This window comes from Neoarius graeffei, chromosome 1 (genome assembly GCF_027579695.1).
Source record: "Neoarius graeffei isolate fNeoGra1 chromosome 1, fNeoGra1.pri, whole genome shotgun sequence".
In the NCBI taxonomy this organism is placed as follows: Eukaryota; Metazoa; Chordata; class Actinopteri; order Siluriformes; family Ariidae; genus Neoarius; species Neoarius graeffei.
The window spans coordinates 29,030,655-29,174,833 of record NC_083569.1 but is presented as its reverse complement, the minus strand read 5'-3'; the positions used below and the strand labels follow the sequence as shown (position 1 = coordinate 29,174,833).

The 144,179-nt window shown below is 42.1% G+C and overlaps 2 protein-coding genes and 2 non-coding genes across 10 annotated transcripts; all 4 read left to right on the top strand.

Moving 5' to 3' along the window:
• Nucleotides 1–6,497: 6,497 nt before the first annotated feature.
• trnat-agu (transfer RNA threonine (anticodon AGU)) lies at nucleotides 6,498–6,570 on the top strand. The gene has a single exon. It is a non-coding gene; the product is annotated as a tRNA-Thr (tRNA).
• Nucleotides 6,571–10,606: 4,036 nt separating this feature from the next.
• trnat-ugu (transfer RNA threonine (anticodon UGU)) lies at nucleotides 10,607–10,679 on the top strand. The gene has a single exon. It is a non-coding gene; the product is annotated as a tRNA-Thr (tRNA).
• Nucleotides 10,680–32,670: 21,991 nt separating this feature from the next.
• LOC132892323 (NACHT, LRR and PYD domains-containing protein 12-like) lies at nucleotides 32,671–134,005 on the top strand. 7 transcript variants are annotated; one of them, XM_060930620.1, is made up of 22 exons: nucleotides 32,671–32,810; nucleotides 37,100–37,241; nucleotides 39,251–39,367; nucleotides 39,695–39,811; nucleotides 48,940–48,993; nucleotides 49,234–51,024; nucleotides 54,703–54,897; nucleotides 60,303–60,476; nucleotides 60,751–60,924; nucleotides 92,921–93,115; nucleotides 94,157–94,330; nucleotides 95,164–95,337; nucleotides 95,805–95,978; nucleotides 101,519–101,650; nucleotides 103,121–103,315; nucleotides 103,779–103,952; nucleotides 104,427–104,600; nucleotides 105,071–105,244; nucleotides 110,573–110,746; nucleotides 111,021–111,194; nucleotides 131,231–131,404; nucleotides 132,584–134,005. In XM_060930620.1, the coding sequence occupies exons 2-22, from the start codon at nucleotides 37,189–37,191 to the stop codon at nucleotides 132,588–132,590; spliced, it is 4,770 nt and encodes a 1,589-aa protein (XP_060786603.1). In that variant the 5' UTR covers nucleotides 32,671–32,810; nucleotides 37,100–37,188; the 3' UTR covers nucleotides 132,591–134,005. The 7 variants fall into 7 exon arrangements, with proteins under 7 accessions (XP_060786603.1, XP_060786605.1, XP_060786604.1 ...); XM_060930622.1 differs by lacking the exon at nucleotides 60,751–60,924; XM_060930621.1 differs by lacking the exon at nucleotides 101,519–101,650.
• LOC132892387 (zinc finger protein with KRAB and SCAN domains 5-like) lies at nucleotides 55,317–59,635 on the top strand. Its single transcript, XM_060930650.1, has 2 exons — nucleotides 55,317–56,508; nucleotides 59,314–59,635. The coding sequence occupies exon 1, from the start codon at nucleotides 55,452–55,454 to the stop codon at nucleotides 56,340–56,342; it is 891 nt and encodes a 296-aa protein (XP_060786633.1). The 5' UTR covers nucleotides 55,317–55,451; the 3' UTR covers nucleotides 56,343–56,508; nucleotides 59,314–59,635.
• Nucleotides 134,006–144,179: the final 10,174 nt, after the last annotated feature.

The window sequence follows — 144,179 nt, the reverse complement described above, 5'->3', positions numbered from 1 at the left end:
ATTTATTGTTTGAATTTTTAGTTAATTTTTATATTTCACAGGCTAAGTTTTTCATTCATAAACAGAAATGGCAAAAGAATCAGCTTCTCTTTAATGTTTTTATTCTAGAAATGACACACCCCTTAGGTGTCAAAGGCTTAAATGAACATACACCACACTCCTCAGTGCCAAAACCTGGGGTTGAACCAAGGACCTTTAGTCTAACACGCTCCCTACTAAGCTACCATCTGAGTAGTCATGTTACTGATATAAACATTTGTAGTTGCTAAATAGGTCACATGGTGTTCCTTTTTAACCAAAATCTAATGAAATATAAAGTGTTTAAAATAATAGATAGTATCATCTGGAAGCATTACATATGTATTGTGCTAATTGATTAATGAAACTCTTTTATGTTGTTGGCAATTTGTTTTATTCCAAACATGTTTTTAATTAAATGAACAAACGTTCACACTAAAGAATGAGCAAATCATGAGTTTAATAATGAGGTAAATGTGTTCTCTGTGCTCGCTCATTTCACTGTTACCCCCCAATCATGCAGTCTTGATTATTTCAACTGTTATCCACAGTGTCAAGTGGGTAATGATCTCCCTTATAAGTGCACACACGCACACAGCTCAAAATCATCAAAATCTTTGTCTCTCTCTCTCACACACAATGTTAGATGTGCAGGAGAGATGGCATGAGGTCGTTGCAGTGCAGTTCGAACACAAAGCTGTGCACTGGTGTCAGCTCTACTCTCCCGTTTGCTGCCCTGTGTTTGGTCTGTCTGGGGTCCTGGAGGCGGTGATGTGGCCCATCGGTGGTTACTGTGTCTGTATTGGGCCCCTGCCTGCTTCGCCGGTGGCTGGTGGGATGATGGGGTTTTTGCACTATCTTTTACTGTTCTTTTGTATTGCGATTGTTGTGTAGGTGTTGTGTAGGTTTTGTCATTGCTCTTTTCTTTCTATTGTCCCTGTTGTTCTAATTTTTGTATCCCCTTGTTTCTGATGCGGTCTGTCATTCCTGTGGGAATTTTTTTTTTTACTTTTTTGTATGTCACATATGGCCCTTTTCCACTACCCTTTTTCAGCTCACTTCAGCTCGCTTCAGCTCACTTCAGCCCGACACGGCTCGCGTTTCGACTACCTTAGAGCAGCATGACTCAGCTCGCTTCAGCCCTGCTTAGCACCCAAAACTCGCACGGTTTTGGAGTAGGGCTGAAGCGAGCCAAACCGAGCCGAGTGGGGCTAGGGGCATGAGGAGACACTCCCCTGTGCACTGATTGGTGAGGAGGAGTGTCCTTACATGCCCACACACGCCCCGCGAGCACGCTGGGATCTGTAAACACCGTAAACCCGGAAGAAGAAGAATTACGAATTACAAGAATTTCTGAAGCCTTATGCGCCTCGCCTCATCTATACGCTCTTGCCAGTATCTGTTGGCGTTGTCGGTGACAACAAGCCACAGCACCAAGACCAGCAACACTAATGACTCCATGTCCTCCATGTTTATTGTTTACTATCCGGGTCATGAGACTACCGCTTAAAAGATCACTGATGTCACTGTTTGTGCCGCCTAACGACATCACGTGACGTCCACCCACTTTCGCTAACTCCACCCAATGTGTCCACCCACTTCCAGCCAGCACGGTTCAGCGTGGTTGTAGTCGAAATGCAACTCCAACAGCCCCACTCAGCTCGACTCAGCCCAACTCAGCACCGCACGGCTCAGCCCAACTCAGCCACGTTGGTAGTGGAAAAGCGGTAATAGTTCCGTGTGTGTTCCATATGTTTTTTCAAAGTTTTGGTGTCTTCAGTATTGTTCTGCGGTGTAGAAAATGGTAATAGAAAAAAACATACAAATCACTGATACTGTATAAATCACTTAAGGGTTTAATTTGCACTTTTGAAAATCTACCTATTCATTTGGCTCTTTGCACATCTTGTGTTCATTGTTTGTGCACTGATGTCTTTGTCTATTGTCTTTGTTTTTTGTTGTGCTGTATAGCTTTTGTGTTGGTCTAAAAAAATAGATTATGAAAAAAAACCCTTAAAAAAGAATATAAACCCCAAATATCCAAACTCGCTTTTAGCAGAAGTCATCAAGGAATCACTGAACATTTTTGGGAAACAGTATTTTTTCATTGAAAAACTCTCATTAAACATAAGAAGTACATTGAAAAGATGACTTAAAATCCAACAATCAAGACAATGATGGAATCAGTTTTCATGCTCTCATTATGTTAAAGAAGAGTATTGCTAATGGATCCTCTCAGAAATGAAAGTTCGTATGAACAGAACTGGTAACTGATGCCAATGTTCGGCTGTTACCAACGTTGCTGAAAGATTTTCTCCCATCATTTAGTCTTTGTTTGCAGAAATATTTTTACAAGCCTTGAGACATATTGAAGCATTTAAGAATAATTCACAAATAAACAGTTTATTATAAAAAGAGGAAACACTGAAAGTAGATTGCACACAAGCATGGCAATTTTCTCATTTTTAAGTAAATATATAAAAGGTATAAGATTATATTATGTTTAATAGCTGTTCCTAGTTGTACTGTGTATCCAGCAGGCTAATATATATCAGAAATTCTCAATAATCACTTCATTTCACTAAAACACCCCTCACTGTGTAAAATCACTGTGGATTACAAAAAGCTAACACACAAATATAATTGTAAAATTCAGACTCTGCAGGATCTTGACTTTAGAAAGTGGGATGTATATGAACTTATTGAAAACTTGTTTAGTGCTTTTAGCAAGGATATAGCAACTCACAGCAACTCTTTACAACCATGGTGAGCAGAAAAGCAGCTCAGCAATCAACAGCAGAAGGTTCCACTCCTGCAGCCAAGAACAGGAATCTTCAAATCAAGAACAAGTTCCTATTACACTGGCAAGTGAGTGTATATTTTTATTGACCTCTCAAACCATCCATTTATTTATTTCTAACTGATTATATCATTGATATTATATCATCCAGAATTGTGTAACCTTAGCAGTTGATCAGCCTTCAGTATAATATAACTGTGTGAAAGTTTTTGTACAGTGCAGTTGGATTTCCTGTCACTGTGGGCTGCAGAGCACAGTAGTATAGTGCAGAGTCTGATACAGCAGCAGAGGAGATGAGCAGATCCACTTGTTATTTTTTTCATCAACTTCAGCAGAGAGATGTGGTGGGATTGAGTCACTTTTATGGCCACTTTGGGATATAAAAAGATAGAACTCCAGTTTAGATTTTGTCTGTACCATTGCAGGTAGTTTCCTGTGCCACTTGATTTGTAGCTGCAGGACAGAGTAACATCACTGCCTTCATCTATAACTGTATGAGTGAAAAGTGGCTTTATTGAAGCTGCCATGGAGTCACCTGTCATAGAGAAGAGAGCATGCACATTCTCATTTTTTTTCCCACCACACAGAAGAATAAATCACTAATTCAACACTTAATATTTCTGCAGTGACAAAAAAAAGGTCAAATTTAACTCACCGAGTGAAAGCCACAGACACATGAATATAACAGTGAACATGATGAATGGTCTCAGCTGAGTGAAAGTATTCTTTCTGTACTATGATATGTTCACATCATAAAGGTTCATGAAGCTCCAGCCCACAGCACCACATGACAGTGTCACCATTGTTACTGACAGATTGTTGATTCATACTGAAGCATCCCGGCTTTACATTCAGCCTCACATGGGGAACCTGTCTTCAACTCCGACTGTCAGCAGAATTCATATAATTATGAAAAATCAGTTATTCTAATCTGTAAAAATATAATCGAATCAATACATTATTAAATGTTTAAATTCCATGTTATATTTGTTTTATAAGTGGTTTTGCTGCATTAGGAGATTTACCCTGATCTGAAATTGCTGTAAATAAGTATAAATCATGACAAATAATTTAGTATGACAAGTTATTATTTGGGCGGCACGGTAGTGTAGTGTTTAGCACTGTCACCCCACAGCAAGAAGGTCCGGGTTTGAGCCCCGTGGCCGGCGAGGGCCTTTCTGTGTGGAGTTTGCATGTTGTCCGTGTGGGTTTCCTCCGGGTGCTCCGGTTTCCCCCACAGTCCAAAGACATGCAGGTTAGGTTAACTGGTGACTCTAAATTGACCGTAGGTGTGAGTGTGAATGGTTGTCTGTGTCTATGTGTCAGCCCTGTGATGACCTGGTGACTTGTCCAGGGTGTACCCCGCCTTTCGCCCGTAGTCAGCTGGGATAGGCTCCAGCTTGCCTGCAACCCTGTAGAACAGGATAAAGCGGCTAGAGATAATGAGATGAGAAGTTATTATCATTATTATTACAATGTGATTGATTTATTGACTTTGTAATAATGAAGCCTTTTATTTCACTGAGGTGAGGAACAAACCAGCTGCTGCTCTTTGTAATATTATGAAAGATACCAGCAAGTCATTAGGCCTTAAGAGGTGTGATGCATTTTGTGTGTGAAGTTTGCTGAATCAAGTGAAGGTTGCACAGAAAGAGAGAAAGAAACTGGGTGTTTTATTTACGCATATTTGTGTTTCTTATTTCCTCCTTCAATCCTTATTGGGGCCTTTGACAGACCTGAGGGGAGAAAGATCACGTCTCAGGTTCTGATCTAAAAATATTGGGACCTGAGAGAAGTGGTGCTTGTGAGTTCTTGCTGCTGAGGAAGGAGAAGTTTCTTCAAAACATGTTACACTTAAGTCTCTATCATCGAGCCTTTGACACCAACAAAAATACTTCAATTAAAGCTCTAAAGGATTCTTATAATGCTGTAAATATTTGTAAGTTCCTGGTTACATAGCATTATGAAACTCGGGACAAGAACTCCATGAGATGTACATGGAAAAAGCATGAGGTTGAGAAAATTACAAGTTAAAAAAAACAAGAAGACAGAGTCATCTATATCCCTCACCCTACATACCAACTATATACACCAAGTTTCAAGATATTATTTGTCACATTTTTCTAATTCTGCTGCAGGAAACCAACCCCTCTTTATACTGACCTCAGCAGCCCATGGCATAAGCCCACCAGACCTTTGGTCCAGGTGAGCTAAAAATTAAAATTTCTCACATTTCTTAGTCTCAAAAGGCACATATACATTACTTAATCAACACATAGGCAAGGCAAGGCAAGTTTATTTATATAGCACATTTCATACACAATGGCAGTTCAATGTGCTTTACAGAAGCAAAAACAAAAACAGTAAACAATAGAGAAATAAAATTACATAAAAAATTTATTTTTATTCTAAAACAATTAATTAAAAGAATTAAAAGAAAATAATAAGAATTAAACAATTGTAGAAATAAAATAATAAAATGCCAAAAAGAAAAAGGAGAAAAAGAAACCAGCGGAATAAAATAGAATAAAGTTAAAGTAAATTTAAAACATGCAGAGAAAGTAAAGATTATAAAAAATGTAAAAATATTAATTATTTAACAGAAAGCATCTGAAAACAGCTTGGTCTTTAACCTAGATTTGAAGCTGCCAACAGCAGGAGCATTTTAATGTCCTCTGGCAGTTGGTTCCATAGCTGTACTGCATAGTAGCTAAAAGCTGCTTCACCACACTTTGTTTTAACAACTGGTTTTAATAGTAAATTTTTCTGTTACGATCTGGTAGATCTGATTGGGTTAGGCCGCTGCAACATATCAGAGAGGTAACTGGGCCCTGTACCATTTAGAGATTTGTATACCAGCAGCAATACTTTAAAGTCAATTCTGTAGCTTACTGGAAGCCAGTGAAGGGACCTTAGAATTGAAGTAATGTGCTCTGTTCTTTTTGTTCGTGTGAGAACCCTTGCCGCTGCATTTTGAACCAGCTGAAGTCGTTTGATGGTCTTTTTTGGCAAGCCTGTGAAAAGGCCATTGCAGTAATCAACCCTACTAGAGATGAAGGCATGTATTAGTTTTTCCAGATCATTTTTTGACATAAGTCCTCTTAGTTTGGAAATGTTTTTTAGGTGATAAAATGCCGTTTTAGTGATTGCTTTCATGTGACTGTCAAAGAAAGAAAAAGAAAAGAAAGAAAGCACAACTTTATTCATCGCACACTTGTGAAATTTCCTCTCTGCATTTAACCCTGAAGCAGTGAACCCACACACGCACGCACACATGAGCAATGAGCACACACACATACCTAGAGCAGTGGGCAGCCATGGTAATAGCGCCCGGGGAGCAGTTGGGTGCCTCGCTCAAGGCCATCCCATATTAACCTAATCGCATGTCTTTGAACTGTGGGGGAAACCAGAGCACCCAGACACAGGGAGAGCATGCAAACTCCACACAGAAAGGCCCTCGCTGGCTGCGAACCCACGATTGGTCCTACGATTGACACACTGCATTATTTAAAATGTGTGTCCTTTTTTGTGAGGCAAATAGTAAACAGAAGCTAACTGCAGCTAGGAACTAAAGTTATGAGTGATGTTACAGCAGTTTCTGTGGGCTGTTTTGAGGATCAGCACAGGGGTTTCAAGGTTCTGCTGTGGCCCCAAGCTTCAGCAGCTATGAAAGAGTTAAGGCTCCATAGCTCAGTGGTGAGAGCACTGGTCTAGTAAACCAGGGGTTGTGAGTTCAATTCTCACTGGGGTCTGGAAGGAATGTTTTGAAGGTGGAAGGATGATCTAGATAAAAGAGGGGATATTGAGAACACTGACACCAGAAGGTGAGCAAGTGCTGCCCATGATTTCTCATCACCTGAAGACCACTTTCTGCTGGTGAGAATGGCCTCATACGGACAGTTTGAAGATCAGTGAGATCACTGTGGATGAGACTGAGGATCTGAAGGTGTCTTTGGTGTGCAATTTCTGCAAAGCACTTTGCACTCAAGTCTCCATCAATGCACTTATGGCCCTGCTTCAGCTCACTTCAGCCCGACACGGCTCGCGTTTCGACGACCAAAAAACAGCACGACTCAGCTCGCTTCAGCCCTGCTTAGCCCCTAAAACTCGCACTGTTTTGGAGTGGGGCTGAAGCGAGCCAAGCCGTGCCGAGTGAGGCTGGGGGCGTGAGCAGACACTCCCCTGTGCACTGATTGGTGAGGAGGAGTGTCCTCACATGCCCACACACGCCCCGCGAGCGCGCTGGGATCTGTAAACACCGTAAACCCGGAAGAAGAAGAATTACGAGAATTTCTGAAGCCTTATGCGCTTCGCCTCATCTATACGCTCTTGCCAGTATCTGTCCGCGTTGTCGGTGACAACAAGCCACAGCACCAAGACCAGCAACACTAACGACTCCATGTCCTCCATGTTTATTGTTTACTATTCGGGTCGTGAGACTACCGTTTAAAAGCTCACTGATGTCACTGTTTGCGCTGCTTAACGACATCACATGACGTCCACCCACTTTCGCTAACTCCACCCAATGTGTCCACCCACTTCCAGCCAGCACGGTTCAGCGCGGTTGTAGTCGAAATGCAACTCCAACAGCCCCGCTCAGCTCGACTCAGCACGGCATGGCTCAGCCCGACTCAGCCGCGTTTGTAGTGGAAAAGCGGCAATAATCAGGTGGTATTTGTTTATATTTCGAGGCTACTTTGCAAAATTTACCAAGTCTTGTTTTTGGTGGTAATATACAAGTTCAGATATAAATTCATAATCTGGGCTTGTTGTAATGTTTGTAGGCTGCTGTTTCATAGTTAATTATGCAGGGGAACTTTGCGCATAAAAAGAGCCCTGAAACCACATATAGGAAATTGGTATAAAAGTATTACATCATTAATATGCAATTATTATATCCATAATAGGTGTTATTTGTGGCACACAACCTTTTTACTCAGGTCAAAAGCAGGGTTCATACATTAGATACCCAATTTAACCCTAAAAGGGCTTAAACTACTGAGTGGGATCAGTTAGAACCTCAGAGGTGGTGTGCTGCTCAGTCTATTCAACTGACATAACTTTTTGCTTTTAGGAGTTTGTTACTCTATAGATTATTTATCTAAAAGTATGTTTGTTTCAAGATTGATGAAAAAAAAGTGTTTAACAAGGTGACTGATTTTCTGTTTGGGTCCCATAACTCTGTGAGATTTGTTGCAAAAATATTTCAGCAAGTTAGTTGCTTCTTTGTGTGTCTATCTTTGCCTATCTGTATGTTTGCATGCTTGTCTCAGATGTCTGCCATAATTAAGAATATAACTCTTTCTTACAAATTGTAGATAACTAGTGAACCTGTTAGTTACAGAGTTACTGAAATGTCTGATGCTTATCTGTCCATGCACTCTCCATACAGAACAACAGACAGTCCAGCAGATACAGAGGAAACTGATATTGTCTAGTTGTGAAAGTGACATTGTTTACTTTTGAAAATAGTCCAGTGGCTGTTCTGGTCCTAATACTGTATGTGTTCCCAATAACTGCTTTTATCTTCATGTTTTGTGTTTGAATCCTTAGGCAAAGTGTTACTTCTTGATGTAGTTTGGACATAAAAAATAAAAAAATAAAAACTGCGAGCAGCTTAGTAATAAATGTATCACAGAAATTTCTAAAATGAGAGATTGTGAGCTGAGTTCTGGAAGGTAGATAAGCTATAAATATTCTCAAGTTCTGTAGCAATAGTGTAAAATATTACTGGCTTTTTTATGTTCTCTGTACTTAAATGTCTCATTTTAAACTTAACTTGATAATATCATGTAAATATATGATTTCTATTCATATAAAGTTAGTAAACGGGTAATTAAAAAATACAGATGTTATAATGGACTTAAGTGATACGGATATATGGTTGGGGTTTTATTTACGTTTTTACATGCGATATTTAGCATTTCCTTTTTTTGGTGAAAATGGTGATTGCTGACATTACAACAAGTAAAAATAATTTGTTTGGGATGTAAATAAAGGGTTAATACTGAGAAACCAGACTTGGCAAATTTTGCAAAGTAGGTTACATATGCTCCCCGACTATAAAGTTTCTTCAAAACATGTTGCACTCAAGTATCTATCAGTGAGCCTTTGACATCATAAACAAAAGACTTCAATTAAAACTCTAAATGATTCTTATCATGCTGCAAATATTTGTAAGTTCCTGGTTACACAATTCCAACTTTTAGCACTAGGAAACTCGGGACAAGAACTCCATGAGATGTACACGGAAAAAGCATGAGGTTAAGAAAATTACAAGTTAAAAACGACAAGAAGACAGTCATCTATATCCCCCACCCTATATGCCAACTATATACCAAGTTTCAAGATATTATTTGTCACATTTTTCAAGTTCTGCTGCAGGAAACCAACCCTACCTCTTTACACTGACCTCAGCAGCCCATGGCATAAACCCACCGGACTTTTGGTCCAGGTGAGCTAAAAATTTAAATTTCTCACATTTCTTAGAATCAAAAGGCACATATACATTATCTTGTTAACATACATACCAAGTTTCAAATCTGTATCATGAATAGTTTTGGATATATGCTCCGGAAATGAACATTGTTCTTAGGAACTAATTCAAAATCTATTTTTTATGTAAAAATTTGAAAATTAATTTTTTCCAAAAATCCAAAATAGCAAAACGCAGCAGTTCACATGTTGCTTGATACGTATACAAAGTTTCATGAATATATCTTCAGTAGTTTTAAAGATATGGCCTGGAAATGAAAACATGACTAGATGGAACCCGTTTCTATATCCCCCGCCAAACTTCGTTTGAGCGGAGGATAAAAAAAAGAACCAAAAATACTGTGGGTGGTAAAAGAGAGCAACAGGACTTGCTTGAAGATTCTTGAAGACGTTTCACCTCTCATCCGAAAGGCTTCTAAGACAGAAGAAGTATTCGGATGAGAGGTGAAACGTCTTCAAGAATCTTCAAGCAAATCCAGTTGCTCTCTTTTACCACCTACAGTTTACTATGACCTGGATGACTGAGAATCTTCACAGACATGCAACCAAAAATATTCATCTCATCTCCTCTAGCCGCTTTATCCTTCTACAGGGTCGCAGGCAAGCTGGAGCCTATCCCAGCTGACTACGGGCAAAAGGCAGGGCACACCCCAGACAAGTCACCAGGTCATCACAGGGCTGACACATAGACAACTCACATCTACAGTCAATTTAGAGTCACCAGTTAACCTAACCTGCATGTCTTTGGAGGAAACCGGAGCACCCAGAGGAAACCCACGCGGACAACATGCAAACTCCACACAGAAAGGCCCTCGCCGGCCCCGGGGCTCGAACCCAGGACCTTCTTGCTGTGAGGCGACAGTGCTAACCACTACACCACCGTGCCGCCCACCAAAAATACTGTTTGGATTTTTTTTAGTTGGAGTTCTCATCACCTGAAAACCATTGGCTGCTGCTGAGGATGACCCCACATGAAGAGCCTGAAGATCAGGAGGTCACTCATGGTGCTTATGGTTCGTCTCTTGAGGGCTTGGCCTGTCCAGTGTTTTTGTTAGCTCAGATGAGAAAGTAGCCAGAATGTACAGCCCACAGCCCACTCTACGATTGACACACCACATTATTTAAAATGTGTGTCTTTTTTTGTGAGGTAAATAGTAAAAAGAAGCTAACTGCAGCTAAGAACTAAAGTTGGGAGTGACGTGACACCAATTTCTGTGGGCTGTTTTGAGGATCGGTGCAGGGGCTTCAAGGTTCTGCTGTGGCCCCAAGCTTCAGCAGCTGTGAAAGAATCAAGGCTCCATAGCTCAGTGGTGAGAGTACTGGCCTTGTAAACCAGGGGTCGTGAGTTCAATCATCACTGGGGCCTGTAAGGGGTACTTTTAAGGTGAAAAGATGATCCAGACAAAAGAGGGAATATTGAGAACACTGACACCAGAAAGTGCTGCTCATGATTTCTCATCACCTGAAGACCACTTTCTGCTGGTGAGAATGGCCCCATATGGACAGTTTAAAGATCAGTGAGATTACTCTGAATGAGACTGAGGGCGTCTTTGGTGTGCAATTTCCGCAAAATACTTTGCACTCAAGTCACTATCAATGCACAGATGATAACATCAACAATAACAAAAAAAAGACTTCAAATTAAGACTAATATATAGATTGAGGCACTGCCTAAAAGTAGTCTGGTTAACACCAGACCATATCACAAGTGAAATATGGTCCGGAATCCGCCTATTGAATTTCTCGTAGGGGAGGTGTGGTTTACGATTGTCAACGGCAGTTTATTGGACGTTGCGAATGTCTATCATTTGGCGTATGGCCAATCATGGCAGTTGTACCCGGTGACGTAGTTAGAGCAACGAAGAGGCGAAGAAGAGAAGGAAAGAGAAAGAGAAGGCAAAACAAAAATAGGAAAACAATGGCACCGAACGATTACTGCCATTTGTGCAAGACAAATATGAGAGAAGCTGGACCCTCCGTATTTGGACATTCAACAGACATGTTTTTGACCAAAAAAACAATGAGCATATCCGAGAGGTTAGCGCTGTTAGGAGTCCCAAATAAACTACAAGCTTCCGTTTGTCGAGTAGTACGCGTCACCATCTTTCCACCCCTCCCCACTCTCTGATTGGCTCTCTAATGCCGCTTTTCCACTACAAACGCGGCTGAGCTGTGCCGTGGTGAGTCGAGCTGAGTCGAGCTGAGCGGGGCTGTTGGAGTTGCATTTCGACTACAACCGCGCTGAACCGTGCTGGCTGGAAGTGGGTGGACACATTGGGTGGAGTTAGCGAAAGTGGGTGGACGTCACGTGATGTCGTTAAGCAGCGCAAACAGTGACATCAGTGACAGTGGCGGAACAAGTCAGAGCCAGGCCGGGGGCGGGGCAAATGACCGGGCCCTTTATTAAAGCTTATCATAACATCATTTTAGGCTACAAAATGTCCGCAACTGCGGTGTTTACCAATTTCAACACTACCGGGTGCAACTATGTTATTTAGTACATCAAGTCCTTCAAACGAACATGTAACTCAGAAACAAAAACATTAGGATACTGTACATGGCTCATAATAAAACATCAATAGCCTATACTGCGCACATTATTTGAAGGGCATACGAATGAGCGCTCAGAGGTTGCAACGGTGACAGGAAGAGTCAGAAATAAAAGGAGGGCGGTGCAAACCTCACTGAATGCACTGTGTTTACCAATTTCAACACTACGGGGTGCAACTATGTTATTTTGTACATTAAGTCCTTCAAACGAACATGCAACTCAAACAAAAAAACATTAGGCGACATACTGTACATGGCTCATAATAAAACATCAATAGCCTACTGCGCGCATTATTTGAAGGGCATACGACGAGCCTTGCGCTCCGCGAACTCGTCCACGATGCTCTGTATGTCACTGATTCAGTGATCTTTTAAGCAGTAGTCTCACGACCCGAATAGTAAACAATAAACATGGAGGACATGGAGTCGTTAGTGTTGCTGGTCTTGGTGCTGTGGCTTGTTGTCACCGACAACGCCAACAGATACTGGCAAGAGCGTATAGATGAGGCGAGGCGCATAAGGCTTCAGAAATTCTCGTAATTCGTAATTATTCTTCTTCCGGGTTTGCGGTGTTTACAGATCCCAGCGCGCTCGCGGGGCGTGTGTGGGCATGTGAGGACACGCCTCCTCACCAATAAGTGCACAGGGGAGTGTCTGCTCACGCCCCCAGCCTCACTCGGCACGGTTTGGCTCACTTCAGCCCCACTCCAAAACGGTGCGAGTTTTAGGGGCTAAGCAGGGCTGAAACGAGCTGAGTCGTGCTGGTTTTTGGTAGTCGAAACGCGAGCCGTGTCGGGCTGAAGTGAGCTGAAGCGAGCTGAAGTGAGCTGAAAAAGGGTAGTGGAAAAGGGCCATTACTCAGGCGAGCCTTTAGACCATAGTTTCCATGCTGTCTTTTCAGATCGGAACGATTGTGCAAAGCAGCATGGGATTTCCCAGGCTAGCCTAAAAGTGGAGCGCCCATCTGTTTCTGGTTTGTAGAATTTTCTTATATCATAGCCTGCCTCTTTTGTTTTATTTCTTTACCATTATAGTTACTAAACTGTTTCCTTATGTTGCACAAAATGTCGGGCGACAACAGTGACAAGTTACTCACTACTATACTGTCCCGACTACTACTCTACTTCACTAGTTCTTGAGTTTCCTGTGGTGGCAGGCATGCACACACAGGACCGAAACCATCAGAAAACAACTCGATGGGTTTCTTTATGTCTCCACACTCTATGCCTATGGGGCTCCGCTCACATGGGCTGAAGGAGCGCCACTAATATGAAGATTTAAATTTTAATTACAGATAGGAGTGTGGTTCAGTTAAAGGATATGGGACATGGATTTTTTTCTGGGCATAATTATGTATAAAGGACATAAGAAATGCCATCTAAATCACTGCAGGGCGTCAAAAATGTGAAAATCATCACATTATTCAAGTTTTTTTATACATCAGCATAAAACAAGGATTCGTTAATGAGCTAGGTGGTCACGTAACCCGTGACGTAACAAAAACTTTCCAAGGAGCCAGCGCTTGGGAATCTAATGTAAACAGGTTACCGAAATGGACACCATCGACAGTGATATTCCCGATGTTTCACAGAGATGTGAAGTTAGACCTTATCAATTCGAACCGATAGCTGGAAATTCACATGAACATGGATCTTGTATTTACTCTGATGGGTCAGATGATTCTGAGAGTGAGGGTTCATTCAGTCCCCATGAAACTGAAAGCGGTCGGCTCGATAACACTTCCTGGTAAGTTAAAAACAATTCTGCTCAAAGGCTAATGATCTGTTGAAAGAAGTATTATTTTTGTATCATACATTGAAAGTTCATCATAGATCTAGCTAAAGTCCGTTGCAAGCTATTTTTTTTTTTGCTGATATTTTTCGAGATTGATTGAGATACAATGCTTCCAGAGTCTGAGATGAAAACATTCAAAATGGCAAAACGAGTCAGAATTATGATAATCAATAATTGATACACCCAAAATTATAATACTAATCCTTACCTCGGCTTTCAGTCGCTTAGCGAATGCACCTCGGCATTTTTCCGCATGAGGCCCATGGTAAAACCACACTTCCAGGAGGGGCTGCCGTCTGCCTCCCAAGCCGGCCGAGAGCGCTCCTCGTCGGGCACGGCCAGGCGGGCGAATGCCCTGGTTCGTCCGCCCTGTCTAAAAAATAATGGTACAACTCCGAGTGAAGGTAAATTTGGCTTGGCAATTAATTTCGTTCAGTACCTGAGTATTAAAGTTGAAAGAATCCTCTGTGAAATGGTCCGAACACAGTTTGTGGGAAACAGTAGGTGCAAAGTTTTTTCTATGGCAGTAGTGAGCCCACGCTTTCCTCAGCTTCGGGTCCTTGGGGAATGCAAAAAAACTTACTCCAGGGCATTTCTCATTGGAATTATTGCAACCATAAGCAGCACAATACACCATGATGTCCAATGTATGATGTCCAATGTACTTTAAAGACTATAAAAACAATTTTCTTGTCATCCACTTCTCCATTCATCTACCCGCTTGTGCTGTGCCCGAAAGTTTTTGTGACGTATGATCACATGACAGCGGCTCTTCCGGTTGTAGAAAATGCATATCGGAAGTCGAGCAGAAATGCCATATAATCATCACGAATATAACGATTTTGCTGAATTTAATAGATGATTTTGTATTTGTTGATGCAATTAATTCATATTTTTAATGGAAAGAAACTGATATAGCGTGCATTTAAGTTTCATGTCCCATATCCTTTAAAGGTTAAACTGATTTCCGTGGGGCGGCATGGCGGTGTAGTGGTTAGCGCTGTTGCCTCACAGCAAGAAGGTCCTGGGTTCGAGCCCCGGGGCCAGCGAGGGCCTTTCTGTGTGGAGTTTGCATGTTCTCCCCGTGTCCACGTGGGTTTCCTCTGGGTGCTCCGGTTTCCCCCACAGTCCAAAGACATGCAGGTTAGGTTAACTGGTGACTCTAAATTGACTGTAGGTGTGAATGTGAGTGTGAATGGTTGTCTGTGTCTATGTGTCAGCCCTGTGATGACCTGGTGACTTGTCCAGGGTGTACCCCGCCTTTCGCCCATAGTCAGCTGGGATAGGCTCCAGCTTGCCTGCGACCCTGTAGAACAGGATAAAGTGGCTAGAGATAATGAGATGAAATGAGATTTCCGTGGTGAGTAAATACCGATAGAGCTAGTGTTGGTGTGGGGACGTTCTAAAGCAGCCTGCAAAGCATGTCATTTAGAATGACAAATCCACACGACTTGCAGTTGTTGCTCTCTAACAGTTCCAATACAGCCAGTCAGCCATCTGTCACAGAACACGACACATCTGGAGTTTGTCGTTTTCATCTTTGGCACTGTGTCCATCTTAGAAACTCACTGCGCTCGCGAGATAATCTGCTCTCTGACATCATTTCTGTGGATTGAGCGGGACAGAAACCACCCCTCCCCCACCCAGGTTTTTCCTCTGCTCTACACCAAAATCATAGGTGACATGCTTTCTTATTTTGAACACAGAATGGCAAATTTCACCCAAAAGTAAGCAAAATATATAGTTTTCAAGGTCTTTGATTGAAAGGTTTCCCCTCGTGGGCCAAGTTGTAACAGGAGCCAAACCATGCAGGCGATATTAAAGCTAAGCTAACAGAGCATGCGCAGTGCGCAGGCAGCCTTTTGCCACCACTTTACCATCAACTGACCTGTCGCTAGTGTATTGCTGTTTTCTTTCCTTGTCCATACTTTGAATTGATCAGTATAACTGGTGTCATAAGCCATGCTCATCATTAATCACTGTTTGCCATCACATTTACATTTATGCATTTAGCAGACGCTTTTATCCAAAGCGACTTACAAAAAGAGAATTAACAATCAAGCTACATAGAAGAAGTCTTAAAATGAATATCACTAGAGGGAGCTTTAGAGTGTGAGTGCAAAAGTGGAATCAAGTGCAAGATGAGTGCAGTGGAGGGGAGGGGGGGTGTAAAGTCTAAGTGGAGGACAAGAGGTGTTCTCTGAAGAGCTGGGTCTTCAAGACTTTCTTGAAGACAGACAGGGACGCCCCTGCTGTGGTAGCACTCGGTAGGTCATTCCACCAGCGTGGGACGACTTATGAAAAGAGTCTGGATTGTCTTGTGCGCGGTGCTGGAACTGCCAAACGGCGTTCTTTTGATATCCGGAGTTGAGAAAGAGTAACCTTAGCCTTTGTCAGAGCACTCAAGTAAGTAGGTGCAGACCCAGTAAGCACTTTGTAGGCTAGCATTAGTGATATGAATTTAATGCGTGCAGCCAGGGGTAACCAATATAATTCAATTAGCAGAGGGGTCACATGTGCCCTTTTGGGCTGATTGAAGACCAGGTGCGCTGCTACATTCTGGATCATCTGAAGTGGCTTCACAACACAGGCTGGGAGGCCTGTTAGAAGGGCATTGCAGTAGTCAAGGCGGGAGATGACCATTGTTTGTACCAGCAGTTGGGTGACCTGTTGGGTTAAATATGATCTAACCTTCTCATCTCATCTCATTATCTCTAGCTGCTTTAGTAACCTGGAATGGCTTTCAGTTTACAGCTGTGCCTTGTCAAGAGTTAATTTCTTGAATTTCTTGACCCCTTAATGTGTTTGAGACCATCAGTTGTGTTGTGAAGAAGTAGAGTTGGTATACAGTGAATGGCCCTATTTGAGTTCCACATTATGCCAAGAACTCCTCAACTAAGTAAAGAAAAACGCCAGTCCATTACTTTAAGAAATGAAGGTCAGTCAGTCCGAAAAAGTTTGGGATGAGCTGGACCACAGAGTGAAGGCAAAGCAGCCAACGAGTGCTCAGCACCTCTGAGAATTCCTTCAAGACTGTTGGAAAAGCATTTCGAGTGATTACCTCATGAAGCTGATTGAGAGAATGTCAAGAATGTGCAAAGCTGTACAGTAATCAAAGCAAAAGGTGCCTACTTTGAAGAATCTAAAATCTAAAACATATTTTGGTTTGATTAACATTTTAAAGTTTACCAAATGATTCCTTACGTGTTGCTGCATAGTCTGGATGACTTCAGTATTCATTTACAATGTAGGGGAAAAAAACTAGAAAAGCACTTGGAGAGCGCAGACCTCCGCCAAGCAGCTCATTTCACCACATATTGAGACTTACATCTAAAATCAGATACTAATTCTCACATACGAGATATTGTGTCATATGTGTGAGATTAAAAAGTCAGAGAAAAATGAAAAAAAGTAATTTATATTAATTTGTCATATTCAAAAGTTATATACCAATAGGTTACAACATTACATAAGCATACATCAGTGTATACATATCAAAACAACAATAAATACTAAATTCAATCCAATGAAAAACAAACAAAAAAATCTTTATTACATGAAAGATAACATCAAAATTATTGAATCTGGATCATAGTATCCAGAATTTTGTCTGGATCCGGATCAAACTTTGATACTTTATAGAACTCATGGAGATCCTTTTACTGGATGTATTTTTTTTTTACCAAACACTCTGGTCATTTGTGATGGAGTTATATGCAAAAATTCCAAAAATGGGCCTATCTCGCAATGATAAAGAATCCTTTAAAAAAATCCTGGATCCAGAAGATGATCCGGATCACTGCCAAAATTTAATGGAGTGTTACTTGTGCCCAGTCACACTTCTGGAAAAAATTTCAGAGCAATCCGTTCATAACTTTTTCCGTAATGTTGCTAACAGATAAACCAACAAACAAACCGCTATCGAAAACATAACCTAAATAATTAGTTTTTCTTTTGTTTCAGACATGTAAAAGCTTTTTACCTTTACCTGACATGTTTCGACGGTGTAACTTCCGTCTTCATCAGAGGGTCACCCGGATGTTGGTGTGTGACGTGCCTTTATAATCAGCTGATGTCTGAAACAAAAGAAAAACTAATTATTTTGATTTAAGAAGAAGACATAATGAACATAATACATTTAGAAAACATAACCTCCTTGGCGGAGGTAATAAAAAAAATAAAAACATCGAATTTGAAGGTGTTTCCAAACTTTTCACTGGTACTGTATATATTATATGTGCAACAGTTTAGTTCCTCACAGCCTCCTCAGTCACTGGGTTTGCTGAGTGATGAGCTGCTGATGAAGAAAAGGGATCTGGTGCTGGAACACGAGGACACGTGTGAAGAAGAGCGGAACAGCTGCTGACCGGAATCTTCTATACTTCTCAAAAAGTCCAAGGAATGCCTCCTGGTCTTATCCTTAGGCGAACATAAACAAGTTTCCTAGTCTCTGTTCTCATTTCAAAGCTTCAATAAACTCAGTCCAAGTCCATTATGACTTTAGCTGAACTTACAACATCAACACATGGGAACAGTGCAAAGCAATACACACTAATGCATCTATAGACCCTTTTCAGTCACGTGACCTTCGTAAACGCGACCACCATTTTGGACATGTAGCGGACTTCGGCTCAAATTGGTTTGAATGCGAGGAAGGCGACAAACGGAGAACATACAAGAAAAAGGAGCGAGATGCAGAAAACACCTTCGCTATCCAGCGACGTAGGGCATTTACAGGGCGAGCAGAGGGAGAAATAACAACAGTAACGACACATTAGCAACGCCGTACAGAAATAACGGTTTATGGCACAGACCCTTTCGGTTCTCGCTCATCTAGCTGCTACAATGACTGCTTAGACTGCAACAATAATACCTAACACACATTTAAGTATCCGTCGTAAAGACGTGAAACTCGTCGAGTGACGAGTGTGTTCATTGATAAGCTAACACAATCTAAAAGTAGACATACCATCACACTGCCCTGGCGCTGTGTACAGTTTACCTTCTATGGTTTGTGCACTCACTATTTGCCATTACTTTCTCCAACCGTTGTTACAGATTACAGGGAACGGCCTGGATTTAAGAGACAAATACATGTTCCTCTTGTTTTGAACACTTATTAGTAGGCAGTGCTTAATTTGTAAAGTGGGAGGTCCCGGAGCGCAGAGGATGAGCGGCTCCGGAGCGGAAAAAAAGAGGAGAGGAGAGGGGCGCGGCGCTGCGCTGCGCTTCTGGGCATGTTTTGTAATAACACTGCAAATTAAGTTCATCTGCAGATATTTTGTGGCTGTCGTTTCATGAGAAAAATCACCAACAAGACAGATATCAAAATCAGACATTAACACTAAATAAACTTGCATTTTTTAATTTAATTATTATTTTTGGTTTTTTTTGTTACATAGTCAAAAGAGGTGTTGGATCACCGGATCCAGTGTAAATAGCTGCCGGAGCCAACGCCCAAGGTTCCGGAGCGCGCTCCGGCTTGCTCCCCCTCAAATTAAGCGCTGTTTGTAGGACACTGCCTCTGATCTGTCCTACAGTCTACCAACAGCAAAGGAACACAACGCTAGCTAATGTCGTTAGCTAATAGCTACTACAGAAGAACAAAGAGGTTACAATGGGTTATTTTAGCCTATTTGGTTACACACTCGCCACCACAGAATGTTAACAGCAATGTAATGCCTTTTCTGGCTAATTTTATTTGTCTTACCTCCAACAAAGTGGTCACTACACAAGCGTTGGTATGCCGCTATCCATCTTCTCCGTCGGTCAGCATCTACCGGGATCCGATAAAATGATAACCCTTGCCTTGTTTGTTGATGGTTACTACATCCAGGTGCACAACAATATACGGTAGTGGCATGATGGAAGTCTTGCTGAAAATAAATACTTTCTTTGCTGCCGTTCCTCAATGCTGGCTGTGGTAAACTACTGGTAGTACATGTCCAAAATGGCGGCCGCGTTTGTCGTGACGTCACGTGAAAAGGGTCCATACAACAGGTGCTAACATTGCTAGCGGCTAATACGCTAATCACGAATAGCATTTACAATGTTCACACTGTAACGTACAGAAACAGCATAACATAAGCACACAGAAGTATTTTCCTTCTGCAAGCCTCCTAATGACTTTTACCCGTCGGTAAACTCTGCATCCACCACGGGATTTGTCATAATTCTCCGGCTCGGATATTCTCTCTGTCTATCTGCTGATCGTATCTCGTCTCTCTCCTTCTCTAAACTCACACACTGCGGGGTCTCTGTGACATCCCACCCCAACAATGATCTGATTAGCTCCGAGTTTATCACATCCAATACAATTAAAGAATTAGCAAGATAGACAGTTTGGCATGGAGGTCAGGGAGGAACTGGACGCGGTTTTACCTGTGTACAACAAGCAAGCTATTTGAATTTCAATGAACTTTATTTAAAACATGACAAACATTTCATCATCAACTGTTTTTAGAATTATTTTACTTTGTAAATGTATTATAACTTTTTAAATAAACACCGTATATGAACTTAATTGCTTTTAACAGCATTGAACAAATTATTTATTACTTTTAAAATGTATTTATTTTCTGTCTGTACCTTTAGCAGGCTGGGCTACATTCACCTTCACAGGAAACAAGATGGAGCTGGGAAAGTTTTTACACCTTGTTTACTTTGTGTTGTGGTGAATTTACAAAGTAAACATCTCCTTTTTGTTCATGTTGAAGCTTTTTTGCTGTGTGGAGAACACAGAGCTCCTCCGCCTCATCTTAAAGCCGGATGTGAATGAGGAAAGGGGGAATGTTGTGCTCTTTATTGTTGTTGTTGTGATGATTATTAACACTATTTCTCTTTTCTTTTTGAACCCAATCTCCCTTTATCACCTTCTCAAAGGTAAAACTGTGTATCCGGTGATGAAGTGTCTTTCCTTGAGTTGAATGTGATGCGGGCGGCACGGTGGTGTAGTGGTTAGCGCTGTCGCCTCACAGCAAGAAGGTCCTGGGTTCGAGCCCCGGGGCCGGCAAGGGCCTTTCTGTGTGGAGTTTGCATGTTCTCCCTGTGTCCGCGTGGGTTTCCTCCGGGTGCTCCGGTTTCCCCCACAGTCCAAAGACATGCAGGTTAGGTTAACTGGTGACTCTAAATTGACCGTAGGTGCGAATGTGAATGGTTGTCTGTGTCTATGTGTCAGCCCTGTGATGACCTGGCGACTTGTCCAGGGTCCAGCGACTTTCACCCGTAGTCAGCTGGGATAGGCTCCAGCTTGCCTGCGACCCTGTAGAAGGATAAAGCGGCTAGAGATAATGAGATGAATGTGATGCTGTTATTGAGAGGGTTTGAGCGGGACACTGTGAGAGTGAACACAGCTTGGTGTCTTTGTGTTGCACATGTGAATTAAGAAGAGTCCAAACTCAGTGCGGCTTTTGACTGTGTGTTTACTGATGCGCTTTTTGTCAACTCAAACTCTGCCAAATACAGATAGAATGCAGTGTTACACCACACGTTTTATACAGGCTTGTCTTGCTCGGCGCACCGCATCACAATGAATGTGCCTAGCCGCATACTCCCCCTTGTGGCGTAACGGAGAACAACCTCTCCCAACGCATTCCATCTCCGTTTAAAGCACAGGAGCACAGATCGTCCTGTGAGCCACAACTAAAGTGGTGCTTGAAAGTTTGTGAACCCTTTAGAATTTTCTATATTTCTGCATAAATATGATCTAAAACATCATCAGATTTTCACACAAGTCCTAAAAGTAGATAAAGAGAACCCAGTTAAACAAATGAGACAAAAATATTATACTTGGTCATTTATTTATTGAGGAAAATGATCCAATATTACATATCTGTGAGTGGCAAAAGTATGTGAACCTTTGCTTTCAGTATCTGGTGTGACCCCCTTGTGCAGCAATAACTGCAACTAAACATTTGCGGTAACTGTTGATCAGTCCTGCACACCGGCATGGAGGAATTTTAGCCCATTCCTCCATACAGAACAGAATGCCAATGTGAGAGAGGCCTTCAGTTGCTTAGAAGTTACCCTGGGGTCCTTTGTGAACTCACCGACTATTACACGCCTTGCTCTTGGAGTGATCTTTGTTGGTCGCCCACTCCTGGGGAGGGTAACAATGGTCTTGAATCTCCTCCATTTGTACACAATCTGTCTGACTGTGGATTCGTGAAGTCCAAACTCTTTAGAGATGGTTTTGTAACCTTTTCCAACCTGATGAGCATCAACAACGCTTTTTCTGAGGTCCTCAGAAATCTCCTTTGTTCATGCCATGATATACTTCCACAAACATGTGTTGTGAAGATCAGACTTTGATAGATCCCTGTTCTTTAAATAAAACAGGGTGCCCACTCACACCTGATTGTCATCCCATTGACTGAAAACACCTGACTCTAATTTCACCTTCAAATTAACTGCTAATCCTAGAGGTTCACATACTTTTGCCACTCACAGATATGTAATATTGGATCATTTTCCTCAATAAATAAATGACCAAGTATAATATTTTTGTCTCATTTGTTTAACTGGGTTCTCTTTATCTACTTTTAGGACTTGTGTGAAAATCTGATGATGTTTTAGGTCATATTTATGCAGATATATAGAAAATTCTAAAGGGTTCACAAACTTTCAAGCACCACTGTACATGGAAGAACACAACTGTCTCAACATCATCACTAAACAACAAGGAACTACATCAAATAAATAAACAAATAAATCTGTTGGGGGTGTGAAATGCTCAAGAGTCACAGTCTTATTGCTGCTATAACAACTTACTACAGTATGGAGCCCTTTGAAAAATAGGCCACATTGATTCATAAATAGGATTTAAAAGGGTTAAAAGTATTCAGAGTTTTGTATTGCACTGAATGCAATAGGTTTTGAATTTCATGGCTCAAGGTCACGTTTCCTGATATTTACATGATGGATTTTGTTTCTTTAAGTTGAAGAAGCTGGAAATACTGTGAGAATGTTTTATTTTCTATACATTTGTAAAATAAATTGAAATGTGTGATTTTGCTTTGAGTGTATTTTGTGAGGTGATTAGTAGTCAGGGGCAAAGGTCAGGTGGAAACAGGAAGGGATGCGTGAGAAGAACGAGAACAGAACGAGAGGAGGTGGAGATGAAGGAGGAAGCGAGTGAAAAGTGCGCTGGGACTCTGCTGCGTTTGAAGAGTAAAATACCAAGTTGAGATAAATGATTGTGAATGTGCCGAGACACACGGACAGTGAGTCCTTTGAGAGACATTCTACAGTGATATTATGGTGTTATAACAGTGTAAATGTGGAGAACTCGGACAGAGCTCACAACGAGGAGACCAAGTTAGAGGAGTTCAGAGGACTTTGCCCAAGAGTAGAAGACTCTACACAGTTCCAAGATCTCCGTGAGCACCAGGAACCAGCAGTGACGACGTCTCCGCTCCACAGCATCGCCATCATGGTCAGGAGGACAAGCCACGCGCACACTTCTTCTCTTCTTTTGTGGCTTTGCCGCAAAGCAGCCATATTGTTTTATGGCTTCACCGCACCCAAGCGAAGATACAGGCCTGCACCTTGGGACTGATGACTAGCTGGGGACCCAAATTTACACACTTTATGTCTTTAGTTTATAGATATATATTTGCTGGCTACAGCTAAGAGTTGGGTGTTAATATTTCAAGTGAAATGGAACTGTTGATTGTGTGGTCAGTTGGATCAAAACATACAGTGGTGCTTGAAAGTTTGTGAACCCTTTAGAATTTTCTACATTTCTGCATAAATATGACCTAAAACATCATCAGATTTTCACACAAGTAGATAAAGAGAACCCAGTTAAACAAATGAGACAAGAATATTATACTCTGTCATTTATTTATTGAGGAAAATGATCCAATATTACATATCTGTGAGTGGCAAAAGTATGTGAACCTCTAGGATTAGCAATTAATCTGAAGGTGTTAGGGTTTTGCTGGGATTCAAACCCAGGTCGCTGGAATGATAATCTAGCAAACCCCCACTAGGCCACCAGGGGGATGACAGAAGTGCAGAGGCGTGAGGCGAAAGTAGAGTATCAAAAAACAGTTTATTTACACTATGTACAATATTTACAATCCGATGGAAAAAAACTAAAAGAAAATCCAAAAGCTCAGAAGATAACAAAAATAAAAATATCCAAAGGGTTAAAGTCCAAAATCCAAATAAGAAAAAAGGCAAAAACTCAAACGCTCAGAAGATCAAAAAGGTCAAAAAACAAAATCCACAAAGTCCAAAAGAAAGAAGAAAAAACCAAGAATACAAAGACACAGGCAAGGTACATGGGACAGAGGGAACTAGCACTAACAGCATAACATAGGAAAAAGACTCCGTGACAAGGGAACAAACAGAGGGGTATTTATACACAAACTAAATTGAACACAGGTGACACTAATGAAGACAAAACAGGCAATAAAGACAAACACAAAACACAGGAACAGTGGTGGCCTCTAGAGGCCAAAACAAACATGGCAAGAAAAGGAAATAACAGCGGCCTCTAGAGGCCAAAACAGTCCCAGTCCTAACAGAAGGTGAAATTCGAGTCAGGTGTTTTCAATCAGTGGGATGACAATCAGGTGTGAGTGGGCACCCTATTTTATTTAAAGAACAGGGATCAATCAAAGTCTGATCTTCACAACACATGTTTGTAGAAGTGCACGAACAAAGGAGATTTCTGAGGACCTAAAAAAAAAGCATTGTTGATGCTCATCAGGCTGGAAAAGATTACAAAACCATCTCTAAAGAGTTTGGACTCCACCAATCCACAGTCAGACAGATTGTGTACAAATGGAGGAAATTCATGACCATTGTTACCCTCCACAGGAGTGGTTGACCAACAAAGATCACGCCAAGAGCAAGGCGTGTAATAGTCGGTGAGGTCACAAAGGACCCCAGGGTATCTTTGAAGCAGCTGAAGGCCTCTCTCACATTGGCTAATGTTAATGTTCATGAGTCCACCATCAGGAGAACACTGAACAACAATGGTGTGCATGGCAGGGTTGAAAGGAGAAAGCCACTGATCTCCAAAAAGAACATTGCTGCTCATCTGCAGTTTGCTAAAGATCACATGGACAAGCCAGAAGGCTATTGGAAAAATGTTTTGTGGACGGATGAGACCAAAATAGAACTTTATGGTTTAAATGAAAAGCATTATGTTTGGAGAAAGGAAAACACTGCATTTCAGCATAAGAACCTTATCCCATCTGTGAAACATGGTGGTGGTAGTATCATGGTTTGGGCCTGTTTTGCTGCATCTGGGCCAGGACAGCTTGCCATCATTGATGGAACAATGAATTCTGAATTATACCAGTGAATTCTAAAGGAACAAAAAAGGAGCCTATCCCAGCTGACTACGGGCAAAAGGCAGGGTACACCCTGGACAAGTCGCCAGGTCATCACAGGGCTGACACATAGATACAGACAACCATTCACACCTACGGCCAATTTAGAGTCACTAGTTAACCTAACCTCCATGTCTTTGGACTGTGGGGGAAACCGGAGCACCCGGAGGAAACCCACACGGACACGGGGAGAACATGCAAACTCCACACAGAAAGGCCTTCGCCGGCCACGGGGCTTGAACCCGGACCTTCTTGCTGTGAGGCAACAGCGCTAACCACTACACTGCCTAAAGGTAAGTCAAAAGACATTTATTTAAAAGAAGATTTAATGCTCATTAGTTCAAGCAGTCTTGCTAAAAACAGACGATAACGTACATTAAAAGTAGAGATACCACTCTATTTAAAGAACTCAGGATAGCCACCCCTATTAATGCCTGCACAGCAAAGGGGTGCTACAAGTACTTAGCTTATGAATCTGCTCATCCATGTTACTTATTCATGTGCCATAGTAGGCAGCCCTAACTTGTGGTAAGTAAACCTTCATTTTTGTTTTCTTATTCTCAAAGGATTTTTCTTTTCCCTCTCGGACAGGTGACTGGTCAGCATCCTCTTGGTCACTGCATGAGGTTTCAGTCTGGTGATCACGCTTAGCATCTTGTGTGTCAGTGTCATTCTCTCGTGTCTCCGTATCCTCTTCCTGTTGATCCACCTGGTGTTCTGTGTTGTCCTCATCGTTGAAATCCTCTGCTCCATTTTCTAGATCAACCTCTGGTGCCTCTGTCCACAGATGTCGTTCACCCTGTTCCCTGTCTTCTGCTTGCAATCCTGTAATTCCTCTCCAGTTGTCCTCATCCTCTGAACTGTGCTCTTGCTCTTGTTGCTTGTGTCTCTGCTTGCTTTTCTGTGTTCTCTTCCTTGGCTCTGCAGGTGACACCGGAACACACTATAGCGGATTGGACGTTGCTTCCTCTTTGGTTTGAGGGTGGAGATTTTTTTTTTTCACAAATCGCTCAACTGAGTGACTCTTTAGCTCAGACAAGCTACTATGGATTTTTTGTTACTGTTCTGAGTGATGAGTACCACAGTATGATGCTTCTCCCCTCCCCCCTTTTTAAAGCTGTGAATGAAGATCATATTGACACTACTGTTTAGATTTAAAGCTCGACGGCCTTTCGATTTCATAATTTCGATTTCATAGGCAGAATCTGCTTTTATATTAACGAAGGTTGGTGTACTGATGTCACAGTTCTAAATAAATCATGCAGTCCTCATCTGGAGTCATTATTCATAAACTGCAAACCGTTTTATGCTCCGCGAGAGTTTTCCTTGTTTATTCTGGTTGGAGTTTACATCCCTCCTCAGGCGTGTGTTAATGAGGCGTTACAACACCTGGCTGACCAGATAAACAATGTGGAGAAAAAACACCCCGACTCTTTGCTCATTGTTTTGGGGGACTTTAACAGAGCAAGCCTCAGCCACGAACTGCCAAAATATAAACAGCACATTAAGTGTCCCACCAGGGACTCTAACACTCTGGACCACTGTTACACTGTTTTAAAGGACTCATACCACTCTGTCCCCTGTGCAGCCTTGGGTCTATCTGATCACTGTATGGTTCATCTTATCCCATCCTACAGGCAGAAGCTGAAATCTGCTAAGCCTGTAGTTAAGACAGTGAGGAGATGGTCTGATGAGGCCAAAGCGGAACTACAAGCCTGCTTTGACTGCACTGATTGGAGTGTTTTTGAGGCTGCAGCTTCAGACCTTCATGAACTGACTGATACTGTGACATCTTACATCAGTTTTTGTGAGGATATGTGTGTGCCCACCAAGACCTTCCACACATACAATAACAACAAACCCTGGTTCACCGCAAAACTCAGACAGCTTCGCCAGGCCAAGGAGGAGGCCTACAAAAGTGGGGACAGAGTCCTGTACAAACAGGCCAGAAACACACTGACGAAAGAGGTGAAATCAGCTAAGAGGAGCTACGCTGAAAGGATTAAAAACAGCCTTTCAGCCAACGATCCAGCATCAGTGTGGACAGGCCTGAAGAATATCACTAACTACAGGAGACCATCCCCCTACACTGCAATGAACCATCAACTGGCTGACGAGTTGAATGTGTTCTATTCCAGATTTGACAAATTCACACCTCTCCCCCCTCAGACATTAAAGACCCATTCACACCCCCTACTATTCTGCCTCCTCTTGCCTCTGACCCCACACCAGCACTCAAGATCTGTGAAGAGGATGTTTGTCAGCTTTTTCGCAGACAGAAGATCAGGAAGGCACCTGGCCCAGATGGTGTATCCCCCTCCTGTCTGAAGGTCTGTGCTGATCAGCTGGCTCCCATCTTCACTCAGATCTTCAAAAGATCCCTGGAGCTGTGTGAAGTCCCCTCATGCTTCAAACGCTCCACAATAATCCCAGTTCCCAAGAAAACCACCATCACAGGACTGAATGACTACAGGCCTGTAGCTCTCACATCTGTAGTCATGAAGTCCTTCGAGAGACTGGTGTTGTCACACCTGAAGGACATCACAGACCCCCTGCTGGACCCCCTGCAGTTTGCCTATCAGGCAAACAGGTCAGCGGATGATGCAATCAATATGGGACTGCACTACATCCTGCAACACCTTGACTTTGCAGGGACATACACCAGGATTCTGTTCGTGGACTTCAGTTTGGCATTCAACACCATTGTTCCAGACATCCTCTACACCAAGCTCACCCAGTTCACTGTGCCCTCCTCCACCTGTCAGTGGATTACAAACTTCCTGACTGACAGGAAGCAGCAGGTGAGGATGGGGAGCTTCACATCCAGCACTCGGACTGTCAGCACTGGCGCCCCACAAGGCAACAGAAAAACGAAAATACAAGAGCATTTTGTTTTGTGCACAAGAGCATTGTGACGTATCTTTCTGTTTTTGTATTTTAGTTTTTCCGTTGTCTTGACAACTGAAACGTCATCGTTCCTGGAGGAACCATTTTCAAGGGGTCAGTCACCAAAGGGTTAAAAAAAAATCTCGTTGCCATTGTCGTGTGGATGTAGCCTGAGATGTAGTGATGGCCAGATGAAGCTTCATGAAAAACTGAAGCTTTCCAGCCAGCTGTGTTGAGAAGTGCTTCATTTCTCGAAGCTTCACTTGCTCACTAGAGACACCTGCTGGTCAAACGAATAATCACACAATCATCCAGACAATCCAGAGCAGGGGTCACCAAACTTTTTTCTCTGGGGGCCACATTGTCATTCCTGACTGTGATGGGGGGTTGGGGTTGGGTCAGCTATATAACAGAATTGTATGACCCAGACAAATATGACCACCAGCAGGCCTCATTGTGTAGTAGAGATTACTAGCCTGGCACAGCCATCCCCACTACTATATCCACACTACTATATCAACACTTGATTCCTGGCACATATTTGTTTATCTTTACTATTTTTTGAGTTCGTTTCTTAGGACATGTATTTTTTAGTATGTTACCTCGTTTGTTGACAGTTTTGGCGAACACTTCCGCCTTCTTCAAAACGGTCACCAGATGTCGAGTGGTGATGTGCCTTATCAGCTGATGTTACTCTATGGAACGGGCGCAGAGGACGATGAACTGGGATGAGGGAGCGTATGCGCTGTCACACACCTGGAGCGCAGTCCTGGGGCAGCGACCTGACAGCAGGAGGCGTGGACTACCTGTCAAATTGGGCGGGACGTTCACGCCTCCATAGAGTAACATCAGCTGATAAGGCACGTCACCACTCGACATCTGGTGACTGTTTTGAAGAAGGCGGAAGTGTTCGCCGAAACTGTCAACAAACGAGGTAACATACTAAAAAATACGTGTCTTAAGAAACGAACTCAAAAAATAGTTATAATAATCAGACATAATGAATTTTCACTACATGTTTATCTTTACTAGTGGTTTGCAAAAGTAGTAATCGAGTCTTCACACTTTGTTTTAATTTGAAATACCACAGATATTCCATTTATTTATTTTGTAATAAAAATAACATCAAAGCTGTCAAGGTAAGAAACATCTGCCTAGTCGAGGTGATTGACACTGGCAAAGGTGAGTGGAAAATTATAAATTGTAGGTAGGACTGTTGATATAATGAATAATATTAATAATAATTGTGTGCAGCACTTAATAAAGGTCAAATAAATAGGCCTATAAAATAAATATATTTTAAAAAACAGTGAAATTATAATAATATGAGCAATAGATCAATAGATCACAGCAGTTGTGCTGTGTCCTGCACGTCATTGCTCTCATCCATGGCCAAAGCAAAAAACTCTAATTCTTATGCTTTCTCATTCAGCTGGTCATGCACGTTGTCCCCCAAATCTTTGGTTCGCCTGGTCATAGTAGGTGCGGAGAGACTCACCATGTTGAGCGCATCCTTCTTGTCGGGACACAGCTCCTTGGCCACAGCAAGCATGCATACTTTAACAAAGTCCCCATCAGTAAACGGCTTTCCTACCTTATAGCTAGCTTGGACAGCAGCCTGGTTGATCTGGGTTTGGCGAAGGAATACATTCTGTTGCGCAGCCAGTCCACATTTCATCCTCCGAATCCTGGCTTCTCTTGTTTGCCCTCGCAAACTAGCATACTCTTTGTGGCGGGTTTCGTAGTGACGACGCAGATTATATTCTTTGAAAACTGACACACTTTCTTTACATACAAGACAAACTGCACGGTCCTTACACTGAACGAAAAAATAATCGGTGGTCCACTGTTCTTTAAAAACTCTGCACTCTCTGTCAACTTTTTGCTTACCGCTAGCCATTTTGCTGTCCTGAACACTGACAGTTCTCTGGGCGTGCGCTGCCTGTCACTGCTTGATCGCGAGCATATGACGAAAATTCGGAAAATATGAATAGTTCATTTTATAACTAAATATCAATTTTAATTGATAAAATCAACAAAATACAAGATGCAGACATGTTATTATTTGGCAAAAAGCAATTTAATAGGCCATGACCACTTTTGGGGATTGCTTCATAGGGCCTGTTCAAGTGGCGGGGGGCAGAGGGGCTGGGGGGCCGGTCAAAGGGGGGTGGTGGGCCGGAGTCGGCCCGCGGGCCATAGTTTGATGACCCCTGATCCAGAGGCTGGAGTGCATCAGTTCATCAAACCAGGGTTATAGATACATCTGGAAATATATACTAAATATCTATATTCTGGGCGGCATGGTGGTGTAGTGGTTAGCGCTGTCACCTCACAGCAAGAAGGTCTGGGTTCGAGCTCCATGGCTGGCGAAGGCCTTTCTGTGCGGAGTTTGCATGTTCTCCCCGTGTCCGCGTGGGTTTCCTCCGAGTGCTCCGGTTTCCCCCACAGTCCAAAGACATGCAGGTTAGGTTAACTGGTGATTCTAAATTGACCGTAGGTGTGAATGTGAGTGTGAATGGTTGTCTGTGTCTATGTGTCAGCCCTGTGATGACCTGGCGACTTGTCCAGGGTGTACCCCACCTTTCGCCCATAGTCAGCTGGGATAGGCTCCAGCTTGCCTGCGATCCTGTAGAAGGATAAAGTGGCTCGAGATAATGAGATGAGATGAGATGAGATGAGATATACAATCATATTTTATTGTATAGGATTAGTATATTTCATATATTTCAATGTCTTCTATAAAGGAATTGAGTAACGTAATAGATCATAATAATGGTATTACTACAGCTACGGTTGTGTTTAGTGAGAAGGAGGAAGCAATGTGCTTGTGAAACTGGACAGAAGAGCCTGTGGGACTGATGTGTTTGTGGGACTGATAATTATTTAACAAGGTCATTTCATTGGCGAGCCACAACAGGGGAGCCAAGTGGTTGAGGCCCAGGTCCAGCAACTCACTGAAGCCCTTGTCCAAATCTTGACCCAACATGTCACACCTACAACTTCATCCCCAACTCCAGTGGCATAAGTTGTTCCCCTCATTCCGCAGCCTGACAAGTTCACAGGAGACCCTTCCAGTGTAGAGGATTTCTACTTCAGCGCTTCCTCTATATGGCCGATCAGGAGGGCACCTCCAACCAGTCCATAATCACCCAGTTCATGGGTTTGCTCACTGGCAAAGCCCTCAAATGGTCTCCAGCTGTATGGGAGAGAGGTGGCAAATCGATCTCTTCCTGCAACCGCTTCATCACAATGTTCAGTAGAGTGTTTGACAATGCCCCTGAGGGAAAGGAGATCGGTGAACAGCTACTGGCAGCTAAACAAGGAGGGAGATGAGTGGTGGAATATAGAGATCTTGCAGTCATGTGACCGGAAAGTACACAACCGCCATCTTGTCGGTCAAAAACACAGCTGAATACTGCTGCACTCGTGTACAGAATGGATCAATTTCAACCGACTGACTACACGGCTCATTTTTCTAATGAACAGATAACTAGATAAATGTCTAAAATAAACGATCTACAGATTTGTGACCCTTATGGCTTTCCGGAGTTTTCATGACTGGATTTTGAACTGTCAGCGGAATACCCGGACGTGTATAATTACCTCATTAACTTTCCCTCGCTGTTCAGTGGTGAAGCACTGCATGCCTATAAATCTCTGGACAGTTATCTCTACAGAAATTCAGGATTTGTCAGCGACTCAGATGTGGCATCTTGTAAACAAGAATCCTCATTGGATGGGTAAGTCACTTAAGTATTGAGTATAGCACTGACCAGCCGATTATAGAATAGAATAAGGTAATTCCAAATCATCCGTCTTGTTTACATGGATGTGGCGTTGGAGAGGTAGAGGCTTGGCAGTGGAGATTTGAGTAGCTGTTTTCTGAGCTTAGTCAACAGGCCGCTCTGCAGCCTCGCTTTTGCTTCCGCTCCCGGCACCGCCTCCTTAGCTTTGCTTCCGATAACAATCCACGGAGACCCCGCTGGTCTCGCTATCTCATCTGGAATGTTTTTTTTTTTGTCGTCCGGAATGTTGTGCATGCGATGGAAATCGCTACAAACCGTCATTTTCTGCTGGAAACCAATGTCCAGTAAGTCCATACGGTTGTAGTGGATATTGAAGTCCGGTACAGACAAACAACATGCAAAAATACACACAAAAAACATAAAAAACGTGCACAGGTAGGGAGAGCTTGTAGCCACAGCCGTTGTAGTAGAATTGTATATAGTAGGGTTTTCCAGAAGAAAAGGTAGAAGTAAAAGCAGAAGTAGAAGTAGAAGGCGGAATATGGCATTTGACCGACAAGATGGCGTCTGTCACAATCTGGATCGGCTGTGACGTCACATGCAAGTGCTCCATACCCTTGAGTTCTGAATGCTGGCTGTGGGGGTGGAGGGAATGAGGCTGCATTTTGCCAGGGCCTCAGTGTGGAAGTACTCACCGAGATGGCATGTCAGGATGATTAATAATAATATGACGTCATAATGTGATAATCAGGATAAAATGTGAAATCTTTCTCAGCTGCTTTCTTTTGTCTTTTCACAAACAGATTTTATGTGAGATTATTATTATTATTAATGACTGCACTTTTATTCCATTTCTTGGTAATTAAAATGGACTGGACTTGCAGTGTAACTTCAGAACAACAAAACATCAAGAGTCTCCCTGAACGAGTAAACATTTCAATTTCACTGTTTGCTTTTTCAATTTAAAATTCATCTCAAAGAGCCAAATCAAAGAGTCGATTCATTTCCTGAACGACACATCACTCGGAGTGAATCAGTTCTCCTGAAGTGAAAGTGTTTCTCTTTCAGCTGAGACGCCGTTTTATTGCTGTTGGGAGAAAATAATAATAAAAACTCCAACTCCAGGCAGAACCGGTGAGATCAATAAAGCCCAGCATGGAGTGCTGAGTAAAAGTAAGTGATGTGTTGGAGAGAAATGTGGTTGTATTTGACTGAGCTCGTGTAAAAACAGCAGTAAAACTGCGGAACTGAAATCACCTTAGAAAGTGTTTAATGGCTAAATACAGGTGCGATGTCCTGCATCAGTGACCAGTGTTTTCTCATCAGGAGTGTCTTTAGGCTGCTTTCTTCCCTCTGCATGTTTTTCAAACACATGTTGTTTTCACTGTGTCTGTTGTGTAAATTCCAGCATTTCCATTTAAAGGGACTGACTGCAAAGGCATCTGAAATTTTATGTATTTAATTTATAATATATATGTGTGTGTGTGTGTGTGTGTGTGAAGGGAATTTTCCTATGTCTCCCAAGAACAGTATCATGCGGAAGAGATTTGATCATTTTGAGGTGCTGAAGGTTGTTTTTTTCCTCATGACAAAGAGTTTTGCTGAACTGTGGTGTGATCGGTTCGACCTGTCTGGGTTTACAAAACCTGTGTGGACATGCAGTTACTCAGGATTACACTCACTGAGAGGAATGCAGATCTAACCAGTGAACATTATAGTTATAGGGACTGTATGTATAAAGACAGTATTCAGATCTTTACAGATGGAGCAAAGGATTTGCAAACAGATGCCACAGGTTCTGCAGTTGCTGTGTCCAGTTAGCAGGTGGAAATTAGTCCGAGAACTTCTGATGGTTTGAGTGTATGTACGGTGAAATTGTTTACCATAATGTTGGCATTAGAATGGACTGAACACGTAAACTGCAGAAATATATTAATCTGTAATAATTCCGTGTCAGCACTTATAGGAGCATGAAGACAGCTTCAACTAGAAATCAAGATCTGCTTTATAAAATCTTGTTTACCAGTTCAAGAATGGTTAATCAGGGGAAAATATCACATTAATTTGGGTCCCAGCACATTCAGGCATCCAGGGGAACGAGAGAGTGGACAAACTCACAAAAGAAACAGTCAAAAAAGAAACTGTTGAAGCGACCATCAAATTCTCAAAATCAGAGGGAAAAGCATAGTGTGGAGAAAGGGAAATCAACAGTGGCAATAGTTATAGGATAATGGGGAAAAAAGGGAGACATTTGCACTCAATCCAAAACAAAGTATGTTCAGAAGATCAAACCAGAAAGAGCAAATGTTTATTTACTTTTTATGACTGGTTCTTTTTGCACATACAGTGAGCTCATGCATTCAGTGTGACCAATAAACTCTCATGGAGTTGTGACTTGTCAGCCAGTTCAGACTTTAAACCAACTTTTGATATTGTGGACATTTCACTCCCCTGGGTCTTTTGTTTACTCGTGCAATGCCGTAGGAAAAGAAAGAGAGGGAAACGTGCTGGAGTTCTGTCCTGCTCATGACAGAGAATCAGGAAGTCTCCTCTGCCCAGCATCCTGCTCACTAATGTTCAGTCTTTGGACAACAGACTGGATGAGCTGCGTGCACGGATTAAACACCAGAGGGACATCAGAAACTGCTGTGCTTTGGCGTTCGCAGAGATGTGGCTGGAGCCCTGCGTTCCCGACTGTGCAGTCACACCGGAGGGTTTCACTGTTTAGGGGAGGGGTGTGTGATTTATGATTAATTCTTCATGGGCCACAGATGTTTGCATCTTAGCAAAGCATTGAACTGAACTAGTTCCATGAAACAAAAGATGAATATATCTTTTCTCTGTTACTGCTTTTGTATTCTTGTTTCTTTCTCTGTAAGATCAAAACATTAGGGGTATAACTCCATACTCACTACCGTGGAGTCAAGCTCATGCATTCTAAGGCTAAGATAGCTAAGCGCTAGCTAGAATGATTTAGTTATCTGTCCAGCAAAATGATATCCTCTAACCTTGCTCTATCTTGCAGTTGCACTCACTCAGCAGGCTTTCCTTTTCTTTTCCACTAGCGGGAGAGCCGAGTCCACCATATTTGCCCATTCTGACTTGTTTTGGTTAAAAGTAGAATCGTAAAATGCGGGATGCTTTTTATCTCTGCAAAACATTTACACACAGGATACACGTGGCGTGTGTGTGCGCGCAGCAGTGAAACATCTCAAAACTCCAACAGCAATTGAAATAGAATGTTTTACCCAGAATTCAACTTTGCAGTCAGAACCTTTAACTCAGTGTTTCCCAACCACTGTGCCGTGGCACATTAGTGTGCCGTGAGAGGTCATCAGGTGTACCGTGGGACATTATCCAATTTCACTTAATTGTTCCGAAAATTATTTATTTACTGCAAATAATTTGTCTTCGTTCGTCTATGCCAGCGACGTATAGTGACCGGCACAACAATTAAATACTCTTCCAATAGATGGCAGCAGGTAGCTAATTAACCTGTGTATCTACCTGTTGCCATTCAAACAATAGAATTAGTAATGCTTCGGGTGTGACAGCGGTGATAGCGATAGCAGGGATGAGAGTTTTCTGCTTTTCGGCGGATTTCAGCTTTTTCGGAGTAAATATCGACCTTTTTATATTATGCCAAATCCATTGAGATTTTTTTTTTCATTTATTGAGGGGGGTTGGGGTATGTTCCTTCGTGATACTCAAGCGTAATTCATTCCTACGACGATGTTACATGTTTACATTTTCGCCATCTTTAGTCTCGCTAAGTCTCGTGGTAGAATGCGTGTTATCTACAGTGTAATTGGCCAAAACATCGCTGGCGAGAGCATGATAGCCAATCATAACAGTTCTTACAAAAGAGAGGACCGACAAGCTTTTGTCTTTGGCCAAAAAGCTGAAGAAGTTGTTAAAATGATCAAATGAAAATGAGAAGTGACCGTGGACTATAAATAATTGTATAAAGTGTACATAGACATTATCCCATAAACTTAGCATTCGTTTGATTTAATACATTGAACATGTATATGATAGTCAGTAAATCTGAATTAATGCTGACAATTTTGAAAACTTAAATATTTCAAAAGACTTTTTGAAGAAATCATATGCAACTAATGAGGACATAGGGAGAAAAGGTCAGTCACCCTTAGAAATTTTATTTAATATATGAACATTTTGATAATTAATAGAACTTAAGTTCTATTAATAATGTGAATTTAGTTTGTCATTTTTGTTGATCATAAATTATAACCATACCCTTGAATGTTGAATGTGATTTTATTTTAAATTCAAACAATACTCCTATTGATTGGAAACATATATTTTCATGTAAATATATAAAAAAGACCAGATTTTTTTATCTACTATAGCTTAGATTGCAGGAAAAGTGGTTTGTAAGGCCTTATTTTTCAAAATTTTATTTTGATTTCAAAGAATACTCATATTGATTTGATACACATTTTCATGTAAATATATAAAAAAAGACAACAGATTTTTTAATCTACTACAGCTCAGATTGCAGGAAAAGTGGTTTGTAAGGCCTTATTTTTCAAAACTTTCCTGGAGGGTATCCCTCCCTATAGATAGGATGGATACACACACACACATTTTGTGATATTTTTGTTTGGTGGTGTGCCGTGGGATTTTTCAAATGTAAAATATGTGCCGTGGCTCAAGAAAGGTTGGGAAACGCTGCTTTAACTGATGTGGATTTTTTTACACACCAGATTCTCTGTGTTCTTGGCCATGCTGATGCCAAACAAAATGAGGAAACGTAACCCAAGGAGCTGCTGACTCTGGGTTATTATTGGTTTGTTCCTGTGTCTTTCAGGGAGACCGTGAGCTGGACTAGTGAATAGAGTAAAGTCTGGTTCAGAAATCAAGATGCCACATCTCAGCATTTTCAGCACAACTGACAAAATATATTTAGTATCACGGTCCATGTGATCCCTCAGTAAAAACAGATCATGGATCGTTCACGGTGTAAAACAGTCATATCACACACCCTTACTTTAGGCTCACAGAAATCATCTCTGGTTAGTGCAACTGACTTCAGACTGACTGACTTCTGGATCAGAATTTATTCAAACTAAACCCATTTAATGCTGGTAAAGAGAAAGTAGGATTAGACTTAAAGTAGCCTTTCTATTAACTACAGATGATTTTAGTTGGCTCCTGCTTCAGCTTTTTTAGTGAAGGCATCACAGCTGACCTGCTTGGACTTCAAACTGTGTCTCCTCCTTTCCAGCAGAGGTCTCAATCCCCTGAGTACTGAACTGGTCACCTCACCTCCTGTCTGGAGGGACACACACGTCTTGTGCATAACCATTAAAACGACTCTTACTCTGAATCCTCCTGCTTCTTAATTTTGGAGTCTTTCGCATGTGCAATTCATTAGATGTGAAATTTATTTTTCTCCAGTTTTAACAGCATGTTTGTTTGTTTTTTCTGATTTTTAGGAGTGTAATTCATTCAGTCCAAGAGATCCGCGTCTTCAGGAATCAGCAGTGAGTCCATGAGCTGTGTGTCCATACACTAATATTTAAAAATGGAGAGCCGTGATCTGGACACAGATAATGTGACCCCACCCTCAGAAAAGCGGTAAGCTGCCATGTTCTAATATTTTAGTCATTAACTGTTCATATCTGAAATATGGAGTGAGGATATCTGAAAAGAGAAACTTAACTTATACTGAGAATGAAAAGTTAAGTCACCACTTGAAAAAATGCCAGATTCTGTTCATTGTTAGTAAAATTATGTTCTTATAAAATTAAAAATGCAGTCGTATGAGACAATACACTAAAGCCATGATACGAATCATATCCCAATATAGGCTTCACAGGACCAGACTGATGAGGTGACTGTTGACACAAAACATTACATTTTAAAGTGTAATATATTTATTTTGATTTGTAAAGGCAGCAAATCAAACCACGGCAATATCAATACAGTCAGGGGGTTAAACTCAGATCCTGTGTCAAATCCAGGCGTTTATTTTAACCTGCATTTCAGACCGTGGTCAATCCAGCCGTGATAGAAACTGGAGTGCGCGTATGTATATACAGCGGTTTACTGTAACTACCTTCAGATGCCTCCACTACAGATCTGCTGTGAATTCTGGATAGTGTGAAAATGTTAAAGGGGAACTGAAGTCATTTTTAAACTTACTTTATTTCTTAATTAACGTGTTATTCAGTTATGTTTTCAGTTTTAGTAACCTTATATCGTGACTCTTATTGGCAACTAATTGCAATAAAGTACTATATTTATCGGCCTATTCGGTTTTTAGCCATGTTGAATTTAGTTCGTTTGGTCCATGGCAGGCGTCGCTTATCCACGCGATCTTCACGAGACTTGTGCAAGACTTCGAAATGTGACGTGTCAGCCAGGTGTCAGTGCCGCCATTTTGAAACTGTTTTCCAAATGAAATATTGCACAAAAACGAGTTTAAATGATCACTGTCTACTTTTTTCAAACTTTCCTGATTGCTATCAAAACAAACAAAACTTCCAGCTTGATTACATCAGCATTCAAACGTTGTCTTTTGACAACGTTGGCAGATGTTGCCCTGTGTCCAAAATCACTCACTATATAGGGCACTATATAGTGGGGATGCCATTTTGTAGTCGTAATTCCCTCTATAGGGAGTAGTGAACAAGTGAGCAATTTCGGACACAGGGTTGGACACTTTGACTTCCGCTGTATGTTTTACTTCCGTCCTATGATGTCTCGCGCAGGTCTCAACGAATCTCATTTATGGCCATTGCTTTGACATATGGACTGATGTATTACAGAGCATATTTCAAACACTCATAACTTGCTATAGCAGCGACAATATAGCTATCAAAAATGAATTCCTATATTTAATAAAATGAGAAATGGCATTTTGATTATATATATTTGCCTTCAGTTCTCCTTTAAGCAGTCGTGTTCTACAGGCTGTTTCAGTTTTATTGTTTCCAAGTTCATGCGGGCCAAATGAAACGAGGCTGTGGGCCTGGAGTTTGACCCCGTGGGCCTGGAGTTTGACCCCATGTGCCATAACGCTTCCTTTCTGATGAGCTTCACTTTCTGGACTGTTCAGTCAGCATGCTTTGAGGCAGTTAGGTTTCCACTCTATAACTCTGTGCTCTGTGAGCTACAACCTTTGGTGCTGCCACCTAGTATGTAAGAACAGAAAAAGAAGAAGAAACCTTTATTTGTCACATGCACACTTCAAGCGCAGTGAAATTCATCCTCTGCATTTAATCTGAAGCAGTGAACACACGCACACACACACACAGAGCAGTGGGCAACCACACTACAGCGCCTGGGGAGCAGTCAGGGGTTAGGTACCTTGCTCAAGGGCACTTCAGCCCAAGGCCACCCCATGTTAACCAAACTGCATGTCTTTGAACTGTGGGGGACCCCGGAGCACCCGGAGGAAACCCATGCAGACATGAGGAGAACAAGCAATGCCGGTGGTGTCAGAGGTAGAGCACAAAAAGAATATTAAACAGAAATATCACAATACATGATATGAGCAGCAGATTCGTCTCTCCCAGTATTTTGTATTGTGATATTTGAGACAGTGAAATTCTGTCTCATGCCTCCTCTATAATGTTGTACAGTAAACTCCAGATGAAGAGATCAGACTCACCAGAACCCAGCTGTGTCTCCATGAAAAGTGATTGGTCTATAGATCTTCCTTTGCGATTTAACACTGGAAACCCCTCATCTGTCCACAGGTAACATCCCATAATTCTCATCGTTAAAGTTCCTGTAGAGTGAAAGACTGTGTTACACATTCCTTTATCCAGTCCAAATCATCATCAGCATTTTGATATTCATCAGTTTGTGATACTTTAATTAGGTCCTAATGCTGCTACAATACTTTCACTCAACATTTTAGAGTAATTAAGATCAATAACTGGATAATACAGGATAAGGCAGAAAGTGCATCTGGATGTGACAAGTCAGAGTACTTGCTAACGAGATAATTAAAATAACTAGTAATAATTAATAATAACCAGTGTAAATGGTGGATATAAAGGACTGTCTATAATGTTGTACAGTAAACTCCAGATGAAGAGATCAGACTCACCAGAACCCAGCTGTGTCTCCATGAAGAGTGATGGGTCTATGGATCCTCCTTTGCACTTTAACAGTGGAAACCCCTCATCTGTCCACAGGTAACATCCCATAATTCTCATAGTTAAAGTCAGTTAAAGGCTGTGCTACACTGGCATTAGCAGCTATTTTTGATTCAATATTCGAGTGTCTTTCATTCTACTGTACAGTTTTTTGTTTTTTTAACAATGTTTTTATTCATTTTCAACACATTACAAAATAAGGTACAAAAACCAGCGTACAAAGCTAACACTATAACATAACAGATGTCTTCCTCCGACCCCAGATAAGCCACCCTCCCCCCAAACTCAAACACACTTATTATCTCTCTTGTTTTACAATCAGGGGTTAAATTGGGCCGGGGCTGTCCGGGGCTGAGCCCCGGCACATAAGCTCGGAACGGATGGCATATGATCACGCACACATCAAAAGCAACAAACCCTTTTCACGATTTTCAGTTCTGAATAATTAAATATCGTTTTATTAATCAATAAACCCATGACTTTTATGAGATAGATCATAGTTTTCCTGATAACAAGACGACCTGTCAAAGCTATTTAGAACAGAACTTGCGATCAGAGATTCTGGTTTCTGGAACACTGTGTGGGTTGCCAATTCCGCTTTTTATAAGCAACTTTGGGGTTTCTTTTTTTGTGAGCTCGCTTTAAAAAAAAAATCAGAAGTCGTGGTTTGCGGGTTTTTGGGCTTGTGTTTCAGCGTTGTGACTTGTTTATAATTTTCTCCGTACACCGTCTCCCCTTTTACCTGCATACGATCCTAATCCATCAGAGGTGCTTGAACGAACTGTCTGTGCATTTGGCGAGTTCAATTTCCATAGTCCCCAGTTATCGACAGAAATTAGCCAGGGGGAAGGGGGAGATGTCAGTTCATTATCATATTTTTTATTATTAAAAACAAAATATCAAATAATACTGAAGAGGGGAAAAAATAATACTGATCTAAATATGTTGTGTTTTTATTTTTAGACAGTATGTGTTTAGCAAAACACATACTGTCTAAAAATAAAAACACAACATATTTAGATCAGTATTATTTTTCCCCTCTTCAGTATTATTTGATATTTTGTTTTTAATAATAAAAAATATGATAATGATAATGATCACTGTATTGTTAATATTATTAGTGTTTTATTATTTATTGTTAATATTTAATTTAATGTTAATTTATTATTATTTATTGTTAATATTATTAGTGTATTATTAGTGTAATTATTATTGTTATTATTATGTATTCAATTATTTATTTGGCATGTGGTGCTTTTTGTATTGTCTAGAACATACATAAGATGAGCATATTATAGCAGCAAAATAGAAGCACAATCATTTGAATGCAGCAAAAGTTTTGCTGCATTCAAATGATTGTGCATCTATTTTGCTGCTATAATATGCTCATCTTATGTATGTTCTAGACAATACAAAAAGCACCACATGCCAAATAAATAATTGAATACATAATAATAAGAATAATAATAAATGCTTCCAATGTTATAGTGTTGTTTGTATTTGGTTGCATTCACTGCATGAATATATTTGATTGACAATTTGACTGACAGTGTTTTGGCATATTTAACATTTATCCTCCAAAATAAATCAACTGTTTTGGTTTAAGATTGTGCAAGCCTTCAAATTTTCTCACTGAACATTTCTCCTTCACATTTTTCACCTGTAGGCATGTGACAAGATTTAACATGATATTGCTCAACCTACCTCTGTAAAGTCAGCTAACAACTTATTAAAATGCACCAGAATTCAGCAAATAACATGTATGATAATAAAAAAACTTCTGGGGGAGGACCCCCAGACCCCCCACTAATCATTTCCTTCAAACCAATGTACAACAACCTGTACAATCTGTTACATTGGCCAACCAATCTACATTCAAACTGCCATAATGTGTAGGGGGGCACTACAAGACACACATAGGCCTACAACACACAGATAAGGTGTATATCTCTGTGCAATATGATATGGTTATCAAATTAGAGGGTTATTTTCCAAAAAGTATATTGGAGCAGGGCGGCGGGGGCAGGGGCAGGTACGAGGCAGAGCCCCCCCACATAACCAATCCCAATTTAACCCCTGTTTACAATCATATCATTAAAAGGAAGTCATACCACGTTAGTACAGGGTAAAAATTAAAATAATAATAATAATAATAATAATAATAGAGAAGCAAAAATAAAACAAAATATAAAATCAAATCAAATAGATGGTACCTTAGCAGAAAATAAACGTAATATAGCACTACATCAAGATCTCAGCCTCAAACATCTTCCGGGGTCTACCATAATGGTATAGATTAGTCTAGGTTCTCCAACTGTAGGTGCTCTTCTATGTCTTCATTTTTAATAAAGTCACTGAATGGTTTCCATATCCCTTCATACATGTTCAGTTTGTTTTTTAAAAAGTATGTTATTCTCTCCATTGACATGCATTGTGCCATACACTTAATCCAAGCTCCTACTGTGGGTGCTGTTTCTTTCTTCCAGTTCAGTGCAATCAGGCACTTTGCCTGTAGTTAAGCAAAATTAATAAAAGTGTACTCTCTATCTCTCAGATTAAGATCTGCTGGATACAGGTGTAACAAAATCATTGTGGCGTTTAATGAAATGTTTACAGATAAAATGGCTGTGATTTTATCCATCACCTCCTCCTTCCAAAATTTTCTGTTCTTGTCACACTCCCAAATATAATGTATAAATGTCCCTTCAGCCTCGCTACACTTAAAAGACGTATTAGGTATACTGCTATTGTACCTGTGTAGCTTAACGAGGGTAATGTAAGTTTGCATTAGCCAGTTGTATTGAAGTAACTTTAAATTAGTGTTGGCTGTTTGTGTCTGTGCCTCCTTGCAGGCTTTGATCCAGTCATTAATAGAAATATCTGTTTTTAATTCTGCCTTCCATGTATTGAGTTTAAATGTTGATGTCTCATTAGAACCAGATGTGAGCCAGTTATATATTAGTGAAATCCAGCCTTTTGTACACTTGTTAGTAACAATTTCCTCTAGAAGTGTAAGTGGAGGAATTATTAATGACTTATTTTGCGTTGAAGAGATAAAGTTCCGCAATTGCAGATATTTAAAGAAGTGTTTCTTAGGAATATTATGCAAATGAGAAATTTCCTCAAAAGACATTAGAACCTCCTCCCTGTATAAGTCAGCTATTTTACTTGGCCCATTCTTTGCCCATAATTTGAATCCAGCATCCAGCTTGCCTGGTTTAAATGAGGCATTACCCCAAATTGGACTGAACTATGACAGAGTTTGATATTTTCATGTGTTTCTTTCCCTCGTACCATATATTAACCATATTTAGTACTATAGGATTGGCCGTATGCATTCTCAGATATTTTAGATCAGCTGAGTACAGGTATAAATGTAATGGTATCTGGACACCTTGTGAGACTATGTCTGTCCACGATGTCATGTTGTCAGAGAAATAGAACCTCAAGGTACTCGGCTGTGCTGAGAGGTAATACCAATAAAGTTTAGGACATTTTAGCCCCCCTGTGTCAAATGGAAGGTACAACAGTGATAGGCGAACTCTAGGACATTTTTTATTCCATATGAACCTCCTGATCAGTGGGGTTATCTTTTTAAATATTCCTTTAGGTGGTGCCAAAGGGATATTTTGGAATAAATATATAAATTTAGGCAGAATATTCATCTTTAAAACATTTATTCTTCCTATGAGAGAAATAGGCAAGGACATCCATCTTTCTATAGACTTAAATGTTGAGTCAGAATCAGAAGCACTTTATTGCCAGGTATGTTACACACACGAGGAATTTGACTCCGGTTCGACTTAGCTTTCATAGTACAGACAGAAAGAAAGCATATCCACAAACAAAACAAAACACACACACACACACACAGAGAGTCTCACTGCAGTGAACTCCAGGGGGAGAATCACGTTTCTGCAGTGACAACCTTGAAGGCAGTGCTGGCTGGGAGAGTCAAGATAAGATTGGAATTTGTTTAGACTTAAGATGGGTAGACGTGTCCTTTACCGACTAACCCGCTTGTCCATTCTGGCCACCAAAATCTCTCTGCAAAGTCATCAACTTCTCCATGATGTTATCAATGTTGTGACTCAAGTTCTGAACAGCCACAGTCTGAGTGCCGACAGCTCTGCCCACCGCCTCAATCATGTCGGGCAGCTTTATGGGGCTTTGAACAGCTGCTACCGTTATCTGATTTCCTCGATACACCAGGGCAATGCCAAGTCCAATCAGCAAAAATCCTGTGATCATAGTTCAGAATAGGTAAATATCCTCAATGTCCTCCACGGAAAGAATCGCCAAGCACACCACACGCCACTTCTCCCAGGCATCCATGGTGTATCCGGCTGCGAACGATCCGGCAGGACAGGCAGGTTCCCCTGAACCCAGGCTTCCCGTCAAGAAGATTGTATCAATTGCGTGAAGTGACCAGTTGATCAAATCCATAATTTTGATTCGGAGAACAGTGCAGGAAGGGTGCAATCACAGGTTCATTATTTATTGATGCTATATTTTCTAACTGAGGTGTTAATTTAATGCCCAGGTAAGTGAACCCATTTGAGGGCTTAAAAGGAGATGGATGTTGAACAGATTTTTTGTTCCTCATTTTCATTAATCAGCATAAGTGAGGATTTTGAGGCGTTCAATTTATAACCAGACATTTTGCCAAATCGGTCTAACAGATCTAACAGTGCAGGTATGGAGGTGTCCAGCTGTTTTAAAAATAAAATTACATCATCTGCAAAGAGAGCTATTTTGTGTTCTTTGTTGCCAATTGAAACCCCTATTATTTCTCTGTTAGCTCTAATTGCTATTGCTAATGGCTCTATAGCTAGTGTAAATAAAAGTGGTGACAGAGGCGAGCCCTGTGGACACCCTCTAGTGATGTTAAAGGGTTTGGAGGTCACATCATTTGTTAGCACCTTGGCTACAGGGTTTAGATGTAATAATTTAATCCATCTATAAAAATGGTCTCCAAATCTCAAAATAACATCAAAGAGAGAATTCCATTCAACTCTGTCAAAGGCCTTTTCTGCGTCAAGTGATAAAAGAGCCGTATCCCTTTCTCCCCTCTGATTGTGAAGAATATTAAGAACCCGTCTTGCATTATGGAACCCCTACCTACCCTTTATGCACTCATTTTGATCGTCCCCCCCCCCCAATATTTGGAAGTACACCCTCCAGTCTCTTTGCCAAAATTTTACTAAGAATTTTTGTGTCCGTATTTATTAAACTTATTGGGTGCATATTTTCACATTTAGTATTACTTTTCCCTGGTTTCGGCTGCAGGATAATTAAGGCCTCTCTCAATGAAGTAGGTAAAATGCCATTATTTTCAGATTCTAAATACATCTCATAGAGAGGGGTTACCAGTTTGTCTTTGAAGTATTTCTATAAATCAATTGGAAGACCGTCTGGTCCTGCCGATTTCCCTGCCTTCAGTGCCCCGATGGCTTCTAATATTTCAGCTACACTTAACTGCCTGTCCCACATATTTCTACTTTCCTCAGAAATGTTTGGAATATTAAGTTGATCTAAGGATATTGTCTGAGTGTTAGTGTTAATGTTGTATTCAATTTTCTAAACATTTTTGTAGAAATTTCTGAATGTAGCATTGATTTCCAGAGGGTCATTGATAACATTCCCATGTGTATCCTCGATATTTGTAATTGTCCTCTCAGTTTGCTGCTGTTTAATGCGCCATGCAAGAAGTCTACCAGGTTTTTCCCCTTGATCATAGTAGCTTTGTCTAAGTCTCATTAAATTTGCCGCGGCCTTAGATGTTCTCATTATATTGAGTCCTTAATAGTAATAACTGTGTATCACTGTTGTACTCCCTCTCGTGGTAGCTCCTGTTCTCTAGTGCTTTCATTTGTAGTTCCAACTCTATATTTTCCTTGGAATTCCCTTGATCGTCTGCTTGTGTAGCTTATAATTTAACCCCCATAAATGATTTGAAAGCTTCCCATCTAATTGTAGCAGAGGTCTGGGTTGTGTTCATTTCAAAATAAATATCAATTTGTTCCCCCAGAAACTGTAGAAATTTTGAATCCTGCATCCATTTAGTCTGGAAACTCCACTTAGGGCATTGATGTATCAACTTTGGCTCAACAAAGACCATGGAGACTGTTCCATGGTCTGAAATGACTATGCTGTTGTAGTGACAGCCTCTAATATTAGACAGGAGTTCTGCTGACACCAGAAAATAGTCTATTCTAGAATAACATTTATAAGTGCTGGAGTAACAGGAGAACTCTCTCACTGTTGGGTTCAAATTTCTCCATATATCCACCAGATTGAGTTCTTTCATGAAATGGTGTATTGTTTTTCTGGATCTAATATGAGTATTGTCCACTCTGACTGGTCTGTCTTTGCTTGGATCCAAGACGCAGTTAAAATCTCCATCAATAATGTTTTTGCCTGGCAATGTTGAGATTCTCAAAAATAAATTGTTATAAAAGTTTACATCATCAGTATTTGGTCCGTAAAGATTGATCAAATTAATCTGTGTAGAAAGAAGGTGGCCTTGTACGATTAAAGATCTACCATTATGGTCCTCGATAATTCTTTCAATTTGTAGTGGAATGGATTTATGTATTAATGTCATGATGCCTCTGGCATTAGTAGAATAAGATGATGTTAGGACATGCCCTGGCCATCTACGTTTTATTTTTGATAACTCATTAGCTAGCAAGCGTGTTTCCTGTAAGAATACTGTCTTGGCTTTTAACTGTTTTATCCTGTTCATAACCTGTTTGACTTTGGTAAGTTTATTCAAGCCTCTACAGTTCCATGAAATACATTCAATTAGGATATCTGCCATTTATATATTATGTTTTAGCCTATTATGAAGTTTGGTAGGTTCCCCATTATTAATTGCTTCTTTTATGTCTTCCATTTGGGAAGGTATGATGAAAAGGCATTAAATCTGATAAAGTTGGTACCATGCTGCACATGAAGAGAGATTTCCCTCCCCGAACATCCCAAACACACAAATGCCCAACTTGAACACTAGGGCAACCCTTATCCCTTATCAAACTTCTTCCTTCGAGCACTCTGAACAGGTCCACTCTACGATGAGGAACCATTCTTCTGATTAATTTAACTCTCTTGCTAGTGTTGCTTGTTGGTTTAGATTTAATTCCTATCCTTACTGTTATTAAAATGAATATAGAAAACGTGCTGTAAATGTTAACCTTAAAGAATGGAGTTTCATAACATCACAAAGAGAAATCACATCTTAACTGTAGTGATGAGTTTGTAGTCCCTTAGTTAATTAGTCTCCGGGCTCCGATTCCCCCAACTCCCTGATGTATTTATCCACATCCATCGGGCTGTCAAAGATGGTTGTTCGTGCTCTGTGAGTCAGCAGTAGCCTGGCAGGGAAGATGATGCGGTGTTTGAGGATCCCCTTGTCCCGCAGCCTTTTCCTCATGTTGTCATATTGTCTCTGTTGTTTGTAAACTTCTGCAGACAAATCCGGGAGGAATCTGATTTTATTATTTTTGTAGATTATCTTTTATTTTTAAATTAATTAATTAATTAATTAATTAATTTTTTTCCTCACCCTGGTGGCTCGAAGTATGCCCTCTCTATCTTTATAATTAAGACATTTCACAATGAGTGCTCTCAGCGTAGAACCAGGATTTTGGTTCGGTAAGCGGTGGGCTCTCTCCAGAACCGGGGCTGATATCTCCAGATTGTCCGCAATCCATTTCTCCATGTACGAGCATGGGTTGGATCCCTCCTCTTTCTCAGGTATGCCCAGTATGCGCACATTGTTGTGATGGCTCCTGCACTCCAGGTCTTCCACTTTACTGGCTAAACTTTCAGCCTTCTTCTCAAGTTTGGCCACTGTCGCTTACAGTTTGTTAATGGTGTCCTCCACTGCAGAAATGCATTGCTCTGCCTTGGAAGTCCAGCCGCTGCATTCTTTAATGTCAGATTGCACGTTCTTGATAGCCGCCAATACCCCTTCCATTTCTGTGTGAAAGTCTTGTTTGAATGACAGTATAGCCTTCATGATGTCCAAGGTAGAGGGATTTTCTGTGCTTTCGATGGAGTCGGTGTTACCCACCTGTGCAGGTGGCGCATCGCTGTTCTCTTCGGAGTTAGCTGTCGACATGTTTTCTTCATTAAGGAGCCCTCCGTTTCACTTTAGCTCGTCCTTGTTCTTTGTCCTTGTCATGTTTGATTGTTCAAGCCTAAATCACAAAATCTTTTACTTTTAAAGGCAGTTAGGAATGTTTAAAGTGCTCAACTTGTAGGGTTAGCAACAGAGCAAGAGAAACCACGACTACTCAGCGCGCCGCCATTACCGGAAGTCTACTGTACAGTTTTTATGATATAATAGTTTCTTAGTTTTTAGTAATTCAGCAAGACTTTCAGGAAATGCTTTTGAGGAGTGTAAACATTTATGAAGGTCAAATGTTTTACAGGTAACGTCTTAAATGCTAATATAAGCAAAAAGAATATGGAATTACTACTACTACAACATAATAATAATAATAATAATAATAATAATAATAAAACATTTACGGTTAAAATCCCGACCCCATTGAGATCACTGTTTCTTGGCTGTGTCTCCATGAAAAGCGATGTGTCTGAGTGTTTCTGTAAAATATAATAGAAAATGGAGACGCTTTATATGAACACAATGACTATTTACCATAAATCACATCACTGACATTACAGTATTTATTAATAATAATGAAAATCAGCATTTTCCTCAACCTGAACTCCCACCTCCCAAAAACATGTCAGTAGGTCGACTGATCACTAAATTGCCCCTAAAATGATGGACTGGTGGATCATCGAGGGTGGAGTATAATTCTGGATCCAGTTACAGATTTTATACCTCTGAACATTTCTGGCCAGCTTTCTGAAAAATACACATCTGCTGTTGTATCCATTTAAAACACATTATCTGTTTATTCTGCATGATGGAGTGATATTCTGTTCCATCCCTAATGACCATATAAGAAGGGAAAACTATTTTTTTTCTCCAGTTCCACAATATTTTTGTTGTGTTGTATTCAGCACTGTGCTCTCTAAATGTTAATGCACTCATAAAGAATTATTGTAGTAAAATTAGGGTTAAAGTTTAGATTGTAGGCTTAAAGTGATGAATGTTATTGTCTTTAACAGCAACAATGTTTTGTTCCCAGTGTTTTACAGAAGGCAGGAGACAGAAGAGAAAAGATCTTCATCACAGATACAGGGTAAGATCAAACCCAACACCATGACTGTGACACTGACGCACTGGTATTATAAACCTCTTTGCTGTTATTTCATAGAGACTGATTAGATTATAGAAAACATACAGGAGAATAAAACAAATGCACAGTGAGAACATCATAAAAAAAACATCTGTGGAAACCAGTCAGAAAAACTGTGATCTTAAACTCTAATAATTGGAGCCCATGTCTCACCATGTCTTCCTACTTCACCCTGTCACACAGACACGCCCCAGAGTCTGCTGCTGGAAATGACGTCCGGAAAAAATTCAGATTAAATCTGATGAAGAAGTTTCAGTGCTTAAATGAAGTGATGATAAAGCAGGAAAACCGAGTGCTCCTGAATGAGATCTACACAGAGCTCTACATCACAGAGGGAGACAGTGGAGACGTCAATAAAGAACATGAGGTGAGACAGATCGAGGCAGCGTCCAGGAGAAAAACAACAGAGGAAACACAAATCAAATGCAACGACATCTTTAAGCCCTTATCTGAAGAAGACGAACCCATCAGAACTGTAGTGACAAAGGGAGTGGCTGGTATCGGAAAAACAGTCTCTGTGCAGAAGTTCATTGTGGACTGGGCTGAAGGGAAAGCAAATCAGGATGTCCCCCTCATATTTCCACTTCCTTTCAGAGAGCTGAATCTGATGGAGGACCAAAACCTTCGTCTGATGGAGCTCCTTCATGTCTATTTTAAGGAAACCAAAGAAACAGAAATGTCTGGGTTGGGAAAGGTTCTGTTCATTTTTGATGGATTGGATGAGTGTCGTTTCCCTCTGGATTTCCAGAACACAGTGAGAGTGTGTGATGTAACTGAATCAGCATCAGTGCATGTGCTGCTGATAAACCTGATCAAAGGGAATCTGCTTCCCTCTGCTCTCATCTGGATTACCTCCCGACCAGCAGCAGCTGATCAAATCCCCTCTGAGTATGTCCACCGAGTCACAGAGGTACGAGGGTTCAATGACCCACAGAAGGAGGAGTACTTCAGGAAGAGGGTCAGTGATCAGAGCCTGGCCGAGAACATCATCACACACCTGAAGTCATTAAGAAGTCTCTACATCATGTGTCACATCCCAGTCTTCTGCTGGATTTCAGCCGCTGTTCTAGAGAGAATGTTGAGTGAAGCAGAGAGTGGAGAGATCCCCAAGACTCTGACTCAAATGTACACACACTTCCTCATCATTCAGACAAACATCATCAGAGGAAAGTACTCAAAGAAGCAGGAGAGTGATGAAGAAATGCTTCTCAAACTGGGAAAACTGGCTTTTCAGCAGTTGGAGAAAGGCAACCTGATCTTCTATGAGGAAGACCTGAGAGAGTGTGGCATTGATGTGGCAGAAGCAGCAGTGTACTCCGGTGTGTGTACGCAGATCTTCAGAGAGGAGGTTGGGCTTCACCAGAGTAAAGTGTACTGCTTTGTTCATCTGAGCGTTCAGGAGCATCTCGCAGCTCTGTATGTTCATCTGACCTTCATGAAGGAAAAGAGAAATGTTCTTGATCAGAGTCAGTCCAGTAATTTGTATTTTTGGTCCTTTAAGACAATTTCAGATGTACACAGGAGTGCTGTAGATCAGACCTTAAAAAGTCAGACTGGACATCTGGATCTGTTCCTCCGCTTTCTTCTGGGTCTCTCACTGAAGTCCAATCAGAAACTCTTACGTGCCTTAGTAACACAGACAGGAAGTAGCTCCTGGACAGGAAAGAGGAAAACAGTTCAGTACATTAAGGAGAAGATCAGTGAAAATCTTCCTGCAGAAAAATCCATCAATCTGTTCCACTGTCTGAATGAACTGGGTGACGATTCTCTAGTGGAGGAAATCCAACGCTACGTAAAATCTGGAAAACAAAGTGAACTCTCTCCTTCACAGTGGTCTGCTCTGGTGTTTGTGTTACTGACTTCAGCACAGGAGCTGGAGGAGTTTGACCTGAGTAAATATACCAGGACAGAGAAGATACCAGAGTGGGTTCTTGTGAAAGTGATGCCTGTGATTTCAGCATCCAGAAAAGCAATGTAAGTAAAGCTGAATATAACTGCTCTACTGTTCCACTGAGAGAGAGAGAGAAACTGAAAGCACTGTGACAAATCTGCACTTTGGGACAAAATCCACAACTCCATTACTCGAGTGAAAGTAAAGATCCTCCGGGTCAAATGTTACTGCAATACAAGTGAAAGCTGTTCAGTCAAATTTTTACTTGAGTTACAGTACTGGAGGATTTGCTTTTAAAAATACTTCAGTCTTCAAAAATACTTTTTCATGATTCTTTTTGTTTTCTTTTTAATATCAAGGTGTTGTTGGATTGTTGCCATGATGCATTTACAAAATCTAATGACTCGGAAACAACCTACTGAATGCAGTGACTAGCTTTTTGAACCTGTAGGATAGTGTGTAGAATATGATACAGAGCCTGTAGAAATGCTGATCGAAATACAATTAAGTCGACAATAGGACAGCGTTTTGTTGTTGTTTTTAAACACCCCCACCCTGTCAAATACACACAGAGCATGCGCGTATACACAGAGAGAGAGAGAGAGATTTGTGAGTAATTCTATGGATCTGTGATGTCTGCTGGAAGAGAAGATCAGGGAGGATTGGGAATCGAGTGGCAGTCATTTGTTTTCACCTGATACAAAAACTTGTAGCGTCATAGCAACCATCGCAAAGACATGGACAAAAAGCCCAGAAACTCCTCCTTACCCGGGCAAAAATGATACAGGATTTATCTTGTAGTGTCCTGATCCCCAGATCTTTAACTCAGCCACATATAACAAGTTGTTCTCCTCCATGCTCTTTCAGGTTTTAATCTGTGTGTCATGTAGAACGATGTCTGCAGCACCAGGTAGTTTGAGACATCAGGGAACTCAACGGATGGATAATTTTCCACCTCATAATGAATGAATAACTTTATTTAAACACAATCAGTTGATCAGCAGAGCTGGTGGGGTCGTGCATGTACAGATACAAATAATTACAAATACAAGACTAAAATATACACAATGTTTAAAAAAGCTTAAAATCTGTTGATTATCTTCACATTAAGTTAATTAATAGTATGCATAACTATTGTCTTTGTATTTAGTTACGGCTACAATATGATCACAATTTATTCTACTAATGTCAAATTTAGGTGGTAAATTTTTCTTTCATAGGAAAAATCCTTCGGCGTGGTTTCTATATCCACTTCTTTTGAGTGGACTTCTTGGTTTTAATAATCTGCTTGTTTGCTGAACACAAACATGGCAATAAGTTCTTGTGCGAATGGATCAGATCCACTTTTGGATCATTAACCCCTTCTGACTGAGAATGACCTGCATCCATACAGCTTTAAATACAATATCTACAATCTAAAAATTTGTTTTTATTGCATTTATTTAAATTCCCATCTGTAACAGGGAGTGATGTTGCATCCCATGAATACACTTTACAGTAGATTATTAGATTCTAATCGAATAGATGAGCCAAAATAATTGGGGATCTTTTTTAATGGGCCCCGACTCGGGACAAGTATGAATAGGTGGGCTTTAAAGCAGAGAAAGTTGATAACCCCTTCTCTACAGGGCCTGGATCTTGATGCGTTTAATGCTGAGGGCAGGCCACCCATGGTGGACAGAGGGACGGCGTGAATGGCACCCACAATTTGCAGAGGCTGCACAGGAAGCTGATGTAGATGAGGAGGACAGGTTGTTTAATTTCCTCCTGAATGCAATGGCAGACTGAATGATAAGACAGTACTGCAGTACACACTCCTGTTTTATAATATTTTTAGTTTTATAATTCATCTTTGCAATATTGCGAGTCATTGTGAGGCAAAAGAAAGTGTTTTGTGTCGGAAACTCGATATAAAAAGACATATTATGTACTCATACCATACGTAAGTCTTACATATATGTCATCTCATTATCTCTAGCCACTTTATCCTGTTCTACAGGGTCACAGGCAAGCTGGAGCCTATCCCAGCTGACTATGGGCGAGAGGCGGGGTACACCCTGGACAAGTCGCCAGGTCATCACAGGGCTGACACATAGACACAGACAACCATTCACACTCACATTCACACCTACGGTCAATTTAGAGTCACCAGTTAACCTAACCTGCATGTCTTTGGACTGTGGGGGAAACCGGAGCACCCGGAGGAAACCCACGCAGACACGGGGAGAACATGCAAACTCTGCACAGAAAGGCCCTCGCTGGGCACAGGGCTCAAACCCGGACCTTCTTGCTGTGAGGCGACAGCGCTAACCACTACACCACCGTGCTGCCCCTCTTACATGTATGATATTGATTTATGTTTCATGTTTTCAGGGTTTGTCTTGTTCTTCTGTTGCAGACATGAATGTTTTTAAAAATAATTTTTTAAATGTTCTTTTGTCTAAATAACTCAATTATACCCCTAGAAAACATATCAGTGTTGCCTTGAACCGTGGACTTGACAACTGGCCGAAATACCACAAAATTTTAGGGCAAAAGGAAATTCAAAGGGGACAAAAATGTTTTGAAGCCATTTGCCCTGCAGGGAAAAAGGTGACAAAAGTTAATGTTGAGGCCTGTTATGACCTGATAAACGGTTTTATTCAAGTCGTGAAAACAGACTTTCACAGATAATTCATTACAAACACCATTCTTATTTACTTTTATTACATCATAATATAAATTTATTACATTATTTTGTTTTAATATCCTGATATAATTTATAAATTAAAATTTTTTTTCCTGTTGACCTTCACAGCTTTTGTTCTTTTCCCTGCTGTAGCTCTGGGATTTATTGATTTCAGGTCAGACAGGGAGAGACAACACACAGAGTGTAAGGGGAAAAACATGTCCAGTCTGTAAATCACTGGCACCAGGAACAAATAAGGACAGACATCCCAAGTGTCCCGGAAGTTCCGGGAGTCTCCCGCATATTGATAGCGGCTCCCTGATGCCTGGAATTTGGAGAATATCTCCCGGAATCTAGAGCAAGCGAGCAAGAGCGTGCACGCGAAACATTAATGTCTGCATCGTGCATATGACGGAGTGTGCGAGGGAGACTGCGCATGTGCCTGTTCATGTAGCACATGCTTGACAAAGAGCATCCTGATTGGCCTACAGACATCCAAACTCATTTCAGGGAGGTGTCGTGACCCCCCCCCGATGGGGGAAAAAAGTCATGCGTCACGACACCTCCCTGAAATGAGTTTCTGCAGGTTGGGATGTCTTCAAGGAGCACCTGGCAACACACACACACACACACACAGTTAGCCAAGTAGCTCATCATGAGTATCTCCATAAAACTCCTTCAGCACTGGGCTGTGATCATTTCAGTCGCTCACTAATTAGAGAACAAATCAAATGTCTGATCTGTTCAGATAAATATGACTCTGCCTCGAACTCTGCCTGCTTCATCTAAACCTGACTTTTGAAACTCTTTTCCTTTCTCCTCTTATAAATATTTTAGATCAGACTCTTATTTCCCAATTTGGTGATCAGATTTGATGTTGCGTGTTTATCCCATGTGTCAGTGATGATGTGTGCAGCAGAAAACTCAAATCCGAACAGCTCGAACTGTGAATTACTGTTACAGCATTTCAGTGTATTGTCGACTCGGAGTTTGTACTTTTGTCATTTATGAAAATGAAATGGTGCAGTGAAAGATTTGAGGACCTGTTTGATCATTTGTGTGAGTTTATTATGTATTCTTTTATTTCCTTCAGGATCAGTTGTGATACAATTAAAGGGAGAAGCGCTGAAGCTCTGGTCTCAGTGCTCAACTCCGAAACCTCCAGTCTGAGAGAACTGCATCTGACTGTGAAGACACTGGATCTGACTAATAATAAACTAGAAGACTCAGGAGTGAAGTGTCTCTGTGCTGTACTGGAGAATCCTCACAGTAAAGTGGAGACACTGAAGTAAGAACATCTTTCTGAGAGTCACAATAACTCACTAAAGCAGCAGTTAATAGTTGTATACAGTGTTGTTTATCAATTAAAATTTTCTGTAAAAGTAAAACATGCAGAACAAATATATTAGTCATGAAGTGATCATTTCTCCTCAGAATCACTTTTACTTTCAAGAAATAATTAAGTGTCTTTACAATTAAATATGTGATTGTGACAGCGGGGGCGTGGTCAAGCGCCGGTCTGTGACAGGAGGGTGGAGCCGGGGAAGGTGAGTGGCAGAATCGCGACACCTGAGGATAATTAACCTGTGTTTGTGTGTGTGTTTTCCCAGTAACCGCTCCCTATTTAAGGAGGCAGAGAGAGAGGAGAGGGAGCGCAACCCGGGACCAGACAAGTGTGTGCGTGTGAATGAATGAACGGTATCATACTGAAAAGTTGTAAAAATAAATCGCCTGTCTGCCTCCAAACGCTGTCCTGCCGTCCTCTGTGCTCCACCCACACTCGATACGCGCTACAGTGGTGCCGAAACCCGGGACAAGGTGGAGCACCAACCCAGCAGCCCCATGGAATCCTCCCCGTTCGCGGACTTGGTCCACGCCCTCGCCACGGCTCAGCAGAGCCAGCACCAGGCACTCGTCACGCTCCGAAAGGAGCAGGAGCGCCGCTTTGAAGCCCTGGTGCTGGCCCAGCAGGAAGATCGAGAGGCGTTCCGGCGTCTCCTCGCGTCGGCGGGGTCCACCAGCGCCCCGGCCGCGGGCCTGTCTCCCCTCACCATGACCAAGATGGGCCCGCAGGACGACCCCGAGGCCTTCATCGCATTGTTCGAGCAGGTCGCCGAAGCCTCGGGGTGGCCGATGGAGCAGCGCGCGGCGCGCCTCCTCCCCCTCCTGACGGGAGAGGCGCAGCTGGCCGCACTACAGCTCCCCGCCGACCGCAGGCTGGCCTACGCCGACCTTCACCGGGCTGTCCTCCAGCGCGTGGGGCGCACGCTGGAGCAGCAGCGCCAGCGCTTCCGCGCGCTGCGGATGGAGGAAGTCAGCAGCCCGTTCGCGTTCGGCCAGCAGCTCCGGGACGCCTGCTGGCGGTGGCTGAGGGCCGAAGATCGCGACGCCGAGGGAATCATCGACCAGGTGGCGCTGGAACAGTTCATCGCCCGCTTACCAGCTGGAACCGCGGAGTGGGTCCAGTGCCACCGCCCGGCGTCGCTGGATCAGGCCGTGGGACTGGCGGAGGATCATCTGGCGGCTGTTCCGGCAGCAGGACAGCGGACGGCAGCATCTTCTTTCTCCTCTCCTCTCTCTCTTTCTCCCCCCCCTCCTCCCGTGTCCCGTCCTCGCCCCATTCCCCCACCGCGGAGGCGGGGGCCGGCTCCACCCCAGCCGGCCCGCCGCACCCGTGGTGCCCTCCCGTTTCTCCCTTCTGTGTCTGTCTCTCCCCCCCCCTCAGGTGAGTGAGCCCCAGAGCACAGCTGCAGAGGGAAGGCCCGGGCCGGTTTGCTGGCGCTGCGGGGAACCGGGCCACCTGCAGCAACAGTGTGTAGCGATGGAAGTGGGGGCGGTGGTGCGGATCCCCGACACGCCAGAGGCTGCCCTCGATCGGGCCGGAGCGTATCGCATACCGGTAAGTGTACAAGGGGCTACATATCAGGCGTTGGTGGATTCAGGTTGCAATCAGACCTCAATCCGCCAAAGCCTGGTGCAAGGCGAGGCATTGGGGGGAGCACAAGGGGTGAAGGTGTTGTGTGTGCACGGGGATATTCACAGCTACCCGTTGGTGTCGGTCCACATACATTTCAGAGGGGAGAAATCGATAGTGAAGGCGGCGGTTAATCCTCGCCTTACCCACTCTTTGATTTTGGGGACTGATTGGCCGGGATTTCGGGGTTTAATGGCACGCCTAATAAAGAGTGGGTCCTGCCGGTTAACAGGGGAGGGTCCCGGTGTCGCTTTGGCTGGAGCTGTGGTCGCAGAGCCGTCTACGTCATCTCCGCGACAGAGTGAGGAGCCACCGGCTCCTCCTCTTTCTATTGGGGAATCCCTCGCGGATTTCCCACTGGAACAATCACGAGACGAGACTCTGCGACACGCGTTTGACCAAGTGAGAGTAATCGATGGTCAGACGCTCCCGCCGGGCGCCACCCCGTCCTTCCCCTATTTTTCCATTTTGAAGGATAGGTTATACCGAGTGACGCAGGACACTCAGACGAAAGAGCGAGTCACCCAATTGCTAATTCCAAAGAGCCGCCGGGAATTGGTATTTCAGGCGGCTCACTTTAATCCCATGGCTGGACACCTCGGGCAGGATAAGACACTCGCCCGGATAATGGCCCGATTCTATTGGCCGGGGATTCGCGGCGATGTCCGTAAGTGGTGTACGGCATACCGCGAATGCCAGTTAGTAAATCCAGCGGCCATTCCAAAAGCGCCCTTGCGCCCCCTACCATTAATCGAGACCCCGTTCGAAAGGATTGGGATGGATCTCGTCGGGCCATTAGATCGGTCAACACGAGGGTACCGCTTTATATTGGTTCTGGTGGACTATGCAACGCGATACCCGGAAGCAGTGCCTCTTCGCAATATCTCAGCACGCAGTATTGCGGAGGCCCTCTTCCACGTCATCTCCCGGGTTGGAATCCCGAAAGAGATTCTGACTGACCAAGGCACCTCGTTTATGTCATGAACACTGAGCGAACTGTATGGGCTACTGGGTATTAAGCCGATCCGCACCAGCGTTTATCACCCACAGACGGACGGTTTAGTTGAACGGTTCAACCGCACCCTCAAGAATATTATCAAAAAATTCGTAAGTGAGGACGCACGTAACTGGGATAAGTGGCTCGAACCCTTGTTGTTTGCAGTGCGAGAGGTCCCCCAAGCCTCCACGGGGTTCTCCCCGTTTGAATTATTATATGGGCGTAAGCCGCGCGGCATCTTAGATGTACTGCGGGAAAATTGGGAGGAGGGACCTTCACCGAGCAAAAACGAAATTCAGTACGTTATGGATCTGCGCGCAAAACTCCACACGCTCACCCACCTAACTCAGGAGAATTTGCGGCAGGCCCAGGAACGGCAAGCCCGCCTGTACAACAAGGGCACGCGCCTTAGAGAGTTCACTCCGGGAGATAAGGTACTCGTCCTGTTGCCCACGTCGAGCTCCAAATTAATCGCCAAGTGGCAAGGACCCTTTGAGGTCACACGGCGAGTCAGGGACGTCGACTATGAGGTTAGGCGAACGGACAGGGAGGGGGCGCTACAGATCTACCACCTCAATCTGCTGAAACTTTGGAACGAGGAGGTCCCCGTGGCGTTGGTGTCGGTAGTTCCAGAGAAGGCGGAGCTGGGGCCGGAGGTCCAAAAAGGGTCATTGGCATCGCGTACCTCTCCGGTCCCCTGTGGAGACCACCTCTCCCCGACCCAACTCACGGAGGTCGCCCAGTTGCAGGCCGAGTTTTCGGATGTGTTCTCGCCCCTGCCCGGTCGCACTAACCTCATAGAACACCACATAGAGACGCCCCCGGGGGTGGTAGTGCGGAGCCGTCCTTATAGATTACCCGAACACAAAAAAAAGGTGGTTCGGGAAGAACTTCAGGCCATGCTCGAAATGGGCATCGTCGAGGAGTCCCACAGTGACTGGAGCAGCCCGGTGGTCTTGGTTCCCAAGGCCGACGGCTCGGTCCGGTTCTGTGTGGACTATAGAAAAGTCAACGCGGTGTCTAAATTTGATGCGTACCCAATGCCTCGTATTGATGAGCTGCTCGATCGACTAGGCACGGCTCGCTTTTACTCGACACTGGATTTGACGAAGGGATATTGGCAGATCCCCTTGACTCCATTATCTCGGGAAAAAACGGCCTTTTCCACACCATTCGGCTTACACCAGTTCGTCACACTTCCTTTTGGGCTGTTTGGGGCGCCCGCTATGTTTCAGCGGCTGATGGACAGGGTCCTCCGGCCCCACGCCACCTATGCCGCCGCTTACCTAGATGATATCATCATTTATAGTAATGATTGGCAGCGGCACCTACAACACCTGAGGGCCGTCCTTAGGTCGCTGAGGCGGGCGGGACTCACTGCCAACCCGAAGAAGTGTGCGATTGGGCGGGTGGAAGTACGGTATCTGGGCTTCCACTTGGGCAACGGGCAGGTGCGTCCCCAAATTAATAAGACGGCAGCGATTGCGGCCTGCCCGAGGCCCAAGACCAAAAAGGGGGTGAGGCAGTTCCTGGGGCTGGCTGGCTACTATCGTAGGTTTATACCTAATTATTCGGACGTCACCAGCCCGCTGACTGACCTCACTAAAAAGGGGGCGCCAGATCCGGTCCAGTGGACGGAGCAGTGCCAGCGGGCTTTCTCTGAGGTAAAGGCTGCACTGTGTGGGGGGCCACTTTTACACTCCCCTGACTTCTCTCTCCCTTTTGTGTTGCAGACCGATGCGTCGGACAGAGGGCTGGGGGCCGTTTTGTCCCAGCAGGTGGAGGGGAGGACCGCCCGGTCCTGTATATCAGCCGGAAGCTGTCGGTGCGTGAGGGGCGCTACAGCACCATTGAAAAAGAGTGCCTGGCGATTAAGTGGGCGGTCCTCGCCCTCCGTTACTACCTGCTGGGGCGCTCTTTCACTCTCTGTTCGGACCACGCGCCCCTCCAGTGGCTCCACCGCATGAAGGATGCCAACGCGCGGATCACCCGTTGGTATCTGGCACTCCAACCCTTCAACTTCAAGGTGGTCCACAGGCCGGGGGCACAGATGGTCGTGGCGGACTTCCTCTCCCGCCAAGGGGGGGGGGGGAGTCGGCTGCGGGCCGGACGAGCGCCCGGCCTGAGTCGGGCGGTGGGGGTATGTGGCAGCGGGGGCGTGGTCAAGCGCCGGTCTGTGACAGGAGGGTGGAGCCGGGGAAGGTGAGTGGCAGAATCGCGACACCTGAGGATAATTAACCTGTGTTTGTGTGTGTGTTTTCCCAGTAACCGCTCCCTATTTAAGGAGGCAGAGAGAGAGGAGAGGGAGCGCAACCCGGGACCAGACAAGTGTGTGCGTGTGAATGAATGAACGGTATCATACTGAAAAGTTGTAAAAATAAATCGCCTGTCTGCCTCCAAACCCTGTCCTGCCGTCCTCTGTGCTCCACCCACACTCGATACGCGCTACAGTGATCATTAAAAATCCAGTCAAGCAGAGATAAATTCTACAAAACCTGACTCTTCACTTAAACCTTTAAATTAATGACTTTTTGCTGAATCATTTGCACCTCGAGTAAACTTAATGTCAGTAACAGTGGTAATGTTTGAGTCATTATTAATAATAGCTTGTGATTGGTGAAGAGAATAGAGACAGTCCAGCATGAGAGACATCATCTTCACAACCACTATTACACCAAGATGAAAATCTGTTGATGAAGTGTGTGTCATTGTGCCTCTGCAGGTTGTGTGATTGTGGTGTCTCAGATGAAGGCTGTGCTGCTCTGAGTTCAGCTCTGAGATCAAACCCCTCACACCTGAGAGAACTGGATCTGACTAATAATAATCTGGGAGACTCAGGAGTGAAGCGTCTCTGTGCTGTACTGGAGAATCCTCACTGTGAACTGGAGACACTGGGGTAAGATCATCTCTCTGAGAGTCAAGCAGAGATAAATTCTACAAAACTTGACTCTTCACTTAAACCTTTAAATTATTGACTTTTTGCTGAATCCTTTGCACCTCGAGTAAACTTAATGTCAGTAACAGTGGTAATGTTTGAGTCATTATTAATAATAGCTTGTGATTGGTGAAGAGAATAGAGACAGTCCAGCATGAGAGACATCATCTTCACAACCACTATTACACCAAGATGAAAATCTGTTGATGAAGTGTGTGTCATTGTGTCTCTGCAGGTTGTGTGATTGTGGTGTCTCAGATGAAGGCTGTGCTGCTCTGAGTTCAGCTCTGAGATCAAACCCCTCACACCTGAGAGAACTGGATCTGACTAATAATAATCTGGGAGACTCAGGAGTGAAGCGTCTCTGTGCTGTACTGGAGAATCCTCACTGTAAACTGGAGATACTGAGGTAAGATCATCTCTCTGAGAGTCACATGACCTGCTCCTCAGTTAGACACATTCTCTAATAGTGAGACTGAAGCAGAGGTTTTAGGTTCATCATCAGTGTCCTGAGGAGGAAGATTGTTTCTTTTCACTGCACACTGATGATTTGTCACAGAGTCTTTGGGTCAGATGGACGTATGTGAGAAGCTGCAGCACAAAACGGGACTTGATCTGACTGCAATGTGTCTGAAATCACTGTGAAATTTACTACAACACTGTAACTAATCACACAAACTGCACCTGAGACACAAACTAACTGCCCTCTTCAAAAAATTGAAGCTTTAAATTCCGTTATTTGGATAAAATGATTCCTTGAAAGAAAGGAAAAGCAAAACTATAAATTGTGTGTCGTCTGCAGAGCTGTTTGTGTTACAATATTGGACTGATCCGCAAGTCATCATGCTAATCGAGGTGGATCAGTCACATTAAATATTAAATAAATTATCATAAATCAGGAAAGGGAAAAAAAGAATACGAGGAGAAAAGAAACTGATGATAATAATAATAATAATAATAATAATAATAATAATAAAAAGAACTTGGAAATAAATTGTTACAGCTGGACAGGAAGAAAAAGTAATTAATCCGGCGAAAAGATAAACATAACTATAAAAGCACCATTTATCAAGGTAGAAAGAGAAAAAATCAAAATCTGTGATTCTTTAGAGCTGCACTGATTTGAGAGATATCAGTATCATGGGCGTCGACACCATTGAATGTGATGGGGGCGTGTCCCCTTCACATTTCATAATTCTTTGTTTGGACGCCCCCATATTTACATAAAATATGAGTTCACCCAGCGCCGTTTCTATTACTTTGTGAAAGAATACATTCCACTTGATCGATAAGAGAATACACAGACCACTGAAAATCCACTCCGGGTTTTCCGGGCGTTTCTTACAACAACTCACCGCGCGCGAGTGAATCTCAGCGCGAGCAGAGACATTTTGGTGCAGCTGCTGGAGAGTGGAGGAGGTGATGTCAGCCCCATTGCCACCTCACAATGATTAGCTTTTGCCAAAACCTTATTCTTTTGTTCTCTGCCCTCAAAATTAACCCTAGGCCACGTTAAATTAATGTTGAACTACAGTGGCGTGCACAGACATTTTGGGGGGCAAGTGCTCTGGGGGGAAAAAGGGCACTTTTTTGCGCATGTGGAACACCTTATTATAAAAGTCTGAGATTTAACCCTCCTCTTGTTTTCGGGTCGCCACTGACCCGTTTTAGTTTTTAAAGGTGTAAAACAGCCACTTAATGTTAATTTATTACATCAAGGCTTTTTGACTTTGCCAGGAATCTCTAGTTGAACAAAATAGAAAAATAAATTTTTGTTTTCCTAAATCTGAAAATGGTCTAGCAAAAAATATAATACTTATGTGCAGTTGTTTCTGTATGCGACGGGCTACTTCACGACAAAATAATTACAGCTTGGGCTTAGAAGGCAAACAATACATTTTCACTCGATTCATGTGTTACCTGGCTGGTGGGGCAGGGGAAGAGCTGACTGACTGCCCGATGTGTTGTCTGCGCTACGACAAGGCCGTGGCTTCCAGGACGCTATGCTGCTGCAACCTCACATTGAATGCACTGCACGCTTGTTCACGTGACAGAGCAAGAGAGACAGAGGTCCGGTGTGTGTGCGGAGGGGGCACACATCGGGACATTATTTTCACACACGCTTTTAATGCCGCGGCTTTTCTGAAAGATCATGTCGACATTGGCGTCAGTAAACTGTAAAAAAAAATTCAAAAGGGCACTTTTTTGGACAGAGGGCAGAGGGGCAGGTGCTTGTTTGCAGTATTTGCTCCCTACCCAGACATAATGGACATAAGGACATTCTTTACAAAGAAGCCGGAAAGTCAGTCGAAATTTCCCCACAGGACAGGGTTTTTTTGTCCCAGTGGAAATGTTAGTGCAGTTAGCTGGCTAGTCAATGTTAGGAGATGTATCAGCTAGCTTAATGTTAGCTATCATTTAATTCAAACCCAGTAGGGCGACCTTATTGTAATGCCAAGAATGAGGTCAAGTCTGCTCTGATGATATTTATTGATTCCCTGTTGTGATTTGAAGAACTTGTTTTGTCTGGTCTTTGACAGTTTTCTGGAAAGTAACATGGGAAATCAGTGTATGGGGAAGGAATAGTAGAAAGGAAAGCAATGGAGAGAGATGGATGTTATTCCAGGTGGATTGTGAAGGAAAGGGGGATAAAAGTTATGAAGTGGTAGAAATTGTGGTGGCACCAATGTAAGAAGGAGTTATATCTATAAATCTGTTTGTTAGACTGATCTGTAAATGTTACTGTGGTACCACCATTGCATGTAGGTTGACAAAACTGCACTTGTTCATTGTGTGAAGTTCTCTTTTATGTGTCATTGCTTGACGCAGTGTGATTTTGTGTTTTGTTTTATGTTAATGACATGATGCCGTGTCATTTTTGTTATGTGTATCACTAAATCGGAAAAAAGTAAAACACCCACTAAAGTCACTGTTGGTGGTGAACAAAATTGCACCTGTTCATTGTGTGAAGTTATTTTTTATGTGTCACTGTTGCTTGACACAGTGTGATTGTGTGTTATGAAGTTTGCATGATGCCATGTCATGCCTGTTCATTGTGTGAAATTATGAATATTCTTATTTTTAAACATACAGTTGACTGTCACTATTGCTTGGTACAGTGACGTTGTGTTACATCTAAAACTAAATAAAAAAGGAAACACAAAATAAAAAGTAAAATACACCCATAAAGTCATTGTTGGTGATAAATTGTCACATTCATCTCATTATCTTAGGCAGAGCAGTGGGTTTAAAAACAGGCTGATGACTATATGGACAAGTTGAATGAGGACTTATTGTTGAGTCTCTAAAAGAGTCATTGAATTAAGTGACTTTTGTAGGTAAAATTATACTCAAGGGTGTCAGAAGCATTTTTAATTGGGGGGGGGGGGGGGGGGGTGACACATTGGTGGGGGGTCTGGGGGTTGTCCCCCAGAAAATTAATTAAAAATTTTCTGGGGGACAACCCCCAGACCCCCCACCAGTGTCCCCCCCCCCCCCCCCCCCCCCCCCAATTAAAAATGCTTCTGACGCCCTTGAGTATAATTGTCATATTTAAGAAGATTATCAATCAGGGCAGTATGCAGTTTTGTTGTTTTGGAAGCTCTCTTAATAACCCTGGTAAGTCATTCCACACCCTTACTTCTGCTCTAGAAAATGCATTACATTGCATTTCTGGTCTAGATTTTTTTTGTAAAAGTTCTTGGAAGTCGAAGCCCGAGTACTGTATGAATGGATGCTGCTGGCATCAATAAAAAGATTTAATATGTTGGTTGGGGCAACCCATTTCGAATGTCATGCATTTGGCAACATACGGATTCATAGTATAGGAATTTTACAGGCATTAATATCAGCATCAACAAAAAGTGGCACCGCGTGCTCATTTCTTTTTGCAAAAGACATGAAGCACAGGGCATGTTTTTGTAGAATCAAAATCTAATTTAAGTAACATTTACTGGCAAGGCTGTACTGGCAATTCACTGTAACAGCATAAGATATGTATGGAAAGATCAGAAACTGATAAATTTGACGTAGTGTCTTAAAAGGTACAAAGTGCCTGAGTTTAGCAGTCATTCCGACAGTTTTACTTATCTTAAGTTATACTAGTGCATCTCAAAAAATTAGAATATTGTGAAAAAGTTCAATATTTTCCATCAGTTATTTAAGAAAGTGGAAATGTTATATATTATAGACTCATTACACAGAAACTAAAATGTTTCAAGCATTTTTCTATTTTAATTTTAATCAGTATGGCATACAGTACAAAAAACATAAAAAAATCCCATCTCAAAATATTAGAATATTTCATTTCGAGTTTGAGTAAAACAGTATGAACATAGTGTATCTCTCGGTCTAGTTCAGTACACACAACCACAATCATGGGGAAGACTGCTGACTTGACTGTTGTCCAGAAGATGATCACTGATGCCCTCCACAAGGAGGGTAAGCCACAAAAGGTCATTACTGAAAAGGTGGCTGGAAAAGGTGCACAAGCAACAGGGATGGCCACAGTCTTGAGAGGATTGTCAAGAAAAGTTGATTCAAGAACTTGGGAGAGCTTCACAAGGAGTGGACTGAGGCTGGTGTCAGTGTATCAAGACCCATCACGAACAGACATCTTCAAGAAAGGGGATACAACTTTCGCATTCCTAATATCAAGCTACTCCTGAGCCAGAGGCAATGTCAGAAGTGTCTTATCTGGGCTAAGGAGAGAATGAAATGGACTGTTGCTCAGTGGTCAAAAGTCCTCTTTTCAGATGAAAGTATATTTTGCATTTAATTTGGAAATCACGGTTCTAGAGTCTGGAGGAAGAGTGGAGAGGCACAGAATCCAAGGTGTTTGAAGCCCAGTGTGAAGTTTCCACAGTCTGTGATGATTTGGGGTGCCATGTCATCTGCTGGTGTTGGTCCACTGTATTTTATCAAGTCCAAAGTCAACACAGCCATCTACCAGGAGATTTTAGAGCACTTCATGCTTCCATCTGCTGATGAGCTTTTTGGAGATGCTGATTTCCTTTTCCAGCAGGACTTAGCACCTACCCACAGTGCCAAAACTACTACCAAATGGTTTGCTGACCATGATATTACTGTGTTTGATTGGCCAGCCAACTTGCCTGACCTGAACCCCATAGAGAATCTATGGGGTATTGTCAAGAGGCAGATGAGAAACACCCGACCCAAAAATACAGATACGCTGAAGGCCACTATCAAAGCAACCTGGGCTTCAGTAACACCTCAGCAGTGCCACAGACTGATCACCTCCATGCCACACCGCACTGACACTAATTCATGGTAAAGGAGCCCCAACCAAGTATTGAGTGTATAAATGAATATACTTTTCAGAAGTTGGACATTTCTGTATTGTAAATCCTTTTTTTGATTGATCTTAGGGAATATTTGAATAATTTGAGATACTGGATTTCTGATTTTCATGAGCTATAAGACATAATCATCAAAATTAAAACAAAAAAGGCTTTAAATATTTCACTTTACATGTAATGAATATAGAATATATGAAAGTTTACCTTTTTGAATTAAATTATGAAAAAAAGGAACTTTCTCATGGTATTCTAATTTTTTTAGATGCACTAGTATGTTCAATATGGTATTTAAAGGTAAGATTACTCTCGATTAAGGTTCCAAGATATTTAACATAATCTTTGCACTCGAGGTTGGGAGGTTTGCCTTTTCCATTATCCATCCATCCATTATCTGTAGCCGCTTATCCTGTTCTACAGGGTCGCAGGCAAGCTGGAGCCTATCCCAGCTGACTAAGGGTGAGAGGTGGGGTACACCCTGGACAAGTCGCCTGGTCATCACAGGGCTGACACATAGACACAGACAACCATTCACACTCACATTCACACCTACGGTCAATTTGGAGTCACCAGTTAACCTAACCTGCATGTCTTTGGACTGTGGGGGAAACCAGAACACCCGAAGGAAACCCGGGGACACGGGGAGAACATGCAAACTCCACACAGAAAGGCCCCTGTTGGCCACTAGGCTCGAACCCGGACCTGCTTGCTGTGAGGCAACAGTGCTAACCACTACACGACTGTGCCACCCCTTTTTATGCCTCTGCCACCGTAAGGTGCAGGAGGTATTATGTTTCCGGGTTGTCCGTCTGTCCGTGGGTCCGTGTGTGTGTCTGTCCCGAAACTTTGTGAACGCGATATCTCAAATGCTAATGAAAGGAAGTTCACCAAACTTTCACTATTTGTGTGCTTTGGGACAAACATGAACTGATTAGATTTTGAGATCAAAAGGTCTAAGGTCAAGGTCACTGTGAGGTCAAATGTCTGTCCGAGAACCTTGTGAACACAATATCTCCAAGGCTAATGAAAGGAATTTCACCAAACTTTTACCATTTGTGCATTTGGGGACAAAGATGCACTGATTAGATTTTGAGATCAAAAGGTCTAAGGTCAAGGTCACTGTGAGGTCAAATGTCTGTCCGAGAACCTTGTGAACACAATATCTCCAAGGCTAATACAAGTAATTTCACCAGGTCAAGATTACTGTGAGGTCCAATGTCCATCCCCAAATCATAACTTAATAAGGCATGTAGTCTACTGGATGGAGGCATCCCCATCGACGCCATTGGCGTCGAGTTCTAGCTAGTTCATTATCATAGATTGATATTTTACAGATCCTATCATCTCAAACTTTGAAGTTGTGTGTTTCAGCAGTACCCTGCTGAAAAAAACTCACAGGATCTTTAAGGATCCATGAGGATTGTCAAAGACCTGCCAAAGATCCTGAAAGATAAGGATCTTAGAAAGATCTTCATTTGCAAAATCATTTGAAAAGATCCTCAGGGATTTGACAAAGATCTTTTAAGGATCCTACAAAGATCCTCATAATGATCCTCACAAAGAGCTTTGCAGGGATCCTGCAAGATCCTCAAGGATTCAACAAGGATCTTTCAAAGATCTTAGAAAATTGAAGATCCTTGATGATCTTGGCAAGAATTTGAAAGATACTTGAAAATCTTTTGAGAATCTTTGTTGATATCCTCAGCAAGATCCTCAAAGATCCTCACAAAGAACTTTACAGATCCTTGAAGATCCTTGAATGATTTTCACCAGGACATGTTTATTGAAATATGTTAAAAAAAATTGCTTCATGTGCAGTTTAAGTCTTCAAAAGTACCTTTTAAAGATTCATGATTTTCTTGTTTCCTTTTAAATGTCAAGGTGTTGTTGGATTGTTGCCACGATGCATTTACAGAATCTAATGACTCAGAAACAACCTACTGAATGCAGTGACTCGCTTGTAGAACCTGTAGAATAAAAAGCATGTAGAATATGATACAAAGCCTGTAGAAATGCTGATAGAAAAACAATTGAATCGACAAAAGGTCCGCGTTGTTGTTTTTATTTTTTTAACACCCCCACTCTGTCAACTAATGTTTACATCCCTCACCATGCTTTCTCAGGTTGGACGGGAAATTTGTGTAACAGTGATGACATTTGTTTGCAGTAAACAGAGCAAAAACAATACAAATCTTTCTTCATCTCAAAAATCTCAAACATGGACTTCAGATCTGGCCCTGGGTGCTCTGGTGAGGAACCATCATTTTTATCTGCTGTAGTCATCATTACCATCATCACCACCACCAAGTTCAAACTGAACAGGGGCAGGTTTCCCCGATAACGTTGCCCTTTAGGGCTAAAGAGCAAGTTAAGACTCTCTGAAGCAACGAACGTTGTCTCTGTACGTGGTTTTCCTGAACTCACTCATAAGAAGAAGTGATAAGAGCAACATTACGAAGAGCTTCTTTGCCAGATTCCCCGATAGATAGATTTTTGCGAGTCCCCGATATAGGCATTAGTAGTTGATTTTTCCAGTCGATGAGGTCACATGATGTTTGTTTTTACCATATATAATGTGGTAATTAGGCAGCACAGTGGTGTAGTGGTTAGCACTGTCGCCTCACAGCAAGAAGGTCCGGGTTCGAGCCCCGTGGCTGGCGAGGGCCTTTCTGTGTGGAGTTTGCATGTTCTCCCCGTGTCCGCGTGGGTTTCCTCCGGGTGCTCTGGTTTCCCCCACAGTCCAAAGACATGCAGGTTAGGTTAACTGGTGACTCTAAATTGACCGTGAATGTGAGTGTGAATGGTTGTCTGTGTCTATGTGTCAGCCCTGTGATGACCTGGCGACTTGTCCAGGGTGTACCCCGCCTTTCGCCCGTAGTCAGCTGGGATAGGCTCCAGCTTGCCTGCGACCCTGTAGAACAGGATAAAGTGGCTAGAGTTTGAGATGAGATGAGATGAGATGATGTGGTAATTAATAATTGAAACTATTTTACATTTTTGGGCAATATTTTTTATTACAAGTGTGTTTTTAATTAAATGAATAAATGTTCACACGAAAGAATGAGCAAACAATAAACTAAATAATTAAGTAAATGTGTTCCCCGTGCCGGCTCATTTCACTATTACTCAAACATACAGTCAGGATTATTTCAACTGTTACCCACAATGCCAAGTTAGCAATGCTCTCGCATGTGTTTGCAGGGGTGGGGTTTGATCTGTCTCTACCTAAGGATGATGAATTGACCTCTTATACTTCCTGAGGTAGAGACAGATTAAAGGGCTGATGACACGAACATGACTCTATGCAATTTCTTAAATAAACTATACAACATGGCAAACATGTTAGATTTCTGTTATAATTACGTGAAAAGAAGCTGTTGTTACGCAAATATCCAACTTTTAATTGCACAGTGCAAGAAAACTGGGTCCGTGGCTCGCGGCCATGTTGTGACGTCAGCGGGAGAATACGCTGCGGTTCACTGGCTGTTCTATTCATAGACATCCTATGGTTCTACTTTGGTTCTACTCAATGGAAATGGCGCATGAAAACGCCAGTGAACTCTCTAGTGCTAGCTCTTCCTCTTCTGGGAATCTAGAATTGTGTTGATCTCTTCCGAATAGAATCTATGATAGCCTACCCTCTTTACCCTTTGCCTCTCGTTGCTAGGCGGCAGTTACATGAAAGCCGCAAGCTTTCACAAGCAAATACATAACTGATATCACGCCGACTTTATGATTACATTTATGATTATCATGTAGAATCTATAGCTCTACGTACCTTTATCTTATGTTGTTTCACAACACATGTTCTGACAGGAGGACTGTCTTTGGATCCGGCATAGCTACTAGTAGACCCCCTCCGGAATAGTGCCAGTGTTGCCAGATTGGGATTTTTCCCGCCCAGTTGAGCGGTTTCAAGTGCATTTTGGTGGGTTTTGAACATATTTTGGGCTGGAAGACTTCAGCAGTATCTGGCAACAAATACTGCTGATGTTTTCCAGCCCAAAATATGTTCAAAACCCACCAAAATGCACTTGAAACCGCTCAACTAGGCGGGAAAAATCCCAATCTGGCAACACTGTGTAGGCACTGCTGATGGTAGTAACACACGTTTGTGCTGAACTGAACACCCAAGAGATTCTTTTAAGCTGGGAAGGGTGTCAAAACAATCCAAATCGAAGTGTTCAGAGCACAGGACGGATGTTGGTGAGGGCTCCCACTTGTCACGAGTGCACCTGACTTGCTTCACCCACTTCGCATGCAGCTCAGGATCTCTGGGAAACTTGCATAAACTTACCCCATCCTTGTAGGTTTTGGAGCAAAAGCCGGCAACACAACGCGAAGGCATAATAACTAATATATATATATATATATATATATATATATATATATATATATATATATATATATATGTATGTGTATAATAATAATACTAATAATGACAAACTGAACACCTGTCGCATCAACAACAAACTGGTAAGTTAGGAGGAAGGTTCTTTCGCTGACGTCATATAGCTCCTCCTCCTCCTCCGTCTCCTGGGTGCTGCAGCCCCGTCAAATTTGCCCAAATAGCCGCGTTTTTTATCATAACTTGTAAAATAGGTGCCTTCGTGAATTAATATATGGATCATCGGGAATTACTTCTTATGTTATAAAACATCACCAAAGATGTCAAAAACGTGTCATCAGCACTTTAAATACCCCCTCTCTCTCTCTCTCTCTCTCTCTCTCTCACACACACACACACACACACAGAGAGAGAGAGAGAGAGAGAGAGACAGAGAGTAAGAGGTGCAGAAATGTGTCGCATTTATGAGGACGCCTAATGGAGTTGAATCTGATTAAAATGTGCCGATATCAGTGTGACTGTGGGTGGTAAAAGAGAGCAACTGGACTTGCTTGAAGATTCTTGAAGACGTTTCACCTCTCATCTGAGGCCCTGTCCACACGGCAACGGATTCAGGTGACTCCGATACAATTGCTTATCGTTTAGGCCTGGCGTCCACACGGCACCGGCGTTTTGGGTGCCCAAAATGCAATCTTTTTGAGAACGGGTTCCAGAGTGGAAAGATCTTGCAACGTTGCCGTTGTGAAGTCGTCTGGATGAGTAGAACGGATTTGTTTACGATGACGTCACAACCACATGACTGTGAGTGCTTCACGCCGGGTAGAAGTGTAACGAACTCGATGCGAGTTGTCAACAAATCCTATAACTTGGTTCATGAAACGCGCTTACAAAATATTTTCACTGTGAATATTTATTGTGTAATGGTGCAAAGTGAGAGAGAGAGAGAGAGAGAGAGAGAGAGAGAGAGAAAATAGCCCTTAGGGCAGAGTCAATCCCGCCAGCAAAAATAAGGAAAAAAAAAAGGAGCGATCTCACCTCTTCGGATGTGGGTTTAAGTCCTACAATACATTCCTCAAAAAGGGCGTAGAAGAAATTAATCCATCAACGTGTATCATTCAATTTATTCCGGACCATTAAAGACGCCGCCTTCCGCGTAGAATCATACGTCATCCTCGTCGCCATATTGGATAGGTCAAAGCGGAGAATAAAGATTCATGTGCTGCGTTTAACTGTACCAACAGGTTTACCATCCAAACGAGATCACATGGGATTACCTTTCACAGGTGAGAAACAACAAATGAATCCATCAACGTGTATCATTCAATTTATTCCGGACCATTAAAGACGCCGCCTTCCGCGTAGAATCATACGTCATCCTCGCCACCATTTTGGAGAGGTCAAAGCGGAGAATAAAGATTAGCTGCGTTTAACTGTACCAACAGGTTTGCCGTCCAAACGAGATCACATGGGCTTACCTTTCACAGGTGAGACTGGAAAAATACTTTTCATTGTATTTGGTCATTATAATGTAATTTTACGAACAGATTTTCCTGACTTTGTGGCTAATATGAAGTCTCGCGCATAATAGTTTATGCGCATGCGTCCTTACTACTTCTATTGTTCTGGTGTCTCCGAAGGGACCGTCTTACAGCGCCCCTAGAGGTGTGGCATGTGTATTGCATCATTTTCAGCAAGCGTTGCGTTGCCATATGGACCTGATATTTTACTGATTGTTGCCCATGTGGGCGCGATATATTTTTAAATAACATCTCGTTGCCATTGTCGTGTGGATGTAGCCTGAAAGGCTTCTTCAGTTCTGTCTGACTCGTAGGGAGTATCAGGTATTTATCCTCTCATGGATGAAAAGCTCATCTAAGGTGTCGTTGAGTCATCCTGTTGGTGTGGGTCACTGGGGGCTGGTTGTGAATGGCCTAGAGAGTCATTAGGGTGATCAATGGACTGCCCATTTGGGTGATCAATGGAATGCTGATTCTCTCTGTTCTCCTGTGAGACACTCAGGTGGGGTTTACATTAGACCGTATCAGCAGATAATCAGATTAACGTTTTTAAAAACGATTAGCGTGCACACAGCAACGCCAATACACGATTCGCATGCACACAGCAATGCCAATACACGGATATGCTAATCACATGACTAATTAGACGGCACGTAAGTTGAAATGTGTAATGTGTAAATTTCTCCTCAGCGGCTCGGCTCCGCAGGCATCCTGGGCTCCAAATCACTCCGCCCTGAACAGCGAGTGCCCTCTGGAGGGTGCGCACTCCGGCCCTGTGCAGCTCACAGAGCGCGCGAGTGAAGCGCACGAGCAGTGATTCGGGACTGAGCCGCTGTGTGTGTGTGATCCCAGTGCATATCAGGCATGCGCAAGTCACTTACCACTTGCAAGTGGAAGGATGGCAAGCCTAAAGACAATCATAACTACACAATGGGCAGTATTTGCATCAGTATTTGCAGTATTTTCATACTTTTATACTCTTTAATGAAAGGTGATACAAGGCGAAAGTCCGCGCCGTTTTTCAGCAGTCGCGTCACATGACCAACGCCAGCGAATCAGGAAGGTGGATGTCACAGTGACGTTGTCCAATGACGACGTCAGCTAGAGCTCAGCACAGCGTATCCGTGTATTCTCAATGTTTACACAGCACCGGACCAGACACGAACTGTGTTGAATACGTGGGTCCTGGCGGATTCCCGTTTCCCGGCATTTTAATGTGAATGGACAGTGCATCCACAAAGAAAACGAGACAGATACGGTCTAATGCAGGGCTATTCAATTAGTTTTCCATTTGGGCCACATTTCGAATTCAAGAACTTGAGGTGGGCCACAAATTTTCCGCGGTCACTAACAAGTGGCAATTTTTCAGTTTTCAAGTAGCCTACAAGGTCTATTATATTATATTATATTTCATTTTTAGCCTTCAACTTAACATTGAATATTCAAAATGCACACAAACAACTCTCTTTCCCATCTCCTTTATTTAAAACAAACAAAAAAATAAAACGTTTATCTCAACATTTCTCATTGATATGCTTGTCAGGCTACTGATACTAAACAGAACACAGCTTTAGCCCACAGCTGCCGTTGACTTTAGTGAGAGAAGTGACATTTCTTGTTTTGCACAAGATCTGTGATGTTTGGTTCATAAGATGTCAATGCAATCGTGACACGTTGATTGAGAATGCATATGTGGCAGCGGGGGCGTGGTCAAGCGCCGGTCTGTGACAGGAGGGCGGAGTCAGGGAAGGTAAGTGGCAGAATCACTACACCTGTCGTTAATTCATGTGTTTAAGGAGAGAGCGCGAGAGCAGAGGGAGCTCTCTCCACAACTAGACGACTGATGTGTGTGTGAGAGAGTGCAGATACACAGTACTGTATGCTGAAAAGCTAAATAAAAGCGAGTTTTGTGAACTGAGTTCTGTCCTGCCGTCCTTCTGTGCTCCACCCACCTACACGAACGGTCACAGTGGTGTGCTCGTCCCGGGTTTCGGCACCACTGTGACCGTTCGTGTAGGTGGGTGGAGCACAGAAGGACGGCAGGACAGAACTCAGTTCACAAAACTCGCTTTTATTTAGCTTTTCAGCGTACAGTACATCTGCACTCTCTCACACACACTCAGCCACACGCACACACATCAGTCGTCTAGTTGTGGAGAGAGCTCACTCTGCTCTCTCTCTCTCTCTCTTTAAATAGGGCGCGGTCACTGGGAAGACACACAAACACATGAATTAACGACAGGTGTAGTGATTCTGCCACTTACTGTACCTTCCCTGACTCCGCCCTCCTGTCACAGACCGGCGCTTGACCACGCCCCCGCTGCCACAGCATACTGTATTTGCTAACTATTTGCATTTTACTGAGTTAACAGTAGCTGGGAAATAATAAAAGTGCAAAATAACTATTATAACATCATCTATTTATTGATATTCGGTAAATTAAAATACATATATTAAGTTTTGGAGACTGGTGAATTGTATTTTACTTTTAAAGGTGAAGCATCACGTCGGCCGCGTCTGGGCCGCATCTGGCCCGCGGGCCGCCAATTGAACAGTACAGTAACCCAGGCAGCAATTGGACACTGTACAGTAACCCAGGCAGCAATCACTCACCAAGGTCTACAAAGCTATCCAGGCTGGGGAAGGGGGCATCACACACACACACACACACACACACACACACACACACACAGAAGCATTTCTACACCTTTGTATCCCCCCCCCCCCCAAACCCCTGGTCTGCCCAGATCTTATCTGTTGGCTACTGCCTTCAAGTGCGCGTTCTCTCAGGGCAAGCGCGGCCAATCAGACAGGGGATATGATGAATAATTTCTGCCGCGCATTAAGCTGGAATGCTGAGAAATTAAATGAAACGTCACTGCATGATAACTAGGCTATGTGTTTAAATTCCACTTGTGCAAAAATGCTCAGCCTTCGTCCCAACAGTTTAGTAGCCTATCTTAACTTTTGTCATTAGATGCGTAAAATAGCGTAAATTATAAACCAAGTTTCACTAGTTTGCCCTTGAGTGCTTGGTGTGCAGTAAGCATGTTTGGCATGTCAGCTGGCCTCGGTACCTGGATGCTTTCAGCGGAGATCATACGGGATGAGATCCGCTTCACACACACCCTATAGAGATCTTGCATGTGACGTCACAGCCGATCCAGATTGTGACAGACGCCATCGTGTCGGTCAAACGCCATATTCCGCCTTCTACTTCTACTTCTGGTTCTACTTCTGCTTTTACTTCTACCTTTTCTTCTGGAAAACCCTACTATATACAATTCTACTACAACGGCTGCGGCTACAAGCTCTCCCTACCTGTGCATGTTTTTTATGTTTTTTGTGTGTATTTTTGCGTGTTGTTCGTCTGTACCGGACTTCAATATCCACTACAACCGTATGGACTTACTGGACATTGGTTTCCAGCAGAAAATGATGGTTTGTAGCGATTTCCATCGCATGCACAACATTCCGGACGAGAAAAAAAAAAACATTCCGGGCGAGACCAGCGGGGTCTCCGTGGATTGTTATTGGAAGCAAAGCGGAGGAGGCGGCGCCGGGAGCAGAAGCGAGGCTACAGGCAGAGCCGGCCTGTTGACTAAGCTCAGAAAACAGCCACTCAAACCTCCACTGCCAAGCCTCTACCTCTCCAACGCCAGATCCATGTAAACAACACGGACGATTTGGAATTACCTTATTCTATAATCGGCTGGTCAGTGCTATACTCAATACTTAAGTGACTTACCCATCCAGTGAGGATTTTCTTGTTTACAAGATGCCACATCTGAGTCGCTGACAAATCCTGAATTTCTGTAAAGAAAACTGTCCAGAGATTTATAAGCATGCAGTGCTTCACCACTGAACAGCGAGGGAAAGTTAATGAGGTAATCATACACGTCCGGGTATTCCGCTGGCAGTTCAAAATCCGGTCGTGAAAACTATGTCCGGTAAGCCATAAGGGTCACAAATCTGTAGATCGTTTATTTTAGACATATATCTAGTTATCTGTTCATTAGAAAAATGAGCCGTGTAGTCCGTCGGTTGAAATTGATCCATTCTGTACACGAGTGCAGCAGTATTCAGCGGTGTTTTTGACCGACAAGATGGGGGTTGTGTACTTTCCGGTCATGTGACTGCAAGATCTCTATAGAGGAATTGCAGCTGGGTGCTCTAGTGAAATGGAGGAGAAGGGGGAGGTGGTGGGACAATTCGAGAAGCCTTTGCGCATGACAGGTGAAAGGAGCAGGAGGGATTAAATCTCCGCAAAGGCGGGAACAGGTAATGACAGCTGTCAATTTTCCGCGGGCTTCCTCCCGAACTACGTTTATACAAACATTTATTTTAAATACCAAAATCACGCGCAGCCACTTCTTCACCTCTCTAACTTACTGTAAATCCTGGAAGTGTGCTCGAGAATACTGTGCAGTTTAATGATCTCGTTATCAGCTGAATCGGCGTGCGCTAGAATATTAATGTTATAAATTAAGTTGGGATATTTATTAATAACTAACATAACCAGACAAACAGTCTTCACCTACAAAACAACGGCAGTGTCTGTACAAAAAATTAAGTGACGGGGCATGCCAAACAAACTGTGCAATTGCAATTTTTTTTTAACAGCTGCATGGAGGAAAGGAGGTGAGAGGAGAAATTGGCGCATCTGCTCAAGTTTGTGGCGTGCAATTATCAACTCGTATGCGTTCAATTGTCTCTGTTATTAGTTAGCAATAGAGGTAATTTGCTATCACCAAATCGCCGATTATCAATGAAAGGAGAGGGAGAGATGGCGGGCACACATGTTTTTTTAAGCCGGCTGCGCCAATGGAAAGGGAGGGTGAGGAGAGAAATTGGCACCTCTGTTCGTTTTTGCGGCTGGCTTTGCGCAGAATGATCAACTTGTTTGCCTTAGAATGTGTTTATTATTAGTTTGCAGACCACATTTGCAGGCCACATTTTGAATCCAAGAACTTGAGGTGGGCCACAAATTTTCCGCGGTCACTAACAAGTGGTAATTTTTCAGTTTTCAAGTAGCCTACAAGGTATATTATATTATATTATATTATATTATATTATATTATATTATGGGCGGCATGGTGGTGTAGTGGTTAGCGCTGTCGCCTCACAACAAGAAGGTCCTGGGTTCGAGCCCCGTGGCCGGCGAGGGCCTTTCTGTCGGAGTTTGCATGTTCTCCCCGTGTCTGTGTGGGTTTCCTCCTGGTGCTCCGGTTTCCCCCAAAGACATGCAGGTTAGGTTAACTGGTGACTCTAAATTGACCGTAGGTGTGAGTGTGAATGGTTGTCTGTGTCTATGTGTCAGCCCTGTGATGACCTGGCGACTTGTCCAGGGTGTACCCCGCCTTTCGCCCGTAGTCAGCTGGGATAGGCTCCAGTTTGCCTGCGACCCTGTAGAAGGATAAAGCGGCTAGAGATAACGAGATGAGATATTATATTTCATTTTTAGCCTTCAACTTAACATTGAATATTCAAAATGCACACAACTCTCTTTACCACCTCGGGAAATTCGGTAAATTTAATTCGGTAAATGAAAATACATATATTAAGTTTTGGAGACTGGTGAAAGGTATTTTATTTTTAAAGGTGAAGCATCACGTCGGCCGTATCCGGGCCGCATCTGGCCCGCGGGTCGCCAATTGAATAGGCCTGGTCTAATGTGAACTTGGCCTCAGGCTACATCCACACAACAACAGCAACGAGATGTTATTTAAAAAAGTATCGCGTCCACATGGGCAACGATCAGTAAAATATCAGGTCCATATGGCAACGCAATTCTTGCTGAAAACGATGCAATACACATGCCACACCTCTAGGGGCACTGTAAGACGGTCCCTTCGGAGACACCAGAACAATAGAAGAAGTAAGGATGCGTGCGCATAAACTATTATGCGCGAGACTTCATATTAGCCACAAAGTCAGAAAAATCTGTTCGTAAAATTACATTATAATGACCAAATACAATGAAAAGTATTTTTACAGTCTCACCTGTGAAAGGTAATCCCATGTGATCTCGTTTGGACGGTAAACCTGTTGGTACAGTTAAACGCAGCACATGAATGAGGCATCTTTATTCTCCGCTTTGACCCATCCAATATGGCGGCGAGGATGACGTATGATTCTACACGGAAGGCGGCGTCTTTAATGGTCCGGAATAAATTGAATGCTACATGTTGATGGATTAATTTGTTCTTCTACGCCCTTTTTGAGGAATGTATTGTAGGACTTAAACCAACATCTGAAGAGGTGAGATCGCTCCTTTTTTTCCCTATTTTTGCTGGCAGGATTGACTCTGCCCTAAGGGCTATTCTCTCTCTCTCTCTCTCTCTCTCTCTCTCTCTCTCTCTCTCTCACTTTGCACCATTGCACAATAAATATTCCCAGTGAAAATATTTTGTAAGCGCATTTCATGAACCAAGTTATAGGATTTGTTGACAACTCGCATCGAGTTCGTTACACTTCTACCCGGTGTGAAGCACATGTGGTTGTGACGTCATTGTAAACAAATCTGTTCTACTCATCCAGACGACTTCGCAACGGCGCCGTTGCCAGATCTTTCCACTCTGGAACCCGTTCTCAAAAGATTTCGTTTTGGGGCACCCAAAACGCCGGTGCCGTGTGGACACCAGGCCGAAACGATAAACAATTTTATCAGATTCACCTGAATCCGTTGCCGTGTGGACAGGGCTTTAGTGCGTTTACATGCACATAGAGAAAATCGAATTTCTGCCATTGCTCGACTGAAATCGAAGTTCTAAATGGCATGGAAACACCTTAGCTAGGCTGAAATTGAACTGAACTTGATTTCTCGTAACCGAGCTACACGACCTAGATTATGCGATTTTTGCCGAGCTACTTAGTGCATGTAAACTCTATCGAGCTACGTAGTCGAGCTACTTACTTCAGCACTGCCCCTTCTGGAAGTGACGAGTGACGAGACCACAAGTGGGAAACACAACAGCCTCGGTCGAAAAAAAAAAAAACAGCCTCGGTCGGCATGACACTTCAGATCAATTTCAACTTAGTGCCCATTTTATTAGGAACACTTCTGTTCGTACATACAAACTACAAACACTTCTTGTGAACACAGAACTGATAACTTTGTTTATACTCTTGAACAATGTTGCCAAATATGTTCAAAACCCACCAAAATGCACTTAAAACCGCCCAATTAGGCGGGAAACCGCCCAATCTTGCAACACTGCTCTTGAATAGCTCTTCTTCATGACAACAACCGGAAGTATACCAACACGATGGGGTGTGTAGCGCCACCTGTGGCTCGGGTGTACAATGTACCTCACACAATAGCTTGATTGCCTTGTGTGCATGTAGGATTGGATTTCTCTGGCAGCCCTGCTGGGACCCTTTGCTCGATTACCGACAGCAGCTCGATTTGGATGTGCATGTAAACGTACTGACTGAAAACAGCTGGGTTTTGGTGTGCATTCAGGCCCTGTCCACACGGCAACGGATTCAGGTGAATCTGATAAAATTGTTTATCGTTTCGGCCTGGCGTCCACACGGCACCAGCGTTTTGGGTGCCCCAAAACGAAATCTTTTGAGAACGGATTCCAGAGTGGAAAGATCTGGCAACAGTGCCATTGTGAAGCCGTCTGGATGAGTAGAACAGATTTGTTTACGATGACGTCACAACCACATGACTGTGAGTGCTTCATGCCGGGCATAGACATATAAACATAGATGCTGCCTTCCACGTAGAATCATACGTCATCCTCGCCGCCATATTGGATGGGTCAAAGAGGAGAATAAAGATGCCTCATTCATGTGCTGCGTTTAACTGTACCAACAGGTTTACCGTCCAAACGAGATCACATGGGATTACCTTTCACAGGTGAGACTGGAAAAATACTTTTCATTGTATTTGGTCATTATAAGGTAATTTTATGAACAGATTTTTCTGACTTTGTGGCTAATATGAAGTCTCGCGCATAATAGCCGCTCGGTGAAACCTGTCTCCAAACAATTTATAAATAAATGTATAATTTATTTCATAGCCCACCCAACCAATTTCACCACCAGCTGTCAGATGGTGATGGCACACTCAAAAATAGAAGAGATTGGAAGCATGTCAGACTGTGAAGCAATCACATGGAGCAATCCCATTGTAATACTTACTTCACGCCGGGCATAGACATATAAACATAGATGCCGCCTTCCGCGTAGAATCATACGTCACCCTCGCCGCCATATTGGATGGGGCAAAGCAGAGAATAAAGATGCCTCATTCATGTGCTGCGTTTAAGTACATGCGTACTTACTACTACTGGTTTAATTGAATTTTTTTCCATATAGCACTGTATATTGCAAAAATTGTTTTTGGAGACGTTATAGCCTATCTGCACGGCATTTAATGAAAGTGATGCGGAGATGGCACGGCTTCAGGAGCGTAAGCACAGCACATTATTCTACACGATCCCCGTTGAGCTCCAAAACATGCCTTGATGTGTAGATATCGTTAGTAGCCTACGATAGTAGCAGCGGAATAAAAAAAAAAAGTTTAGGTCACACCTCCCACAGAATATTGACTGGTATTTCTCACACTATTTATAACCATCACATTAAAAGTTATATATGTTGTTTTGATGCCTGTTTGTTTCCCAAATATATACGTATGTGTCTTAATGGGTGAATAAAAGGCATCGAGTTAAACATTATTGTAGAAAGGGGCTTTATGAAGTTCAGTCCATTTACTTGCATTGGTTTACGGGGAAGATTTGCCACATCCAATATGGCAGACACTCTGACGTATCCCAGCAACAGGCCACCAGGCTCAATGCGACGTCTATGTTTATATGTCTGTGACGCCGGGTAGAAGAAGGGGTTTATGCGCATGCGTCCTTACTACTTCTATTGTTCTGGTGTCTCCGATGGGACTGTCTTACAGCGCACGTAGAGGTGTGGCATATGTATTGCATCGTTTTCAGCAAGCGTTGCATTGCCATATGTACCTGATATTTTACTGATCCGTTGCCCATGTGGATGCGATTTTTTTTTTTTTTTAAATCTCGTTGCCGTTGTCGTGTGGATGTAGCCTCAGTTGTCTGGGAAGTGTGCCAAGGACTGCATTGTAGGTGGCTGATAAATGATGTCTTAGACCCCCACCTCTGTTCAGTGATGGCTGTTCCAGGTTGACAAAAATGGCTTCTTTAACTCCTCACTCATACCAACGATCCTCTCTGGCTAAAATGCGTAAGTTGCAATCCTGAAATGAGTGTCCTTTGTTGTTAAGATGAAGGTAGACAGCAGAGTCCTGGCCTGAGGAACTGGCTCTCCTGTGTTGAGCCATGTGCCTGTGAAGCGGTTGTTTTGTTTCCCCAATATACGAGTCCGTGCATTCGTCACTGCACTGAATTGCATACACTAAGTTGTCCTGTTTGTGTCTGGGTATTCTGTCCTTAGGGTGGACCAGTTTCTGCTTCAGGGTGTTACTGGGTCTGAAATGTACCGGAATGTTGTGTTTGTAGAAGATCCTTGTGAGTTTCTCAGATAGACCCGAAATGTAGGGAATGACAATGTTCTTGCGTTTGTTCCTGTTATCGTCCTTGTCCGTTATGTTCCTTTTCTTGCTCTTGAAGAGGCCAGGACTCTGCTGTCTACCTTCATCTTAACAACAAAGAACACTCATTTCAGGATTGCAATGTACGCATTTTAGCCAGAGAGGATCGTTGGTATGAGTGAGGAGTTAAAGAAGCCATTTTTGTCAACCTGGAACGGCCATCACTGAACAGAGGTGGGGGTCTAAGACATCATTTATCAGCCACCTACAATGCAGTCCTTGGCACACTTCCCAGACAACTGAATCAGAGTTAGTGGAGGGGATGGTTAGGAAACCCGGCAAACTTCAAAGGAATAACTCTGTTATGGTTTAGGCTTGATCACGTGACCCTGAGAGTGCACACTAGCAGAGTTAGTAGAGGGGAGAACCGAGAAAGTAGTATTTCAAGTGAGCGATATTTTCCTAAATTTCTTTACTTTCGCAAAACTTTATTCAAGTTTCCAGAAATGCCAGGCCGAAATTGTGCAGTTTTTGGTTGTGGTTCTTGCAGAAGAACCAAAGGAATCGGCATTTTTAAGCTGCCGTTGGTGAGCAATGAAGCTCATAAGAAATGGTGAGAGGAATGGCTTGGTGAGCTAAAGAAGACAAGAGAAGTAGACCAAGATTTTAGAGAACAGATCAAAAGGGATACAATCTACACCTGTGAGAAGCATTTTGCACCTGAAGATGTCAAAATATGTAAGTATTCAGTTATTGTTTGTTATTGATCAGTGAGTCTCCGCGCACCGGTTTGAGACCATACAACGCTAAGCTTTAGTTGAGCTTCCCTTTACTTTAATTGTTTCTTTCTTTTGAACTATGTTTTCTCAAAATATTCCTTTGTCTTAATTGTTTTTTCTTTTGCTTTTTGTAGTTCACTCTGAAAAACTAACAAAAAAGAAACCCATATTTGGCGCTGTGCCTAAGCTGAAAATGCCTAAGAGAAGCCATGAAACCTCTAACAAGCCTCTATTAACTATGTCTGGTCTGGTATTTTTTCCCACAATCATTACAAAGTATGTATTTCTGTCGACTGAACCTGCCAAACAAGAGAGACCAATGCATTAAAGCATGGCCATAACAAAACAACGAAAGATGTTCAAACAAAATTTCTGATCTAAAACTACATGAAAACGAGAGTTCGGGTGCAAATGTTTAAAAAAAAAAAAAAACCTTGATCTTAGGCATGAACTTGTATTTTTGGTTGCTATCTAGACCACAAGAGATCAAGTTTGAGTTTAGTCTGGGCAGTCGCGCGGCTCAACTTTCGTGCAAATTCACAAAATTTCATACTCACATCATCAACTGAGGTCGTAAAGTGCTCCTCTATTTCTTCATTTTTCAGTAAAATATCTAAGATAGCATCAAAATCATTCCCAAACAAGAAGAAGTCGTCAGATCCGTCCGCTATGTTTGTTGTTGCCAGGTTAAAGTGTGCACTCTCGTGATGACGTCACGGTACAGTTCAACCTCAAATACGAAACAATAGGATGGTCCTTTGAAGTTTGCCGGGTTTCCTAACCATCCCCTCTATTAACTATGACTGAATGCACACCAAAACCCAGCTGTTTTCAGGCTACATCCACACGACAACGGCAACGAGATTTTTTTTTTTTTAATATCGCGTCCACATGGGCAACGGATCAGTAAAATATCAGGTTCATACGGCAACGCAACGCTTGCTGAAAACGATGCAATACACATGCCACACCTCTATGTGCGCTGTAAGACGGTCCCATCGGAGACACCAGAGCAATAGAAGAAGTGTGTAGTGGTGGGGAAATTCTGCACTGGCCCTTTAAGAGCGCAGGTAAAACAACAACAAGAAGAAGATGGCTGCGACTACGCGAGGAAATCGTGCCTTCTGTGTGTACAAATTAGTTTTATTAGTGTGCATAGTTTTATATAACTTAATTTTCTTATTGTGTGAACATTTTGAAAAGCATTTTTATATAATTTATATAACTTTTTATATTGTGTGTGAACATTTTGAAAAGCAGTCTCATCCAATAAAAAAAGGAATTCAAGAAATGTTTCAGTTACTTGTTTATTTAACAGAAAAGCTGTATACAAAAGTGAATGCAATGCAGTGGTTCATACAAAACAGTCTGTTGAAGGGTCTTCTGATGCTTTTCCCCTCTGCCTCCATTATAGTCAGGTAACTGTTGCTTTGTGTAGAAGGCTGTACTTTCTGTTCATCAAAGCAGGTGTAAATTGTCTGTCTGGCAGGTCAGTCAGGTTAATGTGTAAACAATTTCAATTTCTGTTACGAATGATGAGCGCGAGAGTGCTGCTTGTTCTAGTCATGTGGTTGTGACGTCATCGTAAACAAATCCGTTCTACTCATCCAGACGACTTCGCAACGGCGCCGTTGCCAGATTTTTTCACTCTGGAACCCGTTCTCAAAAGATTGCGTTTTGGGGCACCCCAAACACTGGTGCTGTGTGGACACCGGGCCGAAACGATAAACAATTTGATCAGATTCACCTGAATCCGTTGCCGTGTGGACAGGGCCTCAAGTGTCTCACAGGAGAACAGAGAGAATCAGTGTTAGGTTCACACCCAGTCCAAACGATCAAATTACTTCTCGGGACCACCGCCCTCGTACCACCCAGACGTCTGGGGGTTAGTCGCAAAGAAAGACAGGAACCCCAATGTAGTTCACATCTGTATTCGCAAGTTCCCCAATTAGACAAGAATACAGAGGGTTATTATATGTGAGTGTTATCTGTGTATAAATGACATCATTTTGATATCTGTGTCTATTTGTGTGTGTGTAAATCATAACATAATGACATATTTCTGATGATATGACATGATAGCAAGGTACAAACAGATTTTAAAGGTCATTGCTTACGTACACCCCTTCAGGTCAGGGCACTATGTACTTAAGATGGTGATGGAATTTTTAAACACAGATAATATAGTCTTAGTCAAAAAAGGTCAAATACATCAGAAATTAATTTAAACAGGAATAGTTTTAAAGAATCTAAAAGCTAAAAGCTAAAATATTAAAATCATAATTCTTAACACATGAATGTGTGTCTTGTGCTAAGACAGCAAATTACATCTTGATTCAGCAATATGTAGTAAACAAAGATATGTTATAAAGAAGTAAACAAAAAAGAATAAACTCATAAAGTCTTAACCATCCTAAATTATATTCTGTAATTATAAAACTCACTTAAAACTATAAAACTAACTTAAATCACTAAATGAATCTTAGATCTAACAATTAAATCTAAATCACTGCCATAGTATATGCAATAGTCCAAAATAATAAAGGATACTATGACATCAGCTATGTGTGTTTCAGACTGTAGTGAAACCTTGGTCTGTTCAGACACATTTCTGATCAATAATACAAATTTCATATCAAAATAAACAAAATGTTCTGATGATATGATATGATAGCAATGTTCTTATGATATCAAAGGCCATTGCTTACGCACAGCCGAACAGATAGAAATGATAGAACACAGCCTTACGACAGAAATGGAACAATGTCTAGCTGACCAGAAGGCCATTTTTAACTGAACAGACTAAATCCTTACAATTTTGTCACAAATAAATTACTGCCTTCTTGGTCAAGAATAAATACTTACAATTATTTATCCTTACATAATAATAAAACCTAACAATCAGCATTCCATTGATCACCCTAACGGGCAATCCATTGATCACCCTAATGACTCACGAGGCCGTTCACAACCAGCCCTCAGTGCCCCACACCAACAGAATGACTCAATGACACCTTAGATGAGCTTTTCATCCATGAGAGGATAAATACCTGATACTCCCTACTAGTCAGACAGAACTGAAGAAGCCTTTCGGATGAGAGGTGAAACATCTTCAGGAATCTTTAAGCAAGTCTAGTTGCTCTCTTTTAACACCCACAGTTTACTATGACCTGGATGACTGAGAATCTTCACAGATATCAGCGTGACATTATGATATCCATACGTCATTCCATAACACATTGAAATATATATTCAGAATGTTTTTCATATATTTATTTAATAATCTACTCGATGCACTTGCAAATTACAAGAAAAATAATTGAACACCAGCAGCAGATTCAACACCAGTTTCCCCCGTTGACTGTGAGAGTCCCTCAGAGGCGCAGCGCAGTCTGTGGATTCAGCTGTGAGTGAGACGCTCTTTGTTTTGAGCGAGTGGTCCGGGTCTCTCGTAAATTCTGAGCAAACTAAAGGACTACTTGTGCAATGATGTTGTTTAGGAAAACCACGTTAGCTTGACGGTGGATCTTAGGAGGTAATTAAAGACACTCTTGGCTGAAAGAGGTTTTCAGGAAACCCACCCCTGTTCAAAAAACTGCAGCAAACACTTTGAACTTGATCGTAGGCGGAGTTTACTGTGATTGGTTTTCTCCTGGTTTTCTCCTCTGCCTCGCATTTTAGAAAAGAAATGAAAATTCATCTGCTGATATGAAAGCTATGTTTCAGAGTAATGAGTAACAGGAACCTTCAGAGAAATGTCCTGGAGTCAAGAGTCCAATATTTGTCCTTCAAATGTAGTGGAGTAAAAGTCATAATTTTCTAAAAAATTAACACTCGAGTAAAGTATAGATACAAAAAACTTCCTTAAATTCAGAACTCCAGTAAATGGACTTTGTTCCTGTCCACCCCTGTTTTGGGATGTTTTGAGTTTCAGGTGATCCAGAGTGTGTTCATACAAATTATGGGTGATTGCTCTAAGAAAACGAGGGAGGCTCAGCCTCCTCTAAAAATGACGAACATCATGTAGGATAAATTGCGCTAGGCTTATGTTATAGCCGACCTTATAACATAGCTATTTCAGATCCAGAATCATAGAAATATATGTGCTCAACCCAACTACAGTGCGAAATCATTCCCTTATAACTTTCCCCAGTTCGCCTAATGTATGCGTGAGCTTTTCCCCCTCGTGACAACGCGATGCAGCCCAGCCTCAGTGGACTTCAATGGCATTTGGGAGCTATGCGCTTTTCAATATCAAAATGCAAGACGATTATTGGACAAATACTGCGAAAACACCCGCCCACGGACTCCCAGCCTCAGTGGACTTCAATGGCATTTGGGAGCTATGCGCTTTTCAATCTCAAAATGCAAGACGATTATTGGACAAATACTGTGAAAATGCCCACCCACGGAGTCCCATGGACTCCCAGCCTCAGTGGACTTCAATGGCATTTGGGAGCTATGCACTTGTCAATCTCAAAATGCAAGACGGTTATTGGACAAATACTGCGAAAATGCCCGCCCACTGACTCCCAGCCTCACAGTGGGAGGGACATGGCAAAGCTTTCCACGAGGAGACTGGTGATTGGTGAAAGCGGCCGGATATTTTCTTTGATTGACAGCTCATTTCAACTATAGACAGGCAGTGGTGAATTTCAGTTCAGTCCCATGCAGATTCCCAAGTGGTGTGGTGTATTGTAAGAGATCAGCTTACATTTCGATTTCATTCATTACATACAGTTTCTACCAGCTTTTTTAGTTTGTATATATTTTCATTGTAAATAAAGTGTAAATATAGTGTTGTCAAGTTTGCTATCTTAGTTCCAGAAATTTCGTTTATTTGAGTGACTGAACTTGAACTTGAGGGGGCTAGTCAGCTAGCAAGAAAGCTGCACACGGATGCCAAGCATTGCTGATTTAATTTTGGCGAAGCCATTTGCCAGTCTTCCTTTTGAGGAAAAAATTAAAATTAAAGAGCAGGGTAGACCAACGCCTCAGATTGACTTGGTGAAAAAGGTAGGTAATAATACTCGTTCCTTTCAGCTCTTCTGGTACAAGAAAGTGAATTGGCTAACAGCAAGTGACCCACATCAACAACAGTAAATAGGCTACTTTAGTAATATGTCATGGATGGACCAAAAATATAGAATCTATTTAAAATGTTTATGCTGAGTATATTATATTGGAATATATATTTTTCTGGATATGAATTAAACACCGCTACAATTTGGAAAACATTTTTAAACAAAAACACAGCCGAGAACATTTCACACTACAGACCTGGATTAAAAGTGAAGGGTTATCAAAATTGTCAATAAAACATTTCTCAGTCAAAATAAGTAAAATATAGGGAAAGTGTCATTGAATGAAATGTGTGGCACCCAGCTCTATGTTTGGCTCCCCAAGGTCAGTGCTTGTGCCTATTCCAGAACACTCTGCTGTTACTGCTGAGGTTCCTGACAAAGAGCTGCTTTCAATTAGGGGTGGGCGATATATCGAGATTTGCGATATATCGATATGTTTTATGAACACGAAAAAGATTTTGGCATATCGTATATATCGAGATAATGCTCTAAATTAATATGATTTCGCCACTGTGCTTAATTTCGTTTACTGTGCTATGGTGCTGCCCGCCCCGCCTCCTTCTTGCATTTGTACCCCCTCCCCTCACGTGTAGGCGGCGTGTTAACTCATTCAACATGGCGGCGCCCACAGAAAGCCCGGAGGCGGCAGAACTCGTACCAAAAAAAGGACAAATGGCTCCATTATATGGAGATATTTTGGTTTTAAACCGCCGGACGAACAACAGAAAGAGGTCTACTGCCGGGAATGCAAGAAATTGGTGGCAACCAAAGCGTCGAGCACCACGAACCTGTTCAACCATTTACAGGTACGCCACAAATTTTTGTACGAGGAGTGTGCCAGGCTGCGGGTCGCGCCCAAACCCACCACCTCTACCAAGACTCCACAGCAGACAACACTCCACACTGCTTTACCCCGGGGTGTACCATACAAAAAAACGAGCGCAAGGTGGGCCAGGATAATGGAGTCGGTTGCATTTCACATAGCAAAGGACATGGACAGTGAGGCAGATCCACTACAATGGTGGCGGGAACATGAGGTTGCTTATCCAGCACTGAGCAGCCTAGCAAAAAAGTACCTCTGTGTGCCTGCCACTAGCAGTCCTTCTGAAAGGATCTTCAGCTGCAGTGGAAATATAGTTACTTGTCAGAGGGCTGCACTTAAGCCTGACACAGTAGACAGATTGGTATTCCTTGCTCAAAATCTTCAAATGTAAAAATGTTACACAACAGGTACAGTTTTTGGCTATGTATTTGTTACTGACTACTACAAAAGAGTTAATGCAGTGAGATGAGTTTGAGTTTTGTTTTTAAGGAAAAGGAAGGCAATATGTATTATTTCTATAAGTCAAATTATTATTTATGAAATGAGTTTTTTTTTGTTATCTTAAATGTTTAAGATGCACTTTATAAGAACTGCCTACCCTCAGGTTTTATGTTTGTAATTAAAATAAGGCAATATACTACTTCCTTGGCTTGATAATTCATGTTAAAAATGGTGCACAAGCACTTTGTTACTAGTACCTGTCTACCTCTAGGCACTTGGCTGCCTACCTGTTTGCACTTCAATAAAAAAAACACCTTGCTGAATTTGGTGTGTCTGTTTTTTGGGGGTTGATTTCCTGCATAGATATTAAGATATATATCGTATATCGAGATATAGCAAAAATATATTGAGATTTTTTTTCTCCATATCGCCCAGCCCTACTTTCAATAATGATCAATTTTTAAACAACATGCCACAATTTTAAAATATAAAATGTTAAAATATACCCCCCCAACACCACCATCATGTATATTGGACAGTAGGCTAATGGGCCAAAAGAACCTGTTATTTCACAGTTTATGACCCTGCCAACAATCAGCCAGATCAGAGGCAAGAGTATGGGCAAAATTGATGTGTTTTTTCTTTTTTCTTTTAAAATCTGGAAATATTGTAACCGACCAGCCTCCCCTGTTTGAAAGACTACCAGCCGCCACTGATACAAATAGATCAGTAGATAAATTAGGGGATAACAGTTGCATGTAGAATTGAATAATACTGAAGGGCAGCGATTAAACATGTGGAAACCAGTTGATGTCATTGAAGGAGAAAAACATTTATGTGTTGAAGGATGTCATTTTGTCCCAAGAAGTATTGAAGCTGTGAGCTGAAGGTGGAAGTGACAGCCAACTAACTAGACTTACAAACAACACATTTCCAAAAATTAATGCAAATAATCAAACACAACTTTTACTTGTAGTTTATTTTCAATATTTACAAATTACACCTCTATTACAGGCTCCAGTGTCCAATAAACATGCAGATTTTTTTTCTGTGTAAAACCTTCACTGTGTTTAGTTTGAAAATCTTTGTTTCTTCATATTTCTCCACATTAAATTTGTGTTATTAGTGAAATGTAATGACGCAGACACTGGGCCAATAGAACCGTGTGAAGTTTGCAGTAATAAAGAATTATAATTGAAATCTTTACTGTTATTATGACCTGATAAAAGGTTTTATTCAAGTGGAAAAACAGACTTTCACAGAGAACTCATTAGAAACACCATTCTTATTTACTTTTATAATATCAATTTATTACATGCTAATTATTATTCTTTTGTTCTTCTAATATCCTGACATCTTTTATAAATTGTAACTTTTTTGTCCTTCACAGCTTTTGTTCTTTTCCCTGCTGTACAGGGATGAGAATGAAAAATATTTAAAAAGTCTGAAAAAAACAGGGCGGGGCCCATGGCCCAGGGGGGCGGGGCCCATGGCTCGGGGGGCGGGGCCCAGGGGTTCCAGGGGCTAATGATTTTTGGCTATTTTTTTATTTATTTATTTTCTTTATTATTAGACAGGGAGATTATTATTAGACAGGGAGATTATTAGACAGGGAGATTATTATTAGACAGGGAGATTATTAGGCAGGGAGATTATTATTAGACAGGGAGATTCTTGTGTGTAATCTGAGCTGAAGTGGGTTTTGTGCTTTGGTTTTTTGGGGCGTGCGCGCGCTCTCTCTGCCATGCCGATCCTGTAGGCTGCACTGACTCAGCTGAAAACTCCGGTCCTCGAGAAAAGAGATAAAAGCCCGCTCATACTGAAAGCTGATTGGCTTATTTTGCTGAGTAACCCAATCAGGATGCTCTTTGTCTGGCATGCGCTACATGAACAAGCACACAGGCAGTGTTGCCACATTGGGCGGTTTTAAGTGCATTTTGGCAGGTTTGGAACATATTTTGGGATGGAAAACGTTAGCAGTATCTGGCAACACTGCACACAGTCTCCCTCGCGCGCGCACATTCTAAGATGTGTGATGCAGACCTTAATGTTGTGCACGCATGCTCAAAAACGATCATTTTTGTCTGAAAAAGTCGGAAATCTGCTGATCGGCGGAAAATTCTCATCCCTGGCTGTAGCTCTGTGATTTATTGATTTCAGGTCAGACAGGGAGAGACAACACACAGAGTGTAAGGGGAAGAACATGTCCAGTCAGTAAATCGTTGGCACCAGGAACAAATAAGGACAGACATCTCAAGTGTCCCGGAAGTTCCGAGAGTCTCCCGCATATTGACAGCGGCTTCCTGATGCCCGCAAATTGGAGAATATCTCCCGGAATCTATAGCAAGCGAGCAAGAGCGTGCACGCGAAACATTAATGTCTGCATCGCACATATGACGGAGTGCGCGAGGGAGACTGCGCATGTGCCTGTTCATGTAGTGCATGCTCGATAAAGAGCATCCTGATTGGCCTACAGACATCCAAACTCATTTCAGGGAGGTGTCGTGACCCCCATAGACATCCTATTATTACGTAGACGGAGAGTTGGCTGTTCTGACGCGAGAAATACGGTCGCCATCTTGGAGTGGTGAGATAAGCGCGAGATCATAGACATCCTATTATTATTATACTGTCTGCAAGGGGGTGTATGGGGGATGCAAGTGACCGAAAGGCAATGGAGGAATGGGTGGCCTGCTGCAAGTGTGATAAGTGGTTTCACGAGTCATGTTTTAATGTTGTATGCTAATATTATATATATTGTTATTAAATGTTTATTCATATACTACCTTTTTTATTTATTTACTAGTTTATTCATTTACTACATTGTTATATTTTTATGTTTGACATTAATTTGTTATAAATAAATGTTTTGATATGCTTTAAAACAAAAAAAAAATGTTTGTGGTCAATATATGGTCATCGCACATTGTCCTACATACCAAACAAAGTGCCCCACTCAACCTGAACACATCAGCTTTGCTGAAGGGGGGGTCAGATTGTGTTGAAGGATGTAAAAGGCTCTTATAAATTCACTGACTAGATTAATTTCCCCTTTGATATGTTCTTAACAATCTATTTAAAGAAAACATACACACATTTGAATCATTATAATGGATTTAGATTGTTAAAACCGCATTTTATTTAAAAAAGTCTCCCACTTTACGTGAATTTACCCTATCCATTGCAACAGATTGGTGGTTGTAGCCGATAGAAAATGTTAAGCTGTTTATATCTAATGTATTTAGTATTCACACATTTTTTGTATGATATTAATCACCATTTCCTCAACTTCAACAATCTCCGACGTCTGTTCACTTAATATCAGGATATTCTATTAACGTGAAGCCAACTATGAATAATAGCCCCGCCGCTATCCTTTATCATAGCTACATGTATGACAAAATTTTTATTATTATTATTATTATTATTATTATTATTATTAAAGAAAAATCAATTGGCAGTACATTACACAGTAACAAAAAAGATCAATGTCCATGTCATTACTAGTAATTACAAATAAGCACATTAATAAAATTGTAATTGCTATTGCTATCAGGGGGTTACAGATTTACAGGCAAGTTAAAAATATATACAGAGTTCAGCGCAAGCATTGATAGTCCTATTAGCTTTCAAATTGGGGGAACACAGTATAGAATGCACATATTGGCTCATTTCATTCTGAAAGGCACAGAATGATGGCTTGCTGCCCAGGAATTTACCTCTGTGTATGTGATATTTAGCCATTAAAATGATAAGGTTAATGATGTGTGTGTGTGTGTGTGTGTGTGTGTGTGTGTGTGTGTGTGTGTGTGTGTGTGTGTGTGTGCGCTGCCGTGTATGACAAAAAAATGCGAGCCAGCGCTGCCAGCGCATTACACTGAGTGCAGCGTATCACCACTCCAAGATGGCGGCCCCGCGTCTCGTCAGCGCTTTTAGAATTTACATTGGATGCTCCGTCTACGTAATAGGATGTCTATGGTGACCCCCCTCTCGATGCGGGAAAAAGTCATGCGTCACGACACCTCCCTGAAATGAGTTTCTGCAGGTTGGGATGTCTGCAAGGATCACCTGGCAACACACACACACACACACACACACACACACACACAGGTAGCCAAGTAGCTCATCATGAGTATCTCCATAAAACTCCTTCAGCACTGGGCTGTGATCATTTCAGTCGCTCACTAATTAGAGAACAAATCAAATGTCTGATCTGTTCAGATAAATATGACTCTGCTTCGAACTCTGCCTGCTTCATCTAAACCTGACTTTTGAAACTCTTTTCCTTTCTCCTCTTATAAATATTTTAGATCAGACTCTTATTTCCCGATTTGATGATCAGATTTGATGTTGCGTGTTTATCCCATGTGTCAGTGATGACGTGTGCAGCAGAAAACTCAAATCCGAACAGCTCGAACTGTGAATTACTGTTACAGCATTTCAGTGCATTGTCGACTCGGAGTTTGTACTTTTGTCATTTATGAAAATGAAATGGTGCAGTGAAAGATTTGAGGACCTGTTTGATCATTTGTGTGAGTTTATTATGTATTATTTTATTTCCTTCAGGATCAGTTGTGATACGATCAAAGGGAGAAGCGCTGAAGCTCTGGTCTCAGTGCTCAACTCCGAAACCTCCAGTCTGAGAGAACTGCATCTGACTGTGAAGACACTGGATCTGACTAATAATAAACTAGAAGACTCAGGAGTGAAGCGTCTCTGTGCTGTACTGGAGAATCCTCACAGTAAAGTGGAGACACTGGGGTAAGATCATCTCTCTGAGAGTCACAATAACTCACTAAAGCAGCAGTTAATAGTTGTATACAGTGTTATTTATCAATTAAAATTTTCTGTAAAAGTAAAACATGCAGAACAAATATATTAGTCATGAAGTGATCATTTCTCCTCAGAATCACTTTTAATTTAAAGAAATAATTAAATCTATTTACAATTAAATATGTTCGCATTAAAAATCCAGTCAAGCAGAGATAAACTCTACACTGTAAAATATAATAAGTTGACTTTACTTAAAAAAAATATGCAAAGTCGTTGCCTCAAAAAAAGTCATTTATGTTGATTTAGATAAATTAGATTGGGTTAACTTATTTTTTGTGAGTTTGCAGTACTCAAATTAACTTAGATTAGTTTGATTACATTAACTTATTTATTTTGAGTTTGCAGTACTCACATAAACTTATATTAATTTGATTACATTAACTTATTTATTGTGAGTTTACAGTACTCATCTTATATAATTTTGATTACATTAACTTGTACTGTAAACTTAAAATAAATAAGTTAATGTAATCAAAATTATATAAGATGAGTACTGCAAACTCACAATAAATAAGTTAATGTAATCAAATTAATATAAGTTTATGTGAGTACTGCAAACTCAAAATAAATAAGTTAATGTAATCAAACTAATCTAAGTTAATTTGAGTACTGCAAACTCACAAAAAATAAGTTAACCCAATCTAATTTATCTAAATCAACTTAAATGACTTTTTTTGAGGCAACGACTTTGCATATTTTTTTTAAGTAAAGTCAACTTATTATATTTTACAGTGTACAAAACCTGACTCTTCACTTAAACCTTGAAATTATTGACTTTTTGCTGAATCATTTGCACCTCGAGTAAACTTAATGTCAGTAACAGTGGTAATGTTTGAGTCATTATTAATAATAGCTTGTGATTGGTGAAGAGAATAGAGACAGTCCAACATGAGAGACATCATCTTCACAACCACTGTTACACCAAGATGAAAATCTGTTGATGAAGTGTGTGTCATTGTGTCTCTGCAGGTTGTGGCATTGTGGTGTCTCAGATGAAGGCTGTGCTGCTCTGAGTTCAGCTCTGAGATCAAACCCCTCACACCTGAGACAACTGGATCTGTCCTTTAATAATCTGGGAGACTCAGGAGTGAAGCGTCTCTGTGCTGTACTGGAGAATCCTCACTGTAAAGTGGAGACACTGAAGTAAGATCATCTCTCCGAGAGTCACAATAACTCACTAAAGCAGCAGTTAATAGTTGTATACAGTGTTGTTTATCAATTAAAATTTTCTGTAAAAATAAACATGCAGGCTTCACAGCAAGAAGGTTATGGGTTCGAACGCAGCGGCTGACGAGGGCCTTTTTGTGCGGAGTTTGCATGTTCTCCCCTGTGTCTGTGTGGGTTTCCTCCGGGTGCTCCGGTTTCCCCCACAGTCCAAAGACATGCAGCTTTGGATAATTGGTGTCTCTAAATTGACTGTAGGTTTGAATGTGAGTGTGAATGGTTGTTTGTCACTGTGTGTCAGCCCTGCGACGATCTGGTGACTTGTCCAGGGTGAACCCCACCTCTCACCCATAGTCAGCTGGGATAGGCTCCAGCTTGCGTGTGACCCTGTACAGGATAAGCAGCTACAGATAATGGATGGATGGATTGATGGATGGATGTAAAACATGCAGAACAAATATATTAGTCATGAAGTGATCATTTCACCTCAGAATCACTTTTACTTTAAAGAAATAATTAAATCTATTTACAATTAAATATGTGATCATTAAAAATCCAGTCAAGCAGGGATAAATTCTACAAAACCTGATTCTTCACTTAAACCTTTAAATTATTGACTTTTTGCTGAATCATTTGCACCTCGAGTAAATTTAATGTCAGTAACAGTGGTAATGTTTCAGTCATTATTAATAATAGCTTGTGATTGGTGAAGAGAATAGAGACAGTCCAACATGAGAGACATCATCTTCACAGCCACTATTACACCAAGATGAAAATCTGTTGATGAAGTGTGTGTCATTGTGTCTCTGCAGGTTGCGGGGTTGTGGTGTCTCAGATGAAGGCTGTGCTGCTCTGAGTTCAGCTCTGAGATCAAACCCCTCACACCTGAGAGAACTGGATCTGACTAATAATAATCTGGGAGACTCAGGAGTGAAGTGTCTCTGTACTGTACTGGAGAATCCTCACTGTAAACTGGAGACACTGGGGTAAGATCATCTCTCTGAGAGTCACAATAACTCACTAAAGGAGCAGCTAATAGTTGTATACAGTGTTGTCTATCAATTAAAATTTTCTGTAAAAGTAAAACGTGCAGAACAAATATATTAGTCATGAAGTGATCATTTCTCCTCAGAATCACTTTTACTTTCAAGAAATAATTAAATCTATTTACAATTAAATATGTGATCATTAAAAATCCAGTCAAGCAGAGATAAATTCTACAAAACCTGATTCTTCACTTAAACCTTTAAATTATTGACTTTTTGCTGAATCCTTTGCACCTCGAGTAAACTTAATGTCAGTAACAGTGGTAATGTTTGAGTCATTATTAATAATAGCTTGTGATTGGTGAAGAGAATAGAGACAGTCCAACATGAGAGACATCATCTTCACAACCACTATTACACCAAGATGAAAATCTGTTGATGAAGTGTGTGTCATTGTGTCTCTGCAGGTTGTGGGGTTGTGGTGTCTCAGATAAAGGCTGTGCTGCTCTGAGTTCAGCTCTGAGATCAAACCCCTCACACCTGAGAGAACTGGATCTGACTAATAATAATCTGGGAGACTCAGGAGTGAAGCGTCTCTGTGCTGTACTGGAGAATCCTCACTGTAAACTGGAGAAACTGAGGTAAGATCATCTCTCTGAGAGTCACATGACCTGCTCTTCAGTAAGACACATTCTCTAATAGTGAGACTGAAGCAGAGGTTTTAGGTTCATCATCAGTGTCCTGAGGAGGAAGATTGTTTCTTTTCACTGCACACTGATGATTTGTCACAGTCTTTGGGTCAGATGGACGTATGTGAGAAGCTGCAGCACAAAACGGGACTTGATCCGACTGCAGTGTGTCTGAAATCACTGTGAAATTTACTACAACACTGTAACTAATCACACAAACTGCACCTGAGACACAAACTAACTGCCCTCTTCAAAAAATTTAAGCTTTCAATTCCGTTATTTGAATAAAATGATTCCTTGAAAGAAAGGAAAAGCAAAACTATAAATTGTGTGTCGTCTGCAGAGCTGTTTGTGTTACAATATTGGACTGATCCGCAAGTCGTCATGCTAATCGAGGTGGATCAGTCATATTAAATATTAAATAAATTATCATAAATCAGGAAAGGGAAAAAAAGAATACGAAGAGAAAAGAAACTGATGATAATAATAATTTAAAGAACTTGGAAAGAAATTGTTACAGCTGGACAGGAAGAAAAAGTAATTAATTCGTCGAAAAGATAAACATAACTATAAAAGCACCATTTATCAAGGTAGAAAGAGAAAAAATCAAAATCTGTGATTCTTTAGAGCTGCACTGATTTGAGAGATATCAGTATCATGGGCGTCGCCACCATTGAATGTGAAGGGGGCGTGTCCCCTTCACATTTCATAATTCTTCGTTTGGACGCCCCCACATTTACATAAAATATGAGTTCACCTAGCGCCGTTTCTATTGCTTCGTGAAAGAATCCATTCCACTTGATCGATAAGAGAATAGACCCTTTTCAGTCACGTGACCTTCGTAAACGCGACCACCATTTTGGACATGTAGCGGACTTCGGCTCGAATTGGTTTGAATGCGAGGAAGGCGACAAATGGAGAACATACAAGAAAAAGGAGCGAGATGCAGAAAACACCTTCGCTATCCAGCGACGTAGGGCATTTACAGGGCGGGCAGAGGGAGAAATAACAACAGTAACGACACATTAACAATGGCGTACAGAAATAACGGTTTATGGCACAGACCCTTTCGGTTCTCGCTCATCTAGCTGCTACAATGACTGCTTAGACTGCAACAATAATACCTAACACACATTTAAGTATCCGTCGTAAAGACGTGAAACTCGTCGAGTGACGAGTGTGTTCATTGATAAGCTAACACAATCTAAAAGTAGACATACCATCACACTGCCCTGGCGCTGTGTACAGTTTACCTTCTATGGCTTGTGCACTCGCTATTTGCCATTACTTTCTCCAACCCAGTGTTACAGATTACAGGGAACGGCCTGGATTTAAGAGACAAATACATGCTCCTATTGTTTTGAACACTTATTTGTAGGCAGTGCTTTAATTTGTAAAGTGGGAGGTCCCGGAGCGCAGAGGATGAGCGGCTCCGGAGCGGAAAAAAAGGGGGCGGGGCGCTGCGCTGCGCTTCTGGGCATGTTTTGTAATAACACTGCAAATTAAGTTCATCTGCAGATATTTTGTGGATGTCGTTTCATGAGAGAAATCACCAACAAGCAGATATCAAAATCAGACATTAACACTAAATAAACTTGCATTTTTTTAAATTTAATTATTTGGGTTGTTTTTTTTTTGTTACATAGTCAAAAGAGGTGTCGGATCACCGGATCCAGTGTAAATAGCTGCCGGAGCCAACGCCCGAGGTTCCGGAGCGCGCTCCGGCTTGCTCCCCTCAAATTAAGCGCTGTTTGTAGAACACTGCCTCTGATCTGTCCTACAGTCTACCAACAGCAAAGGAACACAACGCTAGCTAATGTCGTTAGCTAATAGCTACTACAGAAGAACAAAGAGGTTACAATGGGTTATTTTAGCCTATTTGGTTACACACTCGCCGCCACAGAATGTTAACAGCAATGTAATGCCTTTTCTGGCTAATTTTATTCGTCTTACCTCCAACAAAGTGGTCACTACACAAGCGCTGGTATGCCGAGGGCTGCCAATCTGTTAATTTTTTTTAATGGCCGCTATCCCTCTTTTCCGTCGGGATCCGATAAAATGATAACCCTTGCCTTGTTTGTTGATGGTTACTACATCCAGGTGCACAACAATATAGTGGCATGATGGAAGTCTTGCTGAAAATAAACCCTTTTTTTGCTGCCGTTCCTCAATGTTGGCTGTGGTAAACTACTGGTAGTACATGTCCAAAATGGCGGCCACGTTTGTCGTGACGTCACGTGAAAAGGGTCCATACACAGACCACTGAAAATCCACTCCGGGTTTTCCGGGCATTTCTTACAACAACTCACCGCGCGCGAGTGAATCTCAGCGTGAGCGGAGACATTTTGGTGCAGCTGCTCGAGAGTGGAGGAGGTGACGTCAGCCCCATTGCCACCTCACAATGTCTGGCTTTTGCTAAAACCTTATTCTTTTGTTATCTGCCCTCAAAATTAACCCTAGGCCACGTTAAATTAATGTTCAACTAAACAATGAAATAAGCTTAGCCTAATGGGGTATTCTTGGTTGATGATGAATTGTTTGCAGTATTTGCTCCTCCCCAGACACAATGGACATAAGGACATTACAAAGAAGCGGAAAGTCAGTCAGAATTTCCCCACAGGCCAAGGTTTTTTTGTCCCAATGGAAATGTTAGTGCAGTTAGCTGGCTAGTCAATGTTAGGAGATGTATCAGCTAGCTTAATGTGAGCTATCATTTAATTCAAACCTTATTGTATTGCCAAGAATGAGGTCAAGTCTGCTCTGATGATATTTATTGATTCCCTGTTTTGTCTGGTCTTTGCCAGTTTTCTGGAAAGTAAGATGGGAAATCAGTGTATGGGGAAGGAATAGTCGAGAGGAAAGCAATGGAGAGAGATGGATGTTATTCCAGGTGGATTGTGAAGGAAAGGGGGATAAAAGTTATGAAGTGGTAGAAATTGTGGTGGCACCAGTGTAAGAAGGAGTTATATCTATAAATCTATTTGTTATATTAATCTGTAAATGTTACTGTAGTACCACCATTGCATGTAGGTTGACAAAATTGCACCTGTTCATTGTGTGAAGTTATCTTTTTATGTGTCACCGTTGCTTGACACAGTGTGATTTTGTGTTATGAAGTTTGCATGATGCCATGTCATGACTGTTCATTGTGTGAAATTATGAATATTCTTATTTTTAAACATACAGTTGAGTGTCACTATTGCTTGGCACAGTGGCATGTTGTGTTACATCTAAAACTAAATAAAAAAGGAAACACAAAATAAAAAGTAAAATGCACCCATAAAGTCATTGTTGAGGTTAAATTGTGTCACATTCATCTCATTATCTTAGGCAGAGCAGTGGGTTTAAAAACAGGCTGATGAATATATGGACTGGTTGAATGAGGACTTATTGTTGAGTCTCTAAAAGAGTCATTGAATTAATTGACTTTTGTAGGTAAAATTAGGTCTTTAACAACCTGTTAAAAATACACCAGAACGCAGGAAATGGCATCTAATTAATTAAAAATTTTCTGGGGGAGGACCCCCAGACCCCCCACCAGTGTGTCCCCCCAACATTAAAAATGCTTCTGATGCCCTTGAGTATAATTGTCATATTTAAGAAGATTATCGATCAGGGCAGTATGCAGTTTTGTTGTTTTGGAAGCTCTCTTAATAACCCTGGTAAGTCATTCCATACCCTTACTTCTGCTCTAGAAAATGCATTAGGTTGCATTTCTGGTGTAGATTTTTTTGTAAAAGTTCTTGGAAGTCGAAGCCCGAGTACTGTATGAATGGATGCTGCTGGTATCAATAAAAAGATTTAATATGTTGGTTGGGGCAACCCATTTCGAATGTCATGCGTTTGGCAGCATACGAATTCACAGTATAGGAATTTTACAGGCAAAATATCAGCATCAACAAAAAGTGGCACCGCGTGCTCATTTCTTTTTGCAAAAGACATGAAGCGCAGGGCGTTTTTGTAGGATCAGAATCTAATTTAAGTTACATTTACTGGCAAGGCCCCGCACTCTAACAGCATAAGATATGTATGGAAAGATCAGAAACTGATAAATTTGACGTAGTGTCTTAAAAGGTACAAAGTGCCTGAGTTTAGCAGTCATTCCGACAGTTTTACTTATCTTAACAGTTATATGTTCAATATGGTATTTAAAGGTAAGATTACTCTCGATTAAGGTTCCAAGATATTTAACATAATCTTTGCACTCGAGGTTGGGAGGTTTGCCTTTTCCATTATCCATCCATCCATTATCTTTAGCCACTTATCCTGTTCTACAGGGTCGCAGGCAAGCTGGAGCCTATCCCAGCTGACTATGGGCGACAGGCGGGGTACACCCTGAACAAGTCGCCAGATCATTGCAGGGCTGACACAGAGACAAACAACCATTCACACTCACATTCACACCTACGGTCAATTTAGAGCCACCAGTTAACCTAACCTGCATGTCTTTGGACTGTGGGGGAAACCGGAACACCCGGAGGGAACCTGGGGACACAGGGAGAACATGCAAACTCCACAGAGGAAGGCCCCTGTCGGCCACTGGGCTCGAACCGAGAACCTTCTTGCTGTGAGGCAACAGTGCTAACCACTACACGACCTTCCCACCCCTTTTTCATTATCATATATTGATATTTTATAGATCCTGTCATCTCAAACTTTGCAGTTGTGTGTTTCAACAGTACCCTGGTGAAAAAACTCACAGGATCTTTAAGGATCCATGAGGATTGTCAAAGACCTGCCAAAGATCCTGAAAGATAAGGATCTTAGAAAAATCTTCAAAGATCTTCATTTGCAAAATCATTTGAAATGATCCTCAGGGATTTGACAAAGATCTTTTAAGGATCCTACAAAGATCCTCATAATGATCCCCGCAAAGATCTTTGCAAGGATCCTGCAAGATCCTCAAGGATTCAACAAGGATCTTACAAAGATCTTAGAAAATTGAAGACCTTGATGATCTTGGCAAGAATTTGAAAGATACTTGAAAAGTTTTTGAGAATCTTTGTTGATCTCCTCAGCAGGATCCTCAAAGACCCTCACAAAGAATTTTACAGATCCTTGAAGATCTTTGAAAGATTTTCACCAGGGCATGTTTATTGAAGTACGTCAAAAAAAATTGCTTCATGTGCAGTTTTATGGGTCTTTTCCACTACCAACGTGGCTGAGTTGGGCTGAGCCGTGCGGTGCTGAGTTGGGCTGAGTGGAGCTGAGTGGGGCTGTTGGGGTTGTATTTCGACTACAACCGCGCTGAACCATGCTGGCTGGAAGTGGGTGGACACATTGGGTGGAGATAGTGAAAGTGGGTGGACGTCACGTGATGTCGTTAGGCGGCGCAAACAGTGACATCAGTGACCTTTTAAGCGGTAGTCTCACGACCCGGATAGTAAGCAATAAACATGGAGGACATGGTGTCGTTAGTGTTGCTGGTCTTGGTGCTGTGGCTTGTTTGTCGTCTTCTAATTCTTCTTGTTCCTGGTTTACGGTGTTTACAGATGGTGGCTATTTAAAGATCCCAGCGTGCTCGCGGGGCGTGTGTGGGCATGTGAGGACACTCCTCCTCACCAATCAGTGCACAGTGACTGTGAGAGTCCCTCAGAGGCGCAGCGCAGTCTGTGGATTCAGCTGTGAGTGAGACACTCTTTGTTTTGAGCGAGTGGTCCGGGTCTCTCGTAAATTCCGAGCAAACTAAAGGACTACTTGTGCAATGATGTTGTTTAGGAAAACCACGTTAGCTTGACGGTGGATCTTAGGAGGTAATTAAAGACACTCTTGGCCGAAAGAGGCTTTCAGGAAACCCACCCGTGTTCAAAAAATGCAGCAAGCACTTTGAACTTGATCAGAGGCGGAGTTTACTGTGATTGGTTTTCTCCTGTCACGAACACAGCGTATGGCCTCGCGTTTTAGAAAAGAAATGAAAATTCATCTGCTGATATGAAAGCTATGTTTCAGAGTAACAAGTAACAGGAACCTTCAGAGAAATGTCCTGGAGTCAAGAGTCCAATATTTGTCCTTCAAATGTAGTGGAGTAAAAGTCATAATTTTCCAAAAAGTTAACACTTGAGTAAAGTATAGATACGAAAAACTTCCTTAAATTCAGAACTCCAGTAAATGGACTTCGTTCCTGTCCACCCCTGTTTTGGGATGTGTTGAGTTTTTTTTTTTTCTTCATATTTCTCCACATTAAATTTGTGTTATTAGTGAAATGTAATGACGCAGACACTGGGCTGATAGAACCATGTGGAGTTTGCAGGAATACAGAATTATAATTAAAATCTTTACTGTTATTATGACCTGATAAAAGGTTTTATTCAAGTGGAAAAACAGACTTTCACAGAGAACTCATTAGAAACACCATTCTTATTTACTTTTATTACATCATAATATCAATTTATTACATGCTAATTATTCTTTTGTTATTCTAATATCCTGACATCTTTTATAAATTTTAACTTTTTTGTCCTTCACAGCTTTTGTTCTTTTCCCTGCTGTAGCTCTGGGATTTATTGATTTCAGGTCAGACGGGGAGAGACAACACACAGAGTGTAAGGGGAAGAACATGTTCAGTCTGTAAATCACTGGCACCAGGAACAAATAAGGAGCACCTGGCAACACTCTCTCTCTCTCTCTCTCTCTCTCTCTCTGTGTTAGCCAAGTAGCTCATCATGAGTATCTCCATAAAACTCCTTCAGCACTGGGCTGTGATCATTTCAGTCGCTCACTAATTAGAGAACAAATCAAATGTCTAATCTGTTCAGATAAATCTGCATCGAACTCTGCTTGCTTCATCTAAACCTGACTTTTGAAACTCTTTTCCTTTCTCCTCTTGTAAATATTTTAGATCAGACTCTTATTTCCCGATTTGGTGATCAGATTTGATGTTGGGTGTTTATCCCATGTGTCAGTGATGACGTGTGCAGCAGAAAACTCAAATCCGAACAGCTCGAACTGTGAATTACTGTTACAGCATTTCAGTGTATTGTCGACTCGAAATTTGTACTTTTGTCATTTATGAAAATGAAATGGTGCAGTGAAAGATTTGAGGACCTGTTTGATCATTTGTGTGAGTTTATTATGTATTATTTTATTTCCTTCAGGGTCAGTTGTGATACGATCAAAGGGAGAAGCGCTGAAGCTCTGGTCTCAGTGCTCAACTCCAAAACCTCCAGTCTGAGAGAACTGCGTCTGACTGTGAAGACACTGGATCTGACTAATAATAAACTAGAAGACTCAGGAGTGAAGCGTCTCTGTGCTGTACTGGAGAATCCTCACTGTAAAGTGGAGACACTGAGGTAAGATCATCTCTCTGAGAGTCACAATAACTCACTAAAGCAGCAGTTAATAGTTGTATACTGTGTTATCAATTAAAATTTTCTGTAAAAGTAAAACATGCAAAGCAAATATTTTTGTCATGAAGTGATCATTTCTCCTCAGAATCACTTTTACTTTAAATAAATAATTAAATCTATTTACAATTAAATATGTGATCATTAAAAATCCAGTCAAGCAGAGATAAATTCTACAAAACCTGACTCTTCACTTCAACCTTTAAATTATTGACTTTTTGCTGAATCATTTGCACCTTGAGTAAACTTAACGTCAGTAACAGTGGTAATGTTTGAGTCATTATTAATAATAGCTTGTGATTGGTGAAGAGAATAGAGACAGTCCAACATGAGAGACATCATCTTCACAACCACTATTACACCAAGATGAAAATCTGTTGATGAAGTGTGTGTCATTGTGTCTCTGCAGGTTGTGTGATTGTGGTGTCTCAGATGAAGGCTGTGCTGCTCTGAGTTCAGCTCTGAGATCAAACCCCTCACACCTGAGACAACTGGATCTGTCTAAGAATAATCTGGGAGACTCAGGAGTGAAGCGTCTCTGTGCTGTACTGGAGAATCTTCACTGTAAACTGGAGACACTGAAGTAAGATCATCTCTCTGAGAGTCACAATAACTCACTAAAGCAGCAGTTAATAGTTGTATACAGTGTTGTTTATCAATTACATTTTTCTGTAAAAGTAAAACATGCAGAACAAATATATTTGTCATGAAGTGATCATTTCTCCTCAGAATCACTTATCACTTTTACTTTCAAGAAATAATTAAGTGTCTTTACAATTAAATATGTGATCATTAAAAATCCAGTCAAGCAGAGATAAATTCTACAAAACCTGACTCTTCACTTAAACCTTTAAATTATTGACTTTTTGCTGAATCATTTGCACCTCGAGTAAACTTAATGTCAGTAACAGTGGTAATGTTTGAGTCATTATTAATAATAGCTTGTGATTGGTGAAGAGAATAGAGACAGTCCAACATGAGAGACATCATCTTCACAACCACTATTACACCAAGATGAAAATCTGTTGATGAAGTGTGTGTCATTGTGTCTCTGTAGGTTGTGTGATTGTGGTGTCTCAGATGAAGGCTGTGCTGCTCTGAGTTCAGCTCTGAGATCAAACCCCTCACACCTGAGAGAACTGGATCTGACTAATAATAATCTGGGAGACTCAGGAGTGAAGCGTCTCTGTGCTGTACTGGAGAATCCTCACTGTGAAGTGGAGACACTGAAGTAAGATCATCTCTCTGAGAGTCACAATAACTCACTAAAGCAGCAGTTAATAGTTGTATACAGTGTTGTTTATCAATTCCATTTTTCTGTAAAAGTAAAACATGCAGAGCAAATATATTTGTCATGAAGTGATCATTTCTCCTCAGAATCACTTATCACTTTTACTTTCAAGAAATAATTGTCTTTACAATTAAATATGTGATCATTAAAAATCCAGTCAAGCAGAGATAAATTCTACAAAACCTGACTCTTCACTTAAACCTTTAAATTATTGACTTTTTGCTGAATCCTTTGCACCTCGAGTAAACTTAATGTCAGTAACAGTGGTAATGTGTGAGTCATTATTAATAATAGCTTGTGATTGGTGAAGAGAATAGAGACAGTCCAACATGAGAGACATCATCTTCACAACCACTATTACACCAAGATGAAAATCTGTTGATGAAGTGTGTGTCATTGTGTCTCTGCAGGTTGTGTGATTGTGGTGTCTCGGATGAAGGCTGTGCTGCTCTGAGTTCAGCTCTGAGATCAAACCCCTCACACCTGAGACAACTGGATCTGTCTAAGAATAATCTGGGAGACTCAGGAGTGAAGCGTCTCTGTGCTGTACTGGAGAATCCTCACTGTAAACTGGAGACACTGAAGTAAGATCATCTCTCTGAGAGTCACATGACCTGCTCCTCAGTTAGACACATTCTCTAATAGTGAGACTGAAGCAGAGGTTTTAGGTTCATCATCAGTGTCCTGAGGAGGAAGATTGTTTCTTTTCACTACACACTGATGATTTGTCACAGAGTCTTTGGGTCAGATGGACGTATGTGAGAAGCTGCAGCACAAAATGGGACTTGATCCGACTGCAATGTTTCTGATTTTTTTTTTTTAGAAATTAATTAAAATGAGTAATCATCAGATGGAAAAAAATATGTTCCCAACTGATCGTCTCAGATTTGCTTCATAATTTTAGAGTCAAGTTACTGTTCCCAATAAATAGTGTGTTAAGTTCCAGGCTTGTATCTGCATTAGTTTCTGAGATATCGAGACTCGAATTTTACTGTAAAAAAAAAAGTGCAACAGAAAAAACATTACAAAGATCAATTCATTGTTATTTTTAACTTTTCTTTCTGGTTGCATGAAATTTTGAGGGATTAGATTAGATTAGATAAAACTTTATTGATCCCTTTTGGGAGGGTTCCCTCAGGGAAATTAAGAATAGTGTGGAATGTAGAGTTTCAACATTATTATTTTTTTTTCAACTTCATCCCAGGATCTCCCTAAATCCAGCCCTGACGTGGCTACAGATAATTGCTGTGTTTTTTTTTTTTTTATTATAACTGTTGTTGTTGTCCTCCACAGTATACTGCTGAAGAAATTAAATAATGAAGATGAGCTCAAAGTGCAGACCTTCAGTTTTATTTTGAGGAAACTTGCATCCAGATTGGATGACTGGTGTTGAAATTACAGCATGTAATTACAGCACTGTTTATATGTGGTCCTTCTTTTTTGAGGGATGAAAAACTAATTAGACAAATGAACAACATCATAAATTACTCTGACATTTTTATTCCTCCGACACTGAGAGGTGAAACCAGTATGTTTTCAGGTTTTCTTTTCATTTTTTTCTGAAACTCTTGTTCGCACGCTGTCTCAAGAACGAGTGGCTGAATGTTTGTAGGATTTATATGGAATAATCATTGTTTACTTCTCTGATTCTACAATAATATAAATCTATAGTGAAATATAAATGCACTCTGTAGACTCTGGAGAAACAAGTTTATTGCCCCTGTGTAGTGCACTATAAGTCTAGTAGAGAACCATCGGAGATTCAGTCTCTCTCTCTCTCTCTCTCTGATTAAAGTTCATGGTCTCTCTGCTGTTCTCTGTTCAGCTTCAGCTGCTGATGGTTTAATATCACACACAACAGAGGAGAGAAACTAAATATAACACTCAGTATTATCATTATTAATTACACTGTTAATGAGAATAAACAGGTGATATTAAATCCTCATGACATTCTGAATAATACAATTAATTTTACACTCATCATCTTTCAAGTAAGAATTAATAGTTAAGAGTTAACTATTAAGAGTTAATAGTTGTATACAGTGTTATTTATCAGTTAAAATTTTCTGTAAAAATAAACATGCAGGCCTCACAGCAAGAAGGTTCTGGCTATTCTTTAAGTTCGTTTCTTAAGACACGTATTTTTTAGTATGTTACCTCGTTTGTTGACAGTTTTGGCGAACACTTCCGCCTTCTTCAAAACAGTCACCAGATGTCGAGTGGTGACGTGTCTTATCAGCTGATGTTACTCTATGGAGGCGTGAACGTCCTGCCCAATTTGACAGGTAGTCCACGCCTCCTGCTGTCAGGTCGCTGCCCCAGGACTGTGCTCCAGGTGTGTGACAGCGCGTATGCTCCCTCATCCCGGTTCATCGTCCTCTGCGCCCGCTTGCGTATCTCCACTGCCTCCAAAATCCAACGCTGGTATCTATTCTCTTCAGCGCGAATGACTCTGGCCTCTTCCCAATTCATAATATGATTTTGTCATTTGCAGTGGTCTGAAATGGCTGATTTTAAGTTTTCTTGGTGTGCTTTTTCTTTTTCGGATCTTGTGAGTCTTTTTGTTGTTTCTTTTTCACATTCTAATTGGTGTTCTTTCCTGCGAGTGTGGAAGCATCTGCCCGTTTCACCAATATAGACTTTATTGCATGAGCGGCAAGGGATTTCATAGATGACATTGCATTTATTGTCCAGTTGTATTTTGTCTTTGGGGTGAACTAGCAGCTGTCGGAGGTTCTTGTATGGTTTGACCGGGGTGTTGATGTGGTATTTCCTCATGGATCGTTGGATGCGTTCTGTAACTCCTTTTATGTATGGTAGTGTGACAAAGCCCCGGTTTGTTTTTTCTGTGTTTTTTCTTGTTTGTTTGTTTTTTTTCCTTTTTTTGTGTCTGTAATTTTCCTTTTTGAATTGCCCACGGTGGACATTGGCAGTTTTTTAATGCCTTTTGGATGTGTTGTTCCTCCTCCTGTCTGTCTTTCTCCTCCGTGATGTTCTGTGTTCGGTCGTATAGTGTTCTGATTACTGACATTTTGTGTGCGATGGGATGTTCAGATGTCCAGAGAAGATATTGGTCAGTGTGTGTAGGTTTTCTGTATGTTGTAATTCTGATATTACCTTCTTCTGTGTGGTGTATTTTTAGGTCCAGAAATGCTATTGTCTTGTCCGTTTCCTCTTCGTGTGTGAATTTGATGTTGCCTGTCTTGTCTATGGAGTTTAAATGATCCATGAGTTGTTGTGTGTGGCCTGTTTTGGTTATTTCAAGAATGTCATCAACGTATCTTTTCCAGAAGATAGGTTTGCAGTCATCCGGTGCTGTTTCTATCGCTCGGGTTCCAGATCCTCTATAAAAAAGTTGCATAGAGTGGCAGATAGCGGGTCCCCCATTGCAAATCCCTCTTTTTGTCTGTAGATTGTACCTCTGAATTGGAAATATGTGGACATGGAAATGAAATGCAATAGTTTTGTTATGTCCTGTGCTGTAAGTTTTGTAAGTTTTTTTCAGGGTTCTGTCTGCTTTTAACCGGTTTTCTACTATGTTGAGTGTGTTTGTGACCGGTGTTTTTGTAAAGAGGGATATGACGTCATGTGATACAAAGATTTCATCCTTTTTTATCTTGATTTCCTTTAGTTCTTTCGCCAGTTGTTTTGAGTTTTTGCAGTGGTATTCCGTAAGTCCGAGGAGTGGTTTGATTATGTCTGCCAGTGTCTTGGAAAGGTTGTAAGTAACTGATCCTATACTGTCTACTATGGGTCTTAGTGGTGCTCCGGGTTTATGAATTTTCGGTGTGCCGTATATCCGGGGGGTGATGTCTGCTGTGGGGATGAAGTGGTTGTATGTTTGTTTATCGATTTTGTTGTCGTCCATTAACGGTTTGAGTAATAGTTTTAGTCTTTTTTTCTTTTCCTCTGTCGCGTCTTTTTTGAGTATTTCATATGTGTATGGGTCCGTGAGCATTTCATTCATTTGTTTTTCATATTGATTAGTGTCCATGATAACCATGGTCCTCCCTTTATCAGCCGGTAGTATTGTTATTTTCTTGTTCTTTGTGAGTGTTCTGATGGCTTCCATTTCCTGTTTAGTTGTGTTTCTGGGTGGCGGTTTAGCTGAGGTGAGGATGTCTTCTATTTCGTTCCTTAATGCGGCTTTCTGTCCTTGGTCCTGTAACATGTTGCATGCTAGTTCCGTAGCCAGTATGAATTCTTCATTCGGGATTTTATTTGGTGTGATGGCATAGTTTAGTCCCCGTGAGAGTATAGTGCGTTCTGCTGTTGTTAGTGTGTGTTTAGACAGGTTGCATATCCATTTTTCATTTATTTGCTTGTCCTTGCATTTATTTTGTTTCTTTTTGATAAGCCTATTTAGTTTTTTAATATGGCATGTTTTTGAGAATTCTTGTTCTTGTATTGCATTTAGATGTTCTTCCATACTTTTTTCCATGTCACTTCTGAGTTTGAACCGGCGTTTGAAATCTTGTGTTCTTTGTGTTATTTCTGTATTTAAATTGTTGATTTTATTTGTCGTGCATCTAATTCTTTCTCTTACCAGAGTCATTCGCACTCTTTCGATGGTCCTTTCCGCGTTTCTTGTTGGAATTGGATTTTTTATGTAGAGGCTTGCTGGAATGACGCCTTCGTCCCGGCAGCGGAGATTGAAGCGGAGATGGTTTCTTTGTCGCACCAGTTTTTTCTTTAGTTTTTCCAGGTAGCGTACCTCTTTGGCACAATCTTCTCCATAACTTATTTTTAATATGTAGTGAAAATTCATTATGTCTGATTATTATAACTATTCTTTAAGTTCGTTTCTTAAGACACGTATTTTTTAGTATGTTACCTCGTTTGTTGACAGTTTCGGCGAACACTTCCGCGTTCTTCAAAACAGTCACCAGATGTCGAGTGGTGACGTGCCTTATCAGCTGATGTACTCTATGGAGGCGTGAACGTCCCGCCCAGTCCTGGGGCAGCGACCTGACAGCAGGAGGCGTGGACTACCTGTCAAATTGGGCGGGACGTTCACGCCTCCATAGAGTACATCAGCTGATAAGGCACGTCACCACTCGACATCTGGTGACTGTTTTGAAGAAGGCGGAAGTGTTCGCTGAAACTGTCAACAAACGAGGTAACATACTAAAAAATACGTGTCTTAAGAAATGAACTTAAAGAATAGTTATAATAATCAGACATAATGAATTTTCACTACATATAAGAATGTTCTGGGTTCGAACGCAGCGGCTGACGAGGGCCTTTCTGTGCGGAGTTTGCATGTTCTCCCCTGTGTCTGTGTGGGTTTCCTCCGGGTGCTCCGGTTTCCCCCACAGTCCAAAGACATGCAGCTTTGGATAATTGGTGTCTCTAAATTGACCGTAGGTTTGAATGTGAGTGTGAATGACAGTGTGTCAGCCCTGCGATGATCTGGTGACTTGTCCAGGGTGAACCCCACCTCTCACCCATAGTCAGCTGGGATAGGCTCCAGCTTGCGTGTGACCCTGTACAGGATAAGCAGCTACAGATAATGGATGGATGGATTGATGGATGGATGTAAAACATGCAGAACAAATATATTAGTCATGAAGTGATCATTTCACCTCAGAATCACTGTTACTTTAAAGAAATAATTAAAATGTCTCTACAATTAAATATGTTCGCATTAAAAATCCAGTCACGCAGGGATAAATTCTACAAAACCTGACTCTTCACTTAAACCTTTAAATTATTGACTTTTTGCTGAATCCTTTGCACCTCGAGTAAACTTAATGTCAGTAACAGTGGTAATGTTTGAGTCATTATTAATAATAGCTTGTGATTGGTGAAGAGAATAGACACAGTCCAACATGAGAGACATAATCTTCACAACCACTATTACACCAAGATGAAAATCTGTTGATGAAGTGTGTGTCACTGTGTCTCTGCAGGTTGCGGGGTTGTAGTGTCTCAGATGAAGGCTGTGCTGCTCTGAGTTCAGCTCTGAGATCAAACCCCTCACACCTGAGAGAACTGAATCTGTCTAATAATAATCTGGGAGACTCAGGAGTGAAGCGTCTCTGTGCTGTACTGGAGAATCCTCACTGTAAACTGGAGACACTGGGGTAAGATCATCTCTCTGAGAGTCAAGCAGAGAGAAATTCTACAAAACCTGACTCTTCACTTAAACCTTTAAATTATTGACTTTTTGCTGAATCATTTGCACCTCGAGTAAACTTAATGTCAGTAACAGTGGTAATGTTTGAGTCATTATTAATAATAGCTTGTGATTGGTGAAGAGAATAGAGACAGTCCAGCATGAGAGACATCATCTTCACAACCACTATTACACCAAGATGAAAATCTGTTGATGAAGTGTGTGTCATTGTGTCTCTGCAGGTTGTGTGGTTGTGGTGTCTCAGATGAAGGCTGTGCTGCTCTGAGTTCAGCTCTGAGATCAAACCCCTCACACCTGAGACAACTGGATCTGACTAATAATAATCTGGGAGACTCAGGAGTGAAGCGTCTCTGTGCTGTACTGGAGAATCCTCACTGTAAACTGGAGATACTGGGGTAAGATCATCTCTCTGAGAGTCACATGACCTGCTCCTCAGTTAGACACATTCTCTAATAGTGAGACTGAAGCAGAGGTTTTAGGTTCATCATCAATGTCCTGAGGAGGAAGATTGTTTCTTTTCACTGCACGCTGATGATTTGTCACAGAGTCTTTGGGTCAGATGGACGTATGCATGGATTAAAGCAAAAAAAAAATCACCTGACTGAAAAAAAAAGCTCCATGTCGTTGGCCCCTACCACGTCAGCGATGCGTCAAATTTTAAACACCATGTTGTCCATTATCCCCTAGGCCCCTACTTATAGTACATTTACATAATTTTAACAATGACTAAAGCTAAGGCAAGACTTTACCATTGTCATTACTGTCTATAAATGATGAAACATCAAGTTTTCAGCACAAAGTGCAAATTTATTTCAACAATACTTTAGTAATGCACAACAGTGGTTAAGAGAAAAGTACAAGTGCAGTCGAACTTGAACCATGCTTTCAAAAGAGTGGAACAGAAAGAAAAATAAGAAAATCTGTTGACATAAAACCAGGAAACAAGAAAAGTAAAGTGAAAGTTCACTTTTTCTGCTTCTTCGCAGTGAAGCCAAAGGCATCTAGTTTTTTGCCATTGCTTCCATAGACTTTTTTTATGGCAAACTACACAAAAGCACACACCTGCCATTTTCATCTTTTTGCACCATGAACTAAATGGCTTGCCATTATCGCCCATTTCATTTCGCCAAGCCCATCTTCACTTATTCTTTACCGTTTTGTCGATGTCTGACACATCTGTGCCTGCATTTAAAAGAAGCGTGTCCATGCTGGCAAAACCAAAAGTAATTTGGCGCGCGCTAGTGATGGAAATCGAAGGGCCTATGTCAGGTGAAATATGGCCTTATACACAGTACTCGAGTTGAGGGGGGGATGTGGGGGGAGGCTAGCCTAGTAAACTAGACCCACCCACCTAGCGGCCAAAAATATTTTTGCCTACGAGTGGGTCTAGCCTCGCACCATATCAACAAAACACCCCGGGCATCAAATCGTGCCCGCCAATCACAACGCAAGGTTTTTGTTTGGATTCTTTGGGCGGGCTTTTGCAGGAGTGACGACAAGGCTGCGCGATGCTGGAGAAAGCACAACAGGAAAGATGGCTACGGCTAGTGAACAGCGCACGTTTGACTCCGCTTTGGAATCAGTTTTAGAAGAATTAGACTTGGAGTTTTCGTTGAAACATGAGCAGGAAGAGGCTCTCCGCTCATTCCTTTTCAAGAAGGACGTTTTCGCTGTTTTCCCGACCGGCTATGGCAAAAGTCTGATCTACCAGCTGGCTCCGCTCGTAGCCAAAAGGATGGGGCTAGTTTGTGCAGTACGAAGAATTAATAAACAGCTTTGAAACATTACTTTTTGATTGTTTCTTATTTTCCCGTTATTTTAAATTTAAGGGAAATTATTTCACCAAACACCACTAAATAAAAATAAAAACTCTCAAAAACAGTTTAAGCAAACCCTTGAAAAACACTTGAAAAAAAAAAAGAGTGTATGTTAATTATGTGGTACAGACTCCAAACTTGTGGTCATTATCTCCAAACTTCTTAATATCTAGAACCTGTTTATTAATTAATACACATTTTGAAAAATTATTTATTTCAAGGCCTCCCCCACTGCTTTCTGTGACTACGTCACAGTCATTGTTGCGTTGATTGGTCAGAGCGTTGGCCTATATGCACAGAGACAGTTTGAAAGACAGCGGGTTGTTCCTACCCACACCCTTCAGAAATGTCTACGACCGAGACCAGACTAAATATTCACATTTAGTCTGGCTTGCCAGGCTAGGGGGAGGCATCCCCCTTCTGAAATAAAAATCTCAAATCATCCCCCTTATAAAACGGCCATTCCTCCATCACATCCCTTGTGCCATTTTACCAATTATTGTGGAAATTAGCCTACTATTATTTTAACAAATATTACTACCATTTCAACATAAGAGGCTTTGCACAGTGATGGCCTGCATGTAGCCGGATAAAAAAGACGCATATTTATTTATTCGGTTGCACCTCTCATTCACACCTATACGGAGGTTTCAGTCACTGAAAACAGCTACTTTCGCAAACTCTGAGCAGAGTGGAGATTTCTGAAAACTCCATCTTCAGACGCGTGTAAATCGGGAAAACGAAGCAACAGTGGGCAAGAGGGCGCGCGCGAATATAATGAGTCATAGGTGTGAATCTTTCACCGAATGCCAATTGTCCCGGATCTTCATGAAATCGCACTCGCACGCACAAATTCATTAGGTTAACTTTCAAATAACTGTTCTTGTGCACCAGTGCCGTATTAAGCCAATGCAGTGCCCCTGGGCACTATACCTCAAGTGCCCCCCCACCCCATCCCACCCCACCCTACCCTGCGCGCACGCGTTCAGTAACCTCCTGCACACACTCACAAACCTTGCCCTAAGGCATTTTGCTGCACAGCCAGGCATTTGCACGCGAAGCAATAAACCATGCCGGTTGAAGGGGAGTAGATTAGCCAATCTCTGGACACTGACTGTTTGTTCGGCAGCTGGCACTGAAAGAGATCATTTGTAAGAAATCTGGTTTTCTTACCGTCATGCCATGCGGATGCTGCATATTTAGCCGCCCGGTAGGTGGCGGGACCATTAGCAATAGCCAGTTCTTTTTTCAACTCCGTTAGATCTCCCCATAGCGCAGGATCAGTTGAAATAGAGAAGTGTTCTACTGGCGTTGGCTGCGCTGGGTTGACATCCATAACACCCTCGTCTTCCTTCTCGTCACGATGGTGTGAACTGATCTCTACCTGGCTTAAAGTGGCTTTGCACATATCCTCCTCCCCGGGGTCTCCCTCGCTCCCATCTTCCTCAAGGGGATCCTCGTCATCGCCAACCCCTCAGCTAACACTGGCTGTGGTTGTAGCATCTCCCCGGCTAGTGCTAGCAGGGCCATCTCCCTCACTAGCATCGCTGATTTCACTAGCTTCGGCTTCAGCGCTGGTAGTGACGGCAGTTGTCGATGTTTTTATAAAAAAATGATCTAACACTAGCCTAGTAAACTAGACCCACCCGCCTAGCAGGCAAAAATATTTTTGCCTAGCGAGTGGGTCTAGCGTCGCACCATATCAACAAAAACACCCCGGGCATCAAATCGTGCCCGCCAATCACAACGCAAGGTTTTTGTTTGAATTCTTTGGGCGGGCTTTTGCAGGAGTGACGACAAAGCTGCGCGGCGCTGGAGAAAGCACAACAGGAAAGATGGCTACGGCTAGTGAACAGCACTAGTTTGACTCCGCTTTGGAATCAGTTTTAGAAGAATTAGACTTGGAGTTTTCATTGAAACATGAGCAGGAAGAGACTCTCCGCTCATTCCTTTTCAAGAAGGACATTTTCGCTGTTTTGCCGACCGGCTATGGCAAAAGTCTGATCTACCAGCTGGCTCCGCTCGTAGCCAAAAGGATGGGGCTAGTTTGTGCAGTATGAAGAATTAATAAACAGCTTTGAAACATTACTTTTTGATTGTTTCTTATTTTCCCGTTATTTTAAATTTAAGGGAAATTATTTCACCAAACACCACTAAATAAAAATAAAAACTCTCAAAAACAGTTTAAGCAAACCCTTGAAAAACACTTGGAAAAAAAAAATGAGTTATGTGGTACAGACTCCAAACTTGTGGTCATTATCTCCAAACTTCTTAATATCTAGAACCTGTTTATTAATTAATACGCATTTTGAAAAATTATTTATTTCAAGGCCTCCCCCACTGCTTTCTGTCGCTTTGACTACGTCACAGTCACTGTTGCGCTGATTGGTCCGAGCGTTGGCCTATACGCACAGAGACAGTTTGAAAGACAGCGGGTTGTTCCTCCCACCCCCTTCGGAAATGTCTACGACCGAGACCAGACTAAATATTCACATTTAGTCTGGCTTGCCAGGCTAATCTAACACTGGAACATTTTTAATTGCAGCTACACGCCTGGAGTCTTTCTCTTTTTTTAATTTTCTCTTCGCACAACCACTCAATTGATGTCTGTCCATTTTTCATTTCTACCGCGGTTTTTAAAAAATTGATACATTTCACCGTAGGTGGACTGGCTCAACTGACAGGTTGAGGAAAGGGGGGTTAATGGTCACATAGGCCACTCTTGCTCAGAATTATGATTATTGTTGTTGTTCTTATGAAATTAGTGTTCATAATGAATTATATATGACTATCTAACAATGTCAAGTGTATAACCATTTTAAGTGTACAAACATTCACGAAAAATATTTTTAAAGTTTCTGTCATGTGGTGCCCCCCCACTGGCTGAGAGTGGTTAGTGCCGCTGGGCACTGTGCCGCAGGCCCATATAGTTAATCCGGCCTTGTTGTGCACTTGCGACACCGGAGCCACTTTCCTGAATTTTGAGCTTCGGAGTATTCGCTTCTTTATCTATTTAATCAATGAATTTATTTGTCACATACATTAAATTACTAATGTAAAAGATTCGTAGCCTATTTAAGCAATAGCTGTTTTCTCCACTGTTTTCCGACCTTTTGTGCTTAGTGAATGAGACACTTCATTACACTCCACTGACTTCCAATTCCGGACTTTTTTGAAAATGTAAAATATAGGCCTATGAGATTGTTTTTTTGGGACTTAATTTGCGTTGCTCCTTCACTATTAATTTCTGAGACTGACGAGGCACTAAATACTGTGGAATTATTTTCTCCTTACTATGAAGTTTGGCATCTTAAACAAGTGTCGGGAAATCTTGCAGCCCGACTCTGCAGCCTCCAATGTTTTAGCGAACTGCTGAAGCCATAATGTTTAAAGATTAAATTGTAGGCTAATCAAACCAAAGAAAAACACAGCCTTTCCAGGACGTTGTCTGCCGAAGCCTGTTTAACCTATAAAAGGCTTAATAGCAAAGGTCTTGCTGCGGCTTCAACTTCTTCACCTGATCACCTTTCAATAGGCAAATATCATTATTACTACTACTACAAAAGGCCTAGTATTAGTAGTAGGCAAGTAGTTGGACAGCCAAATTGTTTCATCAGTGGCCTACGCTGAGCCTCCCCGGGACTAGACAGTAGCGTAGGCTTTATTTATTTGTTTATTTATGCCTATCTAGCGCAACAACTTATTCCTTTACATATACTCAAACATAGCACAAGAAAGGGTTCAACAACAGGCAATCACAGCAGCTTGGTGAAGTTCTAAATCACATCGGTGTCAGACCTATGGGCCTACCCCCCCCCTTTTTTTTCCTCGGATCTGCATCAATCTCATTATTCACCTTTAGCGCTCCCAGTTGACAGAAATCCGTCGTAGCGATGGAAAACTTTAATCCATGCGTATGTGAGAAGCTGCAGCACAAAACGGGACTTGATCCAACTGCAATGTGTCTGAAATCACTGTGAAATTTACTACAACACTGTAACTAATCACACAAACTGCACCTGAGACACAAACTAACTGCCCTCTGTGTGGGCTGCAGGGTTTAAAAGCAGCAGTGACATGGTGGAAATGATCTCGGGATATAGAGTTTAAAAACTAAAATGAGACGTTAATGCCATAGAACTGATGCAGTAAAAATGAATAGATAAAAAAAGGCTTTTAAATAAAAATTAAAAAGGAGCAGAAAAGAACTTCCAATAAACTGAAAGCCACGACAACAATCATTTTGTTATTTTGAATTTTTTAATGAAAAGAATTAATGATGATGATGATGATGATGATAAATGTAAATAATCTTCCAGTCCATCTTTGTCAGTGGTGATTTGCTTTAAGCCGACACTGGAAGCCCGGCTTCCCCTCACATTTCATTAAAATGCAGAAATGAAGTTCCGGTGACGTCATCATCCTGAATGGCAGCCTAAAGTAGCAGCTCCCTCGCAAAAATAGTTATTTCGCCCTGTTAGACTGTCAAATGTTAGGTTTTCAGGTACTACTTGAACAGACAAGAGGGGCGAGAATGGGTAAGTAGCAAACACAGGCCCGCCGACAGGGGGGGACAAATGGGTATGTTGTCCCAGGCCCAGGAATGGGGGGGTCCCAGAACTGGGCTCTCATGAAGTTGCGATTATTTTATTTCATTTCAAAATGTGTTGATTTGGGGGAGAAATGTGCTATATTTGCATTCAATAAATGATTTCTAGATCTTTTGCCTTTATTGTCTTTGAAAAAGGCGTCAAGAACCCCCTACCACCCCAATGCAAAAATGGTTTGGTCTGACTCTTTGATTAAGGGGAAAAAAACGACATCGTTTGATCATAGCGCTTCGACAATCAGCGTGCGTGCCATTTGCCAACATGCACAAGTCAGGAGCACAGAAAAGAAAAGAGAAAAAGAGAGGAAGAAACCAAGAGACTCAGGGGCTCACTGCATAAATATTTAAAAAAAAGATTCGGATGATGCAGCAGGTACTAGCAAAGGCAGTGGGGCAGCTGAGCCAGGTAAGACCAGTGTTGGGCACGTTACTTTCAAAAAGTAATTAGTTAGTTACTAGTTACTTTTCCCAAAAAGTAACTGAGTTAGTAACGGAGTTACTTTGTCATAAAAGTAACTAATTACCAGGGAAAGTAATTATTCCGTTACATTTTGTTCCCCCTCAAAAAAAATCAAATTCAATTAGTGTAATCATAATAAAAGTGAATGTTAAATGTGTTTAATGACTGAAATGGACACTTAACAGAACCAATTAGTAACATTATCTACACTATATTAATATTTTTGTGGGACAATGTGAGATAAGACATCTATCAAATGTAATATATTTTTGTAGTTATTAAAATTATGTTACTAATTACTGGCCACTGATGAGGACAAACGCTTTGTTCCTCGACATAATGTGCATTGCACGTAAACACTCTTGCCTTTTATTTCAAGTAATGAAAAGTAATGGCTGTATTTCCAATGTGAAAGCGCAGTGCTGGGCTGACCGCTCGCCATCGCTGTGTCTTCCGATTGAAAGAGCGCGCAGTCGTGCAGTAGGCGTGGCCTATAGTATGTTGTCCGAATCTACTCTGATTGGCTTACTGTGCCGTTGTCTCGCGTCTCCCTGCCCCACACTAAAGCAGAGTAAAGAAAGGCTGAACGAGCAGCGTGCCAGATGAGAACAGCTTTAATAAAGTAACGCATAGTATTTTATTGTAAGTAACGGGAACGGCGTTATAACGATGTAAAAAGTAATTCGTTGGATTACTCGTTACTAAAAAAAGTAACGCCGTTAGTAACGCCGTTTATTTGTAACACCGTTATTCCCATCACTGGGTAAGACACAGCCAACTTTTTCCAGCCCCGTAAAGTAACCCCAACCAAGGCACGCGCGGCACGCAATTCATGTTACAAATGAGGGGAGAGCAAGTCACACTGAACACCATATCAAACGCACAGGGCATTGAATCATTTCATAACCACAACGGCTTAATAACATTGTGTTTCATATACCTGATTGAAGCTAAGAATATTCACATTAGCTCGCAATCATATCCCGCTGTTTCTCGAGTGGTGTGTTGTTCTCTGCTTTTCACACTGGACAGTACGCACCCACGCACAACAAAAGTCCGGCGCATTGCATTTCGCACCTGAATAGTTGCAGACTAAGGAAATGTTAAAATGTTAAAACTGTAAAAATGTTGAAATGCTAAAATGAAATGGTTGTTGACCGGTTGAATGGTTTTTGAATACCTGTCATTTAGCTAAGGGTTGGAGTGAGTAGAGACTGGGATAAGAGAGGTGGGTGTGTGTGTGGGTTGGCCCGGGGGGGGCCCATTCAGAGCATTTTGTCCCGGGCCCAGCCAAAGCTGTCAGCGGCCCTGAGCAAACAAACAAAGAAAACACCGATGCAGTGCTTTGCAAATGAAAAAATCCGGAGAACAGCTCCCCTACACAGGCACAAGATGGCGGAGCTAATGCTAATCCTTACTCAAATGACGCCACAAGTCTGACCAAAGTTTTGGAGGAAATTCGGGACTTCCGAAGAGACACAAAAGAACAACTAAACGATATAAAATCCGAGATCACTAACGTCAACCAAAAAATAGCGGAGGCAGAGGTGCGAATTGAAAAAGTGGAAGACCGTGTTCAAAACGTGGAGCAAGTGTTGAACAAGATGATAAAAGTCATGTATCAGCAAGAAAACAAGCTACTCGATCATGAAGGGCGATCCTGATGGGAGAATTTAAAGGAACAGTCCACCGTACTTCCATAATGAAATATGCTCTTATCTGAATTGAGACGAGCTGCTCCGTACCTGTCCGAGCATTGCGCGACCTCCCAGTCAGTCAGACGCAGTCAGACGCACTGTCACTCCTGTTAGCAATGTAGCTAGGCTCAGCATGGCCAATGGTATTTTTTGAGGCTGTAGTTAGATGCGACCAAACTCTTCCGCGTTTTTCCTGTTTACATAGGTTTACCGTATATGACCAGTGATATGAAACAAGTTCAGTTACACAAATTGAAACGTAGCGATTTTCTATGCTATGGAAAGTCCGCACTATAATGACAGGCGTACTAACACCTTCTGCGCGCTTCGGCAGCGCATTGATACGGAGCTCAGATATCAATGCGCTGCCGAAGCACGCAGAAGGTGTTAGTACGCCTGTCATTATAGTGCGGACTTTCCATAGCATAGAAAATCGCTACTTTTCAATTTGTGTAACTGAACTTGTTTCATATCACTGGTCATATAAACCTATGTAAACAGGAAAAACGCGGAAGAGTTTGGACGCATCTAACTACAGCCCCAAAAAATACCATTGGCCATACTGAGCCTAGCTACATTGCTAACAGGAGTGACAGCGCGTCTGACTGCATCTGACTGACTGGGAGGTCGCGCAAAGCTCGGACAGGTACGGAGCAGCTCGTCTCAATTCAGATAAGAGCATATTTCATTATGGAAGTACGGTGGACTGTTCCTTTAAGGATATACAATGTTCCCGAAGGAGCTGAGGGATCATCTATGGTGGAGCTTGTGGGAAAACTATTACGGGATACGCTAGCGATTCCCCCCCCCCCAACCGAGTAGCTTGACATCGAGAGGGCGCACTGCGCGCTGGCGCCAAGACCCGCCGGAGACAGGGAAGATAAGCCGCGGTCAATAAGAGTCAAATTCCTCCGCTACAGGATTAAAGAAGAGATTCTGCACAAGGCTTGGGGAAAGAAGAAGGTTTTTCTGAATGGGAGGCTAATATACTTTGACCAGGGTTACCCCCCCAGCAGTCCTGCAGAAGAGGAAGGAATATGCTGAGGCGAAGCGAGTGTTAAAGCAGAGAAATATCCACTTCCAGACTCTGTTCCCAGCTAAACTACGAGTGTTTTCCGAGGATGGGACGCAACTGTATCGGACAGCGGAGGAAGCGACCATAGACATGAAGGACAGAGGGCTGCCAGTCAGCGTGATTACACCGAGGGAGAGTCTGGCTGAGCAGCTGTCCCGCTCTGCCTGGGAAACAATGGGAAGACCAAGCTGGCAAGGGACAGGTGAGGAGTGAGAGAAAAGTATCGAGGAGAGACTGCGAGCCTTCAGAAGGCAGCCCTCACCCTCTCAAGAGGAGTTATAAGTTCTGATTGACTTTTAAAGTGTCGGAGAGCTAAACAGAACTTAAAATAGGCGGTGTTGTGTTCACTTCAAGATATTTGCATTTATACCTTTACCCCAGTTAGGTGAGAATATACAACCCCGATTCCAAAAAAGTTGGGACAAAGTACAAATTGTAAATAAAAATGGAATGCAATAATTTACAAATCTCAAAAACTGATATTGTATTCACAATAGAACATAGACAACATAGCAAATGTCGAAAGTGAGACATTTTGAAATTTCATGCCAAATATTGGCTCATTTGAAATTTCGTGACAGCAACACTGTTCTGTCCCTTGCAGTTTTAGTTACTTAGATTTAGGTTAAAGGCATTTTGGTGCCATCTAGTGGCCCTTTTTTGGCTGTGCAGCAATAATAATTCATAGCATTTGTTTGTGTAACCATGGTGACCGGACCGACCATATTCACGGGACCTTTCCTACTGATGTCGTGCTTTGATTTACCATCTGTTGTCATCTTTTAAGTTTACGCCCTTAGAACGCATCGTCTGTAAGTACAAATACTAGGTACACTTTGAAGATTATGATTTTGATGATAGACCTCCATATTTTTTTCCTTGATTACTTGATATTATGTAAGATACATTCACCATGCTGTTCCATGAGAATTCTACCATGCCAAGCTAAGCCAACAAAGAGATGATTCAAGGACATTCTTAGACTTTCACTTGTTTTATTGCATTCTCTTAAAACTTAATACTGAATACTTATTTTGTATGATTTCAGTTTTACTCATTGTTCATTAAAACTGGAGCTTGGAGGCTACTTCCTGACTTCGCGTTTTCATGAATGGAGTTAGGCTGACTGTTGAATTGGGTTAGACACACTCAAGGAGGGCAGTACAGTAAAAAGACGTCTCTCAAAGGGGTAAACAGCTTACAACAACAGAGGTATGTCAGACAAGCATTCTCAATGCTCTGGCTCTACAAGAGCATCCAAATCATCTCTGGCAGTAATAGCCCATGCCAAGGCAGAAGCAGCTAAAGCCCGCGCAGCATATGCAGAGAAAATGGCTGAAATGAAAATAGATAAAGCAAAATTGGAAGCAAACCTAGAAGCTCTTACTCTCGAAAAAGAGGCTACCGCTGCTGTGGCAGTGGCTGAAACGCTAGAAGCGGCAGGAGAATTTGCAAATGAGGAGTCCCCAGACCCCCTGATAAGCCAAGATCATCATGGTGACATAAGAGAGCTTCTCTCCTTAGAAAGTGCGGATGAGCGCACAAGAGACTATGTAAACTCGTTACCAGTACCAACACAGAACCCACAGCCTGTCAGTAATAGTCATCAGGCGCCTGCACCTTCAACACACATAGGAGCTGGACAGCCAACGCTCAACGCAGGTTACACCCCTAGTCCTAACTTGCCACAGCAGCCTATGCACTCTCACTCACACACACAAACTCCTAGTCCTGCAAAGCCTGTAACTATCGACAGAGAACAACCGCATTACAAAACAAAACCTGGCATCCCACAGGGAACTCCTACATTTCCCTACTCTCCCTACATGCCTGCACCGCCATGCCCACCTGATATGTTAAATATGGCCAGATATTTAGCACGCAGGGAAATCATCAGCACAGGTCTAAAGCAATTTGATGATAATCCAGACACATACAGGGCTTGGAGGTCATCTTTCTTAAATGCCATCCATGACTTGGACCTGTCCACCAGTGAAGAATTAGATCTGCTGACAAAATGGCTTGGTAAAGAATCCTCCAAGTACGTCAGAAGGCTTAGATCTGTCCACATAGGAAATCCTGCTGCGGCGTTGCAGATGGTCTGGACACGACTTAACGAAGTCTATTGCTTTCCAGAGGCTATTGAGCAGGCTCTTCTTGAGAAGTTAGACAGCTTTCCCAAAATTTCCAGTAGGGATCACAGCAAATTAAGAGAGTTAGGTGATCTTTTAATGGAACTGCTCTCTGCAAAGGAAGATGGGTATCTACCTGGGCTCATAGTGTTAGACACAGCCCGTGGCACTAACCCCATTGTAGAGAAACTGCCTTTCGGGCTACAAGAAAAGTGGATCTACCAAGGCTCTAAATTCAAAAGAGAGCATAATGTTACTTTTCCACCTTTCTCCTACTTCACTGAATTTGTCTGCCTTAATGCAAAAATAAGAAATGACCCAAGCTTTGCTCTAACCAGCACCAGTTTCAATCAGCATGACAGGCCAGCAGCAAAAATAAAGTACAAAACACCTGTGGCAGTAAATAAGACTGATGTAAAGTCCACTACTGATCACGAAGCTGACAGCAGCCAGAAACCCGACGTGGGTAAGCACTGCCCTATCCACAATAAGCCACACCCCCTTAAGAAATGTAGAGGCTTTAGACTGAAAACGCTGGAGGAAAGAAAGGCCCTTTTAAAGGAGCAAGGCATATGCTTTAAGTGTTGTGCCTGAGACTCACATCTAGCAAAGCAGTGCAAAGCTGTTCTGAAGTGTGTGGAGTGTGATAGCGAGAATCATATCAGTGCTCTACACCCAGGCCCACCCCCCTGGTCAGCAAAGGCCGCCGAGCCAGCCGTACAGGACGGCAGGGAGGGAGATGAGCAACCGACCACCGCCAACACATACTGCATGGAGGTTTGTGGAGAAGGCCACGCTGGACGGTCATGCGCCAAGATCTGTCTTGTCAAAGTATATCCACATGGGAAACCTGAAATGGCAGCAAGAATGTACGCCATGCTCGATGATCAGAGCAACAGGTCATTGGCAAGGTCAGACTTCTTCGATCTCTTTGGTGTCTTCAACACTGAAGCTCCATACTCTTTGAAGACCTGCGCTGGCGTAGTGGAAACATGCGGTAGAAGAGCTGATGGCTTTTGCATAGCACCAGTTAACAGTGGAAACAGCTTCTCACTCCCCACTTTGATTGAATGCAATGAGATACCTGATAACAGAGCTGAAATACCTATGCCAAAAATGGCCCTGCAGCATCCACACTTAAGGTTCATTGCTTCACAGATTCCAGAGCTGGATCCAAATGCTCGTATCCTCCTGCTGTTAGGCAGAGATGTGCTCAGAGCACACAAAGTCAGACAACACATCAATGGGCCGAACGACGCACCGTTTGCCCAAAGGCTAGACCTGGGCTGGGTCTTGGCTGGCGAGATGTGCCTGGGAAATGCACATAAACAGCAGGTCTACTGTGCAAAGACTAACGTGCTAGAAAATGGACGCCCCTCATTATTCACTCCATGCCCTGGCCACATACAAATCAAAGATATCTCTCACACACAGACAGGAAAAGCAAAAGAAAAAGCATTAGGAAGTCTGGTTTTTCACAAAACTAAGGACGACAACAAACTTGCTCTCTCAATAGAAGACAAGAAATTTCTGAGAATTATGGACGAACACATGTACAAAGATGAGGCCAACAGCTGGGTGGCACCTTTGCCATTCAGGCATCCACGGCCACGCCTTCCCAACAATAAGGCCCAGGCTCTCAGTTGTCTCTCTTCTCTGCATCGCACTTTGGAGAGGAAACCGTTGATGAAGGAACAATTCATAGGCTTCATGGAGAAAATACTCAAAAACGACCATGCTGAGGTCGCGCCACTGCTTGAAGAGCATCAGGAATGTTGGTACCTTCCGACATTTAGAGTTTACCACCCCAAGAAGCCTGACCAAATCAGGATAGTTTTTGACTCCAGTGCGCAACACCTCGGTGTTTCTCTGAACGATGTTCTGCTTACAGGGCCAGACTTGAATAACAGCCTGTTGGGTGTCTTGATCCGTTTCAGGAAGGAGCTAGTAGCCATAACAGCAGACATCCAACAGATGTTTCACTGCTTCTTGGTGAGAGACGACCACAGAGATTATCTCAGGTTCTTATGGCATCGTGACAATGACACCACAAAAGACATAATAGAGTACCGTATGAAAGTCCACGTCTTCGGCAACACGCCCTCTCCTGCCGTGGCGACGTATGGACTGAGACGGGCTGCGCAAGAGCACGAACAGGTATATGGCACTGCTGCCAGGCATTTCATAGAACGGAATTTCTATGTGGATGATGGGCTCGTCTCACTGCCCACGGAAGCCGAAGCCATTAGTCTTCTTCAGGAAGCACAGGCCCTGCTGTCCGAGTCCAACCTGAGGCTACACAAAATTGCCTCCAACAGCCCTAATGTCTTGAAGGCCTTCCCCAAAGAGGATCATGCTAAAGACATAAAGGACCTTGATTTTGAGGGAGACACCACACACACAGCGGAGCCTTGGGCTTACATGGGAGATTACTACAGACACATTCAGCTTTCAGGTGTCAGACGACGACAAGCCATACACAAGACGTGGCGTACTGTCTACTGTGAACAGCCTATATGATCCCCTTGGCTTTGCTGCACCTGTGACCCTCTACGGACGACTTTTGCTCAGAGAACTTTCAGTGGACAGCATTGAATGGGACTTGCCTCTGCCTGAACACAAAAGGGCAGAGTGGGAGACATGGTGCCACTCACTAAAGGACCTAGAGAAACTCCACGTCCCTCGTGCCTATACACCGCAGTCCCTGTCAAAAGCAAAAAGAAAAGAGATCTGCATATTTTCAGATGCATCCACCAAAGCAATTGGTGCTGTGGCCTACCTCAAGACCATCAGTGAGGATGGGACCTGCCAGCTTGGATTTATCCTAGGAAAGGCCAAGTTAGCCCCTCAGGTAGACATTACAGTACCACGACTTGAATTGTGTGCCGCAGTTCTCGCTGTCGAGATGGCTGAACTCATTGTGAATGAGATTGACTTTGAGCCAGATGCTGTACACTTCTTCTGTGACAGTAAAGTTGTCCTAGGTTACATTTACAATGAAACTAAATGCTTTTATGTGTATGTGCACAACAGAGTGCAACGGATAAGACAATTCACCAGTCCAGAGCAGTGGCATTATGTGTCTACTGAGCATAACCCGGCAGACTACGCCTCAAGATCAGTGCCAGCATCGCGACTGACATGCACTTCCTGGTTGACAGGACCAGCCTTTCTGTGTAAGCAGACCGACTTAAGCACAGCATCTCCAGACACGTTTCAGCTGATTGACCCACACCATGATGCTGAGATCCGTCCCGAGGCAGCTACATATGCTACTCGAACAAGTCTGAAGCAGTTTAGGCCTGAACGCTTTGAGAGATTCTCAAAATGGACCACGCTCCTTAGAGCTGTTGCATCTCTCATTCATGTTGCCCGTTCTTTCAAGTCCACCTCTGCCGAGAAAGATGCAAAATGCAAAGGATGGCATCACTGTCAGAGCCATACAGCAGAAGTGCTGTTGCAAGCAAACAAAACCATCATTCAGTCTGTGCAAGGTGCAGCTTATCCTGAGGAGATAAAAGCACTGTCTCAAGGTGGTGTGGTGTCTAAAAGCAGTCCACTCTCAAAGTTGAATCCTTTCTTGGATGAAGAAGGCACGCTGAGAGTTGGTGGCAGACTGGCCAATGCAGAGATGGGTAATGATGAGAAACGTCCGCTTATCTTACCTGGTGGCCATCACATCTCCCTACTTTTGATTCGCCATCATCATGAGAAGGTCAGTCACCAAGGGCGTCTCTTTACGGAGGGAGCCGTACGTGTAGCAGGACTGTGGCTAGTAGGTGGGAAGAGGTGCATAAGCAGTGTACTACATAAGTGCATCACCTGCAAAAAGCTTCGTGGCAGCGCAGAGAAGCAGAAGATGGCAGATCTGCCTAAAGAATGTCTCTGTGTTGCACCACCATTCAGCCATGTTGGATTTGATGTTTTCGGCCCTTGGAATGTGACTGCCCGCCGAACCAGAGGGGGACAGGCTCAGAGCAAACGATGGGCCGTGTTGTTCACCTGCATGGGGACCCGCGCTGTTCATATCGAAGTAATTGAATCTATGGACAGTTCAAGCTGTATAAATGCAATGAGATTTTTTGCCATTCGGGGACCAGCAAAGACACTTCACTCCGACTGCGGCACTAATTTCATTGGTGCAAACAAAGAGCTAGGATTCACGATGCAAGAGACCAGTGTTCAAACGTACATCAGTCAAGAGGGCTGTACGTGGCATTTCAATTCCCCCCATGCCTCCCACATGGGAGGGGCTTGGGAGCGCATGATAGGAGTGGCCCAGAGAGTCTTGGACGCCATGCTCATGCACCCGGGGGCAGCCCTGACTCACGAGGTCCTGTGCACCTTGATGGCAGAAGTGTCCGCCATTATGAATGCGAGGCCGCTTGTCTCTATCCAAACTGACCCAGACCAACCATACCTCCTGACCCCTTCTATGTTACTCACTCAAAAGGGTGCCTTATTGGCACCACCTGGTGACTTTGCAGAGAAAAACCTCTACAAACGGCAGTGGATGCAAGTACAGAATATGGCCAACAGATTCTGGAACAGGTGGAGGGCAGAGTATCTCCAAACTCTGCAACCTTGAAGGAAGTGGCAAGATGAGCAGCGCAACATTCAAGTGGGTGATCTGGTCCTGCTACGAGATGCCCAAGCCGCACGCAACACTTGGCCCATGGCAATCATCACAGCAGTTTTTCCTGGTCAAGATGACAGAGTCCGTAAAGTGGAGCTGAAACTGACAAAGGAAGGGACTGTTAAGAAGTTTCTTCGTCCTGTGTCAGAGATCATCCTGCTGATGGAGAAAGAAGAATAAGCATATCCTTTTTTTTAAAGTCAAGTTGATAATGACATCTTACAGATGCCAGGCGGGGAGTGTTCTGTCCCTTGCAGTTTTAGTTACTTAGATTTAGGTTAAAGGCATTTTGGTGCCATCTAGTGGCCCTTTTTTGGCTGTGCAGCAATAATAATTCATAGCATTTGTTTGTGTAACCATGGTGACCGGACCGACCATATTCACGGGACCTTTCCTACTGATGTCGTGCTCTGATTTACCATCTGTTGTCATCTTTTAAGTTTACGCCCTTAGAACGCATCGTCTGTAAGTACAAATACTAGGTACACTTTGAAGATTATGATTTTGATGATAGACCTCCATATTTTTTTCCTTGATTACTTGATATTATGTAAGATACATTCACCATGCTGTTCCATGAGAATTCTACCATGCCAAGCTAAGCCAACAAAGAGATGATTCAAGGACATTCTTAGACTTTCACTTGTTTTATTGCATTCTCTTAAAACTTAATACTGAATACTTATTTTGTATGATTTCAGTTTTACTCATTGTTCATTAAAACTGGAGCTTGGAGGCTACTTCCTGACTTCGCGTTTTCATGAATGGAGTTAGGCTGACTGTTGAATTGGGTTAGACACACTCAAGGAGGGCAGTACAAACACATTTCAAAAAAGTTGGGACAGGGGCAATAAGAGGTTGGAAAAGTTAAAGGTACAAAAAAGGAACAGCTGGAGGACCAAATTGCAACTCAATAGATCAATTGCCAATAGGTCATTAACATGACTGGGTATAAAAAGAGCATCTTGGAGTGGCAGTGGCTCTCAGAAGTAAAGATGGGAAGAGGATCACCAATCCCCCTAATTCTGCACCGACAAATAGTGGAGCAATATCAGAAAGGAGTTCGACAGTGTAAAATTGCAAAGAGTTTGAACATATCATCTACAGTGCATAATATCATCAAAAGATTCAGAGAATCTGGAAGAATCTCTGTGCGTAAGGGTCAAGGCCAGAAAACCATACTGGGCGCCCGTGATCTTCGGGCCCTTAGACGGCACTGCATCACATACAGGCATGCTTCTGTATTGGACATCACAAAATAGGCTCAGGAATATTTCCAGAGAACATTATCTGTGAACACAATTCACCGTGCCATCCGCCGTTGCCAGCTAAAACTCTATAGTTCAAAGAAGAAGCCGTATCTAAACATGATCCAGAAGCGCAGACGTCTTCTCTGGGCCAAGGCTCATTTAAAATGGACTGTGGCAAAGTGGAAAACTGTTCTGTGGTCAGATGAATCAAAATTTGAAGTTCTTTATGGAAATCAGGGACGCCGTGTCATTCGGACTAAAGAGGAGAAGGACGACCCAAGTTATTATCAGTGCTCAGTTCAGAAGCCTGCATCTCTGATGGTATGGGGTTGCATTAGTGCATGTGGCATGGACAGCTTACACATCTGGAAAGACACCATCAATGCTAAAAGGTATATCCAGGTTCTAGAGCAACATATGCTCCCATCCAGACGACGTCTCTTTCAGGGAAGACCTTGCATTTTCCAACATGACAATGCCAAACCACATACTGCATCAATTACAGCATCATGGCTGCGTAGAAGAAGGGTCTGGGTACTGAACTGGCCAGCCTGCAGTCCAGATCTTTCACCCATAGAAAACATTTGGCGCATCATAAAATGGAAGATACGACAAAAAAGACCTAAGACAGTTGAGCAACTAGAATCCTACATTAGACAAGAATGGGTTAACATTCCTGTCCTTAAACTTGAGGAACTTGTCTCCTCAGTCCCCAGACATTTACAGACTGTTGTAAAGAGAAAAGGGGATGTCTCACAGTGGTAAACATGGCCTTGTCCCAACTTTTTTGAAATGTGTTGTTGCCATGAAATTTAAAATCACCTAATTTTTCTCTTTAAATGATACATTTTCTCAGTTTAAACATTTGATATGTTCTATTCTGAATAAAATATGGAATTTTCCACATCACTGCATTCCGTTTTTATTTACAATTTGTACTTTGTCCCAACTTTTTTGGAATCGGGGTTGTATACAGGCGAGGGATGCAGAAGTTATGTGCCTATAATATGCATATAATTCAGTTAAATGCCTATAATTCAGAAACTATTGATAGAACTATTTCATGCTTGTATAAGTGACTGTCGAATTTGAAACCACATTCAACTTTATATATTAAAATAAAATGGGAGAAGGAAGGAGGCATAACTATATCTGAGGAAGAATGGACAACAATATGGAAGTATCAATGGATGTGTACCAGCTCACAGAAGTGGAGGGAATTTGGCTGGAAAAGCCTGATTAGGTACTTTATTATGCCTTCTCAGAAGTCTCACTATGATAATAACTCCCCTGTCTGTTGGAGGAACTGCGGAAATCAAAGTGCAAACCATTACCATGTTTTCTGGGACTGCCCGGTCATGAAGGACTATTGGAGAGAGATACACAATGCCCTACAGGATATCTTCAAATGTGAAATACCCCTCGAGAGTAAGACTATGTTTTTCAGACACATACTTGAGGAATGGCCGAAAAGAGAGAAACATTTAATAAATATCTTGCTGGTGGCCTGTAAAAAGAGTACTACCAGGAAATGGTTATCACAGGAGAGCCCAACTTTAAATATATGGATGGACATTACAATGGACATTTATAAAATGGAGAAGATAACAGCTTTCGTTCATCACAAATTGGAGAAATTCGCTTCACACTGGGAAAACTTATATGTCACGCCCCATAGGCCTGATTTTTATTTTCACAAACCAGTGACCGTACTAGATAAAAAGGATCACTCCCTACTTATACATAGGTTTTTGGGGTTTTTTTCTTCTTCTTCTTGTTTGTTTTTCTCTTTTCATTCTTCAGATACAAAACAAAAATGCTATTTTGGCATTTGGGGCAGACAACAGATGTAAGATTTATGAACATATGATGTACCGGATGTGAATGTCTGATTCTGAATGTCAATAAAAAAAATTAATAAATTAAAATGCAGCAATGAAACGTTTCCCAAAGTGTCTATTTTATTCATCAGTCTTGGTGTCATTCAATATTTTAGTGAATCAGATTGATGGAGTATCTCACTGCAATGTCACGCTGTTTGTTCATTAAACTCACACTGTTAAGTGGTGAACAGTGCGGCCTGTGTGAAAAGCCCCTGACGCAGAGCTAACAGACCCCCACTGAAGCCTCTGCATCTATTAGTGTCTGTTAGGTGTTTGTGTACTCGCTGTTTTAATGGGCAGAAAGACGAAAGCTCATTGGACAGCAGGATTTAACGCATCATTTTAAGCCCCGCCCAGACACACGGCTTCACTGGGAGGGAATGGAGTGTGGGCGAACGTGTTTTACACAGTAGAAAAAAAAACATCTCAGCATGAGAGAGAGAACGGTAATGAAGAATAGACATTTTCTCTTCTGAAATTAAAATTCTTTCAAATACTTGGAAAAATTCACAAAATGTTTCTTCATAAATAACAGGGGATTTTTAAAAAAATATTTCACTCCTTGTGTTTGTAAAAAAGTTTTTGAAGACTTTGACATTTCCTGGTTTTCTTTAATAATAAAACATGGTCTAATCTTCATCCGAGTCAGAATCGTAGACAAACACATTCTGTCTAAAGAAAACAGTCACACTTGTTCTCGTCAGTCCTGAATAAACCATTTAAACATTCACACTCTGGGGTTTAAAAAGTGTGTGAACCTCTGAGCGACCGACTTCTCCAAGAGCTCATTAGAAAGCAAAGCAAAAACATCAAAGCAAATCTTGATGTTCATAAACTGAGGGAGTGAAGTGTGTGTCATTGTGTCTCTGCAGGTTGTGGCATTGTGGTGTCTCAGATGAAGGCTGTGCTGCTCTCGCTTCAGCTCTGAGATCAAATCCCTCACACCTGAGAGGCCTGGGTCTGATTGGGAATAAAATAGAAGACTCAGGAAAGAAGCTGCTCTCTGCTCTTAAGGATGATAAACATTACAAACTACAGACACTCTGGTAAGTAATAAAATTTTTAGGTGACTGTTGGAAAAAAAAGAATTTAATCTCATTATAATTTTTCTTTAATTTCAGTAAATGTCACATGACCAGGCCATGAAATGAAACCAGTTTTAGAAATTTTCACTGTGTTCTATTTAATCAACTTTTTCCTCCCAGTTGTCTTTAATGCTGTTTGTTGTTCAGTAAAATTGATTTAAAATTCATCTGAAAGCAGAAGATGGAGTCAGTCAGAGTCTCCAAAATGTCCCGTCTGAGTGCATGAGAGTGATTGTAAATGAACACCTCGTCTCCTTGTGACACCCTGCTGTCTCTGACTCCATCCTGCTGCTTTTGTCTGAATAAGATGATCTCGGCTTTTCCCTGTTTCTGATCAGCAGCACACTTCTCAACTCTCCTCAAAACTCAGTAAAATGATCATCTTTAATGCAACACTGCCACAAATATGTGATTTAAGGAGCCACTTTACTCACTCTGACGCTCCTTCCTTCTCTCCACCTCCACACCGTGTCTTCTGTCTTTCCTGTAAAATTCACCTTGGCTTCTTCTTAAAGTCTGCACTTAAATCTACATGTAGAACAAGAGATCAAACCCACCGCAGTGTTTAGTTACTGTTTAAAAAGCTCCAAAGCCTGTGATTGGATAAGAGCAGTGATGTGATGGGAAACGTCTGTTCACTTTCCTGTGAGATCTTGTGGAAGTTCTATCCTAGCTATCCTAGCTATCCTTGTGGAGCCTATCCTAGCTGACTACGGGCGAAAGGCGGGGTACACCCTGGACAAGTCGCCAGGTCATCACAGGGCTGACACATAGACACAGACAACCATTCACACCTACGGTCAATTTAGAGTCACCAGTTAACCTAACCTGCATGTCTTTGGACTGTGGGGGAAACCGGAGCACCCGGAGGAAACCCACGCGGACACGGGGAGAACATGCAAACTCCGCACAAAAAGGCCCTCGCCGGCCACGGGGCTCGAACCCGGACCTTCTTGCTGTGAGGCGACAGCGCTAACCACTACACCACCGTACTGCCCAGACTGAATAAATGTTGAATTAAATTATAAACAGGAGATAATAATGTTTCTCTTGGAGCAGAGATGATTACATGCTGTTGGTCATGAAGTACCACAGTCCAGTGTGTGGGGATTAATCCAGATGTTTTTATTTTATTTTCAGGGTGTGATGAACATGTGTGTGTGAGATGAAGACTCTGGTGTTCCTGCATTTCCATGTTGGGGAACAGACAACACCATTCATAAACACGTCAGTCGTTTAGTTCTAACAAATGAAAGAGACTTGGAGACGTGGTCAGTGTGTGTTCATGGTGCACAGTGAATCAGACTGCACACAATTCTACACTGAATGTGGAACAACTTGTGATCTGCATGAAACTGCCTGGACCTCAGTCCCTTAAAAACCCTGAAAGAGCAGGTGAAAAAGCACAGGGACTCGAGCTGAACCCAGTCAGTGGAAGATGGAGCTGAAATGGACAGGAACAGTTTCAGGACATTGGTGGGATTCTCACCTGACAGGATCGGCATTTGGGAAGTTAATCTGAGGAAGTCCCGAGGAGACTCACTACAAGGCACATTTATCACTTTGTCCTTTGGTTGGTATTTAATATACTCACTGAGCACTTTATTAGGAACACCTGGATGGAACCGCCTTGTTGATGAGAGGGTTCACCGGAGAACGGCCAGACTGGTTTAAGCTGACAGAAAGGCTACAGTAACTCAGATAACCTCTCTGTACAATTGTGGTGAGCAGAAAAGCATCTCAAAATGCACAACACAGTGAACACTGAGGTGGATGACTACGTTGGGTTCCACTTCTGTCAGTCAAGAACAGAAAGCTGAGGCTGCAGTGGGCACAGGATCACCACAACTGGACAGGTGAAGAGTGAAAAAACGTAGCCTGGTCTGATGAACCTCGATTTCTGCTGAGGCTCACAGATGGTGGCGTCAGAATTTGGCACCAACAGCATGAATTAGTGTTCCTAATAATGTGCTCTGTGACTGTAGATTAGATCTTTTTGTTACAGGGTCAGACCAAAGCTGTTCATTTTTGTTCTCTTCTAAACTTTTTTTCCTCTAGATTTTAAAGAAATTATATAAATACTGCATGATTAATTTTCTGTTGTATAAAATTAGTTTCTGTATTTAAACTTTTTTTTTTTAGCAAAAAAAAGCCAACAGTTATTGAAAATAAATTTATGCGCAACACTTGGGTGTTAGTACTCGGACGGAAAAATGGATTTCCATCAAAATCAAATCGTGAAACTTTCATTTTCAGCATCTGTGTAATTTCTGATTTATTGTCAGTGTGAAGGCAGCCATAGAAAGTAATGGCTACCCTTTATGATGTTCTTCTTTTTGTTTTTACATATTAAAATATTGCACATATTTGATATTATAATTGTATTAAAAATGTAATGGACTTTATTTAAAAGAGAAACATTGTAAAGATGAACATTGTAATGGTTTGAGTGGACTCAATCCCCCATGATGCATTTATGTATGTCACTTCCTGTGAAATGTTTGTTGCTCTGGAAAGAGGGTCTTTTACTTAAATTGAATAAAATGGGAATAGAAGGCAAAATGTTCAATTGGATTAGAGATTTTTTAAGGAATAGAACCATAGAGGTAAGAGTTGGAGCAAGCCATTCAAAAATCTACGCTATAGAAAATGGTACCCCGCAGGGTAGTGTCTGCAGCCCAATTCTATTTAATATAATGATTAATGATGTTTTTAACAATATTGATTCCAGAATCAGTAGAGCACTTTATGCAGATGATGGAGCACTGTGGGTGAGAGGCCGAAATTCTGATAGTCTAAGGAACAGAATGCAAATAGCTATAAACGAGGTTGAAAGATGGTCACATGAATGTTGGTTTCATTTATCTGTTGAAAAGACACAAGTTATATGTTTCTCAAAAAAAAGGGTTAACCCTACAGTGGACCTCAGGTTGTATGGGCAGCCACTCAAGCAAACGGATAATTTAAGATACCTTGGTGTATTGTTCGATAACAAACTTTCTTTTAAAAATCATATTCAAAAGGTTATAGACAAATGTAAAAAGGGAATTAATATTCTGAAATGCTTAGCAGGGAATGACTGGGGGGCATCAAGAACATCCTTGAAAAGAATTTATAGTGCCCTAATCCGACCAGTATTGGATTATGGATGTATAGCATATAATTCAGCAGCCAAGACTTCCTTGTTAGAGCTAAACAAGATACAAGCCAAAGCCCTCCGTATATGTTGTGGTGCCTTCAGGACCTCTCCAGTCCCAGCACTTCAGGTGGAAGTAGGGGAGATGCCACTGGACCTCAGGTGACTGAAATTATCAGTATCATATTGGCTAAACCTACAGGGTCATGAAGATAATCACCCAACCAAACAGGTACTAAGGGAATGCTGGGAGTATGGTCGACCCGTACGCAGTTTTGGGTGGAATGGTAATCAGCAGGCAGATCAATTGGGGATCAGTGACATTCCTCTTTGCAAAACAATTACAAGGTCAATCATTCCCCCTTGGTTATTTTATTTCCCTATTGTAAATTTGAAAACTAAGGAGATGGCAAACCAGAATGTACAGCAGTATTTAGAAGTAATGTATGATGACATGACACAGATATATACAGATGCTTCTAAAGACGAAACTGGTAGGACAGGAGCAGCAGTATTCATCCCCAGCTACAATATAAGTATTGGGAAAAGGACATCAGATCACTTGTCAATTATTTCAGCAGAAATGATGGCTATTATACTGGCCCTGCAGTGGGTGGAGGAGGTGAAGCCTAGTAAAGCAGTTATTTGCTCAGATTCTATGTCTTCCTTAAATAGTATCCAGAGTGGAAAATCTACCTGCTGACAAGATCTCTTAGATGAAATTAACCATCTAGTATTTAATATTAATCAACATAAAACTTTTATTCAGTTCACATGGGTTCCAGCTCATAAGGGGGTTGAGGGTAATGAGAAAGTGGATAAAATGGCCAAAGAGGCCATCAAGGCAAATGAGGTTGAGTTAGAAGTCCCATTAAGCAAGGCAGAAATTAAAGTAATAATTAAAGACAACATCAACAAAATGTGGCAGGAGAGATGGAATACAGAGGAGAAAGGAAGGCAGCTATATAATTTACAAAAAGAGGTGGTGTTTAGAAGAGGTGGTGAACTGAAACGACAGGAGGAGGTTTGGTTGACAAGGCTGAGGATAGGACACATACACACATTTGAATCATTATAATGGATTTAGATTGTTAAAACCGCATTTTATTTAAAAAAGTGTCCCACTTTACCTGAATTTACCCTATCCATTGCAACAGATTGGTGGTTGTAGCTGATAGAAAAACGTTAAGCTGTTTATATCTAATGTATTTAGTATTCACACATTTTTTGTATGATATTAATCACCGTTTCCTCAACTTCAACAATCTCCGACGTCTGTTCACTTAATATCAGGATATTCTATTAACGTGAAGCCAACTATGAATAATAACCCCGCCGCTATCCTTTATCATAGCTACATGTATGACAAAAAAATGCGAGCCAGCGCTGCCAGCGCATTACACTGAGTGCAGCGTATCACCACTCCAAGATGGCGGCCCCGCGTCTTGTCAGCGCTTTTACAATTTACATTGGATGCTCCATCTACAGGGCCGTCGACAGGGGGGGACAACCGGGTATTTTGTCCCGGGCCCAGGCATGAGGGGGGGCCCAGAACTGGTCCCTCATGAAGATGCCATTAATCATTCTGTTTCATTCACTGGCGGCTCGTTAATAGGGGCGATTTGGGCGACGCACTCCCAAACAGGGAGGGAGATTTTTTTTTCTTTTTTTATCTACTCCTACTACCAACAGTAATGTCATTGTCCAATCAGGTTAAGGTCGCGCCTGGTGTAGCCACGCCCTTTTGGGGCGATTTCTGTCAGGTTCAGATTTGCCCCAAAATCTCCCATTGACACTAATGGTACGTACGTTTTTTTCGAAAATCATGCTCCCAATGCATTTTCTATTAGGCTTTATGTGCTCGCACAAGCAGCGTGCTTACGTCATACGCCTGTTGCGCCGCGCAAGTGTTGCCAGATTGGTTTTAAGTGCATTTTGGCGGGTTTTGAACATAATTTTGGGCTGGAAAACGCAACTTGCGCGGGAAATGTGTGAACATTCTATGAAGATGGCGGCGAGTATTGAGTGCAACAATATGGTAGCGTCTCTGAAAGAAGTTCCCTTTAGTCGTCGTACCAATGAGGAGAAAACGGCAGTCAAACAGCTAGGACCTCCTACACCGAATTTAAACATCAAGCAAGTGTCTACGAAGGGGGAGAAGACCTACTCAAGAGGTTTTAACAAGAACTGGTGCCACCGGAAAACTTGGCTAGCTGGCTGTGATGTAGTCAATGCTCGTTTTTGCTACCCTTGCGTTCTCTTCCACCCTGGAAGTAGCACAGCAGACGGTACAGTGATATCTGATATTTGAATTTACTAGGCAAAAGTTGTTTTTGTGTGTGTGTGTTTTACCAATGGCAGTTTAACATTGCCATGCTTGGAATATTTCAGTAGCCTCAAGTTCTCTCTGACTTGGTGTAAATTAAGCATATTTTCAGTTTTTATATATTGTACAGTATATGTGTTCATTGGAGCCAGCAGCACCTTACCTTTTTTCCAACTTGTTAAGCCAAGTTGCACTGAGTACAAAACCTTGTGTAACCTTGTGTGTGTATATAGCTAAATAACTAAAGCCTTTTGTGTTCATCGGCATGCTTGTAATACTTTAAATTTCCTCTTAAGGCATGGCTTTCTGGAGGAATTCTTGGGGGAAAAAAAACTGCAGAATTTATTTAGAATTATTTGTTGTTAAAATGGTGCAATTCCATATAAAAAAACCCCACATAATTAAGCTGCACATGTTTGATGGTTATGCTTTTCTTCATCTTTTTCAAAACTTAAATAAACACTTGTTTTGGATTTATATCCTGCCACTTTAATTGCATTCTTTAGAATTGAAGAAATTAGAATATGTTTATAATTAAGAATTTGTGTCTACTTATTATAGAATACTGGAATAATATGAGAAAATAAATGAGTAATGTAATATTAATTGATTGTGATGCCAGATGTTTTGCTTTGAAGGCTTCACAATGAATCTTCCTTAGTTTTAGCCTGGCAAGCCAGACTAAATGTGAATATTTGCCACTCATAGGCAAAAATATTTTTGGCCGCTAGGCGGGTGGGTCTAGTTTACTAGGCTACCTTAGTTTGCCACCTTTAACTTGTTCAGTGTTGCCACCTAGTGGAGAGAAGAGATATTGTCTGTATTGATATCTGAATTTACCAGGCAAAAACAAGTTCGGCCAATTGATTTGCTACCTAGGTCAATTTACTTCAGTCCTGTGGACATTTACGATCCGTGTAGACATAACGGGGGAAAATTGCCCCCCCTGAAAAAAAATTCAGGAGCTGCCACTGCAGGAGAGGCTCAATGGGCTGGCTATGCTCTCTTATAGACCCTTTTCACGTGACGTCACGACAAACGCGGCTGCCATTTTGGACATGTACTACCAGTAGTTTACCACAGCCAACATTGAGGAACAGCAGCAAAGAAAGTTTTTACTTTCAGCAAGACTTCCATCATGCCACTATATTGTTGTGCACCTGGATGTAGTAACCATCAACAAACAAGGCAAGGGTTATCATTTTATCAGATCCCGACGGAGAAGATGGATAGCGGCCATTAACAGATTGGCAGCCCTCGGCATACCAGCGCTTGTGTAGTGACCACTTTGTTGGAGGTAAGACGAATAAAATTAGCCAGAAAAGGCATTACATTGCTGTTAACATTCTGTGGCGGCGAGTGTGTAACAAAGTAGGTTAAAATAACCCATTGTAACCTCTTTGTTCTTCTGTAGTAGCTATTGTTGACTAGCTAATCTCAACAAGTAGCTGGTATGTTACTGTAGCAATGTTTACGTTCAGTCATTTGGATGACTGTTAAAACCTTTCAGTCTCAAGTTTTTCCTTTACTGTATTTACTAGTTTACTGTAATTATGATCCGGCAGCTATTTACACCGGATCCAGTATAAATAGCTGCCGGAGCCAACGTCCGAGGTTCCGGAGCGCGCTCCGGCTTGCTCTCCCTCAAATTAAGCAGCGCGCACCGGCTTGCTCCCGGAGTGCTCCGGCCGAGGTTCCCCTCAAATTAAGCAGCGCGCGCCGGCTTGCTCCCGGAGTGCTCCGGCCGAGGTTCCGGAGCACACTCCAGCCGAGGTTCCCCTCAAATTAAGCAGTGCGCTCCGGCTTGCTCCGGAGCAAGCCGGAGCGCGCTCCGTAACCTCGGCCGGAGCACTCCTGGAGCAAGCCGGAGCGCGCTCTGGAACCTTGGCCGGGGCACTCCTGGAGCAAGCCGGAGCGCACTCTGTAACCTCGGCCGGAGCACTCCTGGAGCAAGCCGGAGCGCGCTCCGTAACCTCGGCCAGAGCACTCCTGGAGCAAGCCGGAGCGCGCTCCAGAACCTCGGACGTTGGCGTGTATGTGTATGGCAATGGGTTTTTAATAACATAGGTATACAGATCATGTGGGCCAAAGTCAGGTAAAGACGAGGGCTTCGTGTACTTCCGTACGTCAGTGAACAATCCTGGTGGAAGCAGGTAAACGTCGTTCTCTAAGCCTGCTAACCTCAATTTTTGCAAATACCTCTCCCTCTGCTCACCCTGTAAATGCCCTATGTCGCTGGATAGTGAAGGTGTTTTCTGCATCTCGCTCCTTTTTCTTTTATGTTTTTCATTTGTTGCCTTCCTCGCATTCAAACTGATTCGAGCCGAAGTCCACTACATGTCCAAAATGGCGGTCGTGTTTACGAAGGTCACGTGACTGAAAAGGGTCTATAGAGCGCGAACTTGCAAAGAAGCTGGACTTCAATGACCTTATTGATGACTTTGCCACAGCAAAAGTCCGGCGCATTGCATTTCACACCTGAATAGTTGCAGACTAAGGAAATGTTCAAACTGTAAATATGTTGAAATGTTGAAATAAAATGGTTGACTGTTATAATGGGCTTGGAATACCTGTTATTTAAGGGTTGGAGTGAATGGAGACTGTGAAAAGAGGGGTTGGGTGTGGGTGGTTGCTGTGTGGCGATGTGCGTGTGCGCGTATGTGTGTGGGGGGGCCCACTCAGATTATTTTGTCCCGGGCCCAGCCAAAGCTGTCAACGGCCCTGGACACACTAAATGTGTCAGTGGCTGGCTGTAATAAACGCAGCCAAGCGACAAAACCATCAATCAGAGTCAGTTTCTCTACATATCGCTTCCTTTCAGCAGGCTTCAGGGTTTTGAAATAATCTGCCATGTTCACAGATCATGCACAGACTTATCCATTATATCCACAGTTTTTTGCCAAGTCTCACACAGGTTTCTTTCAAGTCTACTGTTGGGCCAATAAATCATAAATAAAACAGCTCAGATTTGTTTGTTTAAGTCGTTTGCCACTCCACTTTATTCTCGTGGGTTCATATACCGCTGCCGTTATTTCCCCCAATCACGAGTTTGTTGGTCTTCCAATATGGCGCAGGGTCTGTTTACTTCCGGTTTCGGGTGACGTCAGTAATATCCCTCTATAGTGCAACAACATTGTAAATCGGCGTGAAGTACTAAAATGTGTTGTGTTGTGTGCATTTCAGGCAGTTATTGGAACACGCCGCGCTCCTTCAGTGTGATCTCTCACTGGTGAGGTCCATGGTGGTGACTTGCTGTGCTCTTCACAACCTATGTGAAAGTCATGGTGAAAGATACGATACAGAGTGGGACCCTGCAGCAGTAGCATTGCCACTGCCAGGTGTTGCAGGGCCACAAGAGGTTGAAGAGGAGGGCAGAGATGTTCGAGAGGGGTTGATATGTTACTTGTTGTCAAACAGTTAAATGTGAATGTGAAGTAACACTTCCTGTATGTATATAGTAAAATTTTTGTTATTGCTGATGATACCTGTGTTGCAGTTTTCCTGCCCTCTCCTCAGTGATGTTGTCCACCCACTACTTGTGCATGGAAACAGCCCCTGTTATTTGTAATGTGCCTTCAATCTTTGAATAAAACACCAATGCAATAGATCCATCTGCGTTTTGATTTCAGCTTTTAGTGACATCGCAACATATTTGGTTTGTCTCATAGTGCAGCATTCACGATACACGAAGAGGCAAATATCAAGTGCACATATGAAGCATTGTTTTCATGGTCAAGTTTTCACCAGCTGTAACTGTTGGAGTGTCAGAGTATGTTTACAGACAATGAGCATCCCATGATCTCATAAACCCATACTATGAGTTTCATTACAGCTGTACAGTGGTGCTTGAAAGTTTGTGAACCCTTTAGAATTTTCTGCATTTTGCATAAATATGACCTAAAACATCATCAGATTTTCACACAAGTCCTAAAAGTAGATAAAGAGAACCCAGTTAAACAAATGAGACAAAAATATTATACTTGGTCATTTATTTATTGATGAAAATGACCCAATATTACATATCTGTGAGTGGAAAAAGTATGTGAACCTTTGCTTTCAGTATCTGGTGTGACTCCCAGGTGCAGCAATAACTGCAACTAAATGTTTGCGGTAACTGTTGATCAGTCCTGCACACCGGCTTGGAGGAATTTTAGCCCGTTCCTCCGTACAGAACAGCTTCAACTCTGGGATGTTTGTGGGTTTCCTCACATGAACTGCTCGCTTCAGGTCCTTCCACAACATTTAGATTGGATTAAAGTCAGGACTTTGACTTGGCCATTCCAAAACATTAACTTTATTCTTCTTTAACCATTTTTTGGTAGAATGACTTGTGTGCTTAGGGTCGTTGTCCTGCTGCATGACCCATCGTCTCTTGAGATTCAGTTCATGGCCAGATGTCCTGACATTTTCCTTTAGAATTCACTGGTATAATTCAGAATTCATTGTTCCATCAATGATGACAAGCCGTCCTGGCCCAGATGCAGCAAAATGGGCCCAAACCATGATACTACCACCATCACGTTTCACAGATGGGATAAGGTTCTTATGCTGGAATGCAGTGTTTTCCTTTCTCCAAACATAGTGATTCTCATTTAAACCGAAAAGTTCTATTTTGGTCTCATCCATCCACAAAACATTTTTCCAATAGCCTTCTAGCTTGTCCACATGATCTTTAGCAAACTGCAGATGAGCACCAATGTTCTTTTTGGAGAGCAGTGGCTTTCTCCTTGCACCCCTGCCGTGCACACCATTGTTGTTCAGTGTTCTCCTGATGGTCGACTCATGAACATTAACATTAGCCAATGTGAGAGAGGCCTTCAGTTGCTTAGAAGTTACCCTGGGGTCCTTTGTGACCTCGCCGGCTATTACACGCCTTGCTCTTGGAGTGATCTTTGTTGGTCGACCACTCCTGGGGAGGGTAACAATGGTCTTGAATTTCCTCCATTTGTACACAATCTGTCTGACTGTGGATTGGTGGAGTCCAAACTCTTTAGAGATGGTTTTGTAACCTTTTCCAGCCTGATGAGCACCAGCAATGCTTTTTCTGAGGTCCTCAGAAATCTCCTTTGTTCATGCCATGATACACTTCCACAAGCATGTGTTGTGAAGATCAGACTTTGATAGATCCCTGTTCTTTAAATAAAACAGGGTGCCCACTCACACCTGATTGTCATCCCATTGATTGAAAACGCCTGACTCTAATTTCACCTTCAAATTAACTGCTAATCCTAGAGGTTCACATACTTTTGCCACTCACAGATATGTAATATTGGATCATTTTCCTCAATAAATAAATGACCAAGTATAATATTTGTGTCTCATTTGTTTAACTGGGTTCTCTTTATCTACTTTTAGGACTTGTGTGAAAATCTGATGATGTTTTAGGTCATATTTATGCAGAAATATAGAAAATTCTAAAGGGTTCACAAACTTTCAAGCACCACTGTACATTAATGACACAAGGCATTTTGTTTTTTTTTTTCTGTAAAACACAACTGTTTATTAAAACTCTCACCAGTGACCATCTCATCTCATTATCTCTAGCCGCTTTATCCTTCTACAGGGTCGCACGCAAGCTGGAGCCTATCCCAGCTGACTACGGGCAAAAGGCAGGGTACACCCTGGACAAGTCGCCAGGTCATCACAGGGCTGACACATAGACACAGACAACCATTCACACCTACGGTCAATTTAGAGTCGCCAGTTAACCTAACCCGCATGTCTTTGGACTGTGGGGGAAACCGGAGCACCTGGAGGAAACCCACGCGGACACGGGGAGAACATGCAAACTCCGCACAGAAAGGCCCTCACCGGCCATGTGGCTTGAACCCAGGACCTTCTTGCTGTGAGGCGACAGCGCTAACCACTACACCACCGTGCCGCCACCAGTGACCATAACACGTGCAATTAAAAATAAGGTGCAAAATTTAAGTGATTCAAATGACACAAACATACAATAACAACGAAACACAACGACAATGGTGAATAGTGCAAACTATATACATGGGCATGGGTATGAACTATATACAAGTGCATTGTGCAATAGTCAGTGGACTATGCATTGTGCAAAGGCAGTAGTCAGGGATCAGGGAACCCAGAGTCAGGGGTTTGTAGTGCCACTACAGCTGCGATGTCCAGTTCCTGTCAGCCATCGCCTGCGCCATCTGGTCCAGCACCCCGAGTAGTGCTTGCCCAAAGGCTTCAGACTGAGCTGCCTGGTGGCTTCGTGCGGCGAATTCTAACTCCGTCGCAGCACGGGAGTCTTCCAACATCAGCTCAAAGAGGCGTTACAAAAAAAGGTGTATGAAAATAAGGCAGAGCAAAAGACACACATGTAGTTCTCACATGGCAACACTGCAATACTGCTTGGTATGTAGTATCCTATGCATTCGTTGTTGTGTTAAAAACCGCACCAACGTGTAACAGCTATTGCTAACTCAAAATGGCAGAACAAAAGACACACACGTAGTTCACACATCACAACACTGCAATACTGCTTGGTATGTAGTATCCTATGCATTCGTTGTTAATGTGATTAAAACCGCACCAAGTCTAGCAGCTATTGGTAACTCAAAATAATTGAAACATGACTTACCATTATCTATCGCCTCCAACAAAGACATTGCGGTGTCAAGACCCGTGTCCCTCTGGTTCGCCGGACGGTGGCCATAGATAGCGTCCATCTGATCGTACCATTTCCACCGCTTGCGGCTAGCCCCACTTTGTCCGTTGTGGTCCTTCACTTACCTATATTCACTCTTCAGTTTCTCCAGTTTATCCCGGCACTGAACCACGGTGAGGTGATAACCGTGTTCCGACATCAGCCGGGATATCTCCTGGAACACCTTCTCATTACGCGTAGCACCATTGAGATTTTTCTGAATGTGCTCCTCAGCCACAACACAGAGAAATGTCTGTGTCTCCACGATGGACCACTGGCTGGCCTTTCCTCGCTTGGGTTAGTCTTCCATCTTCTAGTTTTCTGATCTTCTTCTTCTTCTTTGTCGTAATTCTTCTTCTTCCGGGTTTACGGTGTTTGCAGATGGTGGTTAAAGATCCCAGCGTGCTTGCGGGGCGTGTGTGGGCATGTGAGGACACTCCTCCTCACCAATCAGTGCACAGGGGAGTGTCTCCTCACGCCCCTAGCCCCACTCGGCTCAGTTGAGCTCACTTCAGCCTCACTTCAAAACTGTGCGAGTTTTGGGTGCTGAGTAAGGCTGAAGTGAGGTCAGTCGTGCTGCTCTGAGGTAGTCGAAACACGAGCCGTGTTGGGC

Excerpts from the sequence above, each read along its gene's own strand:
- LOC132892323 (XM_060930620.1), top strand. The coding sequence starts at position 37,189 with ATGGAGAGCCGTGATCTGGACACAGATAATGTGACCCCACCCTCAGAA. Across the intron at positions 37,242-39,250 it reads ACCCCACCCTCAGAAAAGCG|TAAACTCCAGATGAAGAGAT; the intron begins GTAAGCTGCCAT and ends AATGTTGTACAG. Across the intron at positions 39,812-48,939 it reads AACCCCTCATCTGTCCACAG|TGTTTTACAGAAGGCAGGAG; the intron begins GTAACATCCCAT and ends TTTTGTTCCCAG.
- LOC132892387 (XM_060930650.1), top strand. The coding sequence starts at position 55,452 with ATGGAATCCTCCCCGTTCGCGGACTTGGTCCACGCCCTCGCCACGGCT.